This window comes from Canis aureus, chromosome 24 (genome assembly GCF_053574225.1).
Source record: "Canis aureus isolate CA01 chromosome 24, VMU_Caureus_v.1.0, whole genome shotgun sequence".
In the NCBI taxonomy this organism is placed as follows: Eukaryota; Metazoa; Chordata; class Mammalia; order Carnivora; family Canidae; genus Canis; species Canis aureus.
Window position 1 is genome coordinate 42,174,886 of NC_135634.1, and position 121,896 is coordinate 42,296,781.

At 38.5% G+C, this 121,896-nt stretch overlaps 3 long non-coding RNA genes across 3 annotated transcripts; 1 reads left to right on the forward strand and 2 right to left on the reverse strand.

The window, feature by feature from the left end:
• The first annotated feature begins 58,505 nt into the window (after positions 1-58,505).
• Positions 58,506-94,945, forward strand: LOC144296146 (uncharacterized). Its single transcript, XR_013363303.1, has 5 exons — positions 58,506-58,628; positions 89,319-89,373; positions 90,859-91,016; positions 93,953-94,127; positions 94,818-94,945. It is a non-coding gene; the product is annotated as an uncharacterized LOC144296146 (long non-coding RNA).
• LOC144296147 (uncharacterized) lies at positions 93,816-118,788 on the reverse strand. The gene is made up of 5 exons (XR_013363304.1): positions 118,147-118,788; positions 114,177-114,384; positions 113,547-113,595; positions 112,134-112,203; positions 93,816-96,633 (listed from the first exon to the last, which is right to left on the reverse strand). It is a non-coding gene; the product is annotated as an uncharacterized LOC144296147 (long non-coding RNA).
• A 94-nt stretch (positions 118,789-118,882) lies between these two features.
• Positions 118,883-119,834, reverse strand: LOC144296149 (uncharacterized). Its single transcript, XR_013363305.1, has 2 exons — positions 119,744-119,834; positions 118,883-119,025 (listed from the first exon to the last, which is right to left on the reverse strand). It is a non-coding gene; the product is annotated as an uncharacterized LOC144296149 (long non-coding RNA).
• Positions 119,835-121,896: the final 2,062 nt, after the last annotated feature.

The following is a 121,896-nucleotide window of genomic DNA, read 5'->3' on the forward strand; positions in this document are numbered from 1 at the left end:
GCTGGGGAGGAGGAAAGACTTTCTTCCTCCTGCTGGATAGTAAAGTATCCATTTGCAAGGCCCATCTCTTCCTGTTGGGGTCCACAATTTACAATGAGTGGTAGGCCATGAGAACTTCCCTTTCTAGCCTTCCAAGTTCTTTCTAACTGAACTTTCTTCTTATCAATTTCTATAGAGGTCAGGAAAGGCAGAGTTGGGGGATAGTGGAGGGGGGGGGCAGATATACTAAGAACCCCTTTACCCATGAGACCCAGGTTTACAGGGGTACCTTAAGACAGGCTGGACAGAGCTCTGAAAAAGACGGTAAACATGGAAACCTGTTTTGTTGCCTGGCTCAGAAAGAAGTGTCCTTTGCATGTGCTGGGTCCATATGACATTTCATCTACCGAGCCATCCTGGTTTGGCAAGCTCTGACTAAGTTTCCACCAAAATGGTAAGCTCTTGTTTTCTAGTGGGAGATAAGGGGATGCCATATTGAGGTAAAGACATGTCCATATCTGGCCCTGCTCATCTCTTCCCCCATCCACCAACAAAGAGAGGAGTGCTTAATATCAGGGGACAGTGATTCACATTCTTCTACAACACTTAGTACACGTTTCTTAGGTGAGGGAAATAAAATATAAAACTCTTCTCTGTTTGAAACGCTAGAAGCATTAAGCACATTGTCTTTTTCTTCCAAATGGTTTTTGCATGAAAAGAATGATTATTATTATTTTTGCCTCTGATAATTTTTGGAACGAGTCATCAGTTGGTGAATGTTAACTTTTATTCTTATACTAAAAGAAAAGACATTTCTGTATCATGAGATACTTTGAATAGATTAAATTGTGTTGGGGAAAAAATGCTGCAATGAAATTTTAATAGGTTGCTTAATATGGAGGTTTTTTAAAAAAATGTCCACCCTTGTTGTTTATTGAGAGATATTTCTGTAGATTTTTGCCCCAGAAGAAATTTTCAAGCTCTGCAGAATCATTGCTCAACTGGGAGCTGGTTTCAACAGTTCCCTTAGGACTGGAGTATAATAAACACAGGAGTGTATTTTTTTTTTCCTTCATTACATGTTTTCTTGAAAGGTTTTAGCCATTTTTTTTTTCCTAAGGAAGTATCAATTTAAAGAAGATTTTAGTGCGAGGTATTTTAATAGTATTGCCTTTTTTTTTCTTCTATAAAAGAGATGATGACATGAGGGAAGTGATAACCACCGGTAGTTTATTTGACAAAATATTAACTTTAAGTGAGGTAAACAGGGACAACTAAAAGGGTGGTAGTCATTTAAAGCCAGGAACCTAAGACTCCTACTAGCCCACAGCAATGCCACTATGCTTCCTCCCACATCCTGCAGTTTAGAAATCGATCTTCACACCAAACAGACTCCCCTTTACGGAGTGTCCAGGCCTCACAAACAGGCAGGTGATCAGAGTGTAGTATGAAATGGAGGGTAGCCCATCTCTCCTCCCCATTAGGTGAGCATAGAGAGTGTGGGTGTTGGAGTCAGAACACATCTCAGCTCCACTTCTGTGCCTGTACCTCTGCATCCTCAGGCCAATGAGTAACAAGGAAAATGAACCACAAAGGTGACAGCTATCAAACACCTGTCTATGCCAGTCTTTCTAATAGACACTTTGTATGCACTTCCACTCTTCCCCGTGATATTAATGCAATCTTCCTCTCCCTTTCTGAATAGTAAACCTTGAGAGGACTGGATAACTTGCCCACAGGCACATAGCTTGTATGTTGTCCAGCGGCATCGGTAGCATTTAATCTGATGCTTCTATGAATGTATGATGACGTTCCGAGATCTGTCAGGGAGTTCTGCAACCCAGGTCAGTGAGTAGACTTCCATCTAAGGAACAAGAAGGAATTTAAGATTGTGGGAAGCCAAGGTCAGCCAAGTGAGCAGTGGAACAAGTTTGCTCATGGCCTTCTGATCATGAGATCATCCAGACCTTAAGGCCAAATGCTCTGATGGCACCCCTGGTTTTCTGGCAGTGTAATATCAAGTCCCAAAGTGGGGTGGCTTAATCCTTCAGACCAGTGGAGAAGTGGTTGTACTTGCTCAGGGAAATTACAGAAGGAAAAGGCTTAGGGGGATTCTGATTCCAATGATGGCATCTAACCTCATTGAGCTCGAAATCTTCCCTCGGTAAAAAAATTCCATTGTCTACATCGATCATCTTCCAAAATAAAACAGATTTGTAAAGACAAGAAGAAAGATTTGCTGCCTTGAAAATTGTTCTGTATTTTCTTTATGCAGTGGTCAGTCAAGTTGGGCCACAAGAGAAGACACAGGAGAAGCTCAGGAAAGAAGCCAAGTTGGTTATACTCACAGGTCCTAGAATCAAGAGATCCTGCACATCAGCTTGCAGGGTCACATGAGAAAGGCATCAGGGTGATCAGGAGCCAGAAGCCAGGCTCCAGAGGGGTGCCTGGGCTATAACATTTATTGGGGTTTCCAGGGAAAGGCAAAGCAGGGCAGGGGAAAGGGTTTAGAACTGCCTAGTTTGAATAATTTCAGCAAGCTTTGAGCTGCAGGAGGAGTCTCTAATTGCTGGTACCTTGGCCCTGGGATGACTTAGATGGGGGAATATTGCCTCATGGGTGTGTGGGCAGATAGAGGAGGTGTGGCTGTGGGCTGGTAGTTTGCAGATGAAAGCCATGCTCTGGATGAGCCCTTTGTTATCATGAAGAATTGGCTAGCCTCAAGGGCCAGTGCTTCCTGAACAGAAAGGTATCTTAAAATGCCAAAACATCATAAGATACAGAAAATAAAACTGCAGGGGACTCAGGATGGCTCAGTCAGTTAAGTGTCTGCCTTCATTATCTCCAGGTCCTTGGATCAAGTCCCACATATGGATTCTTGCTCAGTAAGAGGTGCGCTTCTCTCTCTCTCTCTCTCTCTCTCTCTCTCTCTTTCTCTCTGTCTCTCCCCCTCTGACCCCCCTACCACTCATTCTCTCTCAAATAAATTAATGGAATCTTTAAAAAAACGCCTATATATATGTATATATTTATATTATATACATAATACATATTTTATTATATATATATATGTATAATACAAAATAAACAACTGATAGTAAAGGGACACCTGGTGCCCATGCTGCTCCATTCTGCATCCCATGTCTTGGATTTCCAAAAGCAAACACCCTCCAAGTTCATTATCTTGCCTTCTCCATCCCAGAGCATCTTGTGTCTAGTTTGACTGTGAAGTTTTATAAAACTGATAAAGACTCAGAGTCCTGGAACCCATTACCAAAGATCCTGATTTAATATGTTTGCCTAAAGACCTAGAAACCTGAAATGTTAGCCACTGCGCAGACATGCCCAGAATGCCACCCTTGGGGATAAACTCCTCTGCCACTGGGCAGAGAAATGCACATACACGTTCACACTCAGACACATGCTCACACTTGTACCTGAAAACCTCCATTCTCACCACCTTTTGGGAAACTTTCCTAAGCCTCTCTCCACCCTGGATGAAGGCACTGCAATTTGTCACAGCCAAGGCCTTTAAAAAAAAAAAAAGAAAAGAAAAGAAAAGAAAAACAACATTCTGGATGGGGGCCACACTCCCAGTGGCTGGCAACCCTACTTTTGGCTCGACAATACGAGATGTGTTACTCTCCTCAAATATGGCATTTAAAACACAGAACACAAAACCTGGCAGACTTGCTGGGATAAGGAGGGAGACTGCTTCACTTTGCTTCCAGGTTCCTGAATCAAAAAGACAAGAATGCTCCAGAGGGAAAAGACATTTAGGAAATGCCACACCGAGTCCTTAGGAGAATGGTCAGTCATCCACAGGCTCCTGAAGCATCTTGACACTGGGCAAGATTTGTTTCGACCCCATAAACGATAGGCTCATCATTGAAATGGTGGGGACTTTCAGGTGCATCAGCAGAAAATTGCCCTTCAAATTCCAAATCTCACTTACACTGACAAGATGGAAATGGAGGGAATATTTGAAAATTCTCTATATTTAAATAGGTTACAGAATTGCCAATGGTATGGTTGAATGGTGATCCCCAACAAGATACGTCCTAATCCTAACCCGCAGCACCTATGAATATTTCTTTATTCCTTTATAGCAAAAGATGGGATTCATTAAGATTTTGAGAGGGGGAGCTTACCCTGGCCTATCCAGGTAGGCTAGAACTCCAATGACAAGTGAGAGTTGTCATAAGACTGAGGCAGAGGGAGATCTGACAAATAGAGGAGAAGCGATGTGAAGAAGGAAGCAGAGATTGTGGCGATACAGCCATAAATTCAAGATTGCTGGCAGACAGCAGGCCCTGGGAAAGTCAAGTGCCTCTGGAGGGAGCGAGCCCCTGCTGACAATGTGACTTTAGCCAAATGAGACGCATTTCAGAACTTTGATCTCTAGAACTGTAAGATAACAAATTTGTGTTGTTTGAGCCATGTTTGTTACAGCAGCTATAGGAAACTAAGACACCAAGCAACAAGGAAGTTACAGATTTGGGGAAAGACAGTCGAAGCAGTGCAGGTAGGCTTCAAACGCTAACTCAGCCATAAACTCTCTGTGGGATGTTCTCAGTTTCCTCTACTGTACAAAGAGGGTAAGAATATTTTCTTCACCGTGTTGTCATGAAGATCACATAAAATAACTAGAAAGTGTCAAATAGTAGACTTATAATAAGAGCCACCAGTATGAGTCCGAGTTACAAGTATCATTGGGCAAAGAGACTCTATATTCTCACCTGTTTTCTACATTTAGGTGTGTTTTATTTCACAGAACATTGCAAAAAGCACAGATGTAAAAGCACTCCATTCCCATAACTATGCCTAGAATGCCCTGGATTGCACAGCGGTTAAAAAGCTTCTGACATCTCAAGTGTTCTGCTTCAGAGACCTCTTGGGCTCTTCAAGCAGCAAAAAGACTATTGTTTGGCACAAAAGAGTGGCAAAAACAAAAACAAAACAAAACAGAGATAGGAGCAGCCAAAATTAAGCCAAATGGAAATATTAAAAACTAATGATGAAAAAACCCACCAGTTTCCTCTATGACTTGCTTCCTTAAATCTTGATGCTCCTGACAATTAATGTCTGGGGCTCGGGCTGGAGGGGGCAGCTGATGTAAGACTTACTAATTACAAAATGCATGCATGCTTGTCCTTAAAGAAAATACTTCATTTATATCTGTCCTCATCAAGTAAATAACATCCCAACTATTTCAAGTGGATCATTGTTTGGTAAATTCCACAAATATTTCAGGTCTCAGATTATCTGTGCAATGAGCTAATATTAAGAAAGCTTTGGGAACCCTGGGTGGCCCAGTGGTTTAGTGCCTGCCTTTGGCCCAGGGCGCTATCCTGGAGACCCGGGATCGAATCCCACATCGGGCTCCCGGTGCATGGAGCCTGCTTCTCCCTCTGCCTGTGTCTCTGCCTCTCTCTCTCTCTCTCTCTCTCTCTGTGACTATCATAAATAAATAAATAAAATAAAAAATAAAAAAATAAAAAAAATATTAAGAAAGGTTTTTCAACCTTCTGGAGCTGCCTCCTAAATTCTAGGGACTAGGAGATCAAGCCTAAGGAATAAGACTAGTCAGTGCCCTACTCTCTTCTACATTGCCCTTTCCTGGAAGCTTGGAAAGGGCAGCCCTGTCTGGACAGTGGCACCAGCACACACTTCAGGGAGTGGGGACATCAGTGTCCCCAGAACAAGGGCTCCTCGGCCCACTTAGCATTAGCTTTGTTGTCTGTCCCCCTCTGACTTTGTTTTGGTTTGAGTTATTTATTTATTTATTTATTTTTTGTAATTCTATGGTCTTGATTCTTGCTTTGTTTTCTGATAAATGCATTCTCATCTAGTCTTCTAACTCTAGAGGCTGAGTTCTGTGTTTTTTTCTTGGTTAGTTTCTATGTTCAGTGAGCTGGCTTCTCTGGGATCCAGTCCCAAAGCCGTATTTCCTAGGGCCACATTCCAGCAACCTCCTGGCCAACACCTTTGATGCTGACTGTCCACTTGCTTGGCTTTGGTGCCTAACTGTTCCCCAATTAGCTTCTCTCCCCTAGTGAGTTGGCAGTTTTTCCATCCCTGTTTTGTTGCACTGCTATAGAATATGCTAGAATACAAACTTTTGTAATTGTATCAGGATAAAGATGCAAGAACCTCTTGAAAGTTTAGGGAGATAGCAGTATTTATCAGCTGATGGTGAGTATAAACTTGCTCCTTAAATCATAGTTAATTTAATAATGGGTGTTCGAATATGAGATATTTGGGGGGTAAAGAGAACTGTCCCAAAACTTAAATGTGGATGCTATACTGCTGCAGGAGTTTCTGGACAAGAAGAATTAGGACCTTAACCCCTGAGAAGTAGAGAGGCAAGGTGTGGGGTGGGAAGTAACATGGTGGCAGAGGGTCAGGGGTTGTGTGGAGTTCAACTAGTACAGAATTGAGAGGATTGACAAAAGCCAAATCTTTCTGCTTACAAATATGTTTTGGGCTTTTCTTTCTCATTCCCCTCTTTCTTAGGAGACCAAGTCACATTTGCAAACCATTTCCATTGGAAGATCAGGAAGGTCTATGAAGAGAAACTCCTTAACAACATTCTCCCAGAACAGTAGAAATGGATAAGATCTCAAGGGCAGGATGGCCATTGATCCACAGTTGCCTCAGAGAGTCACATTAATATCTGTTGTCCTGGTGTAACTACTAATACTGGCCGTCATGGACTTTCTAAAGTAGCTATGTCTTAGGGATGATAAACTAAGCTAATGGCACATTGGATATTTAAAACTCCTCCACAGGGGCACCTGGGTGGCTCAGTTAGTTAAGTATCTGCCTTCAGCTTAGGTCATGATCCCGGGGCCCTGGGGTGGAGCCCCACATCGGATTCCTTGCTCAGCAGGGACTCTGCTTCTCCCTCTGCCTATGCCTGCTGCTCCCCCTACTTGTGCTCTCTTTCTCTCTCTCTATCAAATAAATAAATAAAAACTTAAAAAAAAAAACCCTCCTTCAAAGCATACAAATATGCTTATGGATGAATTCATGACTCACCCACCACCAAGAGTTCATTCTATTACCAAACTAATCGCCATTTATGTCAACTGAGACAAAATCAACCTCCCATATTTGTGACAAAATCAACTTCCCATTGGTTCTATTTCTTCCTTTTGGGACCATTCTGAGTAAGACTGAGTCTTTCCACAAATATTTTTAAATAGAACTAGTTCTTCCCAAATCTTTTTTTTCAGTTCTTCCCAAATCTTTTCCTCACCAGACTAAGCCTTCCCACTTCCTTTATCAATTGTTATATGTCATTTTCCTGTTGTTCATCTCTTATTCTAATACAGAGAGCTCACAACATAAAAAATTCATTTCACGGGGCATCTGGGTGGTTCAGTCAGTTGAGCAACTGACTTTCAATTTTGCCTCAGGTCATGATCTCAGGTGGTGAGATTGAGCATCTCATCTGGCTCTGTGCAGGGCATGGAGCCTGCTTAAGATTCTCTCTCCCTTTCCCACATTCTGGTCTCTCTCTCTCTCTCTCTTTCTGTCTTAAAAAAAAATCATTTCTCAGTACATCCCTTCTAGTCTTTATATTAAAAGTGAATACATATTCTTCACTCATGGATGATCAACATTCAACTAAAGGCTCTATCTTTTTGGTTTCAAATAATATGCCTATAATGATGGAACTCACCTCCAGCTCCATTCTTTCACATTTGCCCATGCTGATTAGTTAGATTATACCTTCCTTATTAGATGAGAGAGAGCTGGACCTCCAAGTAACCTTCAATGCACAGCTTTTAAGTCAATTCTTCATCATTCCAAAATTATGGAGCTGATTTCACTTTGAACTTGAATGGAAAAGTTTACAGTTATCATCACTGAATTTAGTCTTGTTAGAGTTAATCTCTCATTTATCTGTCAATATTTCCTTGGAGCCCAATTCTGAAATCCCGATTGATCTTTGACAGTTTTATACAATGCAAATTTGAAAAGCATGCTTTTCATTTTCTCATAATGTTCTGCCAGGAAAATATGGGGTGTTGAGAAAAATTACTGAGGAAGAGAGCAGAAAAACAAGATTATTCATGTCTAGAACATGTTAGAAGTTCCTTGGAGCTGGATTGATGTTTTCATAAAGGAACGAGCAGATTTTTCCTAATTTTCCATGCATCCTACATGATCTCACTGGAATAGCTTCCTCTTTACTCTTGTCCATTCTACAATCACTTCAGCAAACTGGGGAGATTTGTGGTGAATCCTACAAGGACTCAGTGAAGCAAGTAGATATTATTGCTTTTTAAAGACCACCAGGTATGCACTTAGCTTTTGACAGCATATATAGGGACTCACACGTTTCAGAAACTCACTTTCAATTGAGTCAATGAGACCAATCTGTTAAGCCGTTTTGCTCAGAATTATTGTCTAGCTTTCCTCTTTACTTTTCTTCGAAGTACATTGAAATGGCATTATATGGCAGAACAAAAATTGGGAAGATTCCATGTCTGATTATATAATTTGTCCATGTGTTTCTCCATTAAGTAAACTTCTTTACTGAGGTGTTTGGAAGAGACATATTATTTTTTTAAAAGGTTTTATTAATTTATGAGACAGACGGGGGTAGGAAGGAGCAGAAGAAGAGGGACAAGCAGACTGAATATGGAGCCCGACCTCAGGACTCCAAGATCATTACTCAAGCCAAGACCAAAAGTCAGACACCTAACCAACTGAGCCATCCTGGCACCCCTGGGGGAGGCATAGTATTTGTCAGGCACTAGACTATTGCAAGATAAGAATGAATTCAGGGTCTTTATTTGAGGGAACTCATTTTCTAGCAATGGAGGCAAGCATATAAGTAAACTGTAAGATAATAAAGACCAATTTTAGCTTTAATTAAGAACTATATTTTATAGAAAATGACTCTTCTTATTTTATAGACTCAAAAATGTCTACGACTGCAAGTTATACAAAGGGCATGTCTCCCTCCTTCATTACCATTAGATTCAATAACACAACCTCCTTTTGAAAGTACAACTAGCAACTAATATCCCTTAATTTCCTGAAATATGCTGTTATATTGAAAGTCATATCCTCATAGTGGAGTTTATCTAGGTCTTCATGACACCAAAGACACCAATGACATGAAAAATATCATTTGACTGTTTTGGTTTCACAACATGAAATAGTTTTATTTGGATACCTTTTTTAAAGCTTCAGTTAAATGATATAATGCTAGCAAAGCTAAACTTCTTGTTCAAAGTAGAAATGAATATCTATGAGATAGGAAAATATGAGTTGTCCTCCTAGAAGGAATTCAGTCTCACACTGTTTCTGACAAGGGAACTAGAAGTACTTAGCAGATGATCATTATTGCTGTGCTGGTCCTACGAAAGCAGCACTGCCACTCTCTTACGGGAGATCTTTCACATGACTGAAAATCAACACTCAGATATTTAAAGATGCTCTTTCTCCATAAATTGCCACAGTTACCTCTTTTAGAAGTTTATAATCAAGGCATTTCTATAAATGGTATACAAGTCTCTTGTGAGGCAGCAGGAGTTCATTTCTTTGGCCTATTTGTGTGGAAGTTGAGCATTGCATGCAAAAAGTGAAGATACTGAATAATCTTTTTTTCCCTCCTTCCAGCTGTACTCTATACTCGTGAATGCTGCTCCTTCTACTGCCCTAAGGCTAATCTATTACTCCTAGTACTGGTACTACTACTACTCTTGTACTATTACTTCCACTATCACTGTTGATTATGCAATAATCACACCTAAACCTTTGAGCATTGTGTCTTCACAATGACTGCATGGAGTTTGATGCTACTATAATGGTCATATTTCAGTTGTAAAATGGAGGCAGAGAGAAGTTGAGTAACTTTTTCAAGATCCAACAGCTTGGAGATGGGAGAGTCAGGAGTCAATCCAAAGTACTGTAGCTCCAAAACAAATACTTATACCCATCATGGCCTACCACCTCTGAATGAATCTTTATCTATTCCAATTATTGCAAATAATTGTATATACTTACTATATAATTTAAAATATTTTTGAAACATGTGTTTTAATAAACTCTTAGACACAGAGTGTGCTATTCATAGAAATTATGTTATAGCATATTTTGGAAAAATTATGTTATCCTATGAAAAATAATTTTGAACTTTTTGTTTTTTCTTATAGTAGTTCAATTAACATGCAACTTTTTTGGATTTTTAATTTTTTATTTTATTTTCAGTTAATACACAGTGTTATGCTAGTTTCAAGTGTACAATATAGTGATTCAACAATTCTATGCATCACCAGGTGCTCAGCACAAATGTCCTCCTAATCCCCATCACATATTTCCCCTATCTCCCCCATTAACATTCAACTTTTACTCTCTATATTTATGGTCTGACCTCCAGAAATATATAGTTACCCAGTAAACTAGTAATAATATTTTTAATATTCTGAAATTATGAAAAAATTTAAAAAGTTTATTATTTTTAAAATTTGTCATGAATATGTATATCTATATATGTGTGTATATCCCCATATGTATATATAGGCAGAAAGAAATAATAAGGATTAATTATTGCCTTTAGGCCTTCAGTCTCACATACAAGATAAGTCTATAAAAACATCACCATAATATAATGTATAATTACAATGAACAATTTACTGTATGAAAACTTTAGCTTTGTTCTCTGGAGGAAAAAGAGATAAGGAAATGCATTTTTTTTTTTTTTTTTTAGGAGAGGGAAGAGAGCATGCATGGGGTGAGAGAGGGGCAGAGGAGAGGGAGAGAGAGAATCTTAAGCCAGCCCCACACCCAACCATTGCAGGGCTCAATCTCACGACCCTGACTGAGATCATGACCTGAACTCAAATCAAGAGTTGGATAGTTAACCTACTGAGCCACCCAGGTGCCCATGTATCTTTTTTTTTAAATCGCCATTACATGGTCTAGTTTTTGGAACTAAATAGCAATCCAGAAATATTTATTTGGTGTGGAATCATCATCATATAGATTATTTTGTTTTTTAGTGGTTCATGCATTGTAAGTATCTTGGTATCTCCTAAAAGTTCTGATAAATTTCAGAGAATAAATAGCAGTTCCTATACCAACTATTCACTTTGAGAACTGGAAAGTAGGAAAGCAATCTGAAGTTCTCTAAAAAGTACACAGCATTATTGTTTTATAAAAAGAAATTATGAGTTATATGCTTCTCACAATTTTCTCAAAGCTAAACAGACATCTAATTGAAAATTATTATCATACTCAATATTTAAACCAAGTTAACTGTAATTAGCAAATCAGAAGGGATACATTTCTAATAATGAATAGTTATAAATTAGCTTGGGGTAAATATCACATTTTTAAACTTTCTTTTCTTTCTCGGTCCAATAAAAAGCCAAGGGAGATGCAGTCCTCTCATAATACTAAGGAATATTAGTATTGCATGTAAAATTGGAGACAAACATATATCTAACTCATACTATTTGGGAACTTTGATTCAGGAACGTTAGTGCCAGGAATTTTAGAGCAAAGTCTAAAACCTTTCCACTGGCCTTGCTGGTACAGCAGTGGATAATCAAAGCAGAGCTGTTGAAGATGGAGTTACGGCAGTTGAGGAATAAAGAAATTATAACTTTTCTATGAAGGACTTAACCCTGAAATTTAGTACCCTTTTGTCTTACAGTCTTCCACAGAGTTCAGTTAGCAAGGCAGGACTTCATTACTTAAGAGATTCAGAACCATAATTTAGTGCTAGTAGCAAATGCAGTCTTCAGATTCTGCAGTTGGTCATAGGACCAATAGCTCATAAGTCACAGAAGACAGATAATAGGTTTAATACAAAAGCAAGTCTCAGGCCTTACCTAGATAAAGTAACAAGAAATCTCTACAGTCAATGTGAAATTTCCGAACATAATTTAATAATAATAGGCCAGAGGAATTCATCATGAAGCAACATACTCTTTATAGACTTGTGTTACTTCTAGAGAAAAACAAAATATTACCACAAGTCATAGAAAATACACAATTATTCTCGTGTATTGTCTGGAAATCCAGACATCTAAATTGGGCTGCCACAGGCATAGATGTAAAAAACAAAAAGGGAAACATGGATAAAACCCATGCATTACTCTTTGGAAATATCCATTTTTGCCCCTCTTTGATTTCGGAGATAAGACTGAAGGAAAGAAAATCATCTTGTATGTTCTCTCACATCAGGAAAAAAATGTGAAGATATGACTATTTGGGGGAGGTAGGACAGGTGTTATCAGCTGAACATCTCCACACTTATTCCCTGAATTTCACAACTGAATGAGCCACCTTGATGGAGAGTTGGCCATAGGATGAATTTAACGTAGACACTGACCAGAAACTCTCCTGCTCAGAGAACACCAACTCTAGTTCATGGTTATCCTGCACAGATGAGAAACACTCTGCCTTGCTTGTAACTGTCCTCCTCCTATCCCACACTTACTGTACTGTAGGCTAGAAAGAGTTTCAGCTATATGGTTGAGAACTAAGAGGGGAAGAAAGAGAAAGGGGAATGCTAGGTGAGAAAAAAGAGGAGAGGCTGGTCATACTATTTGTACCTATGTGGGCTTTTTAGACTAAAGCTAATGAAAGAGAGAGTTAACTCTAAATGAAATTAAATGTTTTAATCATTGCTATAAATTGAGTTTTTGTGTCCTCCTAAATGTATATGTGGAAATACAACCCCAGTATGATGGTACTAAAAAGTAGGAGCTTTGGGGACAAGGGGTGGGATTAGATCATGAGGATGGAGCCATCATGAATGGCATTAATGCCATTATAAAATGAACTACAGGGCAGCCTGGGTTGCTCAGCAATTTAGCCTTCAGCCCGGGCGTGATCCTGAAGACCTGGGATCAAGTCCCATGTCAGGCTCCCTGCATGGAGCCTGCTTCTCCCTCTACCTGTCTCTCTCTCTCTCTCTCTCTCACTCTCGGTGTCTCTCATGATTAAATAAATAAAATCTTTTTTTAAAAAATAAAATAAAAATAAAAAGGACTACAAGAGCTTCTTTGTCCCTTCTCTCATATGAGGACACAGTGAAAAGATGGCCATCTAGAAACAAGAAGGTGGGCCCTCACCAGATCTTGATCCTGGATTTCCCATCCTCCAGAACTAAATTTCTTATAAGCCACTTAGTGTATGATGCTCTGTTATAGAAGTCCAAATGGAGCATGACCATTATAAACAGGGTTGAGCATTTTAATTACTAAATTGAGATATTCCTGAAACTAAAACTTACTGGAGGATTCCACATTCTCTAAGAGTGACATAAAAATAGATGGGACTTATCCAGTATGCCTTCCAGGAGGTCATAAATAGCCCACTTAGAAGATTTAAAGAGACAGTAAAAACAGAGTAAAGTTAGAATTTTTGTTTTACTTTATTTTACATTTGCTTTTGCCTCATCACGTGTTGCTCTTGAACAAAATTAATTTATGTAAAGCATTTATGCCAATGCCCAGCAAATAATAAGACTGATATGAATATAAGCTATAATTTCACTGTAATAGTTTCATATTTAGTTCCCCAAAGGAACAAAAGGTTTAGGGGATCTTTAAAAGCTAGAGCTGAGAATTATTTTTAGGATAAAGTATTTACCATCCCTGAGGACATTCTGGTATAGTCTGAGGAGTGGATTTCGGGGATTATAATCCAAGTGGGTTGACATAGATGACTCCGAAAGTCTTATGTGAGTGTTAAGACTCTATCATTCACAATTCAAAAGGCTGGCTCAGTATGAAGTTAATTGTTTGCCCTTTGGAAGACCTTGAGGCTATCCATTAGAGATGCCCTCCTGACTACTTCGGATGTTAAACTGAAATATGTACTGACTTGTCTCTCCTAACAAACTTGACTGGGCATGCAGTTATTGACTTCGTAGGGAGAAAGGATTAAGCTATAAAGGCAGGATAAACATTTAGAAACTTATTTGCTTTTGCAATGTTTCTCAAATAAGAATCTGTAGACTTATCTTTTTTTTTTTTTTTTTTTTTTTTAATTTTTTTTTTTCATTTATTTATGATAGTCACACAGAGAGAGAGAGAGAGGCAGAGACACAGGCAGAGGGAGAAGCAGGCTCCATGCACCGGGAGCCTGATGTGGGATTCGATCCTGGGTCTCCAGGATCGCGCCCTGGGCCAAAGGCAGGCGCTAAACCGCTGCGCCACCCAGGGATCCCTGTAGACTTATCTTTTAATAAACAATGAGAGGAGATATAATTTGATGAACCAACTGGTCTCTCTGGGAGAAAAGAATGAAGAATGAGGAATAGAGACCAAGGGGAAGAATACACACATGGAAGATGAATATTCCTCTACAGAGAAAACAGTTTGTGCTAAAAGATGAGAATAGAATAAATTTTAAAAACTAAATATGCTTTTAGAAACCTCCTCATGTGAGGCAACCAGGGCCGATGGCTAGTTAGTCAATTGGGAAAGTATATGAAACTTACATTCAAGATTTCAATTTTTCTTAAATCATATAAATTTATTCATTCACCAGTCTTTGGCTCTAAGAGAAAAGCCTTTTTCTTGACTATGGGTTCATGTGGGAATATTAATTGAATTATTGAATATTTAACTCTTAATTGGGTTAATGCAGTGAATTAGTTAAATGAAGGATGTTTAGGATAGTCCCTGCTACAGGCAGAAGCTGAAGCCAAAGCCATGATTCCTAGAAAAAAAAAATTCTCCTATTCTCTACTAATGGGTTTTGATTTCACCCTGAAATTAATAATTATGGGAGGTAACAGTGAAGAATTTTGCAACAGATAACATGGCCAAATTAGAATATAAATGAGAGATTGAGGGGCATCTGGGTGGCTCAGTCGTTGAGCTTCTGCCTTTGGCTCAGGTCATGATCTCAGGGTCCTGGGATCTAGTCCTGTATCAGGACACTCCCCGCAGGGAGCCTGCTTCTCCCTCTGCCTGTGTCTCTGCCTGTGTGTGTGTGTGTGTGTGTCTCATGAATAAATAAATAAAATCAAAAAATAAAAAATAAATGAGAGATTGATGTGGCAATGATGTGAGAATTGACTGTACAGGCAATGAGTCCAGGAGGTATGTTTTGAAAGTACTTCAGGAGAGACACAAAGAGGATAAGCTGCAAGTAAAGGCATGGAAAAATAGAATATATGGAAAGAATAAAGGAAAGAGAATTAATTGGAGTCAATGTTGATTGCACTGGAGTTGGGGAAAGGGCAATAATATGACTTGAATAACTGGGTTTGGGGGAAGACCTTCACTAGATGTCTACAAGGAATGTGGACAGAGGTCTTAATGCAGAGATGGTGGAAGGTAACATTTTTTTTCCTAATGTGTTGGGTTTGAGATAACTGATGAGACATTCAAGTAAAAATGACCTATGAGAGATACAGCATACCATATGCCAGGCTTATGGCAACATGACTAACTCCAAATTTCTGTGCACCAATAACAGTGAGCCTCAGAAATACTTGCAGTTTTGTTCAAACCAGTTTGACTGAGTTCCTAGAAGACATGACCCTACAAACCTCCAGTCTTTCACATCTACACCTGGGTGCTGGTGGGGAAGGCAGGCAGCACCAATTACATGCGTTGACTTCAAGATTTTTATTTTTTTTTAAAGACTTCATATATTTATTTGACAGAGAAAGAGAGCAAGTAGAGGGAGCTGCAGAGGGAGAGGATGAAGCAGGCTCTCCACTGAGAAGGGAGGTGGACATGGGGCTTGATCTCAGGACCCTAAGGATCATGGCCTGAGCCAAAGGTAGATGCTTAACTGTCTGAGCCACCAAGTTGCCCCAAGATTTTTGCTTCCTAAGAGGAGTAACTACAATATATGGAGTGGGACATTAACACACATTATAGTCACTGTCTTTGAACAAATATCTAAAAAATTTACACTTATTTAAGGAGTTAAGATAATGTTTTATATCCATATTAAGGAATTCCTAATGATGCTATTTGAATGTCACTCCGATTTGCTGAATAACAAATCTTTTCGAAAGAATCATTTCTTAGTGGAAAGCAAGAAAATGACTTATTTTGGAGGAAGGACATTTGTAGGTGTGGGTGTCATGAAAGAAACCACAAGTTCTGCAAAATAGGAAGAGTTTAATGCTCTTCCAAGCATCAGAAACTTGATTTTCCCACAATACCCTTCAGAAGAAGCCAAGTTAATATGCTCTTGTTCAAATAAAAGCAATAAAGCAATTGCTGAATATTTAAGCCCCGGTTTCTTCTTCTTTCCCAACATTCATTACTTCTTCTTTAATTCAAACATCTCCAATGTTTCAACATTTCATTAAAATACAGAAACTGAAATTAAAAAAAAAAAAAACTAATTTTAAGTTAAGAGAATCTCATTAAGGATTTTTGGGGGGTTATTTTTCTCTTCACTTTAATAATGTCATTGCTGGCTAACCATGAAGAAAGTTCTGAAATTAACTCTGAATGTAAGAAGAGGGACTGATAAATTTTCACAATTATGAAACTAACTGCGATTGTGTTACTTTGCAATTTTGAAAATCTCTCTAAGCTATTATTCTATCCTGTCTGTATACCAACTAATTAAGCAAGAACCTTTGGCCCAACTGAAGTTATTTCTATATACAATGAGAAGAGAGCACAGCAACAAAGCTCCAATTAAATGTTTCTGCATTCTAATTTCTGTAATTACTTCTAAGGTCAGGGTAGATCACAGCCTTATACCTGTTGTCTATTTTTAACAATTTTAAAAATAGAAGCCTGTGGCTGACATTCTTAAAAAATAGAGTTCTAAAGCCAGCTATGGTACAACATAGACACTTCCAGATAAAAAACGAAAGTCAGTGATCATTGTTTAAAGGACATGGTTGATATGTGTAGGCAAAGGCCTGCCTAGGAATTCTAAATTGACTCTATGGTTCAAGAAGCCCAGATTCCCTACGGCAATGCTATAAAGTGTGACCCTTGGACCAGAGCCAGTCCCCATGTATTTCTTCTAGAATAGTAAGGAGAAAAATGAAGCAATTAGGAGCAGATATTTAGGAACTTCCAGAACAATTTGAAGGAGGGATTTTATGTGTATTGATTCTAATAATTTTTAAAAATTGGGGTTTCCACATTGTCTTTTTTTATTATTTCATTTTTTTAATTGATTTCTTTTTTTTTTGAGTAATTGACACTCAATGTTAATTTATTAATTTCAGATGTACAACATAGTGATTCAACTGTTTTATACATTATGCTGTGCTTACCACTAGTGTGGCTACCATCTGTCACCATACATCACTATTACAACATTGTTGACTATATTCCTTATGCTATGCCTTTATTTCCATAACTTACTCATTCCATAGCTAGAGGCCTGCATCACTCATTCCCCTTCACCCATTTTGCCAACCCCTCTCCTCTGGCAACTATCAGTTTGTTTTCTGTTATCTGTGAGTCTGCTGCTGCTTTTTGTATGTTTACTCATTTGCTTTATTTTGCTTTGGTTTCTAGATTCCACTTATGACTGAATCATACAGTATTTGTTTTCTCGGTCTATCTTATTTCACTTAGCATAATATCCTCTAGGTTCACCTATGTTGCCTCATGATCCCATCCTTTGTTTTTATGGTTGCAGAATATTCCATTTGTACATATGTATGTGTATATACATACATACTGCATTTTTCTTATGCATTAGTCTATTGATGATGGACACTTAGATTGTTTCCATATCTTGGCTATTATAAATAATGTTGCAACAAACATAGGAGTGCATATATGTTTTTGAATTACAGTTTTCATTTTCTATGGATAAATGTCCAGTAGTAGAATTACTGGATCATATGGTATTCTTATTTTTTTTATTTTTTGGAGAACCTCCACATTGTTTTCCAGAGTGGCTGCACCTGTTTTACATTCCCACCAACAGTGCATGGAGGTTCCTTTCTCACATCCTTGCCAACACTTGTTATTTCTTATCTTTTTTATTTTAGTCATTCTAATGCACCAAAAATAATACAATACTTAGAAATAAACTTAACCAAAGAGGTAAAAAACCTGAACTCTGAAAACTTTAAAATACTGATGAAAGAAATTGAAGATGACACAAACAAATGGAAAGAGATTCTGCGCTCATGGATTGGAAGAACTCATATTGTTGAAATGCCCATACTATCCATGGTAATCTAAGATTCAATGCAATCCCTATCAAAATACCAACATTTTTCACAAAACTAGAACTAATAAACTTAAAATTTGCACATACCGCAAAAAAACTCCAAATAGCCAAAGTAATCTTGAAAAAGAACAAAGCTGGAGATACCACAATTCTAGATTTCAAACTATACTACAAGACTATAGTGATCAAAGCAGTTTGGTACTGGCACAAAAATAGACACATAGATCAATGTAATAGAATAGAAAACCCAGAAATAAATCCATGATTCTATGGCCAATTATTTTACGATAAAGCAGATCAGAATATACAATGGGGAAAAGACAGTCTCTTTAATAAATGATGCTGGGAAAACTGAACAGCTACATGCAGAAGAATGAAGCTGGACCACTTTAAGACCACACAGAAAAATACATTAAAAATGGATTAAATACCTAAAGTTGAGACGTGAAATCATAAAAATCCTAGAAAACAACACAGGAAGTAATTTCTCTAACAATGTTTCCAGATGCATTTCTTTTTTCATTTGACAAATACTGAAACTCCAACAGATTGAAAAAAGAAAAAATTTTTTTTAAATATTTCCTCTCCACAAGCCATTTGATATATTCCTTTCTCTAGTTACGAGATGAAGAAATTAGGAGTCGTTTTGAACATGAGAGATTTTAAATACACTATTCAGTTTCTCTCAAGTTCTGTTTCTTATCTTCTCAGTGAAAAGATGGATCTTAAATTAAAGGTTGAAACTGGCTACCGGGTTAGGGTCACAAAAATGACGGGGGCAGTTTGTCAGGGGTTGTGTTCATCCCTGGGGACCCAGGTTCTGCTTTTCACAGTGGGATGGGTTTATAACACACATGTGGTGTTTAAGGTGTGCAAGCTTATGACCTCCAGGCTGTGACTATTAGGCTTTCTTGTAGCTCTATGCTTGAGAGCAGGACATAAGATACTATGACACTACTATTGCCATTATTTCCTTTCTATGACTCCACAGGACAGCTTTCATTCTAAAGTTTTCCAAAATAAAGCCCTGAGTGGGGGTGGGTTTTAGCAGCCAGTACCAGGCCTCCCATCCCTGAGTTAATGAAAGCATTTCATTTGTATAAATTGCTTTCCTTTTTTTTTTGTTTCCTGTTGGTTTTGTTTTTAAGATTTATTTATTTTTGAGGGAGAGATCGAGAGAGAGAGAGAGAGACAGAGAGAGAGCGAGAGCATACATGAGTGTGCGCATGTTCGTGCGTATGAGTTGGGGTTGGTGCGGAGGCAGAGAACCTCAAAGCAGACTCTGCTGAGCACAGATCCCAACCCAGGGCTCCATCTCACAACCTTGAGATCATGACTTGAGCCAAAGTCAAGAGTTGGGCACTTAATCGACTAACCCACGCAGGCACCCCTCATCGGTATGTTTTACATATTGGGGTTCCTTGTAAATTTTCAAGTCAGAAAGGGGGTTCACAGCAATAATGTTTTGAAAATAATTGCTCTGAATGTTTAAAACCAGTACAGTTTTTCCTTCATCATATTATTTACGTGTGGTTTGGTCTGCCATGCTTGACATGGAAGGAAGTTCAGTTCACTGTGCTCCCATTTCACATCCCATTAGCTCACAAAGTCCACTAAGCCATCTGTTCACAAGACTTCTCTCTAAATGTAAGTGTGGACCATGGCCACATCTGAAAAACAGGAGAAGGAGAGGGGAGGATACCCAGACAAAGTATATACCATTTTATGGCCAAATAGCATTTGTGCATAATTCAATATGAATTATGAATTACGAACAAATGAGTGGAGTGGGTCTTAGAAATTATCCTTGCCCACATACCTTGTAAAAACATCAAATTTGATTACTTTTGGAGGGCAGGCCTTGGATAGTGTCCCTTATTCCTGAGTAAAAGAAATTCTATATTATTTTTTAATCTGAATTTCTTGCTTTTAACAGAGCTACCATATACCCACACATATCTTGTCTCTCCACAGAGTTCCCAACCCTGTGGCAAGCAGAATTCTATGTACATAAGGGATTAAATTCAGCAAAAAAATAAAATCACAATTAGGAAAAACAGGGGAAGGGAAAGGAATGGACTGGTAATAACAGGTGGGACTTCTATATTTTCTTCCTGATTTCATTCACAGATTGATCTCCATGAGGGACTGTGATGCCTCACTGTGTCAGATTAAGGTGTCAGTGTGACACCACCAGCCTAACATAGTGCTTTGATCATGGCCAATACACGATACCTATTGGGGCACAGCTTTTATTTTTAGGTGGTTTTTTTGTTTGTTTGTTTTTACTATTTGCCCAACAATTGCTGAATACAGCAATTTGCATGCTTTACTGCATTTAGGTACAATATGATATTATTTTTAGGTATTAATTTTTTTTCATATAGGAGAAAATTGAGTCACAAAAGAACCTGGGCAATTGGCCACAGGCCACAAAACTAATGTGTAATTGCACAGTTAATCTCAACTAGTTTGTTTCTAACCTGTGCTTATCTCTGGGGAACGCCTGGAACCATAGTCTTAACCCATATCCATACCAGAATGACATGTACTATCTAACGATTAATGTGTTTTCATATTAGGATTCAGAAACATGAGGAAGAGTGTACACACACACACACACACACACACACACTTCCTCCTTGGTTATATGCAAATAAAATTTCCTTGAATGAGGAGATTGTCTCAGTTTTGCTGAGACAAAGTCACTGTGTGTGTGGCTTGGCAGCTCACCATGTAGACACAAAGAATATCCTGCGTGACTGAGAAAGAAATTTGGAAGCCGTACTTCGATGCCTTGGAATTTCCTGAGGATTTATTGTGACTTCTCTCTCCTGCAGATCATATCCTTTATATTTATTCAAGGCTCATGGGAATCTACTTTGTAGAGCCTTATGAGTTTTTTCAATAATCCAAAAAAAGCATGATTAGTACGAATGATGTTGTATTATTGAAATGGCTCCATATTTGAGTCAAGTGACTAAAACCTTATTCTGGAGTAAAGGAGATAAGGAGAGAAGGATAGAGAACATTTGGTGCACAGCTCATTCCTGAGCAGTCTTACTTTGAGGTCATACAACTGTTGAGATAATTAACTAGTAAGTCTCTTCAATGGAATTTAGATGTGATATATCCAGAGGGAGGGATAGGGAAGTGGTTAAGGAACAAAACATAAGCTGAGGATAAATCAGCAGTGATTAGTAAATACAGAATCAGTTCCAGAGCAATCCAAAGTGCAGAATCAAATTGCAACTGGTTGTTGCTTGGATTAGAAAATAAGAGATGGTCCCAGCAAGAGACCGAAAAATGCCAGTGGCCCACAGTTGTGACCCTTATTTAACTCCTCATTGTCAGAACAACTATAAAAGTAAGATTTCCAAACAGAAGACTAGTAAACTAGAGGATATCCTATCAAGAAGGTGACTAATTTTTTGGACAGGTATAGGCAGCTCCCAAAAGAACCTTAACAGCATTAGTTTTTATGTATAATATTTCCTATTTTATTATCTCTGAGCACAATGGATAGGAGGGAATGTTTGATGTCAAATTATTCTACATACATTCAAGAAATCTGAAGGAAATATAAAAATTATTCTATAAGACCTTCAGTTGGTGTCTACCTTTACCATTATGCATGTGAATAGAAATTGCTCCAGTCCAACCCCTTGTTTGTTTGACCTGGATTAAAATGAGAATTCAAGCAATCTTTAGCATGAAAGAAAATTTCCCTTCTCCTCCTTCATGTTGATTTTAAAAATGGAATACCTTACTGAGGATGCTAATATGTTGAGAATATAAGCCACATTGGGTTAGCTATATGATGATGACAAAGCCTCACATAAATTTCCGCTTTCACTTAGTTTGTAATAAAAGGGTACTTCTCTGGTATGGGGTGGGCTCCAAATGTTACCTTCCTATGAAAGAGAAAACTTCTGTGAAGGGAGCTCTTATGGTCTTACCAGTTAAGTTACAGAAAGGGGATGGATTTATGCACAAAAGTCTCAAGATTTACAAAAACAAAAAAACAAAAGACTCAAGATTTCAGAACAGAAGGAAGAATAAATTTTTAAACAAGAAACAATGCACTACCTAGAATACATTGAAAGGAAGGAAAGATGTAATGAAAAATGAGGATATGGAGAGAGTACCTACCAAGATATTGATAGACAACTACTGAAGAATGAGTGGACTTCTCAGGCATTTGGGCACTGTGGCATATCAACTCGATTTCTCCTAGGTTTGCTGAATTTTAAAAATCTGAAGGAGGGCAGCCCCGGTGGCGCAGCGGTTTAGCGCCGCGTGCAGCCCAGGGCATGATCCTGGAGTCCTGGGATCGAGTCCCACGTCGGGCTTTCTGCATGGAGCCTGCTTCTCCCTCTGCCTGTGCCTCTGCCTCTCTCTCTCTCTCTGCATCTCTATGAATAAATAAATAAAGTCTTAAAAAATATATTTAAAAAAAATCTGAAGGAAATATGCAGAATTCATAATACCTTTAGAACCAGATAATATAAAATGAAGAATACAGCTACAATTTTGAGTAGCAATGATTGTGGTTTCTTAGCACAACCTCACACCAGGGACCAGGGACCTTCACTGTTGTGTGGTTTAATTATCTGGAGTTAATAAAAAGATTCTAGTGTGTTTGCTAGACAGTGATGTACAATGTACTATTATAATAAAGTTTCCAATAAAAAAATTAAAGATCAGGGCACCTGGGTGGCTCGTGGTTGAGCATCCGCCTTTGGCTCAGGTCGTGATCCTGGGGTCCTGGGATCGAGTCCCACATCAGGCATCCTGAATGGAGCCTGCTTCTCCCTCTGCCTATGTCTCTGCCTCTCTCTCTCTCTCTCTCTCTCTCTCTCTCTGTCTTTCATGAAAAAATAAATAAAATTAAAGATTGATATGACTAAACTAGGGAAATATGGTCATATGATTGGAAGACTTAAAAGAAATTTGTGGCTATAAATGAGATTTATGAAGAGAATTTAGGTGTGATAATTGAGTCACCCTGCCCTGCATATGTTATTGGTAAAGACATCACATGATGAGAACTTTAAAGCCAACTCAAGTAGTTAGTTAAATATATTGGATACCAAGGGCTATAAAAAGATTTCGATTCTAATTGCAAATATCTTAAGCGCAATTAACCTAATGCCTACAGAGTCTGTGTTTAATATTCTCCCATGATCTGGAAGAAAGCTGGTGATTCTGGAGGTCAATAGTGGATTATAGAGAACTATACAAAGTGGTGCCTACAGTAGTGTCAGCTGTACTTGACAGATTAACAATACCAGCCATGTCACGAGCTAAGAGAGGATGCTCTTTGGTGATCTATTTAGCAAAGTCTTTCTTTACAATTCTTTTTTTGGAGAAGCCAATACCTGTTTCCAAGAAGTGGGATAAACACCAATACAAGGTTGCTATTATCCCATAACTATATTTAAAATTTCCTTCTTATTGTATAGCTTAGTGAAAAGAGACTTAGATAAGAAGCTATTGGAAAGCATTGTTAATTGTTATATTGACAATATAATGTTTAGATCTAAAGATCAAGTTAAAACTGAAAAACAATTCTGTTTGGTTACATGAGTACCATTGGGGATGAATGACTAATTCTGCTTTAAAACAAAACAAAATGAGGTTCCAACACAAATGAAGAAATTCTTATAAATAATTTGGGTTGGAGCTACTAGAGACATTTCACCCCAAAACCAACATTAAATCGTTTTCCCTGCTAGGTCCAAAATTGAAATCAAAACTTAATTGGCTGCTGTGGTGTCATTTCCTACATTTAATGATTCTGTTCAACTCCATTCATAAAGTCACACAGAAGAAAACTTAATTACATGGTGTTCTGAACAGTCTTTATTAGAACTCTGAAGACCTCAATCAATCACATTGAGAGCCTCAAATACCCATGCTCAGATGACATTTTTGGTGTCAACAATGCCCACTTACATCTACTGGCATGTCCTTGACTATTAGCTAGCAATGGCCACTAGGATTTCAGATTATGAAGTTGCCTAAGACATCTACCAATTATATGCTCTTTGAGAGATAATTATTGGCTTATTATTGAGCCTTAATTGAAACTGTATTTTTTGACATAAAAACCTAAAAATCTTTTGAGACTTAAAATACTGATGTAGCCATGGGTTTTCACAGCACAATACTTCAAAAAAGGAGAGCAATGCAAAAACATGAATAATTAAATTGTATTATATTGGTAGATTGGTATATTCAGGAACATGTAAACACATGAGGTAACCACCTGAGGAATTTACTGTATACATAAAACAGTGGTAACTATGCTTTAAAATCCTGCCTTAAGTACTTCTGATCCACCTAATCTCATTCGTGAATGGAAAGCTATTTTTAGTCAAGTATCAAAGGATGAAAACAAATTAAGTATGGTTTATTGATGGTAGCTCATGGGTAAAGAGTGGACACTTGATATGGAAGGTCACTAATTGTGACTGGTTGATGATCACATTCTGCCTGAAAAGAAAAAAAGATAAATATACTGAATGAAATGCCAATTATTGAGCCATAAAAGACTGGTAATACGTCCTGGAACATATTACCTGGAAGCCTTAAGTAATTAGTAATAAGCACCGATGTTTTAGTGCTATGTTATAGAACACAGACTAGAATAGGAAGGGAGTATTAAAAGAAGAACAGGAACCAACATGTAGATGTCATCATTCATTCTTTGGAGACTTCGTGGAGAGACATCAAAGACTTAAGGATACCAGGGGCTGCATATCTAGAGGATTTGAACCCACTCATAGGTGGCAAGTAAATAACATTGGCCCATTGCCTGTGTGCCCAGAAGGGTACTGAGTGGCTTTCACTGGATAGATATTTATTCTGAATTTGGATTTGCATTCCCTGTAATAGTAAAAAATGTATGAAATATCATCAAAATTAAAACAGAACTTTTGTTTCATTTGGGGCCTCCTGTTTGGATGTCACTCAGTCAAGGAAACTATTCTTCTGCAATTGCTCAACAGTAATGGGTCACAAAACTTCATACACAGTGAACTTATTATCTACTTTACCACCCATCCTACCACACCAGAGGACTGCCAATGGATGGGAATGGTTTGTACAATTAAATTAACCTGATGAAACAAACTATCTGGTGTTAAAAGCAGCTCATTATTGTTTTATGGCATTTTCATTATTATAGCTTGGCATTGAGTAGGCTTTAAGGAGTTCAGGGAATCCTTTCAATAATCTGAAGACATCGTGGCTTAGCTAATAAGTGGAAATTCCAGGTTATTAAATATTTTTAAATCCAGAGCAATACATCACTCCAGATATGCTTTTAAAATGAAATGTGCACCTCAGTTGATAGGTATTTATTATATATCCTTTACCAAGAGCAGATTTGAGAGCTGGAAGGGCGAGATATAAACATAGGAGGAACTTAAAAGAGACCAGGTCATTTGAATTGAAAAATGACACAGATTATTAAGATATTAAATGGAACCATTGTGTCCTCCAGTGCTTCCCTTTGAGCTGCCCTGTTTGAGGTTATAGCTGAATCATAATTTAATATTGATTAATATCAGTGATTGGAGTCTACTTTTCAGATGTCAAAACAGAATGCCCTAAACTGTATTCATTAGATATCCTTTGGGTTATGGCTCTATTTGATATTCATGAATTTTATTAACGTTTTAAAATTATAAACGACAATTTTCAACTCCTGTGTAAATTTTTAAAATTGAAAATGTTAGTGGCAATGAAAACAAATTACTTTTAATATAGAATTCAAATAGGTTTTAGAACAAAATGTTTCAGATCTATATTAGAGGTGGCTAAAAACTGTATTCATTAGATTTGAACCATTTCTAAAGTTTGAGTTCATAATTTTTCAATTGAAGATTTAAAAAGTAATGGGTATAACATTATTGAATTATGAGATCCTTAGAACAGGAAGGGCATTGTCTAATAATAGAGAAAATTATTAATATAAATCATGAAACTGCAGACAACTTTGGGCTTTTAGAGTACAAACAAAAACTTTAAGAGATTATTTTTCAGAAGCCCAAATACAAAGACTATTTTTAAAAAATTTCTCATTCTTATTTTATTTTTATTATTATTTAAGTATAGCTGATTCAAAGACATTTTTAAATAAAAAATATTCCTTTTTATCCAGGTAGCCTAATAAAGATTTCCTGTTGGCCTTAGATACCCCTTAATGTTAAAAAAAAAAATGTAAAATTATTGCATGGCTACTGTGTGTGAGATATTAATTCAACTTTATTCAGCATTTTACATCTTTACCTTGATATAATCTTTACAGAATTTTTTTCAAGTTGGATTATTTTTTGAGATTTTGGTGTGGGGAGGAGGTGAGGGAAAGGATGTCAGTGAAGGGATTGGGCTTGAACTGAAAAGAAAAACCCTCAAGCTTACTTTTGGCATTGATTTTTTTATAAATTTATTTTTTATTGGCGTTCAATTTGCCAACATTTAGAATAACACCCAGTGCTCATCCCTTCAAGTGCCCACCTCAGTGCCCGTCACCCCCACCCCCCGCCCTCCTCCCCTTCCACCACCCCTAGTTCATTTCCCAGAGTTATGAGTCTCTCATGTTCTGTCTCCCTTTCTGATATTTAGCACTCATTTATTTTTTCTCCTTTCCCCTTTATTCCCTTTCACTATTTTTTATATTCCCCAAATGAATGAGACCATATAATGTTTGTCCTTCTCCGATTGACTTATTTCACTCAGCATAATACCCTCCAGTTCCATCTACGTCGAAGCAAATGGTGAGTATTTGTCATTTCTAATGGCTGAGGAATATTCCATTGTATACATAAACTACATCTTCTTTATCCATTCATCTTTCAATGGACACTGAGGCTCCTTTCACAGTTTGGGTATTGTGAACATTGCTGCTATAAACATCGGGGTCAGGTGTCCCGGTGTTTAATTGCATCTGAATCTTTGGGGTAAATTCTCAGCAGTGCAATTGCTGGGTCATAGGGCAGATCTATTTTTAACTCTTTGAGGAACCTCCACACAGTTTTCCAGAGTGGCTGCACCAGTTCACATTCCCACCAACAGTGTAAGAGGGTTCCCCTTTCTGCACATCCTCTCCAACATTTGTGGTTTCCTGCTTTGTTAATTTTCCCCATTCTCACTGGTGTGAGGTGGTATCTCGTTGTGGTTTTGATTTGTATTTCCCTGATGGCAAGCAATGCGGAGTATTTTCTCATGTGCTTGCTGGCCATGTCTATGTCTTCCTCTGTGAGATTTCTGTTCATGTCTTTTGCCCATTTCATGATTGGATTGTTTGTTTCTTTGGTGTTGAGTTTAATAAGTTCTTTATAGATCTTGGAAACTAGCACTTTAGTTGATACGTCATTTGCAAATATCTTCTCCCATTCTGTAGGTTGTCTTTTAGTTTTGTTGACTGTATCCTTTGCTGTGCAAAAGCTTCTTATCTTGCTGAAGTCCCAATAGTTCATTTTTGCTTTTGTTTCTCTTGCCTTCATGGATGAATCTTGCAAGAAGTTACTGTGGCCAAGTTCAAAAAGGGTGTTGCCTGTGTTCTCCTCTAGAATTTTGATGGAATCTTGTCTCACATTAAGATCTTTCATCCAAAAAAAAAAAAAAAAGATCTTTCATCCATTTTGAGTTTATCTTTGTGTATGGTGCAAGAGAGTGGTCTAGTTTCATTCTTCTGCATGTGGCTGTCCAATTTTCCCAGCATCATTTATTGAAGAGACTGTCTTTTTTTCCAGTGGATAGTCTTTCCTCCTTTGTCAAATATTAGTTGACCATAAAGTTGAGTGTACACTTCTGGATTCTCTATTCTGTTCCATTGATCTATGTGTCTTTTTTTGTGCCAGTACCACACTGTCTTGATGACCACAGCTTTAGAGTACAACCTGAAATCTGGCATTGTGATGCCCCCAGCTATGGTTTTCGGAAAGACAGAAAGAGATGGAGTACTTCCAAACTCATTCTATGAGGCCAGCATCACCTTAATTCCAAAACCAGACAAAGACCCCACCAAAAGGAGAATTATAGACCAATATCCATGATGAACATGGATGCAAAAATTCTCAACAAGATACTAGCCAATAGGATACAACAATACATTAAGAAGATTATTCACCATGACCGAGTGGGATTTATCCTCGGATGCAAGGCTGGTTCAACACTTGTAAAACAATCAATGTGATTCATCATATCAGCAAGAGAAAAAACAAGAACCATGTGATCCTCTCAATAGATGCAGAGAAAGCATTTGACAAAATACAGCATCCATTCCTGATCAAAACTCTTCAAAGTGTAGAGATAGAGGGAACATTCCTCAACATCTTAAAAGCCATCTACGGAAAGCCCACAGCAAATATCATTCTCAATGGGGAAGCACTGGGAGTCTTTCCCCTAAGATCAGGAACAAGACAGGGATGTCCACTCTCACCACTTCTATTCAACATAGTACTGGAAGTCCTAGCCTCAGCAATCAGACAACAAAAAGAAATAAAAGGCATTCAAATTGGCAAAGAAGAAGTCAAACTCTCCCTCGTTGCCGATGACAGGATACTCTACATAGAAAACCCAAAAGACTCCACCCCAAGATTGCTAGAACTCATACAACAATTTGGCAGTGTTGCAGGACACAAATCAATGCCCAGAAGTCAGTGGCATTTCTATACACTAACAATGAGACTGAAGAAAGAGAAATTAAGGAGTCAATCCCATTTACAATTGCACCCAAAAGCAAAAGATACCTAGGAATAAACCTAACCAAAGAGGTAAAGGATCTATACCCTAAAAACTATAGAACACTTCTGAAAGAAAATGAGGAAGACACAAAGAGATGGAAAAATATTCCATGCTCATGGATTGGCAGAATTAATATTGTGAAAATGTCAATGTTACCCAGGGCAATTTACACGTTTAATGCAATCCCTATCAAAATACCATGGACTTTCTTCATAGAGTTGGAACAAATTATTTTAAGATTTGTGTGGAATCAGAAAAGACCCTGAATAGCCAGGGGAATTTTAAAAAAGAAAAGCATTGATTTTTTTTTAATTGGACTCAAAATTGCTGTATATATTAGGCCTCTGAATAGAATAGACATCCAGAATTATTTATAGCTTGTATATGTGTCATATAGCTATGATTTGCAACTCTATGATAATTAAGTGTACATATGTACATGTTCTGTGATTTCCTAGAAGAAGCTTTTGATTTAATTTTCAAGTCTCATCTCTGTACCCAGCATCTCCTTGTCAGGGTTCTGTGGTGACCTTATTCAAAGCAGATTGATCAATGCCCTTTTCCTTTTTTTTTTTTTTTTTTTAATAATGGGTTTCTGAACCAGAAATCAGATAAGCTTTGTAAAACTTTCTGCTGCTGTAGACTGACTCTTTTTGCTGAAAAGGAAAAAGTACACAAGGTCTTGGTGGAAGGTCTTTGACTCTCATCTGATAAACTTTTGCAGAGAGCAGGAGAAATGAGAAGCATTGTGTTTACCTTCTGGGCATTGTCTTATCAGGGCTGTCATGTAAAGCATTTGGACTCTCTTTGAGCTGCTGTTAAAAATACCCATGATGTGAATTTGACATCAAAACAGCCCTGCCAAAAGGAATGGACAATGAGTGATGAGGAATAAAATGAAATTTTTCAGTATTTCCCATAGGAAAACCTTTATGGGGCCAGGGAAGATAAGGTGGAAGGAGAATTTTTTTTTTTTTTTCAGTACTGATTTTTATGTATTTAATTTTTTTGGTCAGGATTTCTAGTAAGTTGAATTAATTAACATTTGAAAATACATTTCTACCCTTGGGGGAAAAAAAACTGTAACACACATGGTTTTAACAATTACTCAATGTTAAATTTGTATTAAAACACCATTCTGGGGATTCCTGGGTGGCTCAGCGGTTAAGTGCCTGCCTTCAGCCCAGGGCGTGATCCTCGAGACCCAGGATCAAATCCCATGTTAGGCCCACTGCATGGAGCCTGCTTCTCCCTCTGCCTGTGTCTCTGCCTCTCTCTCTCTCTCTCTCTCTCTCTCTCATGAATAAATAAATAAAATCTTTAAAAATAATAAAAAAAAATAAAACACCATTCTGGATTCACGTTTTTAACTAAAAGGTTATTTAAGGCCTCAAAGAATATCACTCCAGGAAGAGGAGTACCAGAAAGGAGCCTTGGACATTTTAAAAATTTCTGCATTTTTCACTGTATGGTAGAAGTCCATCAGGTTGGTACCAGACTCCTGCCTTAGTGATAAAAAAAATAATAATAATATTTGATGTCAGATCCCCACCTGATCCATTTAGGTATCTAGTCCTGAATTGTATGATGTTGCTATGAAAAGTTATAAAATCAGACTGCTCCATGAGTAAACTCTTGTTGTGACCAAAGGCATGAGCAGTCTGTAAGAAGAACAAAAAGTGAATTTATCAAAGCCAAGTATAAAGGTTGTAAACATGTTCACCAGGGCCAGATGCTGTTTGAAGAGTCTAGAACTAACCATCAGAAAAATCTCTCCTGATACCTACTTCCTTGTAATCTCCACCACAGGTTTTAACTCACCTGCCAGGACCACAGAAGACAAATATAGGCTCTTTCATTTGACAGTTCTTCAAATATCTGAAGACAACTCTTCTCTGCAGGCATACTCCCTCATGAGTCTTCTCTGCAGGCAAAATACACTGAGATCCTTGAGAAAATTCAAAATGTTAATTTTGAATTTCCTTAGCATCCTATCCACCCTCTTCCAAATGAACTCCAGTTTATTATAAACTTCTCCAACCCTCCAACCCTGGCAACCTATTGAAGTATGAAACAAGTACATATAAGTGAAAACCCAAAGCTGCTTCCCTCTGGTAGTTGTAATGAACTTGTGCTGAGTTAGTGAGCACAAACGTGTGTGAAAGACTTTCAGAGGTCCCCACCAGCCATGAGACCCAATATTGCCACCTATGGCTCCCACCTTTGGAAGTGAATTTCAATTTTAAGAAGGATTAAACCTCTATTCCAAAAGAGCACCTCTATAGTAAATAAGACCAAAACCAGGAGCACTGACCTCTATTCTAAAATCCCTCTCTGGTCCCTTGTCCATCACACCTTGGTCATAGAATGCCCCTCCTTATTTTGCTATTTGGTAATTGTGACTCATTGCCACCACTTTATAACTGGCAGAAGCATCCAGACATTTTACTTCCCATGATTCAAAAGTTGAGGCTGACTAGTTGCCTATTATATTGAGCTAGTGGTCTCATCTATCATCTTAAATCTAGTGTCATTCTATGCAATTGTTGTGTATGATTAAAAAGGGCTCATCATCCCTCATGTGCTTATTATGGCTCTTTCTTATTCCAAAGCAACCTGGCTCACTCTCTCTTCTCTGCATCTGCCTCATCCTACTCATAAAAATAAACATAAACCTTATAAAGGCCAACATACATTTGAACAAAGAAAAATAACCACAGTGTCTTTGGATGCCATTTGATGACAAACCAACAGGCCAAGTGGACTTACCAGTAACCTCCTCCCACATTTGTCCTTTGTTTGTATATTCTCCTACAAAAGAAAAAGAGAGAGAGAAAATACTGTCGAGCAACATGACAAACGCACTCCATCACCTGAGAGCCAATGAGAGACAAACACTTCTTTCATGATAAACGAAATGAGCGTCTGACCCAGGGCTATCTAGGGAGGCACCTTCACAACTCCTCACTGACAGCCATTCCTCACTCCTAAGCATGGCCTCTCCCTTGACGATAAGGCACACACTTCTATCCCTCAAGCACATTTCTTTAATTCAATGAGACAGAAAGGGAGAAACATTTTTGTCTGTGTGTTGGAAGCAATGGAGTATCAAAGTGGTGGTGATGTGTGTGCACAGAGGTGGATAGAAAATAGACAAACTATGAGAATACTGCCCTTCCAAGTAGTTGAACTGGATTTGATTCAGGAATCCTACTGAATTGTCAGTTAGGGCTGAGAAAGTCAAACTCCTGGGTTTGGAACCAATTGGATGAAGAGGAAATTACCATCCCTATCGTTGATAAGGCTGAATTGGAGACTGTATCCCACATGTTGGTCACAACGGGGTTCCCTGACATGCTCTTATGAAACTCCCAGACTGATCCTCATCCCAGAATACCTGTGTCTGTAGAGGCCAGCCTCTTGCAGAGCCATAGAAAATCTTATAGGGCTGAGATGTATGAAGTGATTTTTTTATTTTCAATGTGATCGATCAGAAAAGTCATTCCTCCTCCCACAGGGTGAGTAAAAAGAAAGAGAATAGATGTGTTCCTCCCATTCATTATCCTCCAAAGGAATAGAAGTTCCTTCCCCTTTAGGGAACATAAGTAATAGGCCAGAATCATTCTCTTCTAACATGAATAGCTACACAGAACTTTTGTCTTAAAATCACTTTATATACTCTGACATAAATATAGCTCATCACTGGTGGTTAAACCATAGGGCAGATAGGAATCATCTGGATCCTGGGATCCCTGGGTGGCACAGCTGTTTAGCGCCTGCCTTGGGCCCAGGGCGCGATCCTGGAGATCCGGGATCGAATCCCACGTCGGGCTCCCGGTGCATGGAGTCTGCTTCTCCCTCTGCCTGTGTCTCTGCCTCTCTCTCTCTCTCTCTCTCTCTGTGTGACTATCATAAATAAATAAAAATTAAAAAAAAAGAATCATTTGGATCCTGCAGAAAAATAGATGTCCCAGACCATGCTACGTTTCTAATAACTACTCCTTTTACTTAAAAAACAAACAAATAAATAAATAAATAAATAAATAAATAAATAAATAAATAAATAAATGTAAGTATTGGAGCCTCACCCTTTAAGAATTATCGCATTTGGATGTTTAAGCCAATTATGTTTTACTGTTAACGGACCTTCCTGAGCCCATGAATTTCTGCATTATGGAATCACAGAGGAAGTTGTCTAACCACAGAATCTGGCTCCTGCTCCTCAGAATGCTCCTTCAGTTACATTTGTACGTGTACAGTACCATGAAGAAATAGGGAAACGTTAAATATAGAGATAAGGTTAAAAGTCAGCAAAATTGTTGTTCCACAGTGTTAAGTGGAACAGGAAAAATGATTGTCTAACCAGGGACTTTGCTTTCTGTCTGAATTATCCTTAGGATCAATTTGTTCTCTTTTATTATTGAAAAGTGAACATATCACTGTAGTTAGTTAGAGAAGAACTCTGGGATAGGAACTCCTGGACAAAAATGTATTGTGTCTGTGCTTTCGGGTACAGTTGCTGCTAGCCACATGTGGCCACTGGGTATTTGGATGCACACAGTGCAGGGCTCCAGAACTGAATGTGTAACTTTATTTCATTGTAATGAATTTAAGTTTAAATGTCAGTAGCCACGTGTGACTAGTGGGCGCTATATTGGATAGGAAAGCCTTAGAGCACGTTGTTCAAATGGAAAACACTTTAATGCCAGCATTTTTAAAAGAGAGTGAAGACGATATAGATAACACCAAAGTTCCTCATGCAGCCAAGAAATTTTTATATGAGGGGAGAGAAAATTAGTACCAACCAGGTTATGGTAGAAAATGTGTTTTGTGTGATTCACTGACCTCTGCCCTATGCGGTTGATGAAATAATTAGTGTGAAGAGTGAAGCAAAGAAAGGAGCAGCTTACAGGAAAAGTGCAATGTTTTGGTCCACGGAAGAGCCAGTGAGAAACTGTGTGATGCTAGCTCCTCCTTGAGGTTTGCTGATAACATTTCAGGGAAGGAGGCACTGGAAGCAGCAGAGTAAATGAGAACTACACTAATTTCCTCATCACGTTTCTGCTTCTTCCTGGAGTCTTCACAGGAAGACCCTACTTGTGCCAACCTTCCAGAACCTAAATTGGCCACTTCGAACACAGGTCCTCACTGGAGTCCGTGTTAGTGGATAGAATCCGTGTGTGATACCCTGGCCTGTATTTCAGCTGAGGATTTTGGATGTGGCACTTCAGGGAGTGACAGGCAACCTCACTGGCCCTTACCTCAGAGGCAGCCCAGAGGGAGCCTTTGAAGGGGGCTATTACCTTGAGACGATTCACAGCGTGCATCTCACTCTGTAAAGAGAGTAAAATCATTAAATTCTCAGAACTTATTAACAACAATACATAGGAGTTTGACAACTCTATTCTGCACATGGATTACGTCACGTTGTTATCTATCATCTATCTATCTATCTATCATCTATCTATCATCTTATAATTCTACTAGAGAATATAGGAAGGAAGTTGAAGGAAGAAACATGGATTCCATATCAGGCAAAAGGAAATTGGTTTTCTTTATTGGGGCTTAATCTACATAAAAGAAAGTGAATTGCTCTGAAGTATTCATCTAGACGAGTTTTGACAGTGGTGCAAAAATAAGCAACCACCAGTCGAAACTAGGCAATGGACATTTCCATCAATCCAGAAATTCCTTTCCTTCTCCTTTTTCAGGAATCCCCGTCTTGCCCTAGGCTGTCACTGTCCAGCTGTCTAGACCAGAGATTAGCCTTGCCTGTTTTTGGACTTCGGATAAATGGACTCTTACACTATTTACTTTTATGTGTCAGGCTTCTTAGGCTCACTGTGGTGTCTTGGGTTTCATCCCTGCTGTTCCATATTGACATATGGAAGGCATTCTTTTTTATTCCTGAGTAGGATTCCATTCTATGAATAGGCCACCATTTGTGTATCTATTCTCTTTCTGGACATTTGGGTTGCTCCCAATATGGGATTGGTGTGTGTGTGTGTGTGTGTGTGTGTGTGTGTGTGTTTAATGGTGCTGTGAACAATCCTGTACAAAATTGTGTGTGTGTGTGTGTGTGTGTGTGTGACTATTTTGTGTGTGTGGCTACGTATTCATTTTGCTGCAGTAAATTCATAGAAATGGAATTGCTGATTTGCATGCTAAGGATGTGTTTAACTTTGTAAGAAGCTCCTAAAAAGCTTGCTACAGGAAGGCTCCAGGCCCAGGTGAAATCTGTAAGCCATTTCGTAGGTGTTCTATGCACATTCAGGATGCCAGTCCTCTGTCAGGTAGACAGACATACCACTGAGAACATTCTGCAGCCTTTGGCTTGCCTGCTCACTTTGTGTCCTTTGATGAGTGTGACCTTTAAATTTTGTTGAAGCCAAATATATACACTATTTTTTCTTTTAAGGTTACTATAAGACTGTTATTGTTTTTTACCTAAATGTTTGATTGAATTCACAGGTGAAGCCCTCAGGGCTTGGAGTTTTCTTTGGGGAAGGTTTTCGAGCTATGGATTCAACTTCTTTTTTTTTTTTTTTTTTTTTTAAGATTTTATTTATTTATTCATGAGAGTCACAGAGAGAGGCAGAGACATAGGCAGAGGGAGACCCAGGCTCCTCACAGGAATCCTGATGCGGGACTCAATCTCTAAACTGGGATCACACCTTGAGCCAACGGCAGACGCTCAACCGTTGAGCCAATCAGGCATCCCTGGATTCAACTTCTTCAACAGACAGGCCATTCAGATTTCTTATGTCTTCTTCTATTAGTTTTGTAGATTGAGTTCTTCAAGAAATTTATTTACCCACTTCACTGAAGTTGTTGAGTTCATTGGCATAAGGTTTTAAATAATTTTTGTGTCCTTTCAGTAATTACAGATTATGTTAAAAGGTTTCCAATTTTATTATTGATACTATAATTTCTGCTTTCTATTTATTTTTTTAAGATTTTATTTATCTGAAAAAGAGAGCAGGAGTGGGGGGAGGGGCAAAGGGAGAAGGAGAAGCAGACTCCCCGCTGAGCAGGGACCCCCCCCCCACCACCACCACCACCATCCCGCCCCACAACCAGGACTTGATTCTAGGACCCTTGAATCATGACCTGAGCTGGAGACAGATGCTTAGCTGACTGAGCCACCCAGAGCCCCCGTTTTCTATTACTAAGTCAAACTAGTGAGGCATTGATCAGTTTTGCTAGATTTTCTAAAATCCAACTCTTACTTTATGGATTTTTTTTCCTATTGTTATCTGCCTTTTATTTCACTAATTCCTCTTATTTGTATTATTTTTACTCATCTCTTTACATTGAACATAATTTGCTCTTCTGTTTCTAGCTTCTCAAGGAAAAGCTTAGATCATTTATCATACACACTTTGTTTCTGATACAGGCATATGGCTATAATTTCCCCTATAATGATTTTTCCAGAGCATCCCACAGACTTTTTGATGCATGGTATTTTAGTTTTAACTCCTAGATTAGTTATTTTAATTTCCTTTTTTTTTCTTTGACCCTTTGGTTATCTAGGAATGTGATGTTTAATTTCCAAATATTTTGGAATTTTCACATATATTTCTGTTAAGTTGCTATCTAATTTATTTTCCCTGTGATTCAATAATATACTCTGTTTGATTTTGATGCCTTAATAACTAATGGGGATTGTTATATGGCCCAGCTTGTAGAATATATTGGGGTTTTGTGCACTTGAAAAGAATTCTGCAATTGTGGTTATGGCATTACATCCTTGTCATTTAGAAAAAGAGGTTTGATAGTGTAGTTCAAGTATTTTACATCTCTACTAGCTTCTTAACAAATTTTCCTTAGTTTCGATCAAGAAGTATGAAAATCTCCAACTACAAAAAAAAAAAAAAGAAAGAAAGAAAAAAGAAAATCTCCAACTACATTTGTGGGTTTGTATATTTATCCATTTATTTTGATTTATTTTTGCTTCATATATTTTGAAGTTATGTTGCCAGGTATATTATTATCATTATACCCTGTTGCTGAATTAACATTTCTACTGCTCTAAAGTACCCCTCCTTCTCTCCAGCATACTTCCTGAAGGCATGTGACTTACTAATACTAATATACCCACACTAGCTTTATTATGCTGAGTGTTGCCATGGTATCTCTCTTAACTTTTTACTTTTAGCCTGTCTAAATGCCTGCTGCATTCAAATGTGGCTTTCTTGTAAACAACTCATACTTCGATTTTTTTTTTTTTCCATATTGAAAAATCTTTTGTATTTACTTGTATTGTTCAGGGCATTTGGCGTTGTATTTAAGTTACCTTAAAATAAGGCTTTATTTTTCCCTCTTAATAGTTTTTGCTGGAAAATATTTGTTTTGATCCCTTTCAGTACTCAAAACCCTCACTGATGGGATATGTGTGCACTCGCCAAGATCATCAGGGCCTGATGACTTGCCTCTTATTTGTTTTCAATATTTGAATATAGACAGCCCCAGTCATTCAACAAACCTCCAGATGTGTCTGGCTTTGTAATCTCTGGCAATTACCAGGGACAATTTTGATTGTCAGTAGCCACTCTGGATGATTTGGGACATAAATAAGTTAAACTATTTGTGGGTTGCCATAGAATCTAAGTGCTCAAATATTACAAATATTCAATGATCAGTAATTTTGACTGGCATAAGAGGCCTCTGAAAGATAGTGACATTTTAAAATTTCTTCTCTTAAATTCTTCTTAGAAAAGACTGACAAAAATGCAGAGGATCGAAAATTGAAACTGAAACTCTCCTCTCCTTCTCCTGACTCAGTTTCAGTTTGGGGTCCCTCCTGGAACCTATCTTTCACATCCCTTCTCTCCTTGATTTGCAACTTGATCTCTTCCTTCTCCTAAACCATGTCCTACCCCTTTCCTTCACCTCTTCTACCGATACATACCTCTCTCATCAGACAATACCCTCTCAAAGATTCTGGATGAATCTTTGGATTCATGTATAAAAGACATGGATGGAGACATGAATGAAGCTAATGGCTTCATTATACCTTTAAACCAAGGTCAAGTTCAGATTTGACCATCTAATTTAGGACTTTCTAAACTCTTGTAAGAATTCAGAATCTCAGATAAGAGTGCAGAAGGTCCTGATCTCTGTCAATTTGTTCATCTCCTTGTGGAGCTTAGACATTTAAAAAAGATTAAAAGTTTAGGGGGAAAAATGAAACTGATTAACTGCCACATTCCAGGAATAATTTGGCTCAGTAAGGCAGTGATATCCCAATTACTACTTCATTCTTTGTTAATGGTCTTAGACAAGCTGACAGACATACTCCCAGGAGTGAGTGTAGGAGCTTGCTGAACAATTTGAAGAGAAAATTTACAAATCAAATTACTATCTCTTTGTATTAAGCATTTAGATTAATTTAAGAACAGCACCTCTTTATCTAGTCTAGGCAAAGACATCTGTTGATATCGTAAGGAGGGGAATACTAAGGACAACTACCCTTCCTTGGCTTCTAGAATGGCTTGACTACTCTGACCAACACATATTCCCATTCATTACTGCCCTCCACACTTCCTCATCCCAGAAAAAGTTGAAACTCATGACTGTTGTGTACTTATCAAGGAATTTCCTTGTTTCACTATGATCTCCTTAAAATCCTTTTTAGACAATCCAGATTTATAACCACTTGTGCATATAAGAAATGAACAAGGAGATTATTAAGCTGGAGATATAATCACAACCTGTTCAGGATGGGATTTATAGTCTACTTAGGCTTGGTTGAGGCGAGACACAAATAGTTCTGGAGGCACATTTCTTCCTTTTTTAGTAGCAGGTCGGAGTTAACTCAGTGCAAAAATAGGATGATTCCAGAAACAGCTCTGAAGAATTTTTTTTTTTTTTTGAGAAAGAGAGAGAGTGAGAGAGAGAGAGCGCACATATGCACAGGTGGTGGCCAAGGGGCAGAGGGAGAGGAAGAGAGACTTGTAAGCAGGCTCCATGCATAGATGCGGGGCTTGATCTCAAGACCCTGAGATCATGACCTGAGCCCAAATCAAGAGTCAGACACTTAACCAAGAGCTACCAGGGAGCCCCCAAAGAATCACCTTTTCTAGCAGGCTATTTAATTATCCAGGAAACTCCCAGTGCTACACACTTGACTATAACTGACCACTCTTTCTTACCCCATATAAATGTAGAACAATACAGGACATGGGCCATTCTATTAGAATCCTTTCCAGAGGGATCTAACTATATTCCACCTGACCAGGCCTCTCTGCAGAGCAGTAAGAAGCCCAAGACTATGCACTCTGAGGTCCCTCTGCCCACGTGTTATCCCAATGAACCTCATACGCAACTATAGCATGGCACTGGGGGTATGTAAGTTCATGCCCTTTTTGTACCAGACTGAGTCTTGCTGCTTGCATGTGTGTCCCCTCCACATTCTGTTCCTCACACAGCAATCAGTTATCCTTTGAGAACATGACATATTTCATTCCTTTGCTCAAACCATCCCTTGGCTGCCTGTCTCATTCAGAAAAAAAATGTTAAGGCTTTACCATGACCAGCCAGGCCCTTTGTGATGCACTCTTCAGTTCCCACCCCATCACGCTTCTACTCTCTAACCCAGACCCTCTCCACCTTGATCACTCCACACTCCAGGCCTTTTGTGCAAGACCTCAAGTTCATGAGCTTTTCTTAGATTTCTCTATGTCCCACCCCTTCGCTTCCTTTTCAGCTCAAAGATCACTTCCTTTCTAGAGGTCTTCTCCAACTCCCATTCAAAAAATAGTGCTGTTTCCTCCATAATGTACTCCCTTGGTCTTTTAAACATTTATAGCACAGATTACTAGCATTCATATTATATATTTGCTAATTTACTGTACATCTTTCCTCCTATAAGCCTCATGAAAGCAGAGACACTATTTTGCTAATGATTGTGCCTAATGTATAGCAGCTCAATCAATAAGTGCTGTGCTAATTCAATGAAATGAATGAAACGATGAATATTCTTTCAAGCCCCTTGTCTTTAACTAAGGTCCTCTCTTTGCATAGAAAATCACCACGCTTCTTCCCAATTTTCTAGACTCAGACCTATAAAACATAACTATAACTGGGCCAAATTCAATATAGGGCAAATATACTTTGATATTCTGGGGCAGCATTTTTGAAAATTCACTATTCCTTTGTCTCCAGACATAAAATGGTACATAACAAATGATGTGTCTTGATTTTTTTATTTTAAAAAAATTGGAGTGCCGGGGTGTCTCAGTTAGACATCCAACTTTTGATTTTGGCTCAGGTCATGATCTCAGGGTCATGGGATCAAGTCTCATACACTGAGCATGGAGCCTGTTTAGGATTTTCTCTGTGTGTGTCTCTCTCTCTGCCCCTCCTTCTTGCTCTCTCTCTCCCTCTCTATTAAATTAAAAAAAATTAAATCAATCAATCAATCAATAAAATCACCACAGTTCTAAAGTCCTTGTGGTCTTCATTATGAATGCTGAAAATTTCTCCTATTCATGTGGACCACTCCAAACTAGCTCCCCATCCTAACGTGACCTATGTAAGGGCCCCTCCAACATGGTCCCATGTACCTGCAATTCTCTTTAGAAGTGCACTTAAGATATTTTAGTTATCTGTTCACTTTTCTGACTTCCTAACTAAATTATGAGTTTAATATGCACAAGGTCCATATTTTATTTGTCTTTTCATTTTCAGTGTTTAATGTTAGACATGGCACATAAAAAGAGCTCCAAAAATTTATTAATAAATGAATAAATTCCATTTCTATCATATTGTTCTTTCAGGTTTATCACAGCTTCCTTTTTTGAAAAGTAAATAATTAGGAAGTAAATTACCAAGATTTGAGTTGGGAAATACTTGAATGGTATATGCCCGTATGGTTGTTTGCCCAACCAGAGATATGAAATCTGGGCACTTGGGATTAAAAATGAGCATTAGATGAAAAACACATATTCAATGATTTTTGACATCACCAGCTATCTCAGAACACTTAACTGTTACAAAGCATCCCTTTCTACTATTAAATTTCTGAGAATTTTCTGTAGTATCTCCCTTGCAAACATGTCCTCCAAGTAGGTAGGTGTCAGACTTGAATGTGTGTAAGATTCTGGTTCTTGGGGCCAGGGGTGGGGCTTTGCCATCTGTATTTCTGACAAACTCCCAGCTCACGCTGATGGTGTCAGAACTTGGACTATACTTTGAAGAGCAAGGCTATAAGCTACAACATGCAGGTCTCTACTAAAGGTTCTTCATCACTGTCTGAATGAGAATAGAATCAGTGTCTTTTCTAGCAGTAAAAAGTGGCATGTTCACCCAGTCCTCTGACCATAGGATGTGACTTGAAGTTAAAATACATTATTCCAAGGCTATTTAAAAGAAAATATTTTGTCCCCTTAAGATTTAAATCTGAACTTTTAGTTGGGTAATTAATATCTTAATAGAAGAAAACACTGGAATCTGACATTTTCATCATTTTATAAAAATATAATTTGTGGAAGTCCAAAACTCTGGGATGCTTTGGAAAAAAGAAACATACCATCTGGTTATCAGTAGCATATCAAGATCTCTCAGAACATCTTGGTCTTTTGTGGTATTTATTTTACATTCATAATTTTAAAAAATGAATCAAATATTGCCTTTGAAAGTAATATAAAAAATGTTTTGGCCTGGAAAGATCACAATGTCAGAGCTTCTACTTAGGACCACTGCTTTGATTAGAAAAGCAATTTGGGGATATTCTATTTGCTGGGTAAAAAATATGAAGAAGATGACAATACCACAGTGCTATTTTGACTTCATTGGCTTGTTAGCTAAACTTACAAGTGTTACAAATGCTGTTTGAATTGCATGTGAAGACAAAACCAAGTCATAAATGCAGTGTTGCAGAAGAAGGACCAGGAAAAGGTAGGCAGAAATTTGAGTGAAAGTAAAATGGGTGAGCACCTTATCTTTAATCTTAGTCAATGAAACATCTGTGACTGATTTTCCTGGGGTCCTTAGGTAAGGCACAGATACTATAATTAACAGTAACTGCTGTATGATGGAGAGGACTTTAAGAGGAAAGGCATACATGGACCACCTGGCTGGCTCAGTTGGTTAAACAACTGAACTTGATTTCAGCTCATGTCATGATCTTAGAGTCCTGAGATCAAGCCCCTCATTGGGCTCCATGCTCAGTGGAGTGCCTGCTTGAGATTCTCTCTCGCTGTCCCTCTCCTTCATGTGCACATACATTCCCTCTCTAAAATAAATAAATAAATCTTTTTTTTTTTTTTTTAAGAAAGAAAGAAAGGACATATGCTGAGAAAAGATGACACAGACTAAAGGAAGAGAGCTTTCTTGCATTGAGAAAATTATATCAAGAAATTAACACAGCAAAGAAAGTTTTCTGAGATTTTGGCTTTGAATTGTCAGCACCACTTAACCAAAAATATACACTGTTTAGAAGTAATATAATCTCGAAAATGATTTGTTTCCTTTTGCTAATATTTGGATGAGATTTGCAGAGCAATTTATGAATAAATTTGTCAAATTAAAAAACTTTACTTCCATTTTAGAGATGAGAAACCTGAAATATGGAAAAAAGGATGACTTGGCAGAGATAAAAGCACTAATATTATCTAGATACCTCCAGAATCCATATCTTCTTAGTGAGTCATGCTGCTTTACACAGATTTCCAAAAACCAGGTTTTATTTTCTTTTGGAAAATTCTAATTTTGGTGATCAGCAGCTTGGAGCTTATGAGCTTTATTTTAAAGCATTTAATACATCATCAATAGTAACATATTAAGAAACCCAGCACTACAAGGATTAAGTGTTAAGATTCTTGTATATACAGCTAGTGTAGGGTAGGGGTATTTTGGCCAGGACACCTTTTATGCAATGGCAAACTTGAGACTTGAATAAATCCTAGCTCTCTCTGCCTCCATACAGGTGTTCTTTTCCAGTTCTAATTTGGAAGTAAATTTTTTACAAAGTATTTGGAACTTGTAGCAATCTCCAAACACCTGGTGAGCTTTGCCATAGAAGTAGTATCCAGACACTAGCTATATGTACGCCTTCCCTTTCCTGTCTCCCTGCATTTTATCATCAGTTGGACCAAGAATCAGTCTACTCAACTATCTAAATATAATATTTTAATAATTCAGAAGACATAAGGCTCTTTAAGGATCAGGACATATTCTAAGTTACTTTAAAAGATGACTTCCCTAATAAGAAAGTGCCTTGCAACTATTAAAAAGACTTTGTGAAAAGAAAGTTGTTTTTTTTTTAAGATTTTATTTTATTTATTCATGAAAGACACAGAGAAAGAGAGAGAGAGAGAGAGAGAGAGAGAGGCAGAGACACAGGCAGAAGGAGAAGCAGTCTCCATGCAGGGAGCCTAATGTGGGACTCGATCCTGGGTCTCCAGGATCACGCCCTGGGCTGAAGGCGGTGCTAAACTGCTGAGCCACCCAGGCTGCCCAAAAAGAAAGTTTTATACCAACCACCAACCATCTTATTTCCTTAGTAGACCAATTTTCTGTGCCATTTCCTGCAAAATAATCAAGAAATTAGCATAGCAAAGAAAAGTTTTCTGTGAGATTTTGGCTTTGAATTGTCAGCACCACTTAACCAAAAATATACACTGTTTAGAAGTAATATAATCTTAAAAATGATTTGTTTCCTTTTGCTAATATTTGGATGACAAATATTTGGTTAAAGAAAAAAAAATTTTGCCAATATATCAGAAGAAAATACAAGCCAGAGAAAATCTTGTCACAATAATTCATTTTTTCTCCATTTATAAAACTAACATGGAATCACACAGATGCAGTTTTTTCTGGCCCTACCTGGAAATGATGATTGTGATTTTCATTTAAGGATTTGCATCTGTATCTATAAAAAGTAAGGTAGGCATGAAAGAACCAAAGATTTACTGTGGATAAATCCAAAAGAGTTGAAATTCTGAAGTCTCTAGAACACACTGTACTAAACATTTCTCCATGGTCATACCTTTATTTCACTTTCTAGATTAAAGATATATGAATGTGACATTCAAATTAAGAGGAAAATGAGAACAAAGTAGAAAAAATTAAAAGAAAAAGAACAGAAATTAAATAAAGAAAAGAATTGAGGTCAGCAACAAAATAATTATTTGCTTTGAATAAGTAAAATCTTTGGTTATATTGGTCAGGAATAAACACAAAATTAGGCAATGTTAGGGATAAATATAAGAATATATCTAAGGTAAAGGGAATTGAAAAAAAAACCTAAATGAAAAATATAAAATATCTACTAGTCCTTTGAAATGTAGGGAAAAGTAAAAGTCCTAGAAAAGCATAAAGATATAGAGATAAGGGGATTAAGAGCATACTTATTGTGGTGAGCACTGAAGATCATATAGAGTTGCTGAATCATTATGTCGTACACCTGAACCTAATATGATATTGTACATTAATTATACTTAAATAAATTTTTTTTAAATTCTAAAATAAGAGATTTTCTTTTATTCAGAAAAATACATAAATTATCAAAGTTAACCTCAGAACAACTAGAAGCCAGATTGATATTTTACCATTAAATTATTTATCAAATATTGATTTTTCTCCCTGTTATGGTTCACATTTTCCTGACTTTTCTGCTGTTTTTTGTTTTTTTTGCATGTCTTAAACTTGGTATTATACATTAGGCATTCCAAATATTATATGTTTAAGAATTTAAATTTTTTTTTGACAAGATATTGACCTTCTTCCTGGAAGATAATTAAGTCACCCAATAGCTGGAATATTTTGAGGATTAAGCATAAGTTTTCCTACGTAGGGTCTGGAGTAACCTTTACTCTGGGGATAATTTAATCCTACTGCTAAAATGTGATTCATCTGAGATGTTTACTGAATGCTTCAGAGATCAGCAAAATCTGTCTCTTTTAGCTTAAGGTCTGCAGGATATGCCCACTCTGTGTAAGCTTGGAATTGCTTGTCTTATAGCATCTTGGTCCTTCTTTGCCTGGGCTCATGGAATATCACCTTGTGCATGGGCGGCTCAAAATGGAGGCCCAAGGGGAGCTCTGTGGACATTTCTGAGATTATTTTCCTGTCTAACTCCCTCTTATCCTAAACTCTACCCCATAATTTCCAGTCCCCTCAGCTTCACAACACTGCTCTGCTTGGCATCACTCCTGTGCCCCACCAACCAGAAGTATGGGTACAGACAGGAAGCCATGACTATGATAAGGCTCACCTCATCTGTTTTATTTCCCAGAGGGTATAGTTCTTTGATACCTGTTATCCAACATCTGGAAATAATTATTTCATATATTCTGTTGTGGGTTTTAGCTGTTTACAGTAAAGTATAAGTCTAGTCTATTCTACTGCATTGTGGCCTGAAATGAAATCATCATAAGCTTCTAAGGAGGGGAGTCAAATGGTGAAAGCAATAGTTTAAGAAGATGGGTTTGAAAGTGATGGAAAAATACAAAGATGTGTAAGCTAATCCCTGACATCAAGGAATGCACTATTTATATGAACATTTCAAAATCCCTCTACTACAATGTATCAGGAAAACACAGTCTTTCAATTTTAAAAAATTTCTTGTGTGTTCTTATGTCCTATATCAGAGATCCCCATGCTTGGCTAGGAATCAGAATCAGTGGAGAGCTTTAAAAACAAACAAACAAACAAACAAACAAACAAACAAACAAAAAACCTACTAATAGCTAAGGCCACACACCAGACAGCTCTGATTCAGTTAGTCTGGATGGAACCTAGAAATCTGTATTTTTTAAATGATCTTCTCAGGGGACTTTTGTACAGCCAAACTTGCGCATTCTGACTTGACTGTCTTAGATTACCTTCTGGGAACCATAAAATTCTTAAAATTGTTCATGGTTAAGTAGATACCAATCTGGGTTCTTTTGTCTTCCTCTTTTCTCTCCTGAGGCTATCTTATTACTCAGCTTCTTGCTGTGTTGTAATATTTCTTGGAAAGCCTTGGTGGCCTGCAAATTTTCCAATCTTTGTAACATGGCCCATTGTCCCACGTCAAGCCACATGAGGAGATTTGCAGAGCTGCCTCATTCCACCACCACGGCTATTTGGAAGAGCATCTAGTGAGTTCCACCCAACACTTCTCTAAAATGTGTATTTACCCAAATGAAAGCCACTGCTTTCACAATTGGCCTTTCTGCTTGAATAGATTTTAGGCTCTGGGACCTGGACCTAACTCCAGAACACTATTTCATGACTACAAAGATCCCAAGAGTCCTTTCTCTCAGGGTTTAGTCTATTCTTCACCGACCCTATTCACTCCCTGCTAAGATCCAAAAGTTTGGATTCCTTTTTCTACCTAGCACTATTTTCTAAAGAAACCCCAAAATGACCTCTGCCTCTAGAAACTTTAATGAGGGAAAACAATTGGCCACTTTCTGGGTTCTTGGGACAAGCCAGCTGGCCTGCATTCCCTTTTCTGCAGCTGTGTGGAAGCTCCCTCTGCATTTTGACCTTTACACCATAGAAAGTCAGTTCTGATCTGTGTGGTCAGACTGTGTCCCTTGGCAGTGAATCATGTCATCTCATCTTTCACATTTGATCTAGGAAATTATTTAAGTTCAGCTGAATAATAAGAAAAGCCACATAACTTCCAAGCTCACAATTAAAGACATACCTGACCCAGTGAAATGCAGGCCTAAGTGTGGGGTTTGGAGCTGCAGTGATTGCTGATTGGATGTGCCTTATCTCTGTCTTAGGCGCTTCCTGGTTAGCTCGTTCTGACAACCAAAACACCAAATTCTGGCAGTATTATAAAGTTAAGAGAAGACCATATGCTAAATTCCAGGGGAAATTTCTACTAATTGAAATATTGATGGAGTAGGAGGAGAAAAATGAGCAACATGTCACATGCATCAAACCCTAAAGCAGAGAAAATAGTCCCCAAAATAGAGAGTAAAAGGAAGTTGCTACAGCACTGTCCTCCCCAGTGCCTGTTCTCCCTGCAGCATGCCTTAATCAGGAAATGGATAGCTCTCACATAAAGATACATTAAATTCATTCGGAAACCAGGAACTTACCTCCATCCATATTCCTATTAGTTTCTATCTCAATACGTCCATTCAGAAACCAAAGTACAACACTAAAATTGATGAATCAACACACACAAAAATTAAGGACTATGAGCACAATGCAATCAAGTCTTGTTGGTTACATGAAGAAAAGTTCTGAAAAAAGATAGAATGGCAGGACAGGTGTAGGCTGGGTGAGCATCATTCAGTGATCCATGCATTTGTTTTTCAAGGCACTGGGCACATAGGAGTAAATGATATAGATCCTGCCCTTACAGTGGAGATATAAAATAAAAAAGCCAATAAAAAACAGTACCTACAAGTATCTTTTAGTATCAAATCTATTCTATTCATGAGTTTTTCTAGTGAGAGATAGTACTTTATCTGAATATAATTGGTTTCTAGCTTTTGAATAGTGAGATGGGACTGTTTAGATGTAAGCACTATATATGAAAATTTATTCAAATGTATTTGAGTTTTGAGTTTTAGTATCAAGAACTAGAATAAGAAAAAATCAAGTACCATAGTGTGCCTGTGCTTGCAAATTGTGATAGATGCCATAAAATGAAAAACAAGGCATTGTGATTGATAACAAGATGGAAGGGCTTATTTAGAAAGAGTGGTAAGAAGACTCCTCTCCAATGGGGTGATGTTTCAGAGCAGATCTTAAGAATGAGGAAGAGCTAATAGTGAAAAGTGAGGGGAAATGTTTTTCCTCCTGACCTCCTTTGGTGCTCAAGACAATTAAAATGTCACATGAAAGGCTATAAGGTAGAAAAGTATGGGAAGAACACCAGTGTGTCTGGAGTGGGTGGGAGCATGTGCTGAGTTCAGGATAGAGATTTGGGAGAGCCCTGATCCTGCAGGACCTGTAGTGTTGGACTAATGTCTGAACTCATTTTAAGAGAAGGAGACAGCCACTGCACGTCTATGCACTATAGTGCTCTTCAGAGTGAGTCCCCTGGTGCCATCAGAAAACCTCAGAGTCAGTGCAGGAGAAGATCTGTTGGAGTAAAAGACCTGCCCTAGAGGAACAAAAGGCTTTTGTACCTTAAAACATAAACTAAGTTAAGGGCTATTATCAATGTGACCCTTCAGGTTAAGATCCTACTAAGGGAACTACTAGCATCCAAAGGAACTATAGGATTGATAAGGAAACAAAGTGACAATGCCATCTGCATGTGTCTCTTCCATCCACAGATGAATAGACAGATGGAAAAAATAACCAGTAACCTCAACAAGAAAAGCAAGTCTCTTATGAAGAGATACTGTAGCATAAGGCAAAGGCATGAAGAGCTCAAAGATGAGAAAAAGAAGTCAGTACAATCACCAAGGGATGGAAGACTGTGGCAGGAGATGCCATTCCTGTCAGAGCCCTTGATGGCCAGAGTCTAACAGCATGCAGAGGCATCTGGAACAAAGCTGAGAGCATCTGTGCATAAATCAAACTTTGTCCTCATGGCTGTAGGCTTATTTATCTACATGATGAGACATGCATTTCCTAGACTTAATGGGACTTCCCTGATGGAGCAGGACACTGATAACATGGCTGGTAGCAATAGCAAAGGGAGACCAGATACAGCTAAATCAATATTTGGAGAAGGTGGGCCCAAACAAAAGTCCACATCTGGGGAAACTAGTCATGTATGCTGATGTTTCTGCACAGAGATGAATTTCCTGCCTCCAATACACATGAGCAATGGATTGATAGCATCAGCCTGCATCATCTGGTTCTTTAACGTAAGCTGTAAGATGACTTAACAGGATCTACAGGGTGCCTGGGTAGCTCAGTGGTTGAGTGTCTGCCTTTGGCTCAGGTTGTGATCCTGGGGTCCTGGGATCGAGTCCTGCATCAGGCTCCCCACTGGGGAGCTTCTCCCTCTGCCTATGTCTCTGCCTCTCTTTCTGTGCCTCTCATGAATAAATAAATAAAATCCTTTTAAAAAAAAGGATCTACAAAACAGAGACAGGATCATACTATCTTTGGGTTAAGTCGCAGGAAAATAGCTGACTTTATTTGGGGACAAATGCCACCCACAATGGGAGAGAACTTCAAAATACCCTACAACATAAAAGGAGAGGGACTTAGCATGAACAAGACAGAAAAAAAACATAAAAATTCCCATAGAGAAGCAGAAACACTTTCCGATAGCATTTCTTGGTATCTAGAGAAGTGAAATCAAAAAGGTTTTTTATCAATCAAAATACAAAAAAAAATGAAATAAGATAGCACACTAAAAAGTTTTAAAAAGGAAGAAAATAACTTGATCTAAATAGTAGTATAATTTCATTAGAAACAGAAGTAGATGCTTCAAAGACAAGGACCAACTGCAGAAAATCCAAACAATGAGATGCAAGACAAGGCTGGAAGGTTGTTTTAAAATGAAGATGAAGGCCTTCATGGCTGGTTCAGGCAGTGAGAGCAGGAGACTCTTGATCTTAGGGTTGCGAGTAGAACCTCATGTTGGGTATAGAGATTACATTAAAAATTAGTTTATAAGATAATAATTTTAAAAAATTTAAAAAAGAAAAAGAAAAAATAATAAAATAAAGGTGAAGAAGAAGGAAGAGGAGGAAGAGGAGAAGAAAAAAAAAAAGAAAACCAAAAAGAGGGAAAAAGTGGATATTGTGATTAGGCAACAGAGATCTGGTATGCCGATAACTGATGGTTCTGGAGAAGGAACAAGGGGGAAAAAACAACTTCATTAGGCATAATATTTAAATCCACTATGAAATGTTGAAAACTGAATGGGATACAGTTCACTCACACACCTTGGCTGAGACTTTGGTCCTTTTGATTTTTATTTCTGTTTTGGCCTGATAGATTTCCTTGCTCTTATTTGCATACTGCATTTTATACATAAAGAGCACCTACAAATTCACAAGAAAACAAAAATACACTAATATAAAAATTGACAAAAAAAACTACATTGGTTCTACAAATATGAAAAAATAAAAACACACAATAAATAGATGAAAAACAATAAAGCTCTCTACTAACCAAATGTTCGCCTCTAAAAATGTTAATGGGAACAATTTTCATCACTTACGTTGGTAAGGTTTTAAAAATTATGATATCCTTTGGAACCAAAGATGTGGGGAAATGGACACAATGCATAATGTGTGGAAGTATAAACCATGCAACTTTGATGGAAGGCAGTTTAGCAATATATTTAAGGAGCCAGAAAATATTCATATTATTTGGCCCTCTAGTTAAAGACTACTGAAAAGCATGAGAAAAAATTTCACCTATGACTATTAAGCATAAATCCAGGTTGCAAAGCATCACACTGTCCATCATTTACTAACACATACATATGTGTTACACATATTGGATCATGGAAACAGAAATACACAAACTTCGGAATGGCCAACTTTTTTTTTCTTTTTGTATTCAAGGCAATTTATTTATTCTTTACGTTTCTCTATAGCTTCCAAGTTTTCCAAAATGAACACTGATTATTTTTGTAATATAGGAACATAAATGAGCAAAAACAAAATAATAGAAAATAATTCCCAAGTATTAGTCCTTATGAACTCAAGTTGAGCAAAGATAAACAAGCACTTGGAATATATGTACTATGTAAATTATAAAGTAGATTCATTAGGAATCACCATTGGATTTTGTCAACAGAACATAGACTCTCATCACAGACTAGTTTTTAACATTTTCAAGTGGTTCATAGGAGACATTAGACTGCAAGCAAGTCCTCGGAAGTTCCAAATTGTCAGATGTTCACGCCACATACTTTCACCACAGTGTGACAGAAATAGAAGTTTTATCACAGTGAATATATATAAATCAGAAATATGGATTATAGATGAAAAAGGCCTCTCTCTACTTGGCGGACTGTCATGTACGACTCCTGGAAAGATTCAAAGGTCATGACCGGGATCCCTGGGTGGCGCAGCGGTTTGGTGCCTGCCTTTGGCCCAGGGCCTGATCCTGGAGACCCAGGATCGAATCCCATGTCGGGCTCCCGGAGCATGGAGCCTGCTTCTCCCTCTACCTGTGTCTCTGCCTCTCTCTCTCTCTCTCTCTCTCTCTCTGTGACTATCATAAACAAATAAAAATTAAAAAAAAAAAAAAAAAAACAAAGGTCATGACCAAGGCTGAACTCAGGGATACACTGTTACCATGTTGTGCCATTCTTCTTTTTAAAAAAGTGCATTCAGCCTTCATCCTTCAAAATGTGAAAATAATCTAAAACGTCAACAAAATTAAGGCACCCATTTAAATTGCCAAATTACTAAATATAAAAGGATCAGGGTTGATAAGTAACATGAAGTGCCAACCCAGGAGGAAAAGCACCAACAATCCTCTGTTATATCGAATTGAAATGGAATTAAGAAAACTGGACAGAGGCAAGGGAATGTCACGAGATGGGGACATTTTTTTTTTTATAAGACTCTAAATTCTTTGTTCTCTTCCCCGTGACACCTGTCTCCCAAACAGGTCACCTGACATTTGGACATCTTAAAATGAGGAAATGTAAGTAAGCATATTACTGCAAAGGTCATATTTTAGCTTTTTCAGGTTTGCGATTGTCCAGTGCCTTTAATGCTAGGAAGGACGAGGGTGCAGTCCCTGACTGCAAACACTAGAGGGAGGAGAAACAAAGAAAATGGGGAGGCCTGTGGGCTCCACCAGCTGTAATACAGGAGTGAAGGGAAGGCAGTCAGTCTCGCATTATGAAGACATGCCTTTTGGTTCAGCCACAAGCACAATCCTGGAAGGTTCCAGATAATAGCAAAAAATAGTGGTTCTGGTGTGTTGAGCAGTCTCTGTAGCCAGCAGCCTCCTTCTCACCACCTATTATTTCTGGACAAAGGCAGTGATGAGGAATTCACTACAGACACTACCCCTTGCGCCGTTGGTTGTGTATGAGTTTTGTAGAACAGATGAATCTGTCAAATCGCCCTGCAGGTGGGATGACAGCCCAGCTCTGCTCCTTGTTCTGTTCTCTTCCTAGGCTCCCTTGCAGGAGTCACTGACAAAAAAAAAACAATGTTTTTTGTTCTTCTAGAAACCTGCTCACGCCTTTGTTCAGGATGTTTGGGCCAGACAGTGAGGAAGAGCGTGATCCAGGGGCAGGAGGGGTGGTTTGGGAGTTGCGTGTCTTTGAGGGTTGAAGAGAGCAGTGCTCCACTGAAATAGCCCCACAGGGACAGGTTGAGCTTCTCCAGACACAGACAGACACCCCCAGTCTTAGACCAGCTCTGCCCTCTGAGGTGACAGGACCAGAGAAGGGTGAGGGCTGGCAACGACGTCCCAGGATCGTGGGAGCCTGTGTGTGGACCTGCCCCAGGTCCCCTGGCGGAGGGGGCCACTGTGAGGGTGTCCTGACACCAGAGCAACAGTGGTGTCTGGCAGCTGCATGGTGTGGCCAAAAGAGCCATTTTTCCACCCATTTTTCCAAACCCAGTAACTCGCAGAGAAAACACTGCACTTTGAGCAAACGTGGTGCCTGGATTTCAAAACTGGATTCTCTTTCCCTTAAATCTAAGTGGAGGGCCAGGAGTAAGCAGGGAAAGAGTCACGAGAAACTTCAGCTCTGTCCTTAATGTCCTAACTTACACTGTGGCTTATGAATACCACGTAAAAGCTATATATATATATATTTTTAATAAAAAAAAAAGTCACTGAAATGAACTCTCTAGGTTTCATGATTCAGTTCATATCTGAGAAACACCCTTATCTCATATAATTCTTGGAACCTGAGAGAATGATTCCCATCTCCGTTGTACTCACGGCAGAACTGAGGCCTGGGATTTCGGTACACTGCCCAAAGTGTGTTAGTGACAGAGTGCGCCCTTTTCTCTGTGCTGCCTGGCGGTCTGCTAACTGTGCACAGGGAAGATCTTAAAATTTCCCGGGAAATGCAAAATCAGACACAGTTGCCTGCTAGAATTTCTTATTTATTCATGAGAGGCACAGAGAGAGAGGCAGAGACACAGGCAGAGGGAGAAGCAGGCTCCATGCAAGGAGCCCGACGTGGGACTCGATCCCAGGACCCTGGGATCACGCCCTGAGCTGAAGGCAGACGCTCAACCACTGAGCCACCCAGGCATCCTTAAAACACCATTTGAGAGTCTTATTTAAAGTTTGTATTTTAATGCCTGTCGTTCATATAGTTGGGGAGGGTTTTCTCTGTCCTGGGAAGCAGGAAGGGTATGACTCCAAAGAGGGTAGGACCACAAAATTATCATTTGTCTCCTCCAAAATCAGTGACTGGGGATCTTTGTCTTTTTCTGTTGTTTTCATTGGTTTGTTTAGTTAAGCATCTAATCTCCAGGGGCACCTGGGTGGCTCAGTTGGCTCAGCGTGGGACGTTTGATTTGCACTCAGGTCATGATCTCAGAGTCCTGAGATCAAGCCCCATGTAGGGCTAAGCACTGAGCATGGAGCCTGCTTATGCCCCTCTCTCCCTCTTTGTCTGCCCCTTCCCAACCTCCCCCTTGCACATGCTCTCTCTCTCTCACTCTCTCTCAAAAAAAAAAGGGGTGGGGGGGTGGGGCAGCCCAGGTGGCTCAGCTGTTTAGTGCCGCCTTCAGCCCAGGGTGTGATCCTGGAGACCCCGGATCGAGTCGCACGTCGGGCTCCCTGCATGGAGCCTGCTTCTCCCTCTGCCTGTGTCTCTGCCTCTCTCTCTGTGTCTCTCATGAATAAACAAATAAAATATTTTTTTTAAAAAAAAGCATCTGGTCATTACGGAGTGATGAAATATGACCAAGAGTCTAAAATCAAGAAAGATTGAAGAGAAACAGGGCAGCAAGGCAGAAAAATGATGAACAAGCATGTACCATGTCAGAAATGTAAAAACCTTTATTTTAATTTACCTTTAAAACATGTTCCGATGGCCATGTGTATCCTTAATATTGCCTTGGGAGGGACGCTTATGATGCCCATTTTCTAGACAAGGAAAGTGGGTCTAAAGAGGTTTAATGACCTGCCATGGTTAAAGAACAGTGAACGGCAGAAAAACACCTAAAACCTTCTGTGTGGTGACATTCTCCAGTCATTCCAGAAGTGAGTATCTGCACCAGATCTGGCATTTATATAACCACACTTGCAGAGAGTCCGGTTCTCAGCGTGTTTGCAACTCATTGGGTTGCTGTGAGTTTTTCTGTGGTAGCTCAGACCAGAGCTCAGAGATCTCTGAGCAGTTGGTTTTCTCCAATACGTAGCTGGATGATCAGGTTTCGCGTGGGAGGGGAGTTGGGGGGGGGGCAGTGGAGGGAAGCAATGGGAAACCACAGAAACCAGTTGAGTTGACCGCCAAGCCAAACAAGCCCTCTCTTCTTGAGGCGTCTGCTGGGGGTTACCTGCAGGGACCGGAACGATCTGGGAGTCGAATCCAGTTGAGCTACGGGCTGTGGGCAAGGTGTGGGCAGAGCAAGAATTCCAGGCCCCAGCCCCAGCTGCTCTGCTTTGAGAACGACTGTGCGCCTTCTTGAAAGCTTCAGTGAAGAGGCAGGGCTCACAGCACAAACAAGCTCCTTCAACACTCCTGCCTAGAAATACTAGCTGGGAACCCAACCCACAGCTGGATTGTCTATCTCATCTTGGAGGAACAAAATGTTCCCGTTTGCTTCAACCAACTTCGGTTCCAATTTACTGAACCTCTTTGGTGCCAGACACGATGCTGGGCTCTGGACGTGCAGGCCTGAAGATGGCACAGTCTCCTCCCTGAGTACCTGACATCTGAAAATGTTTCTGTGGGGTTCGACTGTTTTTGCAATAGAATACGGCTCTCCCCTACTTCCTGCCCATGAAACCACCCACACTCGGAGCTCCCACAGGCATTACATTCAGCGCCAGAATGTTCTTCGGCAATGATCTAGTGTCCAGTCACAGCGAGCCAGAGAAATAAATGACCTTATTAAAAACAAGCAAACAAACAAATAAATATCCTCTCTCACAAACGCTCTCTTGTTATGGTTACGACCCGACAATAACCACAGGAATTATGTCTTGCTTCTGAGTAATTTCTCTTGTATCCCCGCACTGATTGCATTAGTATCATGGAAACATCGGTGTGGGAGTTGGGAGACCCACAGATAAGTTTTTCTGTATCTGATCAAAGAGCCCTGTTCCAGCCACGTGGCTCTGAGTTTTTCCTAGAGCAAGCAAGGCATGCTTGCTCTTTGGGCATTTGTCTTTGTTTTTCCTTCCTTCTGGAATGTTCTTCCTTCAAGTATTCCTACATGGGTAGTTCTGGAAAGAAGGAAAGAAGGGAAGGGAAGGGAAAGGAAGGGAAGGGAGGGAAGAGAAGGGTGGACTTCTCAAAAGAGAGGCAATTGCAGTCTACTTTAGGTAAAGCCTGTTGTGATAGAATGTTCATGGGTAAGAGTCTAGACACACCACTCATCATCTTGGGCTCTAGGCATCTGTTAAACCAAGCGACATTATCAGCATCACCTCAAATGCCTCACAGTCTTCAGCAAATTTACACATTTCTTCTTGGGTTTGTTGGATGACCCTTTAAAAAAAAAGAATTTATTTATTCATGAAAGACACAGAGATTGAGAGAGAGAGAGAGAGGGGCAGAGACATAGGTAGACGGAGAAGCAAGTTTCCTGAAGGGGAGCCTGCTGTGGGACTCAATCCCAGGGCCCAGGATCACAACCTGAGCCGAAGGCAGATAGATGCTCAACCACTGAGCCATGGAGGAGTCCCCGTTGGATCACACTTTTGTCTTCAAATCCACTTATACTGTAAACTCTCTTCTAACCAGCTCTTCCTCATGTTACAGATGTCCCCTCAAAACCTCTGTCCTCAGAGACGACTCCACTGACCCCACCGCACCTCTGCCCCAGCTTCAGGAATCCCGATACTTCTTCTGGGCTCTCCGGCCCCCTTACCTGTCACAACCTGAGCAATCCAGTTGTTGGTGTCCAGATGTGTTTGACCCCCTTATCAACGGAGTGTAAGGGCAACATGCTTTGTCCCCAGGATTTTGGGGGCAAAATCTCGCAGGAGCGGAGGGCTCTGTCAATATGCATGAGCTTCCACAACTGCATCCCCAGTGTCCCCAGTTTGGGAACATGGAGATTTGTCTAATTCAGCTTGGGAAGGCAAGGTCAGAGGAGACTCTTAACTCAGTCATAAACCAATGAGTAGGTATCAGTGCGGGGGAGTTGAGGGGGGAGAAGCTCGAAGTCTTACCTAGCACAGCGAGCGCTCTGTGTCCATATCCTGATATTTTCACAGAGCCCAGGGCCCTCCAGAGACCCTGGCCTGGGGTGGAGCTTGAGTGGGTGTTGGCAGGTGAGCCAGAACGATGGTTCCTTCCCCCCTCGCACTTCCCCGTTGTTGCCACCAGAGGGCGAGCTGAGCCCATTAATCTTGCCATCCCCGCCTCCTCCCTAGACCCTCCCCACCTCTGTGGCTAACAGGTCACCTTAATGGGGAAGGCTTCTGCTTTTAGGCTCCCTTTGTGCCAGGCCACAGGATTGTCACAGGAGTGATTGCACATACTGCTAGCATTAGAATAAAATGAACCATATTTAAAATAGTTGATATGTTTGTCTAGATTTTCACATTTACGAGGCACTGTGCTGTGTTCTCTGTGTAAGATCACTGGAAACCTCCATGGAAGGCCCGTGACACTCTCCTGGTCCCCTTTTGTCAGATGGGGAGAGTGAGGCACAAAAAAGGGTTCAGAGTTTCGTCCAAGTTCACCCAGCCTCTAGTGGGAGAGTATGGAGAAGTAGCCTGTAACCCCTACACTCCACTCCCAGCATGGAGAGCAAGGAGGAAAAGAGCCAGGAGAGTAGGATTCCCTTAGGAATGAAAGGAGAAGAGGCACAGTGTGCTCCCTGAACTCTCACACGCTTGATTTTGCTGAAGCAGAAACAGAAAAGGCAGTTGTCGGGATGCCTGGGTGGCTCAGTGGGTTAAGTGTCTGCCTTTGGCTCAGGTCCTAATCCCAGGGTCCTGGGATTGAGCCCCACATCAGGCTCCCTGCTCAGCCAGGAGCCTGCTTCTCCCTCTCCCTCTGCTTGTGCTCTTTCACTCACTCTCTCTTTCACAAATAGGTAAGTGAAATATTAAAAAAAAAAAAAAAAGGAAGAAAGAAAGAAAAGGTGGTGTTGAAAGCTGAGGCAGGAGCTGTAGCAGCGACCTGATGATGCCCAGCCTAGGACAGATAGAGAAAGAACCATTTTATTTCCAAAGGAGAGCAACCCTGGAAGTGTTCCAGAGTCAGCTGAGTCATTTGCTTGTAGGCGGTGGCCATCTAGAACATTTCAATGTTCTGGATTCCCAATACTTTCTATATATAGTGGCTCCACTGCCTTCTTTTTAATGACTTCTTATCCTTGATTCCTATGGTTAATTCCCGCACTTACCTATTCAGGTATACACTAATACCTGTTTATAAAAATACTGGACTGTCTGCTCCAAAAATTCTGTGGTAGACCTACTGAGTGTCCCGCAGGTGTTTGGCCATCCTGTTGGGGTGAGTGTAACACTGGAATCTGTACCCTTCTCTACTTTTGTGAGATCGACTTTGTCAGGAAGCAAATTCACCAGGAAACCTAAGCCTCTCCTTTCCAAATGTCTATCAGGTTCCTACAAAGTTCCTCTAGGATGTAGGAGGGAAGAAGAAAACATGAAGCAAGTGTTCTCCAGAAACTTCTGTCATAACCACTGGGGGAACGGAGGGCGAGGAGTGGGGGAGGAGCAATGCGAAAACCCAATTACATTTAAATTTCAGATAATCAACAAATATTTTTTTAGTGTAACTATGTCTCGTAAAATATTTAGGTCATGCAAAAGTATTTGTTGTTCCGTGCAAGTATATGTCAAATATTGCATGGAAGATACTGATACTAAACAGCGTTGTTTTCCTAACGTAAGCATGTTCCAAATATTGCATGGGACATACTTGGGCTAAAGAGTTATTCATTCATTCTCTAATATTCTAATTTAATTGGGGAACTGAATTTTACCTGGCAGCTTGGGGGTGGGGGTGGGTAAAGAGACATATAATGCAAAAATCACAATAAGACCTATAGAGTGGCTCACATGGTGATAAGTGCTGTTGAGAAAAACACAGGTTTTCCATTTTAAAAAAAGAAAGAAAGCACCATCTTCATGTTATGGGCCTAAATACCAGCCATGCACTGGGCTCTCCTGATGTCCAACCTTACGTCCTCACCCCTTATTCCAAGGGCAGATGCTTATGTTGTGGGAAGGGGACGGTGTTCTGAAATTATCAGAGGCTGTGGAAAGTTGTCAAGGGAGATGTGATTTCTCTTTAGCTGAAAGAAAACTTCAGAAATGTTGTTGGTGATCTAGTCTAGAAATCTGGAATCCTAAAATCCCAATAACACGAAGCAAACATAGGGAAGTAAGTTAGGTCTCCCAAGCATTCTGCGGTGTGGGCCCATCATGTCTTTTATGTTTTCATTTGATATTAGTTTCCATCGAGTCAAGGATTCTGTCAAAAGGATCCAGATGCTACGAATGTAACCCTTCTCTGTTTTCTCCTAAAAACACATCATAAACACTAGAATTGTTCATTCAGGGCTCAGGGTCCCATGACCTCATAATACAGACCTCTCTGCTATACCAGTCACTCAGAGAAGTTTTGACAGAGGGGACTTCCATGAGTGTCATCCACTGTTGGCGCCACGCAAGGTGTAGTATGGCCCCAACTGAGGTGCCTCACATGGCTGTTATAACTGTTACAGGTACTACTTTAAGTTTATTCTACTGCAGGAATTATATTCAAAATCATATGTAATAAAAGAAAAACTGCTTAGAAAACTATTCACATTAGATTTATTATTACTACTAATTGCACGTAGAGGTTCAGCATGGATCATTCTGCATGAAGTTAAAAATTATTCAATATGCACAGCCCGATGAGAGTTTTTTCTCAAGAAAAACGAAATTATTTGTCTATGCAATTTAGATGTGTGTAGGGTCTTCGTGAACCACCACTCGATACAACCCATGAATTGATCCTATATTCTAGGAGGATCTGATGAAAAAGCTAAATGAATGATCTGAGGTCCAATCAGAGAGACAGAAACCAGTAATTTGAACAAAAGATGTGATTTGGAAACGACAGGCAATAAATTGATAGCTGCCACCAGGGGCATTAACAGCGAGGTTTTGCTTTTTAGGGGTAAACTATTTGAAGACAAAAAGGACCAAGGTCTATTGAAGCACCGACTATGACTTCTAAAGCTCTGGCGTACACATGAATCAGCTGAAGGACATATTTTGAGTTTTGTTGTCGTTTTTCCTTTGTAAAGATTTAGTTATTCATTTGAGAGAGAGAGAGAAAGTGGGAGGAGGGACAGAGGGAGAGGCAGAGAGAGAATCTCAAGCCGATTCCATGCTGAGAACAGAGCCTGATGCAAGGCTCCATCCCACAACCCATGAGATCATGACCTGACCCGAAATCAAGAATCAGACCCTCAACCTACTGAGCCACCCAGGCACCCCACTGGAGGACATGTTTAAACACACTTTCTGGGCCCCGTTCTGGGCACTTCTGATTCAGGAAGTTTCCATTAGGCCTGATCATTTACCTTTGTTACCAATTCCCTGGTGATGCTGATGATGTCAGTTCCAAGAGTTTTCTTCTTTTATCTTTAGGTGCTTTATTTCTACTGAAGAGCATCCTATCTTTAACACTTTGTTTTAGGACCAGGACCACAGTTAAAGTACTTTGTATTAATCACCTGTTCATTTCTAATTTAGTTATCACATGCGAACAGCAGAAAACCTTCATCTTTTTAAAGTACATATTTGGAATTTTTAAAAATAAGATCATTCCCATGCAATTGTATATTTGATTGCTTTTAAAAACTCTTACATCTTTAAATTTAGGATGTTTTTCGAACTGGTTAAAGAAAAATAATAACTTCTGTAATATTTTCTCAATTATTCTAGTAAAAGAACTACCCAGATCATTCTGTGAATAGGATTTGGAATTGTTGAATGCTCACCTGATTCAACATTAAAAAGATAAACTCTAAAAACCTCAAGAAACTGTAGCAGGTTTTTATATTGAGGAATTGTAATGAAATTGAACAAAGATTTGAAAAAAATAAAAGGAAAAACTGGATTCGGCAGTCTTTTTTCTTTCTTTTTTTTTTTCTAATGTAGGATTGGGTACTAAGATCAAAGATAGTTCAGCCTAGCTCTGGTTTTCCTATATAATTCTTGGGGCTTATGGAGTATTTTTCTTTCACATAGCTGAAAATACAGAAACAATGATATATATCTTTTGTCATAATGGAAATATTGGTTATATGACATTAATGAACCTCACTTTGAGCTGATGCACTAGTTTGAATTCTGTCCCTCCAAGGCTCTCTTCTGCTCTCCACACAGCAAACTTCATTGTCCACATAGTTTTATTTCATGGGACCTTTAATTTTATTCCATTAAATGATGATTGAGCTTCCCTCATCTCTCATCTAATTATTTCCATGACTTCCTGACGCTTTCTCCAATAAAGTAGTGAGACAGTTTTCTTAGCTAATAAAGCCAAATGGCAGAAAAACCTCTAGCCGTGAGTCATAATTCCTGGGGTTTTCATCTGAATTTACCAGCTAGCTAGGCCTTCAACAAACACTTAATATGTTTTTCTTTCTGGGCCTATGTTTTCTCAGATGTAGAATGACAAATGTAAAGTTATTATTTCTGGGGCGTCTGGCTGGATCAGTTGGAGTGTGTGACGCTTAATCTTGGGGTTGTGGGTTCAAGGTCCATGTTGGGTGTAGAGAGTAATTAAAATAAGATCTTTAAAAAAATAAATAAACAACATAAAAATTATTTCTAGGAATACTCTGAATCTAAAAATATTTAATCAAAATATCTTAAAAAATATAATACTGCTTGGTTTTACTAAATAACCCAACAGGGTCAATAAAATTATGGAGATTGTTCTCTTTTATTGCTATTTCAAAAAATAATTGTATGTCTTTCATTTGTCAAGGTAGATGAACAGTGGGGTACAATAGTGGGCATGTGCTAATGTCTGGATTGTCATTGCTCTGATTTTTTTTTTTTTTTTTTAATGGCAATTCTGGTAACGGCAAATAGATGGTTCTAGCTAATGTGTCATAATAAAATTTGCCAGTAGGTGGCAATACAATGCAGAAAACGGTAGGAAACAGGGCTCTATATCTGTATCCCCAAGGAAATGTGCTTTGTTCCATCGTCTTTAATGAGAATTATTTAATCAATATAAACTATAGCAAACAAATGAATTGAAAGATATTAATATCACTGTCTGACTGTCTTTAAATATGGGCAACATTTTAAACTTTATGATGGAATTCATTCCAAGAAATAGTTCTGAAGTATTTGGGATTTCTCAACATTTCAAGAATTTTAAAGGTTTATTGAAAAAGTGTAACAATCAAGTACAATGCTTATTTTTAAAAAATAGGCTTTATGAATTATTAAGAAAAGGATAAGGCCAAGGGAAAAGGCTTATTAATTTTTTTCATTTTAAATTTATTTCTAAGGCTGTGTTTTCCTTTTAAGGTTGGGCTCGTGAAATATCTTTCATGTTATTCCCATGCATGGGGGTGAAGTGAGATGTTTCCAGTGACCCCAGACTCAGGTGATGGTTTAACACATAGGGCAGCACCTTCTGGAATCATGGAATCATCACCACTGGGGCTCAGCCACCTTCCCACAGATGTCCCTGCTCCACATTTTCCTGCCATCACCAGGCACGTTAGGAGGGACAGGATCAAAGCAGTGAGTTCACCACTCATGGAGAGACTATTCCTTCCTTTCCCAGTGGGAAAGGGCCTGAGATGCCCTAGGCAAGTGGAGACCTAAAAGCCTACTCATGAAAGACTCTGGAGAGCTGGCCATAGTTGAGGGGGGACCTCAGGTCCTGCTGGGACCCCCAGAGCAGAAGGAGCAAATATTGTGTTTAGTACAGCACAGTTGGGAGCAGGTATTGGGGAAAATAAGCAATAGTTTTACTGGAATACCCCAATGGATTAAGATTTCTGAATTTTCCTTGATTGCAATGCAACTGTCTCCATGTTATAGCAAAATTTTAGCTGCCATCTAACTTCTTAGTAGCAGTAGCACGTCGGTAGGTTTGGCTTTTGTGGTAACTGTGCTTAATGATGCGCTTGGGAACCCTTAATTTTTGTGTCTCATCTATCTATGGTGTCTGGCATAGAGAAGACACCCCAAAAATATAGAACTACAACAAAGGCTTATGTGGGGTGTATATGTTTTCTCTCTGGATCATGCTACTTCCATTAACGAATTTCTTACATGCTATTTCTGAGGCAGCTCTTGCTAGAACAGCCTCACACTGTACTTACTTATGGAACTTTGAAAAAACCTGATGCCTAAATCTTTTCTTCAAAGATTTTATTCTAGTTGGTGTTGTCTGGACACTGGGATTTTAAAATTTTTCAGGAGATTCGAATATGCTGCCAAGATTGAGAATGGCTGTCTGGATTAATTTTCCTTCCTACCAATTCTTTCTTCAGCTGTATCTAATCTACAATTTTATTCATTCATTAAGATCTGAATTTGAATGACTATGCTTTTATTTAAACTCTGAGACATCTATTACTATTTTAATTGATCTGCTCTTTTATTATGGTGCCATTTTCTTATGGTCTCAGCATCTTTTTTTAAAAAAAAATACTTTTAAACATTCGAAATCTATTTATTTTATAGCTTCTTCTGCATGATTATTTCCCTGGAAGTTCTCAGGATTCTACTCCTGCTTTTTGGCGTGTGCTATCTCTTGCTTATGGAGGCTTGTTCTCTTGCATGTTTTATAATATTGGATCGGAAACCTAACTTAAAAGAGCTCTATCTGGGAATCCTCGTGAGATCCAAGGCAGTTTTGCTTTTTGTTTTGCTGAATGCCTACTAATATCTCCGCAGTCCTAGAAAACCTATTTTATGTTAATTCCTGATGCTTGGATCAGATATTTGAATTCTCCTACTCCAAACCACCGTAATGGACAGGGCTAGGATAGACAAGATTGCTCCCTGTCTTTTCATGTAGATAAATGAATTCTTTAGCTGCATTCTTTTCCTTGAGGGTACAGAGGCTTTCTTAATCATGATCCACTTCATTCAGGCTACCGCCTCCATTCCTGGCTTCATAAAGAAATGACAGCTCAGTCTCCAACTTTGGGCATTGTCCCTCCCTGACACACCTTCCCGAAAGCTATGCCTTTGTTCACATTCTTTCTCTTCTTTCTCAACACTTCAGCTATGCATAGAAAATAATGCTTGTATCACTTTACCTGGCATTTCTGGAGTTTATCTCAAGATAATTTGCTGAATTGTCTGTCTGCTTGCATAAGCCAACCCCTATCTCATCCCCACCCCACCTCAACACATTGTGCATAATGGATGCTCAATAATGTCTTCTGATTTCACTGTCCACATAGTCTCACTTACTGCATCAGCCCCTGACATCTTTTTTTTTTTTTTTTTTTTTTTTTTTTTTTTTGCTTTTTTTTTAGCCCCTGACATCTTGCAGGAGTGCTCAGTTCCCTGAGAAGCACCCATCATCCTTTTACCTCTCTTGTGGTTTATTAACTCAATTTCTTTCATGTATATTCACAGCACTTGGTGTGCTGGCATTTTCAGGTTTACTAAGCTTGTTTCCTATTATGGATGAAAGAGTTTCTTAAAATCGTGCCTGTCCCAGGATGCTTACAGGCCACAGAGTTATCATTTTAAAATTGACATGGATTTTTAAAGTTATTAATAATTTTGAAAAAACACATATTTCACTACTTCTACTCCCAAACCGGTCTTGCATGGATGCATATTCTTAATTAAATGAGGTCCACAAAATATATGAGATTGCTAGTATTTTCAATGCATTTTAAAATAAGTCTACTCCATGCTATGTAGTTTACATTATAAACTGAAATAGAGGCCTGTGTAATTTGCTATGTATTGAAATTCAGTGAGTTTGTTGATGATGATACTGGCGGGTTATGCTGAGACTCTTTTCGTTATCAACTACACATATTTTAAGGGATAGAATGTGCTTTACAATGGAGATTTTTAAAGGACTTCTGGCAGGATAATAATAATAATAAGCAAGAAAAAGAGATGGTCTCCTTTATGTAACATTGAGGGGAAACACAATAATAAAAATAACTGTAATGTAATTGGATATTAGTTTTTAAATTACATTGGTTCACTTAGATCTTTAAAGGACAAAGGGAAATAAAAGATAATGAAAGTAACATTCATCATCAGATTTCTCAGATTGCATGAAAATGTCCCTGCCCTGAGTTTAAAAAAAAAAAAAAAAATCAGTGCCTCTTGCATATGATTAGCCAGACTTGGTTTTGATTGTCTCCATTATGATCTTCTTGTTAGAGTGTAATGAGATTCAGTCCTGCACATATGAATACCCACCGCCTGTCACTGAGCCATCTGCCCATGACTTAAAGGCATGAGCATGCTGTCTGTAGTGAATAGAGAAAAATGGAAATTTGTATTAGAATCGTTTCTCTTTGTTCTTTGTTCATGATTTAAAGCCACTTGGCATTATTCTTCAGGGCTCAGACATTTAGCAGGCAGCATATCTAACAACTTTAAACTATGTCCTAAAATTGGGGTATATTTTGATATCTGGGCATTAGCCAACCTTCTTCTTGTACCAGCTATTTTTTAAGGCAGTGCTTTTTAAAAAAAATAACAGTAGACTTTATTTTCTAGGGAAGTTTAGGTTTAAAGAAAATCAGTGAGAAAGTACAGACTTCCCATATCACCATATCCTTGCTCTTCCCCGTCATCCCCACCACCAGGCTCCATAGTCTCCCCTGTGATCAACATCTTTCAGTGGTAAGGCACGTTTGTTACAATTGATGAACCAATATTGGTGCACTGTCATTAACTGAAGTCGTAGTTTGCATTAGGGTTCACTCTTTGTGTTCTACGGTTCTATGGGTTTTGCCAAATGCATAAAACCATGCATTCACCATTACATTATCACACAGAATAATTTCAATGGCCTAAAATCCCACATTCCATCTATTCATCCTCCCACCCCAAGCCCAACCACCACTGATGGGTTTTACTGTCTCTATAGTTTTCTGTTTTTCCAAAATGTCATAGAGTTAGAGTCATACACTATGTAGTTTTCCCAGATCATTTTTTTTTCACTTAGCAACATACATGTACCAGCTTTTAATTACCCTGAGTACACCCTTCATTGTAGACCAACTTCTTCCTGCTTTAATTTTGATTTTTTTCACTCCTCACATGTCATATTATTAATGTCCATCATCAGTTACCAAAAACAAAACAAAACAAACTAAAACAAAACTCAAAAACTACGTGAGGAAATATTTAAATCAATTGCCAGAGTGACACTTTAAAATTTACTTGGTGGTTCTCCTGTTATAAATAGATAATTAAAGGCAAATAAAAGAGCAGGTGATGATGTGAGGAGAAGAAATGTAAGCATACCTCTCTGACTTGCTCAGCCTCAGTTTCTCCATCTCTACAAGGAGGGGATATTGTTACTGTTTCAAGTTGTTCCCGAGGATGTCACACATGTTCCATGTGATTTATATGGATGGCACTCAATGACAGTGAAGGAAGCAGACAAGAAGTAGAAGACAAGCAGGAAGACAGAGAGATGAGGAAACATTACACAAAGGAGTTGGAGAAAGGAGCAGAGTTTGCTGTGACCCAAGCAAAGTAGAGGTTGTTTCTGAGAACCAGGTCCATCAGCAGGATCTGAAATCCTCCTGAAGGGTGTGAAATAGAAAAATGTTTACCTTTCAGAAAGTCCCCTTGGCTGTTGGAACCTAGGTGATTTTTTTTTTGATGATCATTTCTCAAAGTTGATAGAACAGGCACAATATTTAATGCCTATTTCACTTCCCTAATAATTCTAAAAATAAATATAAAAATCAAGAATTTGTTTTGCCATTGTAGAATTAAAATGTATATAAAATATAATATTTTAGCTATTTCAACCCTAACACCCTTTTTCTGATTTTCTGTCAGCCCCATCTTTAGAGACATTTCAAAGTGATACTATTCATCTTCTTAAATACTGTTGAATATTTTAAATCAATGGCGGACATACTAAGTGAAGATACTAATGTACCTGCCAATTACATTACAGTTTTCTAGTGAGAAATTGTTTAAACGTAAGAAATGTCATAGAAGTACATGTCCAATGTATCTAGATAATGTTTTCCAAGGAAAGTGTTGCTTCTCTGAGTTTACACAGGTAAACAGGTGGTTCCACACCTCCTGGTCCTAAGGTTTCCCAGTGGTCATCACTCCTGGGAATTTACCTTGAGGAGAAGCATGGGAACTCTTTTGATGTTGTGTGCTGGCATCCTCGATTCCCCCAGAGTTACCAGAACTCTGTGTATTTCAGAGCAGCATTATGCTTACAGCCTCCCCTCCTGAGGAAAAGGCACAAGCAGATTGCTCACACAATAGATAGGAATGAGTACTACATGTTTTATGACTATAAGCCCCCAGTTCCTGGTATCCCTGAATCCACACTCAGGGTGAAGAGTGAGTCTGTTTCGTCCTTCTCCAGTTGGACGATGCTCAGTGGTCATCCTTAACACCTCCACCATCTCAGTGGTGGTGAACCAGTGTTCTGTGATGACCTTCCAGGATTTTCTGGTTCATGTTCATTTATGATTCCTGAGGACTAGTCATAGTCTGCTTCTGTCTCTGGAGTGAACAGCTGAAGAAAGCTCTATGGTTGCCTATTCTCTCTCATTGGGCTCAGTTCCTATATCTGATGCAGATGGTCCTTACCTGTGCTGTGGGATTATGAATACACAGAGATGGGTCTCTCAGATTTCTCTTTGTGAGGACTGTGGTTGGCTGACAGCCTTGAGCTGTGTGTTCCTTTAAGATCTGCCCCAGGTTATGTTTAGGAATCCCCCCAGTCCTTGAGCAAAGGCCTAATCTCATTTCTGCCCCAGGGCAGGTCATGCAATCAGGCGTGCTTTGCTCCAGAACACCCCCTGGGGCCGGCAGAGGTATTGCAGTCTGCATTATGGTGGGATGGCTTCCTCCTCCCAATCCTGTTCCTGTCCTTTTCTCACATAGGTGTCCCCAACAAGCCTATTGTCCTCCTAATTCTACCTCTGCATCCACTTGCTGTATCAGGTATTACCTACCCAATTAATTAAATTAAATTAAATTATCTACTCAATTAATTAAATAAGTCCTTAATTGAAGAGGGGGACACCTATGTTGGGGCCCCAACATCGTGATTAAATGGTAAGTGATTATAAGAAGGGTTCAAGTCTTCTTCATCACACACAGGGATTGCTTACAATAGCCTTCTGCTCATTGAATTCCATTTTCCAGAATTCACTTTTGGCTACATTTGTGTTCTTTATTAGCATAGACTTTTTACCCTTACCCTGAAGGTCTACACTTCCAACGCTTGGGCATGATTAAAAATCCACTCCCCTCTCCAGGTAAATTCAGGTTAACTTCTCAATTGCCAAAACCCTCCTGTCTTCCACAGGGCAGGAAAGACGGCCCACTCTGTTCTTCAGCTTTCCTTTCTTGGCTTGACTTAGTATCTCTGCCGCTCTTTTGGCAGGCTATCCTGAGATGTCATTTTCTAAGAAAGGGATTCGCTTATAATTCAGCTGACTGCCTCCTTTATATGTTGTAATATGTTTTGGCAGCTACGGCAAACAGAGATTAGGCGTAGGCTGCTCTCCCTTTGAACACAACTTGCTGAAACAGTAAGGGGACACGTCTGTGCTATTTCAGGGCATGTGCAATCTAGTGAGTGACATGTGAGTCCCTGAGATTTTCATTCACAAAAGGATTGTTTTGGGGTTAGCCACATACTCTAAGGTGTCCTCGGTGGGACATTTATGGTGACAGGAGGGCATTTTTCTTATAAGGAAAATGTGCTCCCTTGCGGATCATTAGGAGGCTGTTGGGTGATAGGGTTAGGGATTGGGAGATTAGCCTAGTCTTCCTCTTTCTGAGGCAAAACCTCCAGGTGATTAACATCTGCCTCCCCCATATCCTGTTTACCTGTTACAGTCTGAATGTGTCCCCCAGACTCATGTTGAAGTCCCAACCGCCAAAGGTTTTTAGTAGGCAGGATCTTTGGGAATTGCCTAATCCATGAGGGTGGAACCCTCATATGAGCCCTGTTGGTGATGAGCTTCCCAATCTGTAATATGTTGTCACAGCAGCTCAAATGGACTGAGACTTTACCAGTCACGTTTTTTACTCCTGCCTCTCCAGTGGGAACTGTTAGCAACCAGGGACCATTTAGTCACACAGTCCACCAATGTTTCCACTTTCTAGTGATCTCTCTTAATATTTATCCCTAAGTCTCTCCCACCTTTTCTATTTTGATATTCTCCTGATTTACCCTCCTTGCTCCTGAATACTTTCACACTTTCTACCATCTTTTTTTTTTTTTTTAAGATTTTATTTATTTATTCATAGAGACAGAGAGAGAGGCAGAGACACAGGCAGAAGGAGAAGCAGGCATCATACAGAGAGCCTGACGTGGGACTCGATCCAGGGTCTCCAGGATCACACCCTGGGCTGCAGGCGGCGCTAAACCGCTGCGCCACTGGGGCTGCCCCACTTTCTACCATCTAACGATAAGTATCCCCTAAGTCTTAATTTGGGGATAATTATTCTGTTATCAGGAATTTACTCTCATGGCTTCCCAATGCATATTGCATAAACTGAACATGTGATTTTATTTTTTTTAATTTTTTTTTTTTTTATTTATGATAGTCACAGAGAGAGAGAGAGAGGCAGAGACACAGGCAGAGGGAGAAGCAGGCTTCATGCCCCGGGAGCCCGACGTGGGACTCGATCCCGGGTCTCCAGGATCGCGCCCTGGGCCAAAGGCAGGCGCCAAACCGCTGCGCCACCCAGGGATCCCCTGAACATGTGATTTTAAACTTATGCTGCAGAATTGCCTATTTGATTGTATTTGAGATATCTTGCTATCTATTCAAAAACAAAGAGTAATTTGGGTGGACACAAGCCACTCAGGAATGGGGCATGAAACCAACTACTGACAAGTTTGATCCCTTTCCAAGGTCAAAGTGTCATTGCAAGCTCTTGTCCTCTTTCCTGCTATGTCCTTTGACCTGGAGGAAGATGACCTTGAGCAGCCTCCCAGTTTGTTTTCACCTCCTCAATATGCCTCTGCCGTGGAGTAGGAAGATATGAATTTAGGTTGAACAATAGTGAACACACATCTCAGTTGCCACCCTTCTTTTCATTCAGGAGATGCCTGGCTATCTCCCAGCTACACATCAGATTCTGGAGGAGAAGCCCCTCACCCCCAGTGGTACTGAGAACTTCAAGTGGCTGCAGCAATATCTAAATCTAGAGTTGCTGGTGGTAATCTCATTTGGTGAACACTCTGAAGTCTTGTTTGCCATCACCTATGTCAGCTGATTTATTATCATCCTTAATTGTATATTTTAGATATCATTCTCATCTCTATTTTTATTTGTTGCTCATTTCCTTTTTCAACTTTTCCTGGGGTGGGGGGTGCAGAGAGAGGGAGAGAGAGAATCCCAAGCAGACTCTGCACTGAGCACAAAGAGTCCAACATGAGGCTCGATCTCACAACCCTGAGATCATGAGCTGAGTTGAAATCAAGAGTCAGAGTCTTAATCAACCGAGCCACCCAGGTGCCCCCCTTTTTCAACATTTTATAGTGAAAATTTTCAAACACCACAAATTTAAATTTTTTTTCTAGTGAATACACATATACCATTCACATTTTACTAAATATGTTTGACACATAACTATCCGTGTATCCATCACTGTGCCCACCAATTGATCCATCATGTATTTTGAGAAACATTATAATGCCTTAAAATAAGACCATGCAGAATTTCCCCCAAAATGCTTCAGCAGACATTTCATTACAGTTTTTATTTCAATATAAACTAAACATTACAGAAGTGCACAAATTTTAAGTGTACATATGTTGAGTTTTGACAAATGCATACACTAAGATAACCCAAACCCCATTGAGAGCATTACTAATGCCAAAGAGAGCTGTCTAATCTCATTTTCCAGCAAATTCTTACCCCCATACCTCAAAAGCAACTTCTGCTCAGATTTTTTTTTTTTCATATTACAGACTAACTTATAGACTAACTCTGCCATTTCTGGAACCTTATATAAACCATACACGCAGTATGGACTCTTTTATGGAAAGGTTCTTTCACTCAGCATAATGTTTGCAAAACTCATTTATTCATCCCATATATTATGTTATGGCTGAGGAATATTCCATTGTATGAATATGCCAGTTTATCCATTCTCCCATTGATAGACACCTAGACTTTCCAAGTCAGGGCTATTTCGGTAAATACACTATAACCAATCTTGTAAAAATCTTATGGTGGGCATACATTTTCATTTCTTTTGAGTAACTATGTAGGATTAGAATTGTTGAGTAGGTGTGTGCTTATTTTTATAAGAAAATGCTGGGCAGCCCGGATGGCTCAGCGGTTTAGCCCCGCCTTCAGCCCAGGGCCTGATCTTGGGGACCTGGGATCGAGTCCCACATAGGGCTCCCTGCATGGAGTCTGCTTCTCCCTCTGCCTGTGTCTCTGCCTTTCTGTCTCTCATGAATAAATAAATAAAATCTTAAAAAAAAAAAAAAAGAAAAGAAAATGCCAGATCTTTATCCAAACTAGTTGTACCATTTTACTTTCCAACCAAAAACATATGAAAATTTCAGCTGTTCTACATCCTCAACAACAACTAATGTTACTCACCTTTGTATGTTTAGCTATTCTGTTGACTACTGAGTATCATTTCATTGTGGATTTAATTTGAACACCTCTAATGACTTCAACTTTTCTCATGAGCTTATTGACCATTTGAGTAACTTCTTTTGGGAATGTCTGTTTAAACTTTGCCCATATCTTCTGGAGTTTCTTGTATTTTTGTCACTAAGTTGTAAAAGTTTATATATCCTCGATGCCAGTACTTTGTCAGATATGTTTTTTAAGTATTCTCTCCAAGTCTATTACTTGCATATTAATTTTCTTAATGGTGATTTTGATAAAAATATTTATTTTTAATTTAATGAAACCTAACATCAATGTTTCTTTTATTGCTTTTTGTGATCCAAGAATATTTTTCTACGTTGAAGTCATGAAGGTATTCCATAAAGTTTTCTTATAAAACTTTTATAGTTTTAGCTTTTACATGCAGGTCAATATTCCATCTCTAATTCCATTCTAATTCCATCTCTAACTACTTTTATGTGTGGTAGAAAATAGGACTTTATTTTTTTTCCATGTTGATATCCAATTATTCCAGCATTGCTTGTTAAAAAGTCTTTTTTCTTTCTTTCTTTTTTGGATTCCCTTGGCACTTCTACACCCTATAATTGTCAGTGTGTAAATAACAATGGTAAGACAGTGGATAGCGTCACCTAGATTACCTTAGTTCCCCCCTAATATTGTCTACTTGTTCTATCATTTGCCAAGATAGAAGAGTTAAAATCTTTAATCATGCTATTTCTCTGTCGAATTATGTCAGTTTTTAAAAAAATATTTTATTTATTTATTCATGAGAGACACAGAGACAGTGGCAGAGAGAAAAGCAGACTCCCTGTGGGGTGCCTGATGCAGGACTCTATCCTGGGACCCCAGGATTACAACCTGAACCAAAAGCAGATGCGCAACAACTGAGCCACCCAGGTGCCCAGAATTATGTCAATTTTTGCTTCATATTTGTAGGACTGCTGACAACACTGCCTCTATCTTTGACCCTCCATCTGGTTCATGCTGGAGCAATGGCCTCCCTTGGGGCTATGTGTTGCAGGTGCTATGGAGATTAATGTAAGCCCCCATGGAAATCCAGGAAGGCTTATTCTGATCTTGCCTAAAGTGGCACATGGAAGCCCCCACTTTATCTAACTAGAAGAGATTCTCTGCTGCACAGATGGTGCCACTTTAGATAACTACCCTTTGACCTCACTGCAATGCCCCTAGCTCTATAAAAGCTGTGGGTCAACTCTGGACTCCGTGGAGAGCAGCTGGTTAGTGCTTGGATTCTGCATTTGTCTGATTCCCTCCTGTCAGTAAGTTACCGTGAATAATACTGTGGAAATGGCATGGAGTGGCTTGCTGTGTTTTTCAGTCTTAAAGTGACTTCTCAGTCTGGAAGATAATTTACTGACCCTTCTCCACCTTCTAACAATATTCTTTTGGGGCACTGTTCCTAGATTCGCACATATTTATGATTATTATATATTCCTGAAGAATTAAGCTTTTTATCATTGTGATCATCTCTATCCCTGGAAATAGCAAACTTCTTTAAGTCCATTTCTGATTAATATGGACACTTCAGCCTTCTGAGGCTCTTTGCCTGCTACATCTTCTGTCATTCATTTGCTTTGCAACTCTCTGTGCTTGAAGGGCATTTTTATAGGCAGCATATAGTTATGGTAATTCCTGTCTTTTAATCATCATGCTCTGACCATTACAGTTATTATGATTTTTTTAAAGATTTATTTATTTATTTATTTATTTATTCATTTATTTATTTATTCATGAGAGAGAGAGAGGGAGAGAGAGAGGCAGAGACACAGGCAGAGCGAGAAGCAGGCTCCATGCAGGGAGCCTGACATGGGACTCGATCCAGGCTCTCCAAGATCAGGCCCTGGGCTGAAGGCAGTGCTAAACCACTGAGCCACGGAGGCTGCCAGTTATTACAATTTTTGATGTGGTTGGATACAGGTCTACCATTTTATTGTTTCCTATTTCTCTCTCTGTTTCTTGATTTTCTGTTCTTTGATTTAATTTCCTTTCGAAATTACTTGACTCTTTCTAGAATTGTACATTCATCTATTTGTTCTTCAGTTGCAGTCCCTTGCATTATTTTTTTGTTTAATCCTCTTTTTCAGTCTATTTAAACTTAATATTCCACCGTTTCATGTTAGTTGTAGAAATCTGACACAAGTACTAACCCATGTGTCCCCATATCCTTCACGCTGTTTGTCATATGTATTGACGTGTATACCGTAAAAACTCTATGTAACAATATTGTGATTTTTTATTTTACTTTAAAGAAATTAAAAGGAAAAATAGCCTTTTATATTTATCCAGAATTTTATATTTCAGCTGGTATTCACTTTTCCTGAATATCCAAGTATGCATTTGGTAGCAGTTTTCTTTCATCCCAGAGAATTTGCTTTAGCATATTCTTATAGCGTATGTCTGCTGGAGAAAATTTCACTAGTTTTATTTCATCTAAAAATGTTTTCATTTCAACTTCATTAGTGAAAGATGTTTTTGCTTCATATAGAATTTTGAGTTGACAGGTTGTTCTTTCTGCACATAAAGATATGTTCCACCCTATGTCAGTACTATAGTTTTTGTGCCAAGTCAGCATTCATTTGAAAAGCTGTTCTGTATGTAGTGTGTCATTTTTCTCTGGCTTCTTGCAAGATATTTTCTTTATCATTGTTTTTTAGCAATTTAAATAGGACATGACTAGCTTGATTTTCTTTATCTTCCTTTGTTTTTACTGAATTCTTTGAATCTGTGTGTTTATTACATTTACCAAATATGGAAAAATTGTCACCTGTAGATTTTTAAATAATTTTTGCACCATTTTCTCTTCTCTCCTTCTGGAACTTCAATTATACATGTATATTAGATCTTGATGTTGTCCTAAAGGTCCATGAGGATCTGTCCACTCCTTCTTTAAATTTTTTTTCCAATCTTTTCTTTGTGTCATCTTCAGATTTGATCACTTCTATTAGCTCAGCTTCAGGTTCACTTTATCTTTTCTCTTTTGATTCCATTCTGATAATAAGCATTGGGTAAAGTTCTGATAACTGATACGTTATTTTTCAGTTCTGGAATTTCCATCTTTTTCTTTTTGTAGTTTCATTGTTTCTAGCAAAGCTTTTCTTCTTTCATTCATTGCAACCTTTTTCCCCCCACTCATTGAGCATAATTCTAATGGCTGCTGTAAAACATTTGAATGTTCATTCCAATATTTGGTGATTTTGGAGTTACTTCTGTTAATTGTCTCTCCTCTTGACAATGGCTCACATTTTCCACATTCTTAGTAACATATTTTTGGAACATATCTAGGGAATGGATTTTGTTATAATCTCCAAGAGTTTTGATCTTTGTCTTGTTTGTTTGATCAGGAAATTTATTCTATCAAAGTCAAATTCAAATTACATGGCAGTTAGTTAAATAGAAGTTAAAATCTCAGTTCTGAGCTGGACTGTGTTGAATCTTCTTCACATATGCATGATTCAGAGATCACCCACAAATTTTGCTAGAGTTTATAAACCAGATTTGAGGCTCCCTCTCTTTGGCTTGCTGCCTGCTATTATCTCTACCTCATTCACAAGTAGCTGTTGTAGCCCTAAATTCTATCCTCTGGTTTTTCAGATTTTAAAAAACTTAAAGTTTTTCTTTTTTTTTAAAGGAAAGTATTTTTTACTCCACATGTCACTGGTTGCAGCTGCTTCCATACTAATAGTAAAGCTGTAACATGAGAAACACATCCCATACTGTTCCCTCCTTTCAAATGTTAATTCCCCCTGGAATTGGCCTACTTTTGTGCACTGTCTACAACTTTCAAGTAGTTTTTATTTTTTTCATGTCTTCTCCAGGTTTTATAGTTGTTATCTGTGGTAGAGTCATTCTGGTAAGAACTTACTTGACCATATTAAAAGCAGACTCCTTGATCACTATCTGATTGACTCCTCCAACTCTCTACACTTTTAAGTAGCACAAATTAGAACTAGATACTATGATGTGGCAATAATCATGATGAAGGGATTGCACTGGGACAATTTCACCAAGAAAGCAAAGCCTGGATAAATTTGTAATACCATAAAAATATAAAACCAATTGGATATGGCAAAAGTTTTAAGTTGAGTGGAGTAAGGAATGATCCTAAAACTGGTAGTTTGCCTAGGTGAAAAAGTTAAGTGCTGATACAGATCAGTCTGAGAAAACAAAAGAACAAAGGTTTTTGCTAAACCTGAAGGACAGATGAGGGGCAAAAAGGGGAGGAGTCTAAAGCCTGAACATGTTTGAAGTGCCAATAGGGCACCTGTATATGGTCTATAGCAAGAAGAGGAAAATTTAGATTTAAAGCTAAGGAGCAATTTGAGGAGAGAATTCTGTATTTGTGGATCAATACTGGATATAAGAGCTGAAGATATTCGAATGAATATCATAGGGATTCTATTTTATTTTGAGCCACATGAAATTGTCATTTTTGCTGGTCAAATCTAATCAAATACTAGCAGTTTTACATGGTTCAACTGAATAAGCATAGGGGATATCAACCTTATCTAAGGAATAATTTACCTACTAGAACCTGACTAGGAGACCATCAGGTGGCATCAGAGGAGTAGGAGAGGAATGAATAGGTAAAGCTGGCATAAAACTGAGGTGGAACTAGCGAGAATTGGGAAGAAATATGTTACATATGTAACATATAACCTATATTAATAACACTTTAGTTCTTAAGTTGAGTGGTGAGCTCATGGATATTCATTTTATTATCATTTAAAAAATATTATTTTAAACAATTAAATCATTTTGAATTACAGGGGAATACAAAAGAGTTACACAAATAAAACATAAAAATCCAAAACCTCTCAATACATTTTACTGTATATGCCACACAATTCCTTATTATTACCATAATTAATTTTGTAAGTAGTATATTTAAAAATATATAGAGATTCTGAAAGTACAAAGAGAAAGAAAAATTTTAAGAAGTTTTTCCTAATACAGGAAGAATTTATAACTGATACTTCATTTTTGAATAAAAAGATTATTAGGGAGGAAGAGAAACATAAGAGTCTAACTAAGGAAGCCTTCTCAGGCTCCCTGAAACAGCTGTGCCATAGAAATTTTCCTGTTTTTCCTCTAGGGAACTGAGATGCTGACCATATATGTTTTTCTAGACCAAAAATAAACATGAACTTTATTCTTCAACTGAACATGAGTCCGCGTATCCTCAGGGAAATCCAAGGGCAGATCTAAGAGACTCAGTGAGCCTTAGAGAAATGTATTACCCATTTCTTCTGCTTCCTTGCAAATTTGCTTCTGCTAGGGAGAGTATTCATAATATTTGAAGAATCATAAATAAGTAGAAAAAGTAAAAACCGAATGAATAAGGCTGAGACACATTAAATGCAGACCCAGGGAATAGGTAGACGGATAGGGAATACACAAGAAACTTTGATCAGGAATATTTCCTTTCTAAACCCGACAGTGTGCTGAAGAGTATGCACTGTATCATTTTACACCTTTTGCATGTCTGAAAGATTTCATTAAAATTTTAAACTTTCAAACTATTTCAACAAGAAATCCCAAAGCCCATCAAATAATGATTCACCCCACAAAGATGTATCATGGCCCTGCTGTGGTCCAGGCTATTGGCCAAGGCTCTGCAACAGGCATTTCTTTTCTGTGAGAAATGAAGAGATATACAATTGGAACTTGAATACATGATGAGGAATGGAGCTACGCGCTCAAATAACTCTGACACGTGTCCTGTGTCTTCTGTGTCTGGGAAGCAACATAAACAAAGAGCTATAGATATGCAACAGGAAGTAGTTCTTCCGGTGAGAAAAGAAGACATGGAGCAGTTGTCAAATCACCTGGGATTTTCTGATGAGAACATTTTGCATGGAAATGATGGGGTAGGAATGATTCCAAAAAAGGCTCAGGATAGTGTTGGCTTTTGCTTAGGGATATATTTTTAAGGATATTTGTAAGGGGATACTGAGGAGCAAGACTGCAGCTTGGAAAACATCTAGAAAATATCATTTTATATTGTTACAAACCAGGATATTTGGCATGAAATGACCTGGGCCCTCTTCCCGCCCATGTTACTTACTAGAGGTGTAGCATTTGGCAAGTAACCTTTCCAAAGCATATTTGATAATTTGGAATAATGGAAACATCACCCTCTTTCTTTTTAAATAAATAAAGTATGCACATTGACATTATAAGACATGAGATAATGGTGAGGTTTTGTCTTTCAGCATTAGAAGAGAAGTCTGCAAGAGTAGAATTGGTCACTTGCTGAATGTCCATGCACAGACAGATTCTTTAGATTTTTGTAATTGACTGCAAGTTGAAGGAAAATTTACAGATAAGTGAAGGGTACTAAACCAGGGTAATTGAGAGGCTAATAACCTGTGGCATTAATAGACATGGAGAAAGAAAAAGGACCGGGTTGAAGGTCAAGATAACAGGCTTTGTTTTGAGCATACTGAGTTGGCCTGTGTCCCTGTCAACTGGACACACAAGGAAAGATGTGCAGGGATGTCTGCCTGTGTCAGCCTCCCTTCACCAAAGGACTTCAGTGGTGGAAAGATGTGAGCCTCAAATCAAAGTGGCCATAATGGTGGAAACCAGAATAGACATGAAGGGTAGAGGGTAATGAGAGATGAAAAGAGAATAACAAAGTCACAACAGAAGGAGTGTTCCAGAAGGAAGAATCAAAAACAAAAAAGAATGAAAGAACAAATAATGGAATTATAACAGTACCAGAGGTGTAGAAAATGGGAGTGAGGAATGAGGGCACAAAGCAGGGGTTAAAACTGTGGAAAACATGACAGATTAATATTAAAGATGAAGGATTTATGAAAGGTCATTAAATTTGGAGATTTCCATCAACTGATTTCGGTTTGGTAATATCAATAGAATAATTCAGATGGCAATCTCCTACAGTGCAGGGAAGTATGTTTTGATCATTTCAGGAATTCTGATGGTAACATGAAGGTAAGGGTGTAGTATTAGTGGAAGAGGATGGAGGGATGTTAGGAAGCTACAAATAATCCAGAGCTTCCTATAGTCTCTTATCCTAGCAACGTGGAGCACAACATATAAAATGCTTCTGCAAGAAAGAAGATGGCAGATTTGGTGCTCAGATGCTGGTGTGGATGGGCCAATTCTAGCAATTGGGCCAATTCTTAGCAATTCTAGCAGTCATCTCTTGTCAGGCCCCTAGAATCTCTGCACCTGCATGTTCTTCACGTGGGCACACATTAGGTAATCCTGAACAAAGTAAAAAATGAGCAGCATTAATGAGGTCCCCTGGTAGACACATTGCTGTTTTCCTACTTCATGTCTGGCCAGTCTGTGCCAACTTTTATCCCAAAGTACAAGAAGTATTGTCTGTCACTCTTGCCCTGAGCAGAGGAACCAGCATCTCAGGAGAAGTGATCTATGGAAAGTAAAACAGAAGAAATCTATTAAAGAAACAATCGAATGTACCCAAAAGACTTTGGATACAGTTTTTTTGCTTTTGGTGCCCAGACGAAAATTTTAAAAGATGATGTCATCATGATTAAAATTTGCCTTGTAGTGAAACTATCAAAGGTGGAGAAAGCATGGCTTAAAGGCAGTGTGAGCACTAGTGGCCAGTTGGCAGGTCCAGCTCAGTAGCCATCTCCTCTGGGATAACCCAGGCAGAGTTAACAGTCACCTTCTCTGTTCCTCTATCACATCTGATCCATTAAAAAATACAGTTCCCATCATCTTCTATATTTATCTCCTCTTCCAGGCAAGATACTCCTTATAACAAGGCCAGCATATATTTTATTGATAACTTAGAATTTTGGAGACAGACAAGCAAAACACCCAGGAAAAAGTTGAAAGATTATGTGCTAGACACAATCAAACTGAATATAAAATTAGTTATATCTGTAAGGATTTAAGAGCTGCAGAGAGTTAAGAAATGTTCATAACTCATAAACCTTTATAGAACAAATTATAGTCTTCTTTAAGCTCCATTTATTGGCCATGCTGAATTTGTGTGTAAATATTTGAGTTCATATTTATATGTTTCTTATTTAACCATCAAAACCTGCATCCCATGTGTTTGGTATTCTTATCTCTGTCTTGAAGATCAGGAAACAAACATGAAGAGGGTTACACACAGTGGGCTGAATGGCAGCCCCTAAAGAAATCAGATCCTAATTCTTGGAACCTGTGGATGCTCCAGATGAAGTCTTAACAGATGTAATTAAGTCAAGGATCTTAACTCAGGATGGGGAGATTTCCTGAGAATTCAGGTGGACCCTAGTTGCCATCACATGCATCCTTAGAGGAGCAAGGCAGAGTGAGACCTGAGCACCCACAGAGGAGGCTGTGATGTGAAGATGGACCAGAGAGAGATTCGAAGATGCTGGCCTCCAAGCGATGGAGCTACAAGCCAAGGAGTGCTGACAGCTGCCAGAGGCTGGAAGAGTCAAGGAACAGATTCTGCTTTAGAGCCTTCAGAGGAAGTGTGGCCCTGCTGAGACCTTGATCTTGGGCTTTTGACCTCCAGAATGGTAAGAGAGTAAATTTCTGTTGTTTTAAATCACCCAGTTTGTGGTAATTTGCTACAGCAGCCGAGTAGCTTGCCAGGAGTCGGGTCATTACTAACAAAGCCAGAGCTGGATTCCAAGCCATCCTGGTTCCAAAGTCTCGGCCCTGTAGGAGAGGACTCAGTATCTCCAAGGAGAAGGACGGGGTGTATAGACCATTGAAAGAGACAAGATAACCACTATGGAGAGTGTACTTCCCACTTCTTTTCCTTAGAAAATGACATGCTAAGTGGCCCCTCTTCCTTCCTGTCTCTACACCATTTCTTTCTACTGTGGAATGATTTCAAGGAAATATAAGGAAAGTTTAACCTATAAACCAAATTCCTCTGCCCATAAATTGTACATTAATCTTTGAAGTTAGAGGTCGTAAAATTCTAGAGGAGCAAACCATAGTCTAAATCATTGCTTCTGCTTGACAGGTTTGAGAGTACTGGGCTGAGGAAAGAGGGAAAGAGATACTGTTACTTTAGATATAATTTTTAAGCAACTAAAATTATACAGGATTTTACCAAATCGAAGAGGGTATCTATTTTGTAATATATTGACATCAGCCGCTCCCAGTGATAGTCCCTGCTCTGCCTCTCAAGGGCAACAACCTCAGGTGCCCTGAGTTTCAGCACTGGAAAGGATCCTCTGGGGAATTATTTCTGCTTTACCTCTGGCTTAAAAAATCCTTGATTCAAGACACTTTCATGGCATGGATTTTTAAGGCAATGCTCCTACTGTTTACCCAATGAGTGTGGTGCTTATAGGTAAGACCTGCTTATCAAATGAAACTCCCTTTTATCTTTAATTTATAGAGACTTTTTTGTCATGTGTTTGTGTTGAGCCTTATAAAAGGCTTTCTCTGTAGCTCTTGACATGTAACTAGAGATGTTATCTTTTGACTTAATATGGTGAATGGAAGTTTTAGACTTTCTAAGATTCAACTACTGTTGCATTCCTCAATTAGACCCCATTTGATTATAGGTATTATATATTTTTTATACACCGTTGGATTTGACTTCCTAATATTTTAAGATTTTTATATTTATATCTTAGAGTTGTATGGGCTGAGGATTTTCTTTTCTTAAACCACCGTTTCTGGCTTTGAAATCAATGTTATACTGATGAGATGGAGAGTTGTTCTTTCTTTTTATTTCCAGAAGGGAATTGTCTAAAACTAAAGCTATTAGTAAAAAATTCCTGGAAACCTGAGCCTGGTATTTATCTTGAAACACTATACTAATGTTTCAAATACTGTAATATTTATAAGGTCATTTAGACATTCTATTTCTTGTGGGACCAATTTTGGAAAAATGTCTTTTCTAGGAATTTGTCTACTTTGTGTTTTGATATCTGTTGGTTAAGTTGTTGATGACATTCTTTTCGTATGGTTTATGCACACGTTTTCTTCTAGATTACATTTATAACATCAGATATTTGTAACTTTTCTTTTTTCTTGATCAATTTTGCCAGAAATTTTGTTGTTCATCTATAAAAAGAATCAACTTTTGGTTTTAGTGATCCAACTGGATCTTTATGTTCTATTTTATTGCTTTCCATTGTTTTATTATATACTTGCAGTTTCTTTAAATATATTCAGTGTTCTTTTTCCACCTACTTAACTTGGATGCTAAACTCACTTACTCTGGGTTTATTTTTTTTTCTGATGTATTTAAGACAATACACTAAAAAAAAAATGTGGGTTTGCCATGTGTCCTCATTTTGATTCAGTTCTAGGTGTTACATTATGATTTCTTTTTTGATTCATGAATCTGGTTGATATCTGTTTTTACAAATGCATTGAAGTTTGCCTTATGGCCCAGTAAGTGAGAAATGCTAAAAGACTAATTCTAGTCCATTAAAGTGTATCCGATCATGCCAGGCCCCAAATCACTAGTCTGCAGTGGTTCCCATTTTTACCCAGAGTAAAAGCCAGTAGTCTCAGAGTTCCTGGCTTGGTTCTAAGGAGTTCTTCCTCCGCAGCCCATGCCTCTCTGACCTACTCTGCCACCGTGCATAGTCTTGGGCACTCTACTTTGGCCACACCAGTCTCCTGGCTCTTTTTGAAAGACACTGGGGTACTCCTGCCTTAAAGTTTGCTGTGTTAACTCTGGCTGCCATTGCTCTCACCACCTCTAGGATGACTACCTCACTGTCAAGTCTTTGCTCCAATCTTATCTTCTCAATGTCTTCTCCGAAAATCTACCACCTACCACCACTCTCTCATCTTATTTCTTTTCCGGGCATCTTATTAACTTCTAATACACTGTTTAAAACCCTGTGTGATCTACCTGTTAGCCTTGATTGGATCACTTTGCCTCCTCATGCTTCAGTCTCTACGTGGGTAAAATTAAAGGTCTAGAATATAAACAATATATGAATAATCTCCTCTCTTTTGCAAATAGAAAATTCTGAGATTTGGTTATTTGAAGTTTAACATTAAGCCCCAAGTGTTTTGCACTACATGGTTCTCAACTAGAACAGAGCAAAATGCATGTGTTGGGCAGAGTTCTGAGAGGACAATAAGCATTTACGAGGAGGACCAGCGGCACATACATCATGGAAACCCCTGCATGACTACGCTGCACCCAAGAGTAATGTGACATGAACAAATTGATTCTCATTTTTTCTGGGAGCCATGGTGTCTGGTGGCTACTCTGAATAATTAGCTCACTCATGCTAACTTGTTGACACATTATCTTGGGGAAATGCCAGTCACTCTTTCTGTCCTAGTGATGAAAAGTAATTTGGATGTATGAAAAAGGATATTCCATTAAAATACGACTCCTAAGAGGGGTACCTGGGCAGCTCAGTTGGTTAAGTGTCTGACTCTTGGTTTCAGCTCAGGTCATGATCTCGATCCTGAGATGGAGCTCCAAATCAGGCTCTGTGCTCCAGCAGGGAGTTTGCTTGAAATTCTCTGTCCCTCCCCCCTCAGATAAATAAATCTTAAAAAATAAAATAATAAGAGAAAACCCTAGGGTAGATTCTTTCTTACTGGAGGAGCCATGAAAGGGAATCTGACTGACTATATAACTGCCAATTCCAGGCTTTGGTTAAATACAACACATTTCACTGCTAGAGGAGGGTGTAGTAACTAAGAACAGCTGATCTCCAGTTAGACTCCTGGGTTATCATTAGTACTCAACTTTTGAAAACACTACTCAATTTCTCTGAACTTTGTTTTCTCCATCTCAAATGTGTTCTATGATATTTGCAGCCTCATTCAAAAGTACACGTAAGTTCCGATCTCTGTTCCACATAACAAGGACAGAACAGAGAACAATATATAACATGCTACTCATTACTGAGTTTGAGGTTTATTCACAGAACAGGCAAAGGGACTTAATTTGCAAGCAGGAAGTAGCATCATAGTAGGATGTTCTGACTAACACTTAAGATGCACGATGTATTTGAGTCAATTCTTTTAATTTTAGTGAGGTGTTAACAGGATGCCTGCAATTTGAGAAGGAAAACCATGAGGGAAAATTGTTTCTAGTTAATATATTCTGGTGGAAATGTTTGTAATACCCAAACTACTTAAGATGCTTAGCAGCATTAAACTAGATATAATAAAAGCAATAAATGAATCAAAGTGAATTTGGCCTTGAAGTTTTTGAGTGATTCCTGATTTTACAATAAATTACAGCAGGATGTCCTTGATGACTCTCAAGCAGGAAAGCAATCAAAAAGGTTTGTACGTATCAAGAGTGTCACATCTTTTCGGGTGTCTATTTGTCACTTTCTCACCTAGGGCAGCTGTAAAAACTAGGTGATGAATTTCACTTTATTCTTACCACTTCAGACATCTGGTGGATGCAGTCTCAGTAGACAATAGATTCAACCAGGGTAGGATCATCTTTAACATTTTTACTGAGCATGCATCTCAAAAGGACCTCTGATCAAATTAGGCTAAGTCCTAAAATTTAAAGCAAGTTTTAAGTAATTGCCTATCTTTCAAAGCTAACCATTTCCTAAATTATATCTGTGGCAACAAGTCAAATAATCATAGATCAGTCATTAGAGATCTACTTCAAAACTATTAAAAGGTGACAGGTCCAGGGAGAGCAAAAGGTTTAAAAGGCTCTAGAATTAGAATAAACCATTTTATTAGTAATGTTAAAACCCCCATAGGGTGGCATGCATTGTAACTTAAAGCACATTCATCACATTTATCACATTAGATTTTATAGTCTTTTGAATAAGATCTGACCACATACCACCCCCCTGCCCACCAGCTTTTCTTTTATTAATTCAACAGTCATTACAAACCTGCCATGTATCTGGTACTTGGGAATACAAGTCACATGGGTTCTGTCCTCCATATCTAGTGTTCAGAGAAAGACCTGAAACTAAAGATTCTGCATGCAGTCTGCTGGAGGAAATGCCTCAGAGTACCTAACACAGTTAAAGAAAAACATTACAGGTGGGGCTATGATTAGATTGAGTCTGGAAATAGTAAAAATAAGTGTGGGAGAAGAATGATAAAACCTTACTTCAGACAGATGAAACATCTGCAGAAGCCCAAGAAGATAGAGGACATCGTGTGTTTTAGAACATAAAGTAGCTGGCATTGCCTGCTTTGTTAGGAAGTTGAGGACAGCAGGAAAGTGTCATACAGTGAGGGCTGGCTATGGTTGGCCTGCATAGGTTCTTGAAGAGTTTGTTGGATAGAATTGGAAAAGACCTGGGTAAGTTGTAGGAGACACAGATCCTATATCTGGCTGCCACCAACTTTGTAGATATACTTAGAAAAATAATATATTTATTCGGTGTCTGCTTGGGTAAGATAATAGTGTTAGATTTTTATGAATGGCTGTCAAACATTAATAGCCTCTAAAACCTTTCACACTGAATTCATTTAAAGTTAAAAACATACATATAACTTCCATTAAAAATTTTTAACAGACTTAAGGGGATCTTACACACACAGTAAGTAAAAGGTAAAAACATCCCATAGAAAATGGGAGAAATATAATTAGTCCATTCAGTGAGGGTAACCCTGATTGGCTAATAATTATTTGGAAAGATTCTCAACCTCAGGGGTAACCAGGAAAATTTAAACTAAAACCACAAGAGGATTCAATTTCATATTTATCTGGCTGGTCATAAATAACACTTGAAATATAACCAATGTTTGGAAAAATATATATTGGCTAAAGGAAATTTAGGGTCCAGGTTTCCATACAAGCTGGAATTCAGAGCAGAACTTTGTGGGGAAATTGGAAGGTAAGCATGAAACCTTGGTCACATGGGCCAAACCCATGAATTGCAGTGTGGAATGAAACCACATGCTCAACATACATGTCATGACCCATGGAACTACAGGTACCCTAGTCTTGTTTTAGTCACTGGTAGAGATAGAGCACAGGATGAGTGTCATAGGATGAGATTCCCATGAGACCAAGAACAAAATAGATCTAGACCTAGATTCTAAGTTTGTGGTTCTCAAACTTCACTTTGCCTACAAACCATGTGGGGTGGGGGTGGGGGGCTTTCTTTTTAAAAATACATTTTCAGAAATGAAGATTTTTGTTTGCTGAAGGGCAAGGGAGTAGAACTCCAGCATAAAGCAACAAATTTTACTCAGCTGTGAGACAGAGGTTAAAGTTCAAGGCTGTCAAAGCCACAGAAACTTAGAGGCTAACATTCTTAGAAAAGAGAATCCCAGAAAAGTGGCCCTAAAACCTATGTACAATCCACTCAAATAGTTGGCCGACTCCTAAGCTATGCATGTGTAAGATAAGCATCCAGAAAACATAAAAGACAATAGCAGCTAGGAGGTTCAAGTTGTGATCTGAGATGTCAGTGGTTAACCTATTCTTGGGAAATTGAGAACAGAGTTTTTATAATTTTCCAAGTTGAAAAAGTCTGTGAAAACTCTAGGGGCTTTTCTTTACCCTGGAAGGCTTATGCTAGAGAAGTAGGACCTGTGCCTAAGAAATAAGAGCAAGGGTTTAGGAATAAGGGGTATGATCCTAGGAGTAAAAGAAATTCTGAAATAGTAATTGCAATGAAAACCAGGCTACAACAGAGTGACCCATTGCCACTGTATCTGCCCACCTCTTTAGAGGAAGATGATTTTTTAAAAAATACAATGTGTATTATTAAATAAAAATAAATAGGAGTCTCAGTTACAAAGGTACTTGATTAGAACCAGTAAAAACAAGAGACATTAGAAACAAACCCATAGTGAATAAGATATTGGATTAACTGGGCAGAAACTCTTCAAAGAAATGAACAAATAAAAAACTCCACTGTGATTTATATGCTCAAAATTATAAAAGAGATTGAGAATGTTTAACACTATGGCAGCCAGGGAAGTGTGACGCTGAGATCATATTTCAAGAGAGAACTTGCTATCAGAGATGTAGTTAGCAGATGGCCTTCAGCTGCTATACTCAGGATCCTCTACAGCATTTATAACAAGGCCATAGTCTCTCCAGAAAGCTCTGAGTCAATGACTGAACATGGCAGGTATACTGGTCACACATTTCTGCTTTATCGAGGACTCCTTTGTAAGCAATCTTTGCTCTGGTGTTCCCAACAGCCTGATTAAGACTCTCGGAGCTACACAGCTCTCTATGGCTCTTTCTACCCAAGCTTCCTGATGATTCTTGATTAACTATCCGTCTTGACTCTTATCTCACATCATATGTAAGCTTTTGTTCTAGATGGATTGTAGACCTAACAGTGAAAAGTAAAACAGTCCAACTTCTGGAGAAAAATAATGGAGGGTATATTCTGATCTGATGCAGGCAAACACATTTTAGCCAGTAGTAACTATAAAAGAAAAGATCAGTAGATTAGACTTAGTGAATTTTAAGAACTTCTATTAATGAAAAACATCACTGAGAAAGCAAAAGGGCAAGCTACTTTCTAGCAGATGATATTATTGCATATCTGGGAAAATATTCATATCTGCAATACATAAATAACTATTACAAACAAATGAGAAACAGACAAACAGCCCAATTTAAAAACCTGGGCAAAACACTTGAACAGGCACTTCCCAAAGGAGGATATCTAATCGGCCAAAAATCAAAGGTACCCAACGTTATTAGTTATTAAATTAATGACATAAATTAAAATCACAAGACAACTATTTGCACCAACAGGAAAGCCTAAGGTGAAAAAGTCAATGCCAACTTTTAGTGAAGATCATAGCAACTGGAAGTCATATGTTACATGGAAAGAGTCATTGGAAGACTTATAGCATTGAGGAAAGCCAAACAGATGCCTAATTAATGACCCAGGAACTCCATTGCTAAGTACATGTGCAAGAAAAATTAATGCAGGTATCTGTCAAAAGATATTAATTTTATTTATAATAACTATCCACATGGCTAAAGGAAAAGCTCCTAAATGAAACAAAAGGGACTTCTGCAGTCAAAGAAAGAAATTCCATCAAAAGGAATCATGAGGAATGCCTAGGTGGGCTCAGCAGTTGAGGATCTGCCTTTGGCTCAGGGCGTGATCCCAGAGTCCCGGGATCGAGTCCCACATTGGGCTCCCTGCAGGGAGTCTGCCTCTCCCTCTGCCTCTCTCTCTATGTGTCCCTCGTGAATAAATAAATAAAACCTTAGAAAAAAAAATCATGAATTTGAAGTTGGAAAGAGCTTACACAATCCTTTAGTCCAAAGAGTTCAGGTGTGATTGCCTCACAGGAGATGATACTTGAGGGTTTCAATTATGGACTGGCATATGAACTATGTTGGGAAACATCAGAATTGTCTACGTGGCCATGGACATAACAGGCAGATTTTAAAAAGAAAGAAAAAAGAGGACTCCCACCTAAAGTAATCTGGGAAGAGCTGGCCTTGGTAAGATGATATCATAGTGTAGTCTTGACATCTAAGGGCCGGAGCATGCAAAATACAGAGACTCAAGTGAGGATCACAGAAGAGAATGGGAGAATATTGTCAGGCAGCTTTGTTTGCCATTAGATTTTTACTACTTACTGCTATCCTATACATGGAGACTTTCCCGGTCCATTTTGTAAATGCCTTATATTAAAATTGTAATAACTGTCATCTTCATGTCACTGTGGTGTTTAAAAAAAAAAAAATCATCACACAAAAGCAAGGAAATGCCAGCTCAGAATCCATGAGATTTCCCAGAAGTACCACAAGCTTTCATGAATCTATCATCAGGGTTTCTCCATGAGCCTCATTGGCTCTGACTGGAGCTCTGACTGGCTCTGACTCCAGAGCCCCATTGGCTCTGACTCAGTTTCCCATCCTATGAAGTGAGCAGAAAAGTTACTGGTATTGTAAGATGGGTGTGGTGACCTAATGAACTCCTGTATCTCAATAAAGCTTGAAAATATAGAAAAGATTTTCGTAAAAGGCCTAGAAGACCCCAGCTACACAAGAGCTTGTCTGTACCTTATACACCAAGAGAAGTGATATCAGAAACCATTTTGATTTTCCCATGACTATGGGGCAACTGCCTTTTAGTCTTTTTTTTTCAGCTTTATTATGATTGACCAATAAAAAATATATTTAATATATATATTTATATTTGGAATATATTTAAGATGTATAATGTCTATATATCTGTGTGTGTATGTGAAATGATGATAGTCAAGTTGACTAACATATTCGTTGCCTCATATCATTAACCTTTTTCTTTTTTGTGTGTGGTGAGAACACTTAAGATCTATTTTCTTAGAGAATTTAAAGGATTATAATACAGTATTAGTAACCATAATCACCATGCTGTACATTGGATCCCCTGATTTTTTTTGTCCTGCATAACTGAAAGTTTGTACCCTTTGACACCATCTCCCCATATCCCATACTCCACTGTGTGTGCTTTATGCTCAGTACACCTAGGCTGACCTGCAGAGCTACAGTTGTAGAGAGGTGTCTTCTCTTAGGTGATTTGGAAGAGATAATAAGGAATCCATGTAGTTACACACACCTACCCTGAGCCATATTAACTATATCCCTCCATAGTCAACACCAATACCCATTGTATCAGTGGAGTCATCTTGGATTGTGGTATCATCTTGAGATGTCATGAGTTAAAACTCATTTTGGATTTCTCTACTGCTGAAGACTATTTCTTTAAGAACTGCAAGTCTTGCCACAGGATTGATATCCTGAGAGCCACCTGGACTTCAGATGGAAACTAGACCAATTAAGTGGGTATTTGGAATTAGAAATGAGATTCAGCTCCACTGAATCAGTCTGATATGGACTCTTCAGAGGTTGTAAATGAGCCTCAGAAGCTATTGAATGGCCAGGTGCTGTCTGCCATATAAAAGAAAGCAGCAAAGTCTGCTGGCTGGGTCTGAGGGGCAGAGATAAGAGATAGGGGTGTAGCAGTGACAATTTTATAGATAGTTCCTGGTCCTAATTCCCAAGCAGCCAGTCAGCATTCCTGAGTTTCAAGAGATAACCCTGTATCCTTTTAATGAGTTCCCAGTTCATATTTAGCTAGCTAGCTGGTTTCTGTTACTTGCACATAAGGATCTTGACTAAGATTCCCAGGATGCATTTTCTCAAATGTTAAACTATAAACTATGTAATGGTGATAGTATAGCGCTGTTCCTTCTATGAACCTTCACACAGTTTCACATTCTTTTTATGAGACAAACTGATTCAAGTTGCAGATAGTGACTCATATGTTTTGAAGAACTTGCTTTTGAAATATGTGGACTACCAGTTCTGCTTTTATTATTTTTGCTTTTTTTTAAAGAGGAGTACAAACACTTTATTTTTCACTTTTTAGATGATGCAGGAGATAGAGGTAATGCTTCTACCTAACTGGCAACACACTTTGGATTGAATCAGACTCTTAATTCCACTGGTATTCTCTAGAAGTTATAAAAACTTGTAGTTAAAATGCTTCAAAAAGGGGAAAAAAGAAGCAAAGTCAAATTCATTATGATTCTAGAAAGACCATTCCACCTTCGCCAGCTAGTTTCATGACCATAAAACTTTCAAAATAAAAAGTGTTCAACCTGGAGTTTTGTTTTGTTTTGTTTTGTTTTTTTCTTTTTAAGCTGTTAATTTCTTCACAGGTTGACCAAGAGTTTCCAGTAGGATGGAGCGCCTGGGTAAATAATTTCCACTTAGGTAAGTTAGCTAAAGGGCTGCATTCTTTGCATGCTTCCCAGCTTCTTTGGTTATCCATTTGCAAAGGCTCTTGTTTTGAACTCCATGAAGTCTCTCATTCCTACAGTGTTCCTGCCTGGTAGCCAGGAGGCTGATGGAATCATGCAGCTTCTTCTGGCATGAGCTCCCAGGGTTCCACACTGCCACAAGCTGAGCACAGAGATGTGAACTCATTTGAAATGTTTATTACATTTTATGATTTTAATTCATTTCCTGCTTCTGTGAGGTTACCAGGCTATTTGCTGGAATAGGAAAGTATACGATGGCCTTCCAATAATGATGTAGTTTAATATTTTTGGTAAAAAAATTCTCAAAGTTTTTCAGTTACAAACTAGTCAAAAAAATTCACACTGGGGCAGAGAACTCTCAGCTCTGGCTGACAATACTTGAGCAGCAAAATGCAGTGTTTCAAAGGACTTGGGAGTAAAGGACCCCTTTAGTAAAGTTCTTTTTAGGAAAACTAAAAATCAAAACAAAACAAAAAGTCACCAGTCTTTGCAAGGTTTCTTGTTATGAACCAAATTGATCATAATATATTGTCCTTTGTATATAGTATTGGATTTACTATAATTTTGTTCAGGATTTTTGCCTATGTTCATTAGGAATACCAGCGGGCAATTTGTCTTATAATGTCCTTGTCATTTTTATTATCAAGGTCATGCAAACTCAAAAATGAACTGGGCAGTCTTATATCTTATTCCATTTTCTGGAAGAGTTTATATAACACTTGTGCTATTCTTTCCTCAAACATTAGAAAAATTCACCAGTGAAGCTATTCATACCAGCAACTTCTTCGTAAAAAAAAAAAAAAAAAAAAAAGGGTTAATTTCACAATGTCTTTAATAGTGTAGGGATATTCATATTTATTGTTTCTCTCCATTTCATTATATTTTTCAAGTGATTTGTCCATTTCTTCTATATTGTAGCATTTATTGGCATAAAGTTCTAGATAATTATAATAGATTGAATTGAAGCTCCCATTTGTGGCTCCATCTCTCTCTAATGTACACTCATGGTCCCCTAGCTGGGCACAGCCTGTGCAGCTGAAACCCAACAGTCCCACAGACATAGGAGAGACAATAAATGATTATAGTTAAAAGCCACTGAAATTTGGTATGGTTTATTTTACAATAATCCAGCAATAAAATAAAAACTCATGATTTGTTTTGTGAATGTATGTGAAATGGTTAATTTGTGTTTTATTTTCATTTTTTGGATCAGTCTTACAAGAGATTTAACAAATGTATTGACCTTTCAAAAACTGTTGCTTTGTTTTGTTTACTAGTGTATGCTTGCTTTCTATTTCTTAGATTTTTTTTCTCTTATATTTGTTATTGCCTTCTATTTTCTATGGGTTTAATTTGGTGATTTTCTTGATTCAAATATTACCTCTGTCCTCTCATAGTAAGAATTCTTTTTTTTTAAATTTTTATTTATTTATGATAGGCACAGAGAGAGAGAGAGAGAGAGAGGCAGAGACACAGGCAGAGGGAGAAGCAGGCTCCATGCACCGGGAGCCCGACGTGGGATTCGATCCCGGGTCTCCAGGATCGTGCCCTGGGCCAAAGGCAGGCGCTAAACCATTGCACCATCCAGGGATCTCAGTAAGAATTCTTAATACATGCATGTTAGACATTTTCATTTTGTTCCAGAGGTTTCCTATTCTTTTTTCTTCATGCATAAGTATGTATCCTTTCTGGGACATGTCTTCCAGTTCACTAGTCCTTTGCACTACTCTTTGTGACCCATTATTATACCCATCTAATAAATTGTTAGTCTTAGTTTTGTATTTATCAGTTCTCAAATTTCTATTTGACAGTTTTGATGGATTCTGAGTGTCTCCTGCAATTCCCTATCTTTTCCTCTAGTTTCTTGATATGTTGACCGTAATTATTTTAAATATTCTGAGAACTGTAATATCTGAATCACATATGGATCTGTTTCTATCTACTTCTGTTTTCCTTTATTTCTACATTTGTTCAATATTTTAGAATATTTCATATTTTTGATTAGATGCTGGACATAATGGGTAAAAACTATATTATTTCCTTCAAATAATGTGTAGTTTTCTGTTGAAGGGTAGACTCAGTCCTGTTGAAGATTGGTTCTAGATCTTGGTAGGCATGGACTATTTCAGTTTTGGCCTTTTCCTAGGGCATGGCCCTTCTGGAGTTTAAAGATAAAACTTGATTTGTTCATCAAGCCCATTGTGGTAAGCAAAATAACATATCTCCAAATATATCCATGTTCCAATCCCCAGGAACTGTTAATATATTAGATTCCATTACAAAGGAAAATTAAGTTTGCAAGTGGAATTAAGTTTACCGATCAGCTGACCCTGATATGAAGAGAGTATCTTGAATTATCTGGGTGGGCCCAGCAAAATCGTAAGAATTATTATCAGTGGAAGAGAGAGGTGGAAGCATGAAAAAGACTTTAACAGCCATTGATGCTTTGATGATGGAAGCAGATCATAAGCCAAAGAATGCAACCAGCCTCTGGAAGTGGAAAGGCAAGAGGATGGATTCCTCCCCCAAATTGCCTTCTCACTGTCTGATTTTAGCCCAGTGAGACCCATTAGACTTCTGACCTCCAAAACTGTAGGGTAATAAATTCATATGGTTTTAAGCCTCTAAATTTTTAGTAATTTCTTACAATAGCAATAGGATATTAATGCCCATTGCTGTGGATTAAGTTGTGTACTCCCCAAATAATGTGGGGAAGCCTTAAGTCCCAGTATGATAATGCTGGGAGATATATGATCTTTGCAAGGTAGTTAGGAGAGGACATGATGGTGGTGCCCTCTGGTGAGATTAGTGCCTTTATGAGAAGAGACACAGAGGGCTTGCTTCCTCTCTCTCTCTGCCATGTGACAAGACTGTGAGAAGGTAGCTGTCTGCAAGTTGTTAGGAGAGGCCTCCCCATGAACTGAGCATGCTAACACCTGTCCACAGACTTCCAACCTCTAGAACGCTGAAAAAAATATATTGTTTAAGCCGCCCCAAGGATGGTATTTTGTTACAGTGACCTGAGCAGAGTAAGACCTACATAAAGTCAGATGGAGTGTTTCTCACTCTTCAGCATTAGGCAGCTATTGAAATCTCTGATTAGTTCTTTTGCCTCCCAAATTCTGTTTTCCAGGGAGTTTCTTAGATTCTTAACTTCTCTATAAGTACCCCCAAGTGTCTGCCTGTAGCTTGAAGGGAATTTCTTTGTATGTATATTTGGGTCCCACCCCCTCCTTTTCATTGTCCCTCAATATCCTGCCACTTTGACATTTGCACCTCTAATTTACATTTCTTCTGACCAGTCAGACTGGTATTTGCAGCTTGGGTTCCATTTCCTTCTGCTCCACTGAGCTGGAAAATATGGATAAATGTGGACCTTATATCTTGTGCTTTCTTGCTTTTAAGAATTGCAGTCCATCTACTTACTGTTTGCTATAATTGTTCATCAGTGTCTTCAACAGGTCTTTTCCGCTATGTCTACTTTTTATATTGATGTCATTGGGAGGCTTAGTTCAAGTCAAGCTACTTTGACATGATTAGAACTGTAACTCTGAATTTAATTCAAAACATTAATTTTGTATTTTAATATTTTATAAATCCCAAGATCTTAGTAGATAAACTAGGAATAAATGCTGAATATTTACCATATACATAGACATGGATGGAACTGGAAGTATTATGCTGAGCGAAATAAGTCAATCAGAAAAATATAATTATCATATAGTTTCACTCATATGTGGAATATAAGAAACAGTACAAAGGATAATAGGGGAAGGGAAGGGAAATTGAATGGGAAGTCATCAGAGAGGGAGAAAAACCATGAAAGACCTTTAACTATAGGAAACAAACTGAGGGTTGCTGGAGGGGAGGTGGGTCGGGGAAAGGATGGGATAATTGGGTAATGGGTTTTAAGGAGGGCACGTGATATGATGAGCACTGAGTGTTATATGCAACTGATAAATTATTGAGCACTACATGTGAAACTAATGATGTACTATAAGTTGTCTAATTAAATTTTTTAAAAAATAAAAAAAGAAATAGAGCAATGGGCATGAAGTGTCCAGTTCAGTGAAGGGAGAGCTCCGTGAATTTGAACAAATGTCTTTACCCTGGGACCACTACTCAGATCAAGATATAGCACATCTCCAGCACCCCAAAAAAGTTCACCTGCCCTTCCCCCATCCCCGGCCCAGGACAACAAATAATTGATACCAACATCAATTTCTTTGCCTGTGTTACATTTTTATTTTAATTAATAAAATCACACATATGTTAAAAAATGTTTTACAAAGGAAGAATTAATATTGTACTTCCAGATGAGTCTATTCCATTGCTTTTCATCTTTTAGGCCCCCTTTTTTTATTTATTTTTTTATTTATTTTTTATTTATTTTTTTTTTTAGGCCCCCTTTTTTTAAAGAAAGTTCGATTTATTGCATAGATATCATATTAGGAGGGCTACCCTTAACAATAACAACAGACAACTCTACCAATAGCAGTTTATTTTTTTTTTATTTTTTATTTTTCCAATAGCAGTTTAAAGAAAAACAAATTTGTATTTATATAAGAAGTCTAGAGCTGATTAGTGTCATCAAAGACCCAAGATTTTATCATCTTCCTGCTTGGCCATTCTCATCTTCACGCTATTAAGCCTCACGGTAGCAGGAAGGCTGCTGGAGCTCCAGTACCACATCCTTTTCCTAGTCAGGTAACGAAGGGACAAAGGATGGGCAGCCTGGGTGGCTCAGTGGTTTAGTGCTGACTTTAGCCCAGGGCATGATCCTGGAGACCCAGGATCGAGTCCCATGTCGGGCTCCCTGCATGGAGCCAGCTTCTCCCTTTGCCTTGTGTCTCTGCCTCTCTCTGTGTGTGTCTCTTATGAAAAAAATAAATAAAATCTTGAAGAAGAAGAAAAAAGAAAAGGATCAGCCAAATCTAAACTCACGTGTATAGTTTCAAAACATTTTATTGTGGAAAACTTTAAACATATACCAAAGTAGAAAATCAAGTGTAAGGAACTCCATGTACTTATCAAATAACTTCAGTAATGATCAACTAACGCCAAGCCTCTCCAGCTATAATCCTACCCAGTTCTCACACTCCAGAAATACTTTGATGTAAGCCCCAGTCATTTTTATCATTTCATTTGCAAACATTTCAGTATTTGTCTCTATATGAAAAAGTTTCTTTGTTTAGACACAAACACACCACTTTTGCATGTCTAAAAAATTTTACATTTGATTTAAAAATAAAATATTTGATATTTTTATAGATGTCATACTTTTTTTTTTTTTTTTAGTTTCTTTGAAGCATCATCCCCTGCAAATTCCTGACATGGTTCTTAAATCTTTTTTTAAATAGATGCATAGATAATATTTCTTTTTTCTTTTCTCTACAGTGCATTTGTTGAAGAAATAAGACTGTATTTCCTGTGATTTCCCATGGTCTGGGTTTTGCTGATTTCTTTCCTGTGATGTCATTTAATATGCTTCTTGTTCTTCTGTGTTTGCTATAAATTGATAGTTGGATCTAGAGGCTTGATCTAATTCACAGATTCACATTCAGCACTGTTTGGCAAGAATACTTTATAGGTGTGGTGCAGTCTTCCATCAGGAGACAGATAACCTGCATCCCCTTTAAAAGTAAACTTTCCCAGAACACTCTGTCATCCTCTCCTCTGCCAAACAGTCTTCTGCTTCAGACTTATTGGCCAGAACTGGATCATGTGACTGTCCCTAGCTGCTAAAGAGGAAGGAGATTAAACATCTGACAAAGCGAGCAGGACTGGGGCTTGGCCAATTACCACTCCGAACTAGCTCAGGGCTCTCTTGCAAGGAGGGCCACAGGAATTACATGGACAACAACACTGTCTGCCACAAAAACCCATGATTAAATGTAGGTAATAAATGTTTTTTATAAAGCATTATGATATAAATAATATTTATTGATGGCTATTAAATATTAAGGAATGATTAGGTTAATGATAATTTGTCGTAATACTCTGTTATATTGCAAGTAAGTTCAGCTGTATATGGTAGTTTGTAGTAAGTACAATACAAAATGGCCCTTTATTTTTTTTTTTAAGATTTATTTATTCATTTATTTGAGAGAGAGAGAACAGGCCCGCCTGTGAGGAGGGGGCAGAGAGAGAAGGTGAAAAGCTGACTCCCTGCTGAGCATGAAACCTGACATGACATGGGGCTCAATCCAAGGATGCTTAGATCATGACCTGAGCAGAAACCAAGAGTCAGATGTTTGATTGACTGAGCCATCCAGGTACTCCCTAAAATGTCACTTTATTTTAAAGACTATTTATTAGAGCAGTTTTGAGTTCACAGCAAAATTGAGTAAAAGATACAGATTTTGAGGTGCCTGGGTGGCTTAGTGGTTGAGCATCTGCCTTTGGCTCAGGTCATGATCCCAGGGTCTGGGAATCAAGTCCTGCATTGGGCTCTCTGTGGGAAGCCTGCTTCTCCCTCTGCCTATGTCTCTGCCTCCCTCTCTCTGTGTCTCTCATGAATAAATAAATAAAATAGTTTTTTTAAAAATACAGATTTCTCATTTACCCCTTGCCCTCATACCTAAAGAGTCTTGACCATTTTCAGTATCCCCCACCAGAGTGGTAGATATGTTACAACTGATGAGCCTACAATGACACATGATGATCACTCAAAGTCCATAGTTTACAGTAGGGTTCACTCTTGGTGTTGTACAGTGTATGGGTTTGGACAAAATATATGATGACATGTATCCACCATTATGGTATCATGCAGAATATTTTTACTACCCTTAAAATCCTCTGTATCCCACTTATCTATCCCCTCTCCACCACCCCCTGGCAATCCCTGTTATTTTTACTGCTTCCATGGTTTTGTCTTTTCTAGAATGTCATATAGTTGAAACACACAGTAAGTAGTCTTTCAGATTGGCTTCTTTACTCAGTAATATGCATTTCAGTTTCATACATAATGTTTTCATGGCTCAATAGGTCATTTTAGTGCTAATTAGTATTCCATTGTTTGGGCATAGCCTCTTTGGGTTGATTGAATGGATAGTACGTTTACTAGAACAGTTCATAGAATATAACAGAGGCATGTTATATAGGGTGAGGTCCAGAAGGGTCCAAAGCACAGGAGTGTCTGTTCCTATGGAGCTGGAGTCCACCACCCTCCTGGCACATGGAGATGTTCAGCAATCTAGAAGTTCTCCAAACCCTGTAAATATTTTTATGAAGGCTTAATCACATAGGCATGATCAATTATTAACTCAATCTCTAGCACCTCTCACTTTCCTGGAAGATGAGGAATGGGACTGAAAGTTTCATGCTTCCAATTGTGGTCTGGTCTTTCTGATGACCAGTCTCCGTTATGAAGCTATCTAGGAGCTCACCAGGAGATATTCCTTTCATGCAGGAAATTCAAAGAGTTTTAGGTGCTTTGTGTCAGGAACCAGGGTCAAAGACCATATACTAAAACAAAAAATGCTTCTAACACCTGATCAATTTAAGAAATTATAAAGGCTTCAGGAGGTCTAGTCAGGAGCCAGGACAAAGACCAAAATGTATATTTCTTATGGTATCACAATACTACAATTGTGGATTGGATATGTGAAATCTTTTCTGTGTTGATTATAGAATCTGGGAACCCCACCCCAATACAATCTTTTCCTTATACTGTTAGAAGTTGCAAAAATGTCATTGTCTATGTCCTGCATTTTGATTGAATACATACATTTTTTAGCATATTTTGAAAGCATTCTGAGTTGGTTGTAATTCCATGTACCTCCATACAGGAAAGTTTTACAAAATGACATGCCTGATTTTGAATGGGCTATTTCTTCTAAAGATTCAGCTTTCTTCAGTTGCCTTTTAGACTAAGATTTTAACATAATCCTTCCAGTCTTTAAGACCCTAAACTAAATGTTAAATTAAAGTAAAACTTCTAGAACTAGAATCTAATTTCTTTGAAAGGCAAGGATGTACTTTTACTATTATAGGTGTTTGGGACAGGAAATATTTTTCCATATAGCTGATGGAGGTCCAAGGAAGACTGCTTTCTCACTAAAAGCTTTCAGGCCATTTTGTTCTAGTGGAGAAAGGGGGAAGAGATGGTGAGGTATGGTGGCAAAAAAAATCCAAAAAAATGAAAACAAAACAAAACAAAAAAAACCCAGTGAGATAAAAAAAAATGTAAAGAAAAGACTTGTGGTAGTTTTTAACTGAAGTTCTTTCTTAACATAGTCAAAAATGAAATTCCATAAAGAATAATAAATTTAATACTACTATTGTGAACATAAATATGAACCATAAAAGAATGCAAAAAAGAAGAAAGAGCATATGTATATGGCATTTGAGATCCATAAAACATTAATATTTTTCTGATAAGAATAAATTTTTATATATTGAAACAGGATATTGATATATAGACATGTATATCCCTTACATCTAGTGAAAATTTAAAAACAAAAGCCCTCATGGTACATAACTTATTTTAAATATAAAAGCATGTTTTAAATAGCCTTTTAAAAATTGAACCTTACCTTTACTCTGGAATATTATATATTTCAGTATCAAGATAAAACACATCTTCATTATATACAGAGGACACCATCAATATCTAATCTATTCAGAAGCTCTTTCTCTGCCAGTGAATCTTTTATTTAGTTGAAGAGAAAATAACTGTCCTTGGCATAGACAAGAAAGATACTCAGTGATGTTCTGAAAACATCAGAGCAGCATCCTTACTCTCCATTAGGGTTTAATACCATAATTATAAAAAATGTCTTTTATTTTGAGAAATCCATTTTTCCTCAGTAAGACAACTGCAAGCCTCTATTTACTTTGGATTAAACTACTCTAAATCTCAGTACACATTCCCATACTGTCCATTACACCAACAGAAATTCATTTCCATTTCATTACATATTTTTGTGTCTCTATGTTTGTAAATCTTAATTCTTCCAAGTAGTCACTTTTTATGTGCTTTGTAGCTTGTATTGCTATTTCTTCATTCCAAATTCTTGCTGAAATGAACGTGATATTTTTATTCTCCTTCTAGTTTGCCACAAGTAGTGACAAAAGCATTCAACATAGGCTTCATTGCATTTCTTTCTAGCAATTATTATGCATTATAATTAGCATCCAGTAATAAATCTATTTAATTCATAAACAACCTTTAGACATATACTACCTGCCAACTATTTTGCTTGGTGCTGAGTATGCATTTTCTGAAGACATGGCATTTGCAAGCTATTTAGAAACCTAAGAGGAAATATAATTTTAAGGCATGACCATTTGGATGACGCAAGATTCAGAGTACCTCAAAAATTCTGATGTTATATTTTTTTCTTTGTCTATAAAAAGGCTTTAAAGGGGGAGAGAAGGGTTAAATTGCTTTAATCTGAGATAAATAGAATTTAAAAACCTAATCCCTCATTTCCTAACAAGCCAAAGTTTTACTGTGGCTCAAATATCTCTAAGTCTACCATGTGGATATGAACTGTTTTCCAGTTATTAAAAAATGTGTCAGTAAATTTCACTTTTAAGTGAACATACATCCTTGCCTAACATTCCTTAGCACTATTTAAATTAGGCATTAAAATAATAACTTCCACATTAAATATTCAGCAAAGCATCTATAATTCTGAGCATCTACCATGTATGAACTATATCAGAAATAAGAACATAAAAATATAATGTTGAGATAGACTACGCCTGAATCAGACACACTAAGTGTGGATTTTACTTTCACTACTTAGAAGCTTTTGGTCTTACTTCCTAACCTGGTGACTCTTTAATTCACTTTTAAAACATTGTTTGCAACCATATGATTCAGTAATTCCACTACTGGGTATTTACCCAAAGAAAACAAAACCACTAATTAGGGAAGGTGCATCCACTCCTATATTTATTGCAACATTATTTACAATAGCCAAGATATGGAAGCAACTCATGCCCATGCATGGAATATTAGTCATAAAAAATCGAAATCTTATCATTTGCAACCACATGGATGGACCTAGAAAGTATAATGCTAAGTGAAGTAAGTTAGAGAAAGACAAATAGTATATGATTTCACACATATGTGGGATTTAAGAAACAAAACAAATGAACAAAGAAAATAGAGACAAACAGAAAAACAGACTCTTAACTATAGAGAACAAAATGATGGTTACCAGAGGGGTGGTGGGTAAGGTAATGGGTGAAATAGGTGAAGGAAATTAAGAGGACATTTATCATGATGAGCACTAAGTAATGTATAGAATTATTGAATCACTATATTGTACACCTGAAAATAATATAACATTATATGTTAGTCATACGTTGATAAAAGTAAAGTAAAACTATTGTATAAAATAAACACATCAGTGAATTACTGTGAGAAGTAAATGAATTAACATACAAAAATCTCAGTGCCTGGGGCTTCCTGGATGGCTCAGTCAGTTATGTGACCAACTTTTGATTTCAGTTCAGGTCATGATCTCCTGCTTAGGAGATGGAGCCCCACAGTGGACTCTGCAAGCTGAGTGGGGGGTTTGTTTGAGATTCTCTTTCCCTCTCCTCTGCCTCGCCTCCCCACTTGTTCTCTCTTTCTTTCTCCCTCTCTCTTTCAAGTAGATAAATAAATAAATAAATAAATAAATAAATAAATAAAATCTTTAAAAAACAAAAAAAAAGCAGTCTCAGTGCCTGCATGAACTGAGTGAACTCTAAGTAAATGTTATCCACTATTATTAACATAAGTGTTCCAAGCATTGATAGGTCAATCTCTAATATGTTTACCATTTTCTAATTTCTTCTTTTTTGAGTCTTGTTCTGTTGAAAATATTCTGTTGGATTGGGTTCTTTTTTTTTTCCTTAAATATTTCTAGGCTTATCATCTAGTCATGAACAGAAAGGAACTATGCAGAAGGCCTGACACATTTCAGCCTCTCCCATAATCACAAGGCAGCAGATTTTTAAATTATATTGCTATAACAGCATGAGAAAGTAATATTTTTCTACTTAGAGAGAGGCATACAGGATAAGGAACTCATCCTAGGATATCAGTAAAGGGATGTCCACCCAGTATTCTCAAAGTATTTCTAAAGCCATGTTCTCCTGAGTATTTACAGACAAGCATTATCTTCTTTCCACAGACACCTTGCTTCAAAAATACATGTAGAAATTTAGGAAGTTATCAGTACCAAGCACAATCTAAGTTTTCACCTCCCACAGCTGCCAACATACTTTTTGGGATCAGGGAACCTTCCTAGGCTCCTCTTCCACCATCATAGGACTCAGAGAACCCCCTGTTTCTATGGGGTAAGTTGAATGGAAATGTGTTCCTGATGTTTTTGAAATGTATTTCCCATAAAAAAAAATATTCTACATGAGGTTTTGGTTAGTAAATCATACTATTAACTTTACATTCTAAGTATAACATCAGGTCTATAGTTTTAGACTACCCTGGAGACTCGATCATTATTTAATCATATTATTTCTAAGGAAAAGTGGTTTTGCCAGAGACGTTCCTGAAAAATTGACTTTTAAAAAACACAAGGTCTTGACCAGACTCTACTTTCACACCAGAGTCTACTCTTAATCTGTGTTTTATCACATATTCAAAAAAATCAGATATTTAGATATATCTATACTGGTGTTTTCTGAAATCCAAAGTTTGCTTTTCTGGAAATTTGACCTTCAAATGCAGTTGTATCATGAAGAACCATTATTGATTTTCCTCTGGGATTAAAAATAGATACTTGTATCCACTGAAGAAATTTGCTTTCCTCCTCACTTCTAATTATTGACGAGTATAGTACATTTTTCCATGCATACAAGCATGATATGTTGCAAACATCTTGAGACTCCTACCCATCCAAGCTCTGATGCATTACTGATTGCTTTTCCTTCCAGTAAAGTTTTCATTTCTCCTTCAAATCCAATAGGGGACATCTGTGTGGCTCAGTGGTTGAGTGTCTGCCTTCAGCTCAGACTGTGATCCCCTGGTTTTAAGACTGAGTCCCACATCAAGCTCCCTGCAGGGAGCCTACTTTTCCCACTGCCTATGTCTCTGCCTCTCTCTCTCTGCCTCTCATGAATGAATAAATAAAATCTTAAAAAAAAAAAAAATCCAACAACAGAGTTGCCTTCATGGTTATATGACCTGTGCTCCTAAGGGCCCCACGTTTGGTTTAATGCTCTGCTATGGTAGTCTTGAAATTCTCAATAATTTATCTTTGGACTTGCATTTTGTAAGTGAAGTCTGATGAGATAGCGGGGCACACTGTGGTCAGGAGAGGTATGCTCAATGTGCAGATCCATGATCCTTGATGCCCCTTTAAGTACTACATTTACAAGGTGCCTTGAGCATAAAAACCCAGTGGACTCCAAATGTGTGGGAGTTCGGCGTGACTCAAAGAGACCACACAGTAAGTGTGTGGAGTCTGTGACTGAGTAAACAGAAACACTGACAGCCAGAAGTGGCCTACTTTGTGGTCAAACCAAACTTATATCAAACCCATAAAGAAGGCAATGTTATTCTGTATGTTGGCAAATTGAACACCAATAAAAAATAAATTTATTATTAAAAATAATAATAAAATAAAAAATAAAAAAAAGAAGGCAATACATTCTAAGAAACACAAATGGCCAAGGCACCTTAACTAGTCATCTTTTCTTGTGTTACTTCCCTGAATTAGCTAACAGCCTATAGATGGAGCAGCCCACGGCTCCTTTTCCTGATGTCCTCCATCACTCACCAGTACACCAAAGGCAGAGAATGTTGGTGGAATGTGTGCCTGTCAAGAAGTGCTATGACAGCTGAGTGAGTTTTCCACAGCATTCCCCAACCATTCTGGTAGGAACGTGATACATATGCATGTACGTGCTAACAAAGAGCCTTTGTGGCATTTCGACGATTCTACACCCAGTTAAATGTTCTAAAATATGCATCGAAAGCTGGCCTTGCTCAATATAAAGATGAGCTGAAAATTCATACTAATAATTTAAATTTTTAATTTTCCTTACTTTGAATGACATTAATTAGCAAATGAAAGCACCATGACAAGTCAACAGAGAAATTACAGAAGAAAGGAAAAAGCTTTAGATGTTCGTACCTAAAAGATGATACTTTTTCCTGTTTTTGGAGCAAAGGGCTCCTGTATTTTTATATTTTGCACTGGACCCTACAAGTTATGTAGCCAGTCCTGACTGACAATGAACACGTCACACATAGTTACAGCGGGTGGCTCTACTTCATTGCTTTCCAGAAAGTTAATAATATAAAAGTTGTGAATGTAGTTTCAATTCCATACTAAGTAATAAATAGTCAGGATGGTAATTCATTTGAAAGGCTGAAATTTGGCCTTTTTAATTGTATTTACTGTAGTGCTTCATTTGATTCCCTTCCCATGTCACACCCCTTGCCATGTGGTTTCAAAACACATTACAATCATTGTCAAAATATGCTGCCTCTTATTCTCTTTGTTCCTATTATTAAGCAAGGAAATGCTGTGGGATCCAGGAGAGAAGTGAACCACAGAGGCCTTCTTCATCTCAGAGTCCATCATATCTGATTTCCAGAAAATGTCCTCAGCAGGTGCAATGCTTATTTAATGCCAGAGCAGAAAGACAGCTCACACCTAGCAGTCATGCACCAGCGATGCCTTTGCGTGGATGTGCAATTTATTTGTTCCAGATTCTAAGATCTCCTTTAATCTCAGGCTCATCCTTCTCCCCTGCCTATTTCTTCTGGCCTGAAGTAAGCCCTAGGCGGAGCGCCCGGCCTTGCTGAATCTCCTGACTCAAATCCGGAGATAGCTGGTGCCAGCCCAAACTCTCCGCCTTCCCCCTCACCAGAGTCCCCCCAAATGCCAGATCTGGCCTTTTGACTCAGCACAGCCCACCCTTGTTTTGAAACTTCTCCTGCTTTGTCTGATGATCTGAGGTCAGCTTTGTCTTTGGGACTCAAGGAATCGACACATCCCTCCGGGCTACTTGGTATCTCAGCAGTGAATGTAGGTATGACGGGTCTCTGAGTGAAGCGCAGACAAGAAAGTGATGTACTGAGCCCGGGAGAGTGAAAATAAGGTTGAGCAAGTAGGAGGATGGAAACCATTAAGGGAATCTTTCCATCACCTACTCTTTGTGTCATTCAGGGGGACCCAGAAAGTATTATGTGGGTGACTTCAATGTTGTAGGCTCTGGGAATATAATGGTGAAAAGGAAAAAAACAAAAACAAAAACCCAAAGGTCTTTGTGGCACACACGGGTAGAGACATTCAAGCTGAAGAAGACAGTACATTGCATTCCTTCATTTTTATAAAACTATTATTTCTATTCCGTTCGCGAGGGAAAGAGCAACCATAGAAAATAAAACCAAAAAACACCCATAGTGAAAGAAAACCAAAACCAAAACAAAACAAAATCCTCCCCACAAAACAACAAACCACAGGGCTGGTGCAAAAAGCTGATTATGTTAATTCTTCCTTGGAGGACCGAACTTGAAAAGGAGAGATTTAAGTACCAATTTTGAGAAAGGATTTGCCTCATGATTCCACTTGGGGTACTACTATTAAAAAAAGGGGGGGGGGAGCTGAGGAAATGAATAAGCTTTCAGGAGCATTTAAAAAGAACCATGACAGCATCCATAAAGGGGGGAACAAAAAGGAAACTCTCATCACACTCATTATTTTGGCTTCTCAGTATCCTAGCTTTTCTCTGTTTGCAGAATCCTTCATTACGCCGTTTTTGGTGGGCACAATGTGAGTATTTTCAATGCTTTTGAAGGCAGCCTTTGTGTGCAAAAAAAGAGTATTCAGAAGAGAACCTCTTTACAATAAATAAAAGAATTAATCTTTAATGATTAAACATCCAAATTCCAAACCCTAATTCACCCTTGAACGTTCACTTCAAATTATGATTCTTATTAATTTATGCATAAATCAATAAAACTATGACAGGTTTTAAGGTAATAAGTGGTATATATGGTCTTATTCACAAATTTGCTTTATCACAGCCCTTGAAACAATTTTAACTGAATTTCTAAATTTAGTATGGCTGATTTTCTTTTTAAGTGCTATTTTCTGACTGAAAAAAAAAATGTCAAGTACTATGGTAAATTTTACCATCTAATGGGTTGAGCATAAATATTATTAAAGTAACTTCTCAGACAAATTGATTCAGAGCTTGGGTCAAAGTTTTGCTGCAAGGGAATAAGCCTTCTAAGAAATTCAAAGAGTTCACCTTAGTAGAGGCATTTTATAGTAGGAAAAAAATGGCCAGAGAATCATTTTAGACTGGATTTTTTAAATTCTTGTTAGGGAGACTGCAGGCTGGATAAACAGTGATTACAGGTCCTGAGGCATTTTGCAGGGTAGGAAGTTAGCTGGAGTGTTCTTAGAAGAGGTTCTTAAGCTAATTAATGTCTATCAGAAAATTGTTCAAGCGTTTTATCATGTATGTTAATAAATACCTCCCAGAAGGGGCTCCTGATCGTATCACACCACAAAGTTCTGCCTCAGTTCAGGACTGGAACAACTCTCTCAAGATGGTGACTCTTAAATTAACATGCATGTTCTAACATCATAGTAAATTTCTGCTTAAAATTTCAACCGACAAATTATCCAGTTAAACATGTTTTAGTTTGAATTACTCTGTCATAGTATATTATCTTTGATATAAATATCGAGCATGCTAAATTGCACAGAATCCTTAACACAAAAATGCCAATACGATCAAAAATGCCAGTTGTATCAGTCTGATTCCCCTGAATGTTCTCATAGGAGATTAGATCTTCCCAGGATTAAAAGATCCTTATATACTAGAGAGGCACTAATCCTGACTGGGGTTATTTATTGACCAAAGATCTCAGCTGAGTTTGAGGTGTGAGACTTTGTATGCACAGGAAATTTTTTTCCCATCATACCTGCGGGGGTCCCCTTCCACGGTCACCAAGTCCAAATCTCCAAAGAGGGCTACTCTCTTAGTTCATGTAGTTTACGTCCTCACATTTAAAACTTAGAGTTACCTAATTTTTCCATTTGTCAGGGAAAGCCTGAAAGCTCCACCAGGACTATAGCTGATTTTGTTATATGGTGTTACATTTCTTTGGCTCTTATATATTGAATGATGTTGTGTCAAACTCTACAGGCCATTTTGTAGGTTCTTCACCTCCTGAAACAATTCTCCTGTATCTCCTTTGAATTTGCTGGAATCTTTTAATCATCCAATCTGGAGCATCTGATGTCCAGTGAGAGCAGAAGCAGTCAGTGGAGCTGGAGGCACAGATGTGGTGGTGGCCATGTCGCTGACCCATGCGTGGTGGCGATGGCTCTGGTACCAGTGTGCTCCCAGGGCAGGGCCTGGCAGTAGTTCTGGCTAACTTGCTTCCTTTGGTTCGGAATCATTTGTCAAGTCTAGTTCCCCATCTCAGTGGTTCCTAATAGCTTTCTAATATATTACCTTGATGCTTATCTGTTTATAGCCAGGAACCTTGATATGCAAACTTTTGCTGAAAGGAGAAAACCTTTCATGAAGCTTTAATTGATAACAGTTGGGTTTAGTGTTGAGCAACCTAGTAGCAATTTGTACCTAGATGTTTCTTTAAATCACATTTTAGCTGGTGTGTCATTTTAAAGCATTTTGTACTAAACAGTTAATCTGTTCCTTTGATAAAAATTAATAAAAATATGTATAAACTCTTGGAGATGCATAGCAAATTACTGAAGGTGATTACTTTCGTGTGATGGAATTATAGATGGCATTTTCTCTATTTGTGTATATTTTCCAATTTCCTAAAATAAATATTAACAACCTAAGTAATGTTTAATGTTTTGAAGTTGTATATTTATAGAAAATAGTGTATGTGATTTGAATATTGCTAGGGCCTTTGAATCATATCATCAACTTTAAGTGTTGAAGACAGTATCCAAATGATAGACACAATACCTAGGAGAATTTAATTGGAATCCGTGGGGCAACCATGGAATCCAAATGTATTAAATTTAAAGAAATATGCCCCAATCTCTTAAGACCCTCATAAGACTGAAGTAATAGATTGCCTTGTTCTGTTATTTCAGGTTAACTTATTTCAAGTTATCTCAAATTTGCTCTTTACTTTTAGGCAATAGTGATCTTGTTTCTTAATTATTTGTATGACTTATAAAAACTATCAAAGAGCACTGTGTAAGAAAAAATAGTACTTATATTATTTTAACCTGTATCTCATTGTTCAACCAACCCTTAAGCTTCTGGTCATTAAATTAGTAACTGAGTAGAGCATTCTCCTTGGGAATTTAACTTGAGAATTGAATGTTAGAGAGGAAAACAGACTGATACACAGAGACATTGATAAATCAAATATGAGCAATAACACTAAAATATTTCAGGAAAATGACACTGCTAAAATAGCATTTAAAGCTATAAATTCCTCTCTGAGCACTGTGTTAGCCACGTCCCATATGTTTTGATGTGTCAAATATTCATTATCATTTACTTCAAAATCTTTTCTGATTTCAATTATAATATCCCATAGCACTCATGGATTATATAGAAGTATGTAGCTCCATTCCAGCACTGTATAGCTTCAGGCAGCTGAATAAATTGAAAAACATAACATTAACAATGTCTAGATAATATTTCTCAGACATTATTGGGAACTTGAGGAAATTCCAATCGATATTCCCTTGGGATTTAATATGGCACCCCCAAAAGTAATGCCTTATTTTATCTGTAACAATAAAAGATGCAAGAAGAGCCCACAATTCTGTTCCTTTCTGTCAATATCAGTTTCCTATTTTTGTTTTAAAATATGAGCTTCTGGGTTGCCTGAGTGTTTCTAACACCGGAGTTGTCTAAGGGTTTCTCACTCTTGGCCCCTGTTTCCTCCGCTGCAGGATGGCAGGGCTGGACTAGAAGATCCAAGTTTCTACTGTCCCATGGAACCAATTGTTAGGACAGTGTAACGTTTGGAGATTTCTTGGCATTGGGGGAATCCCAAGGGCAGGTAAAGTGGTATGAAGAGAGGGGGATGACACAAGCCTTGTGGGTTACCCTGTACACAAGAGCGTGGCTATCCAAATGACTCTCCAAGGGGTTTTCCACCTCTCATCATGAGCCCAAACTCTGGGGACACCTACTGGAGACCTATTGGCAGGATGTCATAAGAGCACTGGGTCTGGTGTGGGTAGCATGTGAGGATCTTTAGTAAGACACTCCCCACAGATGCCTGTCCTGGGTGTGGTCAGCCTGCCACTGGTCCTGTTTGCATTCTGGCCAGACATCATTTCAGCAAGGACAAGATTACAGACTAGGAAGCAAGGAATTTGCACATTTGATACTTCAAGTATTTGTAACAGGAACATAACTTTAACTAATTAGAATCAAAGGTCACTTTTATAACTCCTCTTTGGAATACAGAACAGAGTTTAAGCCACTGTGTTTTGTTTTGTTTTGTGTTTCTTGTTTTGTTTTTTTGTTTGTTGGTTTTTGTTTTTGTTTTTCTTAGTAAACTTTTGTTTTGTTTTAACCTTAGGAACGTTTTAGATTCACAGGAAAAAAAATGTGCAGACACTACAGACAGTTCCCATACACCCCACACACAACCTCCCCAATTATTAGCCTCTCACATTAATGTGGCACATTTGTCACAACTGATGAACACTATGGATATATTCTTATTAACTCAAGTCCATATTTTTTCAGATTTCCTTAGGTTTTAATCTTTTCTTTTTTATAATTCAGGATCCCATCCAGGAAGAGCATATTACCCTTAGTTGTCATGTCTCCTTAGAGCCTTAGTTGATTAGGCTTTGAGATGGAGTTGTGAATATCATACTTGCCTGGAAGCAGACAGCCTTGAGGTCCCATCCTATATTAAAAGCTATGATTTTTATTTAATTCTGGGTCAAGCTTTTGGTAACAGGGGGGTCTCTGGGATTGGCCGTGGCTTAATGATGGCAGGGATTATGTTCCTCTCAAGGTGCCTTTGGACAAGGGATGGGAACATGGGAACATGGGAACAGTGCTCCAACAGGACAGGGTCCTGAGCCCAGGGGGTTTGACAGGGGGCTGGCTTCAGGCCAGACACACAACTTGGAAACATCAGGCACAAAGAAAACAAGAATGACTTTGTCTCGAGACACTTTGTTTTACTAGAATAGTCTACCTTCCTTCAACACTGTGGAGGGCTTTTTATCACCCTGAAAATGAAGCAGTTGGGTAATGCAGCAAGGTTGACACAGTTGGACTTAGCACATAATGTATTTTTTTCCCTAAAATATGTGTTTTTATTGTCATTGCTGGCTTTCTGAACGATGTGGAATGAGAACCATTTCCAGTAAAATGCTGACGACATTACACATTGTGTAATTATTTGCAAAGAATGCGCTTTTGTCTGTATGAAAGACAGAGTGCATTTATGCTGTATCCTCTGAGTGGTCTGTAGGTAGAATCGGTGCTGGTTCTGCATAAACATTCACAGGGTCACTGCTAGGATTTGCTGTACAAATAGGCACAGATCAAAAGAATATCGATGTAACTTTGCCAGCCTACAGTCTGTTCTGGGAACATTTGATTAGAAAAGATGAGAGTGAATGTAAAATTGTATGCATATCATGTCTGCCTCTGACAACATGTGCTTTTGAGGATATTGAGGCAAAGAATACACACATATACATGTGCATGCATGCATGTGTGTGTGTCTATCTTTCTGTCTACACATACAGTTTTGTTTGTTGTTTGTGCTAACGATCATTTATTGAGCACTGAGCTGTGCCCAGCATTGTCCTTAATGGATTAAATGGGTTATCTCATTTAGTTTAAACTTCCCAACAACCCTGTGGGTGTGGGTAGATGTCACTTTCCTCTGCCCCTCTCCCATTTCAGAGGGACTCAAGGACAATACTCAGCATCTCAGATCTTAAAAGTGACAGAAGCTAGATCAAAGCCCAAATCCAGCTAGATAAATGCCTGGGCTTTTACCAAACAGATGACGTAACACTTCTAGAGCAGGGGTTCATACATTGGGTATGTGCCCTGAGTTTACACCAAGACTTTGTAGTGCTGGTATGGGCACAGACAGGTCTATGGCATCAGTGTTCAGATCCTTGATTCTTCCTTAGGAGTTCTTTCCTAAAACTGGTCAGCCCAGGGAAGCATCATCTGGTGAGGCATCCTGAAGGTTCTCCTTCCTGATTCCCCACCCCCTTCACTTGCAGGGCTTACCCCCTAATGGTGCTCACTTCTGCCTCACTGTAGAGGCAAATCTCTCATCCCTCCCAGATCTCCTGGCTGTGAATTGTCAGCTGTTGTCTTTTCTTAGTTGTTGACACCGATGTTTATGACTTTGCCAGATACTGTCAATTCTTTCTAATTTGGTTGGCCATTTTTTCCCAACAGAGAATGGGAGGTTTGCTAATTTCTAGAAAGTGTGTAAAGCATTTGTCTCTTCTAATCACTATATTTTCCAGTGCTTATTTTTCCGCACAGAAAATAGTAAAGGGAAAACCAACCAACCAACCAACCATGTGATTCATAAGATTTAGATCTCAACAAATCTGGTTATGACTTCCTGCCCCCAAATCAGTTGTCTTATTGACAGGTTATTGACTTCCTAACTGGTCAGGTTGGCCTGGAATATAGTGATTTCACATCAAACATGTCAAGATTTTTTTTTTAAACTGTTTAGCAACTCCTAACTGCCTTTTTAAAAGTTTTTTTTTTTTTTCCTACTATACGACTGATTACTCTAGAACATGATCAAAATAGAGACATCTGGGTTGTTCAGTGGTTAAGCGTCTGTCTTCAGCTCAGGGCATGATCCTGGGGTCCTAGGATCAAGTCCTGCATCAGTCTCCTGACAGGGAGCCTGCTTCTCCCTCTGCTTATGTCTCTGCCTCTCTCTCTCTGTGTGTCTCTCATGAATAAATAAATAAAATCTTTAAAAAAAAGAACATCAAAATAAAATTAAAATTAAAATCAACAAAATGCCTATCTATATTCTAGGATTCATGCACTGCTTCCTTCCACAATCTCTGAGGACCATATGAGGCTACTATCTGGCTCAGCCCACTGTCAGCATGAGCAAGTATAGCACCCTTCCAATCTCCCATGCTTCTGTCTCAGAATGATATGCTAGAATGAATGATAGTTAAAATTTGGAATTGGAGTCAGAGTGATCACAAATAAGAGCACAGACTGCCAACAACCTGACACAAACTAACTTTCCCAAGAATCATAAAAACTCCAGTCAAAATACAAACATACCTACCTACTTACATGCATATATTTGAAACCTGTTTTATTTCACAGACATTAAAGATCCATGCTTCTGATAGAAAGCTGTTTTAACAGAAAAGCAAAACTTAGATAATCATGGGAGACTGGATGTTCATCACACAAAAATTTTCATTTCAGTTTTATGTCACAGTGCTTCGAAGATGGATGACTTTCTACCAGGATGAAAAGTGTTTATAAAAATAGACACTATATCTCTTCCCAAGAATTATGAATGATGGTGAAATCTGACCAGGCATGGAAGCTTAACTATTCTCTGGAAACCATGGATGAAAACAGCTTGAATTGATACCAAAAAGAGCATTAGAGACTCTGCAGGTGTTTCTTCAAATCGAATCCTCATTTTCCAAGCAATTAATGCTGATTCAAACCAATAGGACAATAACAAGGGGCCACATTCAGAGGATCCCTGTTGTTTTGCACAACTGTATCTGCTAAAGTAGCTCAGCCACAAATCCTGCTCTTGCAGTCTCCTGGGGAGTGTGAGCAGCATGGAGGAGCTATAATCCCACTCTGTGTGAGTCTATGGGTCAAACAGTGACAATTATTTATTCTGGTAATTAACTCCTACCTCCTAGGAAGGACCAAGACTGTCTTCTTCTTCAGATTCTCCTCAGGCATAACCCACACATACATACATACTAATAATACGAAATATTACTACAGACTACTAAAAAAGTAGTCCAAAACAAGAGGAGTGCTTAGTTGCAGCCAACATCAAATGGAGCATCACTAGGAGAATGGGGTTACATCCTATGTCTCACATCTCAGTTCAATTTAACTCATTTTCTGAGTTTACACTTAACGCCCACATGAGATAAGGCTCCTATTTCAGGTTTAATATTAGCAGCAATGACAACAACTAAATTTATTATTTGGTCATCAATTATTTACAAGGCCCTACCATGCATCTAACACTGTTCTGGGCAGTGGCAGACGACACAGTTTCATGCTGCTGACAGTTTAATGGGGGTAAGAGACTATTGTCAGCTAGGTAAGTCAACACATGCTATGTCCATGGTGTTACATGTATGGCTAAAATAGAGTTAGGTAGAGGCAGGCCAGGAGTGCTGGTATGGAGGCAGTAGTTGCGCTGCTCATATGTCACCCTCGGTTGGGTGGACACTTGAACACAAATCTAGAGGAAAGGAGGCATTGGCCTCTGGGGTAACAGGTGAGAGAGTCCAGGAGAAAAAGCATGGCAGCAGTGGGGAAGACCTAGAGGCAAGATGGCCAGTTTGACTGAACAATAAGTGTGTGGAAACAGAGAGGGCAAGGGTAAGAAAATGTAGATAAAATTTTGTTAGGACCTCGGCTCTTCACCGTAGAGAAGGCAGCCTTGGGAGGGCTGTGAGCAGAGGCAGTGCAGAATCCAGCACCCTACCCCCCCCATATTAGTTAGAATGATGGAAGCACAATGAAACAGAAACAAATTACCTGACTCCTAGGGGTAGATCCAAGTTTTGTTTGCTCTGAATCTTACACAATTTCTGGCTGTGTGGGATTTCTGTAAGAAAAAAGGGTATGTGTTTATGAATAACAATTAGGTATAACGGTGATTTTGTTAGACAAGAGAATAAATCACAACAACTCTCAAAGTATTTAAATAACACAAAATCATAAAAAAGTTTTAAAAATACTTATTTTTAAATGAAGTATTTGAAATGCCTCTGTTACTTTTTTTGGAGAGGGAGCAATATTTTTGACTGACTACTCTTGATCACATCTTTGTATGACAAGTTAGTAACATTTTCTCAATGGAGAGAATTAGGAGATAATTTAGTCTTTTTTAATTTTATGGGTTGCATTGTATCCCCAACAGAAAGAGATGTTGAAGTTCTAACCTCCAGTATCTCAGAATGCGATCTTACTTGGAGATAGAATTGTCACAGATGTAATTAGTTTAATATGAAGTCATACCAGAGTAGAATGGACCCCTAATCCAAGATGTTGGGTATCCCTGTGAAGACCCAGAGATATAGGGAGAAGACCATGTGGGGATGTGGGCAGAGACTGCAGTGACACTGCTACAGGCCAAAGAATCTCTGGAGTCACCAGATGCTGGAAGAGGCAAGGAAGGATCTTGCCCTGGAGGCTCCAGAGGGAGCATGGCTCTGTAAACACATTGACTTTGGATTTCTGGAACTTTTCCAGAACTGTGAAACAATATATTTCTGTTGTCTTAAGTCACCCAGTTTGTGCTACTTGGTTATGGCAGCCCTAGGAAATTAATCTAGTAAGATTGATTAAAATTTGTTTTGTATTATAGAGAATTTAGAAAATATATAATTTAGCTTCACAACTCATTATCGGCAATGTGATAAAAATAATCAGTATTGTTGAACTTGAGAAAGACACGATCAAGTTTCTGTCCTATTGGGCTGTTACGGATGATTTCATGTCATTTCCACATATATACATATATATACTTGTGTGTGTATGTGTGTCTGTGTATAATTAAATTGCTGAAATTCTTGACAAAAAGAATCTATTTTGACTAGTGTTAATGAGAAATAAATCCTTCACTAAAATTTTGCATGTCTGATGACCAGAAGATATTTTATGCAGATTAGCTCCAGGTTCTGGGAACTTCAAACCTTGTTTCCCCTCCTTTATTTACATTTTTTGGAATTCCAGATACAGGGTTGGTGTTCATATTGCAGAATAACCTCTGGCCTGGCATGTTCATAACATGGTGCTCGGTAAGCTGGCAGAGTGGATGGTAGAAAAATGCCTGGAAGACATTCTGTATTTGAAATAGCTAGAAATAATTTGGCTCTACCCAAGAAATGACTGAGAATCATAATAACCACATAGTACCAAACTCAAACACTATGTACCCAAACTTACTTTGCCCTTATGTGGATCCTCCAAATTTCATTGGCTGCTCCAGTACTTCCTAGTGGTAGGGGAGGTATGACAAGGATAAGTTAGAGTGGAAAGAGGAGGCAATCTTGACCAATCAGAATTAAATACCTAACATTTACAACTTGTACAAAACCATATGAATTTCCAGGGCTTTGGAGAGCTCCTTGTACAAGGGAGAGGCAGTGCACTTTGTATCTTATTAGCTTTGTGGTAAATACTTTCCTGTCTCACATTTGTTGTTAGGGACCTGACAGTTGTTTTAAGGGCACAATGTGATGATTAATTTTGTGTCAAATTGACTGGCCTAAAGAATGCTCAGATGGCTGGGAGAACTATTTTTGGGTGTATCTGTGAGACTGTCTCTGGAAGAGATTAGCATTTAGATCAGTAAGTGAGGAAAGGAGATTCCTTCACCAATGTAGGTGGGCGTGATCCAATCTATTGAGGGCATGATCCAATCCAAATAGAACAGCAAGGTAATGAAAGTGTAAATTCTTGCTTTCTCTTCTTGAGCTGGAACACCCATCTTCTCCTGCTCTTAGAAATTGGAGCACGTGGCTCTTAGGCCATTGGATTATGGGACATATCCAAGTACCCAACCTCTCCCCTTACCCTGGTTCTCAGATTTTCATTCCAGACTGGGAGTTACACCATCAGTTGATGCTTGAACTAAATTATACTGCCAGTTTTCCTGGTTCTCCAGCTTGCAGATGGCACATCAGCAACTCTCAGACTCCATCATCAGGTGATCCAATTCCCATAATAAATAATTTTCTTCTTATATATATAGTTCCTTCTGGTTCTCTTTCTCTGTAGAACACTAATACATCTGGATTTATAGATTTGTTTTGTCCTTCAGCACAATGATTCTCAAAACACAGTGTATATAAGAATCACTGTGCAGGGTTGTATGTATGAAATATGTATTTTGTAAGTAATTTAAGAGATGTTTTAAGTTAGTCATTAGAAGATAACTCTCATCATGTAGAAGGAAACTCCACAGATGCTCCCTTTTAAAATCAGATATTTCCGCAAATAAGCAATGGAATGTACCTTCTAACAAGAATGGTATTGCATCCATATATCTAAAAATAAGATTCAGAAAAGGGAAAGCCCCCACTTCTTGATATGAAAAGGAGGCAGGTGGCCTTTGCACATCTTTGTTTCTCAAGTGTTAAAGCCTCATAGGACATGGAGCAGTTTTTCAATACATCTGTTTCCTGGATGAGTAAAGATTGAATAGCCAACATTAAAGATCAAAAGTATTCATTGCAAAGTTTTATTTTTATGATATATGAAAACAAGATCTCAATTTAGAATTTATAAGAAATAATTTAGTCTAAAATGTCTTTTTAAAAAGATTTTATTTATTCATAAGAGGCACAGAGAGAAAGAGAGGCAGAGACACAGGCAGAGGGAGAAGCAAGCTCCATGCAGGGAGCCCAATGTGGGACTCGATCCCAGGACCCCAGGATCCCAGGATCATGCCCTGAGCCGAAGACAGACACCCAACCACTGAACCACCCAGGCGTCCCGTAATGTATTAAATGAGGAACACATAATTCACCTAAGGTCCCATGGTTAACTATTTGTTTTGAAAACATCTGCTAATAGTAACAAAGTAAGTATTATTGTAATTATAAAAACAACAATTAGGGATCCCTGGGTGGCGCAGCGGTTTGGCGCCTGCCTTTGGCCCAGGGTGCGATCCTGGAGACCCAGGATCAAATCCCACGTCGGGCTCCCGGTGCATGGAGCCTGCTTCTCCCTCTGCCTGTGTCTCTGCCTCTCTCTCTCTCTCTCTCTCTCTCTCTCTCTGTGTGACTATCATAAATAAATAAAAATTAAAAAAAATAAAAAATAAAATAAAAACAATTATTATTATAGAAATTATATAGGGCTCAGCAATCACCAAAATAACATCTTTGATCAATAAGAAAACTTATTCTATGCTGCTCAAATTCAGCCAGAATGCCCATGAGACCTGTAATTACAGTGACTCATCCCTGAAAATATTATTGTGAATAGTCCTTGTTCCTACAAGAATGCACTAGTCTTTGCTTATAAAATTTCCCTGAAGTTAGAACAACTTAGAGGTGATGATTTTGGATACAGAAATTATTACATCAGGTAAATCCATCAACAGTGTTTCAACACAGTGGGTTTTATGTTTTTCTCAACTTTTTAAAAATTCTGCTCCAAACACATTGTTTACTTACACAGACTTCTTTCTATCCTGGTGAAATCACAAGTTTGGTTAATGACCTTATTGAGGATAAAATAAAATGTAGTCTCTGGATTCTGAAAAGGATCTTAGGAATAAATCTGATTCAAACTTTTAAATTTAGAGATTAGGGCATTGAAACCACAGAAATGATTTCCCTGAAATCACATTTTATGGAATAAAGCACCTGGTATTTTATCTGATCTCTCCACTATGTTGCTCTCCTGTAGCAGACAGATAGCTCAGTTTTCCAAAATCATTGGCTTCACCCTCCTCTCTTTCAAGTTAAAATTTAGACTCCTAAGCCTGGCATTTGAGACTCACCCTAATTTTATTTCATGAAATTTGCGTGAACAACATTCACCATTTCTCCTCAGCACACCCATGCTGCTAAAGGTAATTTGACCTTTTTCCAGGTCACACAACATGACTTGCTCTGTGTGCAATTTTATAAAATCAGAAAGGTCTGTTGAGCTGACGAGACTGCCACATAAACAAGATGCTAGACAATGGACTTAGCTAATGGATCAATTTCATTTAGACGAAGGTTTGTTCATAAAATCCAAAGACCAATAGGTTCCGAGTCAGAGTTCTATACTGTTGGAAGAAGAAACTGAAGAGACAGAAAGAAAATTTATAAGTAGACTGATATCAACATCTTATCATTTATAAAAACCAGGTCATGTCAGGAAGGGAGTAGATGCTGAAAGAGGTTGTCAAGGTTCTAAGTATAACGTAGAAACATGCAGGAAGTTAGCTCTTTCTAAAGACATCTGGATTTGCATTCAAGGCATCAGGTGGAACTAAATGGGATGATCAGGAACACAAATTCCAGATAGAGAGACAAGGGTAATGACCTAGGGCTAGGCTCAGATGACTGAGCACCACCTGTGGACAGGACCATGACAGTCAATACAAAGATGCGGTCACCTTTAATTCTGATTTTCTTAGTCTTGTGTAATCAGAATTGACAGATATTTCTTGAAGGGCAAAGAAAGACCATTCTTTTCCCGATATTTCTGGATAGCCAGTGGCCATAGCAGAAATCTGAAGCAAAAAAATCTAAACAAACACACATTCTTATGCAACTATCGCCCTTCTCCCTCTGTATCCAAATTTCAGTTTTTTGTCTCTGAGTTTGGTGGAGACATGAGTATTCTTTATTTTGGATGTTCTTCGTGGCAGATTTTGTTACTGATATCTGCATTACTTTAAAATCATTGATAAGAGTCCCTTCAGAGGAGATTCATAATAAGAAACTAAGAACTATAAACAGCAGGACCAAAATTCAGTTCAAGTGTGCTGGTACGTGGCCACAAAAAAGGTAAAGCTCCTTCAAGCTTATCAGTATGGAGAAGAGAATATAATTTGGAAAGAGTTTTCATTACGACTATAAAACATACACCTAAATTGCTGAAAAATGGGGTGGATTCAGAAGCTCAAAAACAGGGCTCTTCACAGGATCACCCCTAAGTAAAATTAGTCATAATTTTATGTCCTGAGGGTCCTGAGGGTCAGGACAATTGGGGAGAGGAGGAAGAGAAGAGCAGGAGAAATTTATCAGGAATGTTTAGATAATTTTCACAACACCAGCAACGTGTATTGTCTCCACTTTCAATGAAACCCATTATTCTAAGACATGGCTACCTGATATGCCTTCTTAAATGGGAAAAAAAAGAATGGAAGAGTATCAGTTAGATTCCCATGTTTGTCAAAGAAGGTATCATAAATTTCTCATTATGGTGCATTGTTTGTTATGTCAGTGTTTATAATAAAACATAAATATTCATATATTAAATATTAGAGTAATTGAGATATTGAAGTGTAACCCAAAAAGGTAAATATTCTTAGGCATCATTATGATGTCAATTTTTAGTTTTTCCCTAAGAGTTAGAACTTTTTCTTTTGTTTAGGATTTCATTTATTTGAGAGTGAGAGCAAGAGAACACAAGCTGGCAGAGGGGCAGAGGCAGAGAGAGAGACAGACTCACTGCTGAGCAACCTGACATGGGGCCAGATCCCAGGACCCCGAGATCATGACCTGAGCTGAAGGCAGACACTTAACTGACTGAGCTACCCAGGCGCACCCCCTTCTAAGAGTTAGAATTTAAGAAAGCAACCAGTCCCCTTCAGTTACAAAGGCACAGCCGTAAGCTCTTTGTAAAGTCTTTGCACATGTGTTGTATCTGACTGACTCCCATAGCTATGCATGCTGTCTCCAGCCAACAGCACATCAGGGCTATTTCTTGCCCTCAAGCCAAGTTCAGCTCATGTAAAATTAGTATGTACAAGACAAGCACATCAACTTGGTGCAAGGAGGCCAAATAGAATATGAAAGGAAAGCACATGCTAACGCACCTGCTTCAAACTGTCTGGACTCTTGGCCTTCCAAGGTTATCCACCAGACATGTGGAAATATTAACTGAGCTAAGATTTACTGCCGAGCTGCCTCGCCGTCTGCCACACACTTCTTCCACGCTGCAAATCTGTTTTCTAACTTCAGTCTGTCTGATGACTAGAAGAGGAAGAAAAAAAAAATAATAAAAGGGCAGCAAGAAGAGCAAAAGGCCAAAAGGCTCTCGACAGGTTTTTCATCAAAGAGGAAATATCCATTTCTTGTTTGATCCAAATATAGAAATTTTCAAGAAAGAAAATAGCGGCTATCTTTTACAAAATCTCTTGCTAGACTTCATTTGTTGTCCTTTTCAAGAGGCTATGTTTCCGTATTTGCCAAATTGGCTCACTTTAAGGGCTCTTTGTTGCGTCCCTAAAAGAACAGAATGTCTTGTTCATTTACATACAGTAAACAGATGTTTCCTCCAAACAGCACAAAATTGGGAAATAATTCCGAAACTCAATCCATTCTCTGTAGCTTTGAAAATCCTGGCTCACAAGAATCCCAAAAGGATGTACTGCCAGTTGTTTATATGTGCAGATTATGTTATAAAAACATGTTTATGAAAGACCATTCATCTTTTGTTTCCTGCATACTGAGTTCAGTTTAACTACTATTTCAGAGACAAGCATTATGGTCTTCTATTATTTATCTATTTGTGTTGTGATAAAACTGGGATCCATAAACAGACTGGCAATATACATGTCAAACTTGCTTTATTGTCTTGGTTCAGTTCTGCTTCGGATGTTGAAAATGAAATTTGAAAGAGAAATATTTTCTTCAGAGGTCATTGGTTAATCCTCATTCATCTGGCAAGGATCATTTTCTCTCTGTCTTTCATTCTAGAAATTAGGAAAAATAAAAATAATTCTTCCAACTGTCCTGGGATTTTTTTTTTTTTCATTCTCATCAATTATCTTAGTAAGTCATCTATTGACTTTTCTCTGAATTCCAAATAGAACAATAATTTGTACCTCGATGCTGAATATAGCAGAACCTAAAGAAGTAAGTTGCAGTGGACATAAAACATTATGGAAAAATTGCTCAGATCCCTGTAGGTTTTGTTTGCTTTCTTTTCTTTTGTTTTAACAAGCCAGCAAACTAGGTCGTTCCAAGCCTACAGACCTAGGAAAGCAAACTAATTATAAAACTGAGCAAGTAGTGGGGAAACTACCTTTTCCCATCCCATCTCAAGCCCCTTCCCCTCCACCTCTGCCATATCAGACAAGGAAGACAAATCCTAGAATAATCCTTGGATAAGACACCTAATACAAATAGGTTTTGGATTCTCAGGTGGTTTCCCAAGAAGGTCTCAATTCCAGAAATTACCGGATTCTGAACAGTTTCATTAGGTGGGAGGTTAGCATTTGTTTTTTTTGTTTGTTTGTTTTGTTTTTTTCTGGTGAGGCACTTTTGAAGATTACAAAATAAAAAGTAAAAAGCCCCACCATGGACACAGTCAAATTTTTTTAGCCTATACATAACCCTAGTGCCAACACTATTTGAGGTCTATGAGAAGACTACTTTTTTCCAACTACAGAAGAAAGGCCAGAGGGGTACCTTGCTGGCTCAGTCAGTAGAGCACGTGACTCTTGGAGGTTGTGAGTTCGAGCCCCATGTTGAGTGTAGAGATAACTCAGAAATAAAATCTTAAAAAAAAAAAAAAAGAAAGGAGATAATGTTCTGAGGTAAAAAGTCTGTAGTCACATTGTTTTTGTTAAAATTAGTTTCAAGCATTTATTAAGCACCTACTATGTTTCTGATACCATCCTAGGTGCTGGGAATAGTCATAAAACAAAAAATCCCTTATATTCTAGTGGAGGAGAGAGAAAGAGACAATAAACAATGAAATATAATATATGTTAAATAGTAATAAGTGCTAAGGAAGAGAAAAAAGAACAGGAAAGTGGTATTACCAAACATATGTGGGTTAACATTTCAACCAGGGTGAATGAGAGGCTTCACAGGGATGGAGACTTCAGAGTACAGCCTAAGGCATCTCACCACTGTGAAGGAGCCCTATGGGTGTTAGTGTAAGAGTGCTCCACATAGAGGGAACATCAAATGCAGAGGCCCTGACATGGGACTGGCCCTGGAGTGCTTGAGCAATGGTAAGAGGTGTGGGGGCCACGGAAACACACTGCTTGGATTTCCTCCTGGTGGGCGGGGGCGGGGGCAATAGTTGGTACAGCCCTAGATGCCATTCCCTTGGATTCACCAGGATGTTCACACTGAGGTCATGCTTCCTATGGGCTTCTCCCAGCTGATGTCTGATCATGGTGGTGGCATTAGTGCAGGTCCCTTCCTATGGGATGGGGGGACTCTTCTAATCATGATTTTGAGGACTTTTGAGTATTCTCCATCAGCCTGGCAAAAGCTTTCTTCGACTCACCACACAGTCAGACATAATTCTAACCTAATCCTCCTTCTTTTCCTGTCCCCTGCGTTAAGTCCCTGTAGTGGATGTGTATCATGGTGTGAACACTGCCTACTTACTCCTGCTCACCCTCACAGGCATGCATCATGGTGTGAACGCTGCCTACCCACTCTTACTCCCCATCCTCAGTTCAAAGGCATGCATCATGATGTGAACACTGCCTACCTACTCCTTCTTCCCCCCTCAGTTCACAGGCATTATAAGAACAGAACTCTCAGGGGTATCCCAGGTGGCTCAGCGGTTTGGCGCCTGCCTTCGGCCCAGGGTGTGATCCTGAAGTCCCGGGATGGAGTCCCCCATCAAGCTCCCAGCATGGGGCCTGCTTCTCCCTCTGCCTCTCTCTCTCTGTCTCTGTGTGTATGTGTGTGGGTCTAGTGAATAAATAAATAAAATCTTAAAAAAAAAAAAAAAAGAACAGAACTCTCAGCAGGCACATAACAACTCTGTCCAAACCCATGCATGAAGAGACTTGACCAAACTCTAGCATGGCGTCTAGCAGCATAAGGTTGTGTCCCTAAGATGAGTCTAGCCCTCCATTAAAATGCCTGCCTGAGAAAGCTAAAGTCTGTCACGGAAATTTTCTATTTGTTCTAGGCAACATCCAAAATTAGGCCCAGATCTCCCTTTCTTAGTATATTTGCTACAAAGGGATTACAATTGTGAATATGTATCTCCTACAACTCAGAAGCATCTTCCTCAAGGACCTGAAAGCCAGTCGTATAAAATGTTATCATCAGCAAAGATAGAGCCTCTGTCTCCCAGGATCTTTGGGAGGATAGAATCCTAACGTTGGTAACCAGCAGCTAGCCACCACAGTGGGCCTGATGGCGTTTACACTGACCAACCCTTTTTAACTGTTCACTTCTCTGCCTCTGTTATGTCCCTTCCCCCGCCTCTCTCACTCTCACTTTAAAATATTCAAATCACTTCTGCACACATCCGAATAGAGCTCGGCTCTTTCCTCTACTGTCAACAGCTACTGAATAAATTCTGTTTTCATTGCTTTAACTAGTGTCCAGCTGTATTTATCTTTGTCAACTTCTACCAGCAAATCTCTTGCTCATCTCATTCCATCTTTGTGTCTGCTTCTCAGAGGCACTATACTCACCCAGGAGCCCATGTGGCCGGAGTCTTGAAAAGTGGGATAGGGATAGAGATGAAGCCAAGGAGGCAGCAGTAGATCAGGTCATGGTAAGGACTGAAACTTATCTTGAGTGAAATGAGGATGAAATAGAGTTTTGAGTAGAGCAATCCTTTTTTAAAGGATCTTCTACCT